Below are 109340 nucleotides of genomic sequence, written 5' to 3'. Positions count from 1 at the left end.
GTCAAAGAATCGAAAAATAAACCAGTTTCTAATTTTTACCAGTTTTTGCCGATTTTTCAAGTTTTTACCGGACTAGTTCTATGTTTGGTTCTCGATTCAACTGATTGAACCATTTGGTCTGGTCTGGTTTTTAAATTATTGTTAATATGTTATTTATATGCTAATCCATACATGCAAATGTTAATTGGCTAATCACTTAAACAAGTGGGTAGTAAATTATGTAATTAACATAAAATTGACATTAGCAGTAAAACTTGGGGTGTAAGTTGCAACTCTCGGGGTCAAGTCGATCCATTTGACTGATCACAGTGAAATCGGTGGAAAGTGCGGAGTATTTATACATTTGAGAAAGACATGTTAAGTTCTGTCATTTTTAATACTAGGTAACAAAGTTGTGGGTCATGTGACTATATAAATATAAATTGACAGAGAGGAAAACATTGGTGAGGCCCACAAAACTAATTCATTCAAAAAGGGATCTATTACATATATGATTGGCACTTATTATAGAAATGGCATCCTCTTTCTCACTCAAATAATTATTGAGGAACCATATGAGAAGCAAGCTTAATTAGCTAGATAGTCAGGGTACCAAGATCAAAGAAGTTACTTAAAAACCACATTTTGTGTCGAAATGGAGAGTGATCTCAGTCACCGGAGATCCTCATACTTCTCTGGGTGCATGAGCTCCCCTTCTTGCTTTCCAGTGCATGAAGAACTTGAATACTCTCGCATCCATTGCTGCAGCCATAACAAAAGGAGCCGGAGATGGAGAAATCTTCTTAGGAGGATTGTTAGAGAGAGTAAGAACTTTTATTGGTCAAAAGGCTCAAAGCCTTTGTCTTTCAATTATGATGCTGTCAGCTATTCACAGAATTTCGACGAGGGTTGTCACAATAATGAAGTACCTGCACGCCATTCTAAAGTGTTTCAAGATGTTAGATGGGAGTTCCATGAATCATGAAGCTGTGTTTAATTAGTGATTTTGTAAGTCTCTATATAATTGTCATTACTATTGAGATCTATTGCATTTCAGGGATTATATATGTGTTTTTTTGTCAAAAACTTCACAACTCTTTTTGCAAATTTACTTCCCCATGTGCGCCATTGATGTATGATTTGATAATACGATGGTGTTAGTGTTAAGCTGAGAATTATGGATCTACTTAGAATTGCTTTACATTAATCATTGGAACTGCACAAAGTGCCCATGCCATATTCTGGTGCATTTACAAATCTATAAGCTAAAGAAGACAAAGACCTTTAGCAGCAAAAAAAAGACCTTGGTCTTTAAATTAACTTTATCCTCTTGAATTTGATCCACTAAACTTATTTAAATTATCCCAAAGTGAATATTTGTGATCTAAAATGTTCTGGCTGTTCATCAATTTGCTGTGGATTATGTACTATATATGTATAAATATATGGATTGTGATCCACTCAACATAATCCCTGCAATTCATGCAATCATCTTTGATACAGGCTGCACCACCTATTAATTTAGGCAATATTTAGCCGATTTGGTGATAAATATATGAGTAGTTTAATTACTAGTGCTTAATTGTTTTTTTTTCTTTTCTTTCAAAAGTGAATGTTTATTGTTCAAGTCATTATACTTTATAGATATGAGATCGTCATAGGATTATGAATTATTGTATTACTTGAAAAGGCACGGCCGGTCATGTCTGTCAACTATGCCATGAGGACATTAACCTCTTTCTTTTCCCCTACCTTTTTCAATTAGAGTAACTAATCAAGAGGTCGGTTTTTTTTGTTTTTTGTTTTTTAAATTATTTAATAATGGGTCTTGTTTCATTCTCTTCCCTTCTAATTAAGTTCAACCATACTTAACATATTTGTTAATATGAAATTTAGCTGTAGAAATTTGCGGACAAGATCATTTTAACTAGAGAATGCACAATGTAGAACTGCATTTGGAATAAGAATATACAGCTAGGTTACAGACAATTTCTTTGGCTACTATTTAGGAATGCCTAAGCTACCTTATTAGAAATCGTCAAAATACCTTCAACCCATCTCATCCGCACAGGTTTTCTAGTCCTAAAGAGAAATGGGACAAAGACGGGACACCATATTCCAATTCGGTCCCGTTAGTATTGGCCTATTGGGTGGGGGAGAGCCTTACTAGGCGTCGCTGGATAGAGCCATATAAAAAGGTCACAGAACGACAGAAACAGTACAAGCGACAGTGTGGCAGCTTAATTTTTTTTATTTTTGTTTCTTTACGTTGAACTTGTTCTCCTTTTAGTTTTTAACGTACTCATATTCATTGCATCTTAAGAGTATCATGATAAGGTGGTCTCAAATTTGGAGGATTTCTTGTCCTGTAATCAGTGTAACGTAGTCCTACAAGAATACTTCACGGTTTTTGGATATTCAGAATTGTGTTTGGTAACTTCAATTTAGATTTTAAATTAATATGTTTAAAAATTAAAATGTATTGATTTCAAATTCATAAATTTAAGATATTATTTCGAATCTATGGATTTTTAAAGGTTTAAAACCCTCTTTAAAGTTTTTGTTGGATTTGGTTAAATTCCAATGCTTGACCTTTTATAACTACACTAATATGATATTTGAATTTTAATGGCTCAAATTTAAACTTACATGCCAAATCCTATTATCCAAGCGCACTATTATAATATGGGCGAAAATGGGCAAATGCCCATTTCGCACAAATAAAAAGGGCAAACGCCTTATTTTTCAAATTAATTAGGAAAATGTCTCTTTTTTGAAACTCGATTTTGAGAAAATCGAATTTCAAAAAAAAAAAAAAAATTTTCTGGAGCCCTATAGCGACGTTTTAAGGACCTATAGCGACGCTTTGTAACTTGACAAACGACGCTATAGGTCCTTAAAAAGTTACTATAGGCTCTTTAAAACGTCGCTATAGGGCTTAACTCGATTTTGAGAAAATCAAGTTTAAAAAAAGGAGCATTTCCTTAATTAGTTTGAAAAATGGGGCAACATGCTGATTTTTTTTTCACGAAAAGGGCAAAAGCCCATTTTGGCCTCATAATATGTAAAATATGTATTACAACACGAAAGTAAGCCATCTGATTACTTAAATCCCACATCCAATGAAAGAGAGACATACGATATAAATCCTTTGACACAAAGTCTTCTAGTTATGTTAATCTGTAGTTAGGTGATGATCTAGAAGACACTCATCACTCACATATGACAGCATTGTCATGGATTGAATAAGATGTTGGATGATACAAAGCCAAAGTTTTGCCATCACACTAAATAAATAATTTAACTGTAATATACAAAACCTCATGTGGTTTTTTCATAAAATACACGACCCTTCAGATTTAGGTGTAAAAGAAGAAGATGATGATGTTGGACAATACAAAGCCAAAGTTTTTCCGTCACACTAAATAAAATGATTTAAGTGTAATATACAAAACCTTACGTGGTTTTTTCGTAATATACAGAAACCCCTTAGGATTTAAGTGTAATACTTAAATTTCATATTTTATTGTTTTATGTATAATCCAAACACCTACAAACTTTAGGGAATAAATTCTAAATTTTGAAATTTCAGGGTGTAAAATTCAAACACTCTCAAACTTTAGGAGTGTAATTTTCAATTTACCCTTACAAATACAACAAAGTATTACATAAAAAAATTTTAAGGGTTGATTTTTGAGAGTTACACTGAAGACACCAATTTTACAATTTATGTTAATTTTAAGCTAATGGTTTGTTTGGATACTGCTTATTACTGAAAATTAAATACTAAAAACTGAAAACACTGTAACAAAATAATTTTTTAAATGTATGAATAGTGCTGTGAGACTCAATTTTAAAGTTATTTTTGTTGAAAAAAAGTATTTGTGGGTCTTGTGAACAGTGCACGAGACTCAAACAAAAACACAGACGCGCGTCTGCTTTCCTTTTCAGCCGAATCCAAATGTGCACTAACTATCAAATTACACCCAATTGTTAATGTCATTAGCCAAATAACATATGCATGGAAACATAAACAAAACAACAAATCCCAAACAATCAATCACACCCACAAGAACACCGGAAGTGTTCATGGAGATAAAAACCCAAAACAGGGGAAAACTCTTTGAAGCCTATAGCACCAAGCAATCTACTAAACAAGAATAGTTATAGTACAAATTACTTACAAAACCCTTCGAGCTAAGTCATGACTATGTAGTTGAATCTCTAGTTCTTGCTGGTAATTGATACTCCTAATATTTTCTTCTTATTAGTTTCTAGATTTGCGAATTACAAGACCAAGTCTCCTTGGCCACTTCATAGCCTCTTGGAATTTTCTGGATTGCTCTAATGATTCCCCAACACCAAACAACAACAAGAACTATGCGAGATTTCTTGTGTGTATTAGTTTTAATCTCCTCTCATAGAAATTGGCAATTGGTGACGGAGAAGGTAGAAAGAAGAAATGAGTTTTAACTCTAGGAATGTAGGACTCTCTCCAGCCTTCAATATTGGAATTGAGTGTAGAATATTATGGGTAATGAGGGCTATATGCAGAGGTATAAGGATAGGAATTAGGAACAACAAAGAATGGAATAACAAATTTGACTAGAAAAACTTTAACACCTTTGACACTTCACCTAACTCGTATAATTTCGCTCGACCAAGATTTTGAGGACTACGGCTCCAAATAGCAGCTCTTGACTTCTTCCCCATTACAAAGTAACCCACAATTGTACATGATACAATATAATTAAAAGCTTAAAAATTACATGCAAAATTGGCATGAAATTTGCCGACAAACTAAGATCCTAACAGTTCCATATGTTAAAAAAAAAAAAACCCATGCTGAATTTTGTGTAGTTTTATTTTTTTAGAATACTTCTAGAGACATCCAATTTCACACCAATTTTACAACTTAGATTCGTATGACTGTGACTAGGGGACATTTTTTGCCGGTATAGGGCCTATAGGCCCACCACTTTTGTCAACTATTTATGATTTGAACAATTAAGAAAGTTATGAATTTTTTTTTTTTTTTTGAGAATGAGTGTATTTATAGTCCTATATTTATAGTACACAATTTTATTTATTTATTTAAAAATGTACACAATTCAATATATTTAACATAAATCTTTTTGATGTGAACTTTTTCTTTACAAATTACTGAAACAGTAAGTAATGTCTGTACATTCAATATCCAAATATTTACAAAATGTATACAATTTTGTATATTCAATGTATATAATTTTATAAATTTAATTTATACAATTTTACAAAGAATGTACCAATTTTTATACATAATTTTGTATATTCAATATACATAATTTTTTAAAGAAAATTCACAAATCTATATATTTAATGTATACAATTTTTTTTTTAAAATATACATAATTTTTTATATTTAACATACTCAATTTTTTTTAAAAATTGTACACAATTGTACAAAAATGAAAAAAACGTCCTCAGCTCTCCGAATATCATTTATCTTCCTTGGATTAATGATCAATGTTTGTTTGTGTCATCCAACTCCTACAGTATATTTTCTCCCAAAAAAAAGAAAAAATTTATCCGACAAAAAAAAGTCTAATTAATATATAGCCTTAGTTCATACTACATTAATAATCTATTTTAAAAAACTTTTTATAAAAAATTGAAAAAAGTTATAAAAAGAAAAAGAAAAAAAAAATCCTACATTGAAATGAACGGTGATGATTGGCACCTACTATAAAACAAATTGACGCTATTGGATATTGGGCTTGGAAAATCAACGACTTTAGGTCGATCAATCGGTCCCGATTCGTCTTCTTCAGGTAATTGTCATTACGAATCTGCTCCGTTTTGAACACTTCCATATGCAAAAATTATTCCTTCTGTTTGGTTGCCGAGAAAATTGAGGGAAATATGAACGAACTACCAACCATTTGAATTATGCTATGCCAAGCTAAGTTGCGTAAAAGTTAATACTGAAGGAAAATTAGGGTTTGTGATCAATGGGTTTGCTATACATATGATATGATATGCTTAGTTATAATAATCTCAATTCACTGTGAACCTCTGGTAATTAAAATCTACAATGGTCATCGATTTTGCAGTCACTGTTGTGATTGGCTATGGCTGTCGACGAAGATGCGGAAGGGTTGAATTACATTGTGTGTGTTTAAAACCCCACATTTATTTTTTTTTTAAATTTTTTTTCAAACCTCACCTTTTTTTTGGCTTTTGTTAATGGGTTTGCGAATGCTCTAGTTAAAGAAGAATTAAGCAGGTGCCATTGCATTGTGAAGTAGCAAAAGCGAATAAACGCATACCCTTTTAACTAAATGTCTCGATTGCAATTAAAAACTCAATGTTAACGGGACTAGTTACAGCTTTTGCAAAGAGCCCATTCTCAAAAAGTTGAAAAAAAAAAGATGTGGGTGGGTTATCTTCTTCTTTTTCATGATGAGGCTCTTGGCAGATGTGGGATATCTTCTTATACCCTCTATGCTTGCCACATATCAAGATGATCAGAGAACAGTCATAAAATATTTACATTTTAAGTTTTTTAAACTTAAAAATTATACGCATAACATGAGTTGTGGATCAGATAGTTGATAAACTCCAATCAACATGAAATTTGGTGTCCATATTAAGAACTATGAAAATTTGTAGTCCAATGGTTGGATTTTCAAAATATTAATCCTAAACTATGGACTGGTGTAACATCGCAGGGAGTTAGACCAGGATTATAACCTTGTATGTATGTATGTATGTATGTATGTATGTAATGTGTGTGTGTGTGTTTCCTGATAAAGAATATTTTTGAAGGAAATGCTATTTCAAACTTGTTTGGTTTATTCTTTCATTTGTGATGAAAAGGAGAAAGAAAATTGTGCCTGGAAGTTTGATGAAAGCTTTGACATGGCCTGTTGGGGGTGATCCAAGGCCTTCAGATGCTGATCGGGTTACTCTTTCTATTTATTTATTTGTTTTTCTCTAGTCTTTCTTGATTGTACTCTTTTTAGTCTTAAATGTTTGTGAATGGTTTAACAGGCAGTACTAGATATGCTCAATTGGGCATCTTAGTGGCGGTAAATGTTTTAATTTATTAATTTACAACCTGATTAGTGGACATTCTTGCAAATGAAATGGTGTCTTATACTAAAGTGGCTGTATTGACATCAGGAACTTGGGCTATTGGTATATATAGTTGGGAAGTGAAGTAAGATATTTCCACTGAGTTTTTGTTTTGCAGGTCATTTATCATTGCACCATTCAAACGTTGGATGGAGTTGTTGAATCTACCAGATCAGAAAATGGAGGTCAGCGTGATTTTATGAGTCTAAGCACATTGTGGCTAAACTAGAAAAACAGTTCTATCTTTTTTCCTGGTTCTATGGTATATTTTAAAAATTTATTGCTATTCTATCCTACGCACCACTGGTGCCTACATGGTCGGGTAATTTTGTATCATCTGGCTTAGGCGCTCTTTACTCTTGTGATGAGTGTAGAAAAATCATTGTTAGTGCTGACTCTAACCCTTGCATTTGAGTTCTTTGCTCCATGTTTCAAGGTTTTTTTTGTTCAGATGCTTTTCAAAATTCCATTGGAAGCTTCAACATATTTCTAGTTAATTTTATGTAATTGTGTTTGTTATATCTCGTTTAGCCTGTAATGGATGTACCAAAGTTTTGTAAGAAAGTTGTCCCTTTGCCTCCAACACAATATTGAGGATTCTTTCTTTAATAATTAGGCCTCGACTAAATTGATTTCAATGTTAAAATGCCTTCTGCTACAGTTCTTGGCTTGAATAAATATTTACCATACATGACAGGCAGAGGTACCCCAATAAGACATGTTTTGGGCGAAAGTAAGATGATAGTGGGATTGCTAGAAGGAACCCTAACATCGTTGAAGGGTGAAGTAGCAATGGTAATGTTTTCCTAGTTTCTTAAACTCTGCATATCACAAAAGAGCAAAAAATATGGCAAAGAATGGAACAAATTAATCATTATGTTATGTATACAATGCATATTTGAAGAAAGGCGTGTGGCTTTTTATTTATTTTTTATTTTTTATCCTATTAGGTTTCATTTTTAGTTGGCATATCTGACAAATTTTTTTCTTTGTTTCCTGGAAAAAGAACCTTCTACAGCAAGACAAATTTAATTTGAAAAAGAAAACGGAAAAAAAAGTACAGATTTTATTTGGGAGTGAAAATTATGTTAGTTGATGTTTTGATCATGCTTGTATATTCTACTTTACCAAAAGCAAAAATTATGCTTGCATATTTAACTTACTATGAAGTTGTAATGTTTGTTGTTTCAGTTCTAGATGAAACCTCAATTTCACTATGGTGAGGATGATTGTCCAGTTTCTGTTGCCTATGACTTTCCGAATGATGATGAACTTCATTTTGGGATTGAGATGTTAGATTTCTTCAAAGCCAAGGCAAGAATGTCCGCTTTCAATTCTTTATCATGGGAATGATTCATGATATTCATCTTTAGAATCATGACATTTTGAACTTTACTACCAGCACACTGCACACATGGATTTCATCATGTCATGGAGTTATTACTAGCAATATCAATTCCATTCATTGGAATTTATTTAAGATCATAGACCTTCAATTGGTGGGCCTTCATATCTGAAATCCAATGTTGGTATCTCTTGACTAACATTACACCTAATTTTGACATTTTAGATCTAAGGAGTAGTTCTATAATTGCATCCAACTGTCATGAAGACTCCCTATGGTGATCCTAACAACAAACACACATTTACTAGCCTTTCCCCTCATCTCCATTTTCTACATATGAAGGAAAAAAAATAAAAAAAATTGCATCCACCTTCTTTTAGATCTAATCAAGATTTTCATTAATGTGTTGACTTTCAGGATGTAAGTGATGATTTGGGAGTTGTAAAAAAGGTATTGACAACTATATGAATTGTTGCATTTCAGTAATTTTGATAGGAACATCTTGTTATTATTTAAGGGGGCCATATTGTGATTCTGATATGCTTTCAAATGATGAAAGCAAGGAAAATTTCATTATGATTAATCTCCTTCACTATATTGTCTGCATAAGAAGGTTGTCTGTATTCTATTGGCTGCTTGCTGCAGCCTTTTAAATATGTGTGTTTTTAACTTCCTTTTTTAGTTCACTAATGGGAGTTTCTGTTCTGAATTGTTACATTGCCTCATTATTCTTATATTGAACTGAACGGATTATCCTGAGGACATTCTCATCTGGTATATCATTGGGTCAAGGATGATATTTTTTAATATTTTCATGTTAGATTGTAGAATTGAGGGAACAAACAAATTCAATACGGTTGACATTTTTTTTATTAGTTATTTTCATATATGCTTTGCACCAAAACAAAATATAAATACATGTGAGTGGATGTTCTGTATTTTGTAATATAAATGATTTTAATCTGCTGTCCAGAAAAAGAAATGTGATGGCAATATCACCTTTTCTTTCTTGGGTAAGTATGCAATAACTATAGTGTTAAGATACTCCTACATGAACAGGTAATAAATGAAGGTCTGGGTTGGGAATCACCGAGAGAACCTTATGAAGTAACAGCTTGGTAGGAACTTATTCTTGCCCATTTATATTCGCTTTCGTTTTATATGTGAAACTGCCAATTGGAATGCTTGGAGATTCTAGTGGAGTATGATTGTTTCCAGGATTTCTGCAGAGACTGGTGATGGCAAATTGATTCTGTCATATATGGAAGGAGAGCCGTATTTCTTTACTATTGGAAAATCAGAGGTTAGTAAGACATCTCTCATAAATTTACTTTCTTCAATTTGTTTGGTGTGCTTGTTTTCTTAGTGAAATAATGTGCATCATTAGAAGTTTCTGACGTGTTATATTTGCTGAGTTTGATATTTAGGCTCTCTTTTATAATTCAACATACTGTACTTATTTGTTAAGGTAACTCAGGAAACTATTGAACTTTGTTGCTAAATAGGAAAACTATTCGTCATTGGCATAGCTTTAGAGGAATCTACTATTTTCTGTCCCCTAGCTTATGCTCTTTTTCTATATGGGCATCATTGCTCATGTACAAAGTAGGTACTGAAAAGTCTTGAGATGGGGATTGGAACGATGGCATGTGCAGAGAAGGCAGTAGTATATGTCAACAGTCAGTACCTAACTCAATCTCCTTTGATCCCTGTGATAGAAGGTTTGGAAGAAGTTCACTTTGAGGTGCAACTTGTTCACTTCATTCAGGTCTGAAGTTCTTCCTCTTTGCAAATCATAGTGTTTCTTCATCCATCTGTATGTAAATCTTTGGTGTAACAAGATGAGTATTTGAACTTCTGAGTCTTTAATTTGTATCCACTTTATAGTGTGGTGGATTGGTGATGATGCCTTTTCTTACAAAGGTGAATTACGTGTTTTAAAAGGAACTGAGTTTTTCCCTTTTTCTTGAATCTAACGAAGTCATTCAGAATATTTAGTCTAGTGCTTCAAGATGAAATTAAATTATAAATATCCCCTTTTTATGTGAAATATTAGGCATTTGTGTGGTAACTGTTGTAAAAGCCGGTTTTCTGATGTTCATTGAGAACAAATTTCTGAAAATAAAATTGCAAAATCAGGGGAAAGCAGAGAACATCTTTTTGATGTTTCTGAAAAACTTGTTTTGGGAACAACTGAAAACACTGAGAAAAGGTACTGCTCACTTGAGTGCACAGTGCAATTTACCATGGGTCATATGAAAATGTTCACTTAAGTTAACAGTTTGCCAATTCCTTCAATCCTTTCTAAATTATAAATATCCCCTTTTTATGTGAAATATTAGGCATTTGTGTGGTAACTGTTGTAAAAGCCGGTTTTCTGATGTTCATTGAGAACAAATTTCAGAAAATAAAATTGCAAAATCAGGGGAATGCAGAGAACATCTTTTTGATGTTTTTAAAAAACTTGTTTTGGGAACAACTGAAAACACTGAGAAAAGGCACTGCTCACTTGAGTGCACAGTGCAATTTACCATGGGTCATATGAAAATGTTCCCTTAAGTTAACAGTTTGCCAATTCCTTCAATCCTTTCTAAATTATAAATATCCTTTTTTTTTATTTGAAATATTAGGCATTTGTGCGGTAACTGTTGTAAAAGCCGGTTTTCTGATGTTCGTTGAGAACAAATTTCAGAAAATAAAATTGCAAAATCAGGGGAAAGCAGAGAACATCTTTTTGATGTTTCTGAAAAACTTGTTTTGGGAACAACTGAAAACACTGAGAAAGGGCACTGCTCACTTGAGTGCACGGTGCAATTTACTATCGGTCATATGAAAATGTTCACTTGAGTGAACAGTTTGCCAATTCCTTCAGTCCTTTCTAATTCCATATTTTTATTAGTTCCCTTAATTCTTGAATCAGGTTGTTACCAGAAGATTGCTAATGACGCAAAGGTGTTGAAATGTGTTGAAACAGTTCATTTAGTAGGTTGGTTCACTAGTTTTAGTTTCATAATTCCCCCTTTCAATGAATCAGTTGTTATGTAATCCAGTGAATCCACCATTAATTAGGAGAATCAAACATAAAGATTACAAATTATTCCAAAAATGTTCTTTGTTTTTGGTTTTCTGAACACTTTTTTTCAAAATTTTCTATTCAAATGTATTTTGACTATGAAAATGCAATCCACCATTAGGAGAATCAAACACTTACATAATGATTCCAATTACTTTAAAATTGTTCTTTGTTTTAATTTCAAAAAACAGAGTTCTTCTTTTCTCTCTCTCTCTCTTTTGGTAGTAGAAACTTTGTTTGAAATGGTGTCATTGTTGCATATATTCCAAGATGGCTGTGGAAGTGCTATTGTTGACCATCAGACTAATTTTTGCTTATAGATGAGAACTCTCATTGTTGAGTGGTCATTTGGATATCCAAAACATGAATTTATCTAATTTTAAGTTTGCCTTTTTCATCATATATAGAAACTAATTCATGACAGGAAATTCCTATAAGATTTTGTCTTGAAATGTGCTTTTGGCTTTAAAATTCTTTGGAAGTAGGTGCATATTGAGTGTAAATTATCACTTTAAGTTTCTTCAAGAGAGGTGGATCTAGACCTAAATTATGGTAGGCTTTGAGTTTTGAGGATTCTTTTCTCGATTGAGCCATGCATACTTCGAGATCTTTCTCTGGTTTAATTGATGAATCATCTAATATTTATATTGCATAAATTTTATTGCACTATTTATGTGGTTTGAATCCACATTGCAGGATTGGGCTGGTTTGAACTTCAAAAGTATTATGGATGAAGCAGAGAAGATAAGACTAACAGTATGTTATTAATTTGTAATTTTGCTGCATCTGTACATCTCGCTGCTATTTGATGTTTTAACACAATATATCTGTTGCTTGAAGCACAAATAAATATTGATTTAATTTTTATTTATTAAAGTTTGGAAGTCAATTGTATCTTTATAAGTTGATTGGATTTTATTTTAGGTCTTAGTAGTTAATTATGTTATTAGCGTTTAATCTCCTTGAGTCATGGGTATTTTTGTAGTTCAATAATTGTACTCTTATGGAGACATTGCTCGACTTATGAATATTTCACTTGGAATTTTTTCAATGGTTTGGTGTTAACTCTAGCGAACACTAGGTGCTGGCTTCTAAGTAAACTATCCCACTTTGTGCTTACTCTAAGGAACCCTAGGTGTCAACTCCTAGGTGCTTTTTTATATTATATTTTTCATTGTTTATGTTTTTCAATTTTTGTATTGCATCAAGTTTTGGTTTTGTCTATCGTCGTTATCACATCAAACTTGCCTATGTTCAATGTTTGCACGTGTGCCAAGTTGTTTATCAATACAACTGCATGTTTTATCCTTGTTCTGTGGTGATCAGTCAAAAAAATATTATCCAGTCGGTTTATCTTAGGACCAAGGCAAGTTAGATCTTTGATGCTATTGTTCATTGTCAGGGGAACAGGCTATTCAAAGAAGGAAAAATTTGAACTTGCTAAAGCTAAGTATGAGAAGGTATTATTTTCTTCACCTTATATTGTGAGTACTTTTGTTTGGTTGACCATTCTGTTCCATGCTAAAGCAAAGGATTACCGGTTAGTTTGTTTCAGCGTTAAGATTTTTTGAAAAATAAATCATTTTCCAAAAATTATTTTCTAGAAAACTATCTGGTGCGGACACAAGGTATAAGCCTCCAATTATACGTGTGTATGAGGGGAAGAGAAAAAAGAAGACGGTCAAACTTGTGGCTTTATGGATGAAGCCTGTTAGCAATTGGGCTTGAGATTAAGCTAGCTTGAGCATTTAATAATTAGGGTTTTTTTTTTATGCATCTTATTGTTAGCTATTTAAACACTTTTTCTGATTATTATGAGACAGCTTTTGAGAATTATAAAAAAACGTGTTTCTTTTACACTGGTGCTGACTCCAGTTTTGCTTGGTGCTGACTCCAAGCAACCCTTAGGTGCTGACTCCTAGGGTTTATTCTTGATTCTATTGTTGTTCAATTGTTCCATTGATATAGTGTGGTTGTCCTATATCAGTTTTGGTATCAGGGTAGACTTCCGGTCCATACAACACAGTCATAGACGACCACTTTAAAGCAAAACCACCAAAGAGCAAGCCAATCAAATATGACATTACCTTTCAAGTTTTTACCCCATGAGATCTTGAACAAGCCCAAACCAGTCCTTGCAGTTCATATATGCCCCCTTTGGCCATATGAGTTTTTCATCCCCAAACCAACAGAGAAACTAGCGACCCCTCCCAAGCCCGTGACCATCATCTGTGCCCGCCTTTGATCACAAGACCCACAAACCCAAAAAAAAAGGTGACCCACGCAAGACCCATCAGCCATCAGCTGTTGAAACCCATTATCACCCTCGACTGCCGCCGTTGAGGCCGTCGAACCACTGCTGATGCCAAGACCCGAGACAAGCAGCCGCCACTCTTCCATGTTTCGTGCCACCGCTATCTTCCCCGTCTTCGCGCCTCCACCAGTCGTCGATCCCTAGCACTAGTCAAAGTCCATCACAGTGAGTTTTTTCAATTTTGAGATTCTGTTGTTTCTTTAAGCTTCTGTAGTTTCTTTTGAGTCTGTAGCTTCTTTTAAGTCCACCGCAGAGTAGTGTATTTTATTATTTTGCATATAAAAAAAAAATCTGACCAAACTGCGAAAGAGCCTAGACCCATGACAGACCAGCCCAGCCCAAGCCCAAGCCTAAGTGGGCTTCCATTACAATGATCAGGTTTTCTTTCTTTGTTTCATTGTTAGACTCAACTTGTCATTTTTAATACATCTCTAGTTTCTTAACATGCATACCCTACCATTAGCTTATTTAATTTACCTTAGTTGCCGTGTTGGCCATTTGTGTCTTTCAATACCCATCAAAAAAAGAAAAAAAAGGGCCTTTGAAATATTTGATTCTCTTTATTAATTGTTGAGCTTTTATTTTGTGGAAGTTTCAATTTTAGGTGGGCTATCTCTCAATATTGTGAACATTGTCACTACTTGACTGCAATTTATTCATTTGATTCATTGATCTAGTCTCTACATGCACTCTTGCCTGATCATGATTTTACATTGAGAATTGGTTACTTGAATTTTTGGGAATGTCAACTACATTCATAAATATAGTGGTGCATGCATCTACGTAGTGGTCGCATCTACGTAGTGGTCGCATCATGTCAAACCTTGAACATCAATCCACTTCTGAGCCCAAGTCCTCCTTAGAGCAAACCATGGAAGCCTAACAAAAACTGTCCATGCTTTACTGGAAAGGATAGAGCGAGTTGAAGCATCTCAAAAAGAGATTATTAACCATGAAGGAGATAACATGCTTAGGCAAAATCACCACAGTTACTTTAATAGGGTTCCAAACTTTGAACATGATCACTATAATCACAATGGCCCCAGGGATTATGATGATAGGATGTCCAAGGAAAGATAGAAGCACCCACCTTTGATGGTTGCCTAGACTCATGGGTTTTCACTGATTGGTTACGTCAGATAGAGGAATTCTTTGACTATTACCATTGGGCTGAGAATAAGAAAGTGAGGTATGCCAGGATGAAGTTAATTGGAAGAGCCGACCTTTTCTGGGAGGACCTTGAGGATACCCTTAGGCGACAATGTGAACTCCCCATTACTGATTGGCTTCAGATGAAGGATGCACTCTCGAGGAATTATCTTCCTCCAACTTATAGGAGCTCTCTCTTTGATGAGTGGGATCGCCTAAAGCAAGGCACTACTCCTGTGGCTGAATATATAGAGAAATTCAAGGAATTTAAGAGGCGAATTCGAATAGTCGAGGAGGAGGTTTTCACACTCAATAGGTTCAAGAAAGGTTTAAAGGCGAGATTATCACCCGATGAGCCATTACCTTAGACCAAGCATATGACCTTGTTAGGAATTGTGAATTAGCATCCAAATCTATCTTTTGGCAATGTTCTAAGCTCCGGAGTATCCCTACCAACTCTCAACCTTTTGGTAGCAAATCTAGACTTGCCTTAGCCCTTCCTAAGGTCAACCCTAATAGCACCCTAATAGAAAAAGAGGACAAGGGAAAATGTGTGGTCAATGAGCCTTCAAGATTAGGCTCTCGCCTCCAATGTTTCAAATGCAATGAGGTTGGACATATTGCAGCTAATGTCCCTCTAGAACCCTTGTCATTCAAGAGGATGATGAAAAAGTAGAAGATGTTGAGGAGCTTGTGTATGACCCAAATGTTGAAGAAATCCAAGATGTTGAAGCAAAATGGGAAGATGATCCTAGCTACCTCGCGTGCATTAGAGCCATTTCTCCCCAGCTTGATGATTTCAAGGACATCTTTGGTGTCCCTAGAGTAAATGTGGTAAGGTGTGGTAAGGTGTGCATTGGTGAAGGAGTGCTATCTTCCAAACTTACACCAAGTGCGGGGACAAAACTTGCATGATTGGTGAAGGTGTCCTCTAATGTTCTTCTTGCTCATTTGTGATTGAAGGTAAGAAAATTGTGCTCAATCCTTTGAAACCCAAGCCAATCGACAAGAGCAAGAAGAAAGAAGCACCAAAGGCAAAAGGTTTGAACATCATAAGCTCAAAGGCATTTGAAAGGGTATCTGTTCAAGAATTTGTTGTGTTTGCCTTGGTTGCCAGGGAACTTCATGGAGAGGCCCGTGAGGAGCAACCTGAAGAAGTGGAGTCAGTGCTCTAGGAATTTAAAGATGTTTCCCCTGAGGAACTCTCCGATCATTTACCACCCATGCGTGACATACAACACGCTATAGATTTTGTGCCTGTAGCGACCCTACCAAACTTGCCTCACTATAGGATGAACCCTACAAAGCATGCTGAGTTGCAAAGGCAAGTAGAAGAACTACTTAGAAAGGGTTTTGTTCGTGAAAGTATGAGTCCTTGTCCAGTCCTTGCACTCTTGACTCCAAAGAAAGATGGAACTTGGAGGATGTATGTTGATAGTCGTGCCATCAACGAGATCACTGTGAAATATCGTTTCCCTATCCCTCGGTTGGATGACATGTTGGATATGATAGCTGGAGCAACAATCTTCTCAAAGGTAGACTTGAAAAGTGGATATCATCAAATTAGAGTTCGTCCTGGTGATGAGTGGAAAACTGCCTTCAAAGCGAAAAATGGTTTATATGAGTGGATGGTCATGCCTTTTGGAGTGTCTAATGCTCCTAGTACCTTTATGAGAGTGATGACTCAAGTGCTCAAGCCTTTTATGGGAAAATTCTTGGTTGTGTACTTTGATGACATCCTCATCTATAGCAAATCTAAGGAGCAACACTTAGACCGCCTAACTCAAGTTTGTATTGCCCTTAGGAAGGAGAGTTTATATGGCAACCTCAAGAAGTGCTCTTTCTTTATTGATAAAGTCATTTTCCTAGGTTTCATAGTATTCTCAGAGAGAGTTTCTGCGACCCCCAAAAGGTTCAAGCAATTGTGGATTGGCCCAAGCCCAAAAATATCCATGAAATTCGAAACTTTCATGGGTTTGCTTCCTTTTATCGCCAATTCATCAAAGGATTTAGTACCATTATGTCCCCCATCACTTACTGCATGAAGCAAGGGGAGTTTAATTAGACAAAAAACTGCTGCTAAGGCACTAGTCATGCGTCTCCCTGATTTTACCAAGCCTTTTGAAGTAGAGTGTGATGCCTTAGGTCTTGGCATAGGGGGAGTACTTAGTCACGAGCGCCACCCAATTGCTTATTTTAGTGAGAAATTGAATGATGCTAAGTAAATGTACTCCACATATGACAAAGATTTTTATGCCATTATTCGAGCTCTTTGGCATTGGCACCATTACCTGTTGTCTCTAGAATTTGTTATCTACTCTGATCATGAAGCTTTGCGCTATCTCCATTCCCAAAAGAAGCTGAATTTTAGGCATGGTAGTTGGGTTGAATTTTTGCAACGCTACTCCTTTGTGGTGAAGCATAGGGTGGGAGTTGAGAATAAGGCTGCTGATGCGCTAAGTCGAAGGGTCTCTTTGATATCAGTCATGAGTGTTAAAGGCACTGGGTTTGAATGACTCAAAGATGACTATGATTGATGCCCAAATCTCGGAGAGCTCTACACTAGCCTAAGTAATGCCCCATGGCCAATCCTGGATCATTATACTCTTCAAGATGGTTACTTGTTCAAAGCCAACAAGTTATGTATTCCTTGGTCTTCAATGAGAGATTTCCTAGTTTGGGAGACACATGCAGGCTTGGGAGACACATACAGGAGGCCTGGTAGGTCATTTTGGCTTATACAAAACAATGGAAGAAGTAGAACGTCAATTCTATTGGCCTGGACTTAAGAGGGGAGTTGCCAAGATAGTTGGTTAGTGTTGTACATGTCAACTAGCCAAATATCACAAGCAAAACACTGGTCTATATACACCTCTACCTGTGCCAGATCGCCCGTGGCAGGATGTGAGTATGGACTTTGTATTAGGATTGCCCCGCACCTTTAGGAAGCATGATTCTATTCTAGTAGTTGTTGATCGCTTCTCTAAGATGGCTCACTTCCTATCATGTTCTAAGACCTTTGTTGCCTCTAAGACTGCAAAGCTCTATGTTGATTAGATTGTCAAACTCTATGGTCTTCCCAAAATTGTAGTGTCTAATAGGGATGTTCGCTTCATGAGTTATTTTTGGAAGACTTTGTGGCATTTAGTAGGCACCAAATTGAAAATTTCCATTGCGTTTCATCCATAAAGTGATGGTCAAACTAAGGTGGTTAACTGCAATCTAGGCAACCTCCTTCAGTTTTGCGTGAAGCCAATCGAAATTGAGATTCAATTCTTCCTATAGCTCAACTTGCATACAATAACTCTGTCAATAGGTTTATAGGCGCTAGTCCTTTTGAGGTTGTGCATGGGTATACACCTAGGAAGCCCTTAGATCTTTTGCCCATGTCCCCACATGTTAGAATTTCTGAATCTGCTGAGGTATTTGCACGACATATTCATGATTTGCATAATGGAATTCGCAAAATAATTCAGGTAAGTAATTCTCAATATAAAATTCATGCTGACACTCATCGACGTTATGCAGAGTTTCAGGTAGGAGATTATGTCATGATTCGGATTCGACTTGAACGGTTTCCCTCTGGGACTGTTAAGAATATGCAGGCTCGTTGTGCCGGACCATTCAAGGTATTGAAACGAATGGGCCCAAATGCATATGTCATTAACCTTCCTCATGATTATGGTATTAGTTCCTCATTTAATATAGATGATCTAGTTGCTTATAAAAGCCCCACAGTTATTCCTGATACCCCTTTTGATGAGCCTTTGCTTGATCCTATTGATGCCCCTATCCCTACCCCTTTACCCTTAAATCTGCGCTATGCACATAAAGAATCTATTGATGCTATTTTAGATGAACAGATTGTGTCTACCAGGGATGGAGGAGTTCACCATTTCCTAGTTCTACTCGAGATGAGCTACATTGACTGGATCTTGACTTGCTTGAGTACTATCAAAGCTCTTTAGATTTCCACTCGACAGGGTCGAGTTCTTCTCACCCGGGGGAGTTGGTGCGGATAGAAGGTACAAGCTTCTAATTATATGTGTGTATGGGAGGAAGAGCAAAAAGAAGACGGTCTAACTTGTGGCCTTATGGATGGAGCCTGTTAGTAATTGGGCTTGAGATTAAGGAAGCTTGAGCATTTAATAATTAAGGTTTTTTTATGCATCTTATTGTTAGCTATTTAAGAACTTTTTCTAATTACTGTAAGACAACTTTTGAGAATTATAAAAAAATGTGTTTCTTTTACATTGGTGCCGACTCCAGTTTTGCTTGGTGTTGACTCCAAGCAACCCTTAGGTGCTGACTCCTAGGGTTAATTCTTGATTCTATTGTTGTTCAATTGTTCTATTGAAATAGTGTGGTTGTCCTACATCACTATCTCATTTTCCTATATTTGATATTGACCTTAAAATGAGTTAGAAAACTTTCTCTTGACTTCCCTTATTTAGTTTTGTGTGAGATAGAGTTATTTTCATTATTTAATTTCGCGTGAGATAAAGTTGTTTTCCAGAAAATTTTAGTGGAAAACAACTCTATCTCTCATACAAAGCGAAATATAGGAAGTTAAGGGGTAGTATTTGCTGATAACTAGCAATCCTGTTGCCCAGTTTGGCTAGTGCTATACCACAATAGTATTTTTCAGGGGTTAGAGAAACTTCTATTTGAGAATGGTCTTTGTTCTTTTGTGAGAAGGTATTATTTTCTTCACCTTATATTGCAAGTACTTTTGTTTGGTTTGCCATTCTGTTCCATGCTAAGGCAAAGGATTACCGGTTAGTTTGTTTTGGCATTAAGATTTTCTGGAAAATGATTCAATTTGCAAAAAGTATTTTCTAGAAAACTATCTCATTTTCCTATATTTGATATTGACCTTAAAATGAGTTGGAAAACTTTCTCTTGACTTTCCTTATTTAGTTTTGTGTGAGATAAAGTTATTTTCATTATTTAGTTTCACATGAGATAAAAGTTGTTTTCCAGAAAATTTTAGTGGAAAACAACTCTATCTCATATCAAGCTAAATATATGAAGTTAAGGGATAGTAATTGCTAATAACTAGCAATCCTGTTGCCTAGTTTGGCTAGTGCTATACCACAATAGTATTTATTCAGTGGTTAGAGAAACTTCTATTTGATAATTTGGTTTGTGTGACCTAGAATATTCAAGGCTTTTAGGTGATCTATGTCCTGTCAATTAATGCCTTAGAAAGAGTTGATTTTGCATGTATTACCCACTAAGTTCTTAAATAATATTTCTTACAAACTTATGAAAATTGTAGATTCTAATAATATTAAAAATATTCTTCTAAATCAAAAACTAGAATTTCTGCTATAATATATTTAAAATGTATCCATTGCGCTTTCATTGTCATACAATGCTGTATCATGTTAATCCACAAGATGATGATGAAGGGATGGAGTTTATAAATGCACTAGTGAGTTTCTATTCATTCTTTCCATTCATGATGAAAAGGAGCTGCGATTGGTTGATTCTTGATTTACTCGTTTTCTATCACTTTAGCCTCTATATTCAAGTTGGATAACTGTGTATTTGAGAGTTTGTTTGTTATGTTTTGTTTTTTGTTTTTTTGCTTCACGTGTTCGAAGAATCTATTACACTTAGATGTGGCTGCATGCCAGCTGAAACTGGCAGAATGCAGAAATTCCATCGACACATGCAATAAGGTATGTTTTATGACTTCAAAATGTGAGTAGGCATGCTTGTTTCATCGGGAAAAAAAAAAAAAAGCAGTGAAATCAGTGCTTAGCACGTGTAATTGTAATCAAGGCGTCACTCCATTTTATTGAACAAATAAAGTATTGCAAATAAAATGGCCGCCTGGCTGGATGATGCCTGTACAGTTTGAGATTATTTTTGGTATTTAGGAATGCATTAGAAGCCCTAGACGCACTTAAATAGTTTTCTTCATGTATGTAACACTAGTAATGGCGGAATAGGGTGGTATCTATACCTTTGATTACTGTAGATTCTTTTGATAAGACATCATATAAAAAACTGGTGTTCAAATCTCTCGTTCCCCCTCCCATAGGATCATACTTACTTTCTAAGAACAAAAATGTTTGGGCAAACCATGCAAATCTGGTGTTCTTGTGTGCGCTTTGATCTTTTCTTTTGTTTTTATCTTTGTTGTTCGCATCTCATAGATATTGGGTTAGGTTTCTCGTTTCCTAACATACAGTAATATAGAAATTGTTATAATTAAGTGCTTGTGCTGCAAGAAACAAATACTTAGCTTGGCCTTATTACTCTCTAATGTCACAATTAATAATGAACCTTAGAAGATTTAATTGATTGGTGAATGAATGGGAACGGTATCTAAAGAGTTGTAATTAATCAGAAAATTCTCCTATCTGACTTTGAAAGAAACCTAGCATGCCAATAGGTGTTAAACCGTCCTTATGTTGTATGTATGTTCAACTGGTACTTGTAACTGCTCTCACAGACCAAGATTAATTAACTTGAGTTTTTCTGGTACATATTTTCCTGATGGAACTGCATTGGTTTTAGATGCAAACCCTGCGCATGTGAAGGCTCTTTACTGCCGTGGAATGGCCTACATGGCAGCTGGAGATTTTGAGGAAGCAAGGGTTGATTTCAAAATGGCAATGCTTATTACTCGGTTATCTTAGTAGTTGAGCATTAAATTCTTGACCCCATTTGAAATCTTGCTTCTGAAAGCTATTAGATGATGAAAATTGACAAGTCATCTGAAACTGATGCAACGGCTGCTCTTCTAAAACTGAAGCAGAAGTAGCAGGTGGGTTGAAACACTGTTGACTTTCCTATTTACAATCTGAAACGGAGTGTAAATGCTTTATGCCTTTCTAAATGTCAATCATTTGATATGCAGGAAATTGAGAGGAAGGATTGGAAACAATTTAAAGGATTATTTGACTAAAAACTAGGGGTAATCGCTGTTTCTGGAGCTGAAGATAGAGAAGATAATGATACGGGTGAAAGCCAGACAAATTTTGATGAGGAGGATTCGGATGCAAATAATTCAGAGGAATCCCCGTGAAGCTGGAGCTAATGCACGTAGAATGGGTTGGTTCTCCCTCTTCTGGCCTACTGGTGGAAGAGATGTTCCATATTATGATTTTTGTGTCAAACTGATCCTGGGGTTAGGGCAGCTTTACTTGTAATGCATTGGCTGCCGTGGTGCTTTAATTTGGTCGGCTGCTGGGAAAAGTACAAAAAAGAATCTAGAGTCTAGAGCACTAGCCATTTATATGCACCAAGAAATAGAAAGCAACAAATAAATGATCATCTTATCGGTCTTTGGTACCTTTTAGATTTCTTGAATTCTTCCTAATACCAGAAATCAGGAAGCCCACTATGTTAACATAATATTTTCTTTCTCCATTGAACTAGCAAAAGCCACGTCATTTATTGGATCGTTTCACTTGCCTATTGGATATTTCATCTCTTCTTTTTGACCTCTAGGCTACTACAATAACCATATAAAATAAAAAGCTGTAAGTTGTTTTTTGTTTTTTTTTTTTTGAGAGAGTTTCAACTTATGGCATCCGCTCCTGATAATTGCTCTTTATTATCAGATTAAGACACTAATCAGTTTTTGGTGTAGGCGGGGATTGAACCTTAGATATCTTATACAACCATCAGAGACTTTATTAGGCGTTTATCATAAAAAAAAATAAATACAGTAATATTTTCATTGTTAAAAATACTTTTACCAAAAAGAAAACAACAGTAGAAATACTATGACAACTACGCAATGTATAAGTAGAAAAAAGGTCTTCTACGACCGCCCAATTTGTCATAACTTGTTGAAGTCATTGACTGTGAGTGGTGAGCAGTCACTTTACATGGATTGATAACTTTTTCTCTACTATTAGTAGCACTTGACCGCATTAGAATTGTGGCAAAAATTGTGTTCCTAAATTTTTTCAATAGGAATTTTCACATTAAACATCAACATTTTTCATGGGGGTGGTATTGAACATATTACAATTTGGTTTTTACAGGGCTTCTCTAGTTAATGTTTGTCCAATTTTCGGCTGAATAGATATGTTTTATCACAAAGGTCTTCTTTTCATTCTTTCCAAAGTTCTCAGGAATTGCATTCTCGGGCTGGGTATTTGCCTAAAATATTTCTATTTGCTGTTTTATTTTTAGAATGAAAGCAAACGTTAGATTATTGCAGCACTTATTATCAGTTATTTAGTGATAGCTTACCTTGTTGAAAAGAAGGATAACTTTGTTAGATCATATGCAGAAGTTTTCTGCTCACGTGGTTCATGTTCACCATCGGTTTTGAAGGAGAAACCTTTTGTCTCTTGAGGTGTAATCATTGTTATATACCACATATAGGTGTATCCACATTAAATGTCTCAACCCTTGAGGTGCCTTCTTTATGAACAAAACTGAAACCGTGATACGATACTTGTAAACATGACTGGAGAGTAAATGACCGTAGAACAATCAAATATTGGAACAACACTCATGATTGCTGAATATCTGATGAGAAATGGGAGAATTAAGGTGCTGAAGGTTGCTGTCCTGCAAATATCTATTTTTTGAGTTTTTCTCAGGTACAATCATTATTGATTTATATTTTAAGATAATGGGGTCACTTAATGTACTTCTGATTTTGTCTTCCTATATGTTATCATTTTAACTTTCTTATTTCTGGTACAGGTTTTAGATCCAGTTTTGTTTGTAAGAACATTCGGGCTCAAGATGACATCTTGTATAGATCAATCTTAAAATTGTTGATTATTCTCTGATTTGGTTAATGTTAGGGACTTCAAAAAAAAAAAAAAAATTTTTTTTTTCCGGGTTCATTACCTTACTCAACTCCAAAGAATGGAATTCAGTTCTTGTGTGAATAATCTCAATAGTAGATCTTGGCTCAGGTCGTTAGCAGATGAGGTAGGGTTGGCTTGGTTGGGTCGTAGGTTTACATCTTACCAATAGAAAATATCAGTAATTATAATACCCACAACAATAAGAATAAAATTTTTATTGTTATATGTTTCCTTTTAGAGCCGAACAAGTATTATTATATGTTTCCTTTTATAATACCAAGTATGTTCCCGAAAAGTTCCGTTCAGATTTTTCCATATGAAATATACACAGATACACAAGATAGGTTTCATTCAGATTTTTTCTGTATGCAATTTATGTAGATACACTAAATATCTGCTTTCACCAATAAATTTAACTCTATTTGTCGTTAATTTCATAAGCAATGTCATACTGGTGACTGTGCTGATTGGATTTTATGTCGATCATCTGACACCAAGGAGCATGTTCCCCTGTGCTTGGTTATTTGTTTAAAGTGAGTTGAATAACATCTGTTCAAAGTCCTTGGTGCATTTCTTTGATGTAGTTGTACACTGCTGCAGTTTCATGAATTATATTTGGGAATTGGGATCAATACTGAAATAGTACAAAAATCAGTGTTTGATTACTTTTTTAGAGGGCGTGAAGAAATTTTTTACTTTTAGTCTGTTTCTCTTGCTGGTGTCTCATAAAGTTGTTGGTCTGGCTGGCTTAGCTGAAGATGGATAGGGGCATGCAAGTCCTCTCCGAAGTTAGTTCCAAATGGAATGAAGGGACTTATGCTTTCTGCATTCACATGCCTTGTGCTGCGAACCTGAGACGTGAGTCTGATTGTTATGCTCAAGAACTTTACTATTCTCACATCTCACAGTTCAAAAGATGTAATGATGGTTAATAACTTATTTAGTTATGTTTGGAGTTCTGGTGGTTATAAACCAGAATACCTTCTTGCATAATTCCAAGTTTTCTTCACTTATAATGTTTACCTTCTTGTACAGTTCTACATTCTCCTGATGGATAAGATTGCCCTGAAATTAAAAAAAAAAGAGTAACTTTTATAACTGAAATAGTGTTTAATAGAAAATTCTGACAAGGAACAACTAGTTATTTATTTTTTATTTCCTGGAAATACCCTTCGGCTTAGCTCTTGTATTTCATCAGTTAAGATTTGTTCCTGCAGAAGTTAAAGGAACATGTCAATTGTCATGCATGTGCTTAAGATTTAACCTCTATGGACTTCACACACACACACACACATTGCATGAATATTAGGCTTCTTACCTTCTTCATTCGAATGCCCTGCAGACTCATTTCTAGTCTGTTCTCCAGATATTGTAGGTCTTTGACACCCAGACCATAAAGCTGTTCTCCCATCATATACCTATCTTATCATGGCATTTTAAATTAGGTTAATCACTAGGGTTCAGATTTATGCTCTTTATGAGGTATCTATTAATAATATATTTGTTGTTATTGAATCATATTCATTATTTTTCTGGTATATGGAATATATAATATATTGTAAATTGCATGATGAACTGTGGTAGTGTTGGAATGAGATATGGTAGTGAGACTAGTTTTTGATTTGTTTTAGTGCACATTTATCTGATATTCTGGATTATGTCATTATTTAAACATCTAAAAAGTTGACTTTGAATATATATACGCACATATTCTTTTAACTACAGGTAGATCTATTTTTAGTTTGACTTACTGGGTATTTTATGAAAAAGCAAGGTATGGAATGTAATTCTGACAGCCCCCTCTTTTCTCCTGCCTTAACATATTTATTTTCCATTAGGGTTTATACATATATAGTTAATCGATTATTGAAGCCATCATGGATATCAATTTATTACAACTTCGTAATTTTGTCTATTCAAGATTTTATTTAATGGGGCCCATGTGTGAAGTCTAATTGAAGTAAAATTCTTGTGGTTTTAAAGGTAGGTGTGAGTCTTTAGTGTTTAAACAGTTTTTTAATTTGTTTTTTAATTTAATTTAATTTTATTAGTCATGGTCAATTTTTTTTCAAGGTTAAATCTCTAATTGTAATTCCTACAAATTAAGGGTATTTTGATTGTTTAATAGAGTCTATAATTTTCTAGGAGATCCTATGTATCTAAAGTTTTATTTTCTTGGGTTCAAACTAGTATTTTATCAAGTTTTTAGTTTATTATTCAAACTAGAAATCTTAATACTACTAGTACATAAAAGAGTCCTATATTTTTGTGATCAATATATTCAATCATAAAACATTGAGTGCTTTGAATCACGAGGCAAGTTGGTCTTTGTTTTTTTTTTTTTGTTTTTTGTTTTTTTTTTGCAGTTTTGTTCATGGTTACTGTTCACAATTTGAAATTATTATATATATATATTTTTTCTTTTCTCCTCTTTTCAACTGCAATTCAAATCTTTTCTCTCTTAAACCCAAATCATCCTTCTAAAAAAGGTTCTAACCCAAAAATCAACAAATTCTCTTAAACATTAACCCGTCACAGGAACTTATAGACAAATTCTTTAATTTTTCCTACGATTTTACTGAATGTTTTTAGTGTTATCAAATATTTTACTGTAAGATTTATCAAGTTTTTAGTTTACTAGTCAAACTAGCAATCCTAATACTAGTTCAAGAAAGAGTCCTATATAGTTGTGCTCAATGCTTCAATCATAAAAAAATTTAGTGTTTTGAGTCTTGAGGCACATTGACCTTAGTGTTTTTTGTTTCTTGATCCCTTTCTCTTTTCTTTTTTGTAGTTTTGTTCATGGTTACTGTTTACAAATTTGAAATCATTATATTTTTGTTTCTTTTCTGCTCTTTTCAACTGTAATTCAAATCTTTTCTCTCTTTGACCCTAATCCTTCCTCTAAAAAATGTTTTAACCCAAAAATCCAAAAATTCTCTTAAACATTAACCTGTCCCAAGCCCTTCTAGACAAGTTCTTTAATTTGTCCTACAATGTTACTGGATGTTTTTCAGTGTTAGCAAATATTTTACTGTACATAATACTTACTGTAATATTTATCTTAATTATATGTGTTGAACTCGAATAATTCCTATGCTATTAAGGTACAAACATTGTGTGTTGTATTTGTGAAATAGTCATCAACATATGCGGATTATAACTCCTGATGCTTCCAAGTTGATCATCTTTTTTTTAATAATCTTGTGAAAGTATGTAACCTAAGTGAAAGCTCGGATTTGTGTGAATACACAAGAGCTTGTTTAGACTCCCAAAAAAATTTACGGCGAGATTGCTTTTACTCTAACTTATCTAAGTGCAGAACATGAGTAAATGAGGCACCATAAATTGATAACTACTCTAGTGCATAAACATGAACAACAAACAATAAAAGTAAAGTATAAGAGCATAAGGATGTATGCATGTCCAACACATAAACATGATGCGATGAGAGCAACAAAGCATAGATGCTAAATGTAACTCAAAGCACCATAAAACAATGAGAAAACAAACATAAAGAAAAACAAAGCAAAACAAGGTTTTCTAAAAAAAAATGTCTTCTCCCCCTTAGTATATACATTTCCCCTATGGCTTTCTCCCTTTACGAATGTGCACGAGGTAGAATTTCTCCCCCTAAGAATGTGCACGAGTCATATAGAAATGATAATATACTCCGGTATACTCTCTAGCATACTCCCCCCCTTTTTCAAATAGACAAATGAGTCAAGAGGAAGGAGGGATAGAAAAGAAGATATGAGCAAGTGTATGATGCATGAGGGGTGCAAGATGAATGAGAAAATGAATCTCGAACAAAAGACAAAAATAAAGAATGTTACAAAGCATAAAGTAAACATGACATGCTAAGGATGAAGGAACAAGATATAGACCTAGATATGATATAGACACAAGAACATGTTATATGTACTAAAATGTCTAAAAAAACTTAACTAGCATGAGTGAATGCAAAATATGTCAAATGTTAGAGTGTGTGCATCAAGATGCATTTAGTGTTCATCTAGTATGCATGTGAGATGCATGACTAATGCATGAGTCAGCACTCACGGGGTAAAGTGTGTAAAACACACAACTAAAAATTAAAACATGATAAACATGAATAATTATGGTGATCTCCCAAAATTGGCACTCATCAGAGTCCAAAACAACGAAAAAATACCATTTGAGCATTTTATCAAACACTTAGAGTGCACACACTACACATGTATGTTAAACAATGCATGAATATATAGAAAACTTGCTTAAATACATGTTATTTTTGCCACAAGGGGCCAACATCCAAAACAAATCAACATTTAAAATAAAACCCAATAAAAAAGATGGACAAAAATTAAGTTTTTCAACCCCCATTAGAGAATCCCAACTATGAACATAAAACCCCTAAAAACATAATCTAAGGATCAAAATCAATGAACAGAGTTAAAGATTACCTTAGAGATGTTAATGGACTAAAAAACAATTGAATTTAGTTGGGTTTTAAAGTAAAAACATTAAACTAGGGGTTTGGAAGAAGATGAGAGAAATTTAAAACAAATGTCCCATGAAAATGCCCTTTAAAAAGCTGATCTGAAAATTTTCGCTGGTAACTTGTTGGTAAGCTTCTTGCGAAAATTTTGCTGGTAAGCCTTACTCGCGAAATAGTCGCATCGCGAAATAGTCGTGAAACAGTTGCGAAACTCTATGTCCAAAATTGAAAAACTTGAAAATTGAACCATTTAACTCGCGACTGAGCTTACACATGAAATAGGTCATGAAAATACCTAGAAAACATGTTTTTCACACAAAAACAACTTGAAATTTTTTGAAAAACCTATGATACAAATCACTTCAAAAAACAAACAAAAAAACAAAAGTCTTTTTGGTTTGATCCACATATGGTTGAGCACACACACATCACATTTGAACATGTACAAACACACAAATGAAATAGACATTCATGAACATTAAACTTGAGTGTTGTGTGTGTGAATCAAATGTTGAATAGTTTTTAGTCTAGAGTGATATTTCAATGATCAATATAATCAAGTCATACATAATTAGTACTAAGTCAAGTGGTCTATCTCAATTATAGAAATGAACATATATAGCTCCTCACCAAAGTGATTACATTTGATTAAAAGCTTTTCATTTGGCTTCCATTTTTCATACTTTTGATCAAATACAACTCAAAATTTTGAGAAGTGATGCCATAAAGTTTTTGATAGAAATTTGACAAATTAGCCTTTGGTTTTGACACCATACATTTTAGTACAAACTGCTTTCCTTTTTTCCTAGTCAAATACTAGTATGTGCGATGGATTTTTCAACTCAAAATTCTCTTTTCGAGATTGACATTTGTAGAGTTCTTAAAAAAACAAAATGTGAGAAGATATATAGACATAAGTCTATGCATGTACCAAGATCAAGCAAGTCTATTGACCAATCATTCATGACAAGTTTGAAGATCTATTTACAACAATAAAACGTAAATTTCTAGATGTCGTTTACACTTAGAAAATGTGCATACATAACAAGTTAAACTCATAAATGCACTACGCCATTAGTACGGAGGTACTAGGCCAAAATTACATGTAAAATATGCTCAAACATATACAATCAAACTTTTTGAAATTTTCACTTTTTATGTATTTTTGGATTTTTTACATACAAAAATAAAAGCATAAAAGTAAGATCAAATGCAGAAACAACATAAACAATGCATATAAAGAGATGCAAGATGCATAAATGCATGACAATGAAACATCTAATGTATAAAGAGTCCTATAAAGATCGAAAGAATTAGATTAAAGACCAAAATAGTAAAAGTTCAACCATAGGAACCCTTCCTCATCCAAACGAAACGATTGTTTGGAATGAGTGTCTCAGGAGAAGTGAGACGAGGGTTGGAAGAATAAGAACCGGAGATGCACATAAACAAGGAGGTAAGAACATCAAAAACTTTTTTCAACAGCTTACCATTTTCCCCCAAATCCGGTTTTGCTTTTATATCACAACTTTCAAAAAACTCAAGTTTCTTTTTTCTTTTGATTCTTTTAAGAGCTTGAAACTTAGAACAACGAGGTTTTAGATGACCAAAGACACCATAATGGTGACAAACAATGGGTTTAGGTCCACTATACTTTTTAGGGAATGATCTAGCAACATGGTTTTGTTCTTTCTTCAACATGGGGCATTGAGGTCTTATGTGATCGATCACGCTGCAATGGTGACAAGTAGGAATAAACTTAGATCTATTCAAATCCTTAGGATAAGACCTAAACAAAGGCTTAGGCTCAAGAGCCTTTCTCTTCACCTTTTGATTTCTTTTGTATGGAGGAATATACCGATTTGTCTTTAGAGGTAAACTCACACTAGGTACAAAATTGGGCACCACAACATGATTGCAACAAAGAGTTTCTTCATTTTTAGCACTAGGTTCAACAATCAAACACTTGGCATGCATCTTAAGAGATTCATTTTCACATTTAAGATCATCAACTAGTTTGTTAGACAAAACAAGTTTAGCATCCAAGTCCATATTCAAACATTCAAACATTCAAACTCTTTTAGTTTTTTAAGAGAATGTTCAACAAGTTTTTTATACTTTTCAACCAATTTGTTGGAATCACTGAGCTTAGTAATCAAATCACCATTTTCACAAATAAACTTGCTCAAATTCTCATGAAACTTCTTAACCTTTTTCTTCATGAGTTTGACATTTGGAATTTCAACAACACCCATAGATTCATGTAACATGTCATCACAAGTAAGAGGATTAACACTCATAGAGGCATTTTCACAAACACATGGCATGTTACAATCAACAACATCCATAGAAGAATACAAAACACTATCCATGGTAATGCACATAAGGGGGTCAAGGATCACACTTAGGTAATGAAACTAAAACAAGTGTACCCACTCTAATACCAATTGAAAGCTCGGATTTGTGTTAAACACACAAGAACTGTTCAGACCCCAAATTAAAAGATTACGGCTCGATTTATTTTACTCTAACTTAACTAAGCGCGGAAGAGAGTAAATACGAGCAAACAAACAATAAACTACTTTAAGCCATATTCATCATATATCAACATTAAAATGAAAGCTAAAAGAGTAGGGAAGAAAGATGCAAACACAAGATAATACCAAGATGTGTTATTGAAGAGGAAATCGAAGAACTCTTCGAAAAACCTCTCCGCTGCCCTTCAAGTGATAAATCGATCTTCTAGACAATAAGTTGGGATACACGAATAGCGAAAGACCCTCCAAGCCTAATCTACCTAATGCACCTAAGTCTTCTAAGCTCCTACTCCAACAAGGCTTCTCGGAACCGTGTTTTGTCTAACTTTCTAGATCTCGCAATACGCCCGATTGCATCCGTCAAACCTCACTTGCTTCTTTTGGCAAATCCCGAAAGCATCTCAAACTCCAAAACACTTTTTACACTTTGAAAATGTGTGGGTTGTGTTTGGGTACAAATCTCCTCTCAAGGTATGGCAATGAGAGAGGGAAGGAGAAGATGCTACAATGATTTCTCACTAAGGATGAGTAGCTCTCTCTCTAAAAGATGAGTGTGTGTGTTGTAGAAAACTTATTTAGGGTTTCTCTCTCTAAATGGTCTCCTATACATTTGTGGGTAATGATGGTATATATAGTATGAGTGAAGGGTAAGAAAGTCACACTTAAAATCCTCCGGGCAGAGAGTTTCACGGGTTTCTTACGGGAAGACCTTACCTACAAGACACTCTCGGACATGTGCTTCTCACGTGCCCTTTTCGCAGGATACTCTTCTCACAAGTTAGTCGCGAAATTGCACTGATTCTTCATTTCATGCTCGATTCTTCACCAACTTAATACTAAACCCAATATAATAAAACCCCACAAAATATAAGGAGCAAAATTAAAACAATTACAACACTTTTTGTCATGAAATAAAACCAACATAAAATATAGTTGTAAATTACAGCTTTACACTAAGCTTGTAAAATTATGTAATCTAAGCTGAAGGAGAGAATGTACCGGTGGTTTTCTCGCAAGTCCTCTAGTTGTTGCCTTAAGATTGCTGCCTCCCTCTGCCAAAACTAGCAAGTACAGCAAAAAAAATCAAGTGCATGAAAAATTTACAAAAATATTTTCTTCACCCGACTAAATGGAAACAAAGGTATTTAAAAAAGTATCCATAAATATTAACAACTAGAAACAAGATAAGCTTCCATTGATGTTCAAGAAATTTAACTAATGATCATATGCTGATTTGGAATTGCTTGAAGCCAAGCTACAGAAGCAATATTGGACTGTTTAAGAGTTGCGGCAACATTCGATCTATTCAGTATATGGTTCTCTTTGATATGTTTGAATATTATCCATGATAGCTTAACATTTTTGCTGATGCATTGACTATCAAGCATTAATTAAATATTAGCTTAAACTTTTGGTTGTTACATACATGTATGTAATCAATTAAGGTGCAAACATCATGCCTGATTCAGAGTTATGTTGATTTGTTCTCCACTTTTCTATACTCTCTTGGCTTGTGGTTATGTTAATGGTCTATCTGTCAACCATTAACTGAAGGCCTTATAAATAATAAGGCTTACCTAGTGTTTAGTGTTGATTAAAACAAGTTTTCAAGATACCTATTATTAAGTATGGGCATGTGATGAATATTAAAACCTCTTTTTCTTATGTATTTTGGCATTGATGTATATGGAAAAATCTTGTTAACTTAGGTTACAATGTATAAATTCTCTTTTTTGTCTGCGATCAGTTGGTTTTAATTTTAAAGTTGTGGAGTTATGTTGTGCATGTGAATTTTGACAGTTGCTATAACAGACTATCAACAATATGGGGTAAAAGGCATAAGTAGCCTCCTCTTTTTTTTGTTTCTTGGGTGAGTGGAAACAATGGGAGCCAAATACTGCAATTTTTGTCTCTACACTTCCTTAAATGCTAATATTTATGATGTCCATTATGTGGCACCCACATTCAAGTGTGGTCCAGATATGTATAATTAGAATAGTAAAACAAAATAATAAATTTTGTTTTTTCTAATACCATGATAAATTACCATTAATCTTAAAAGCTTATACAAATAGAAATGATGAATTTAATCATATAACTATTATTTTATTAGTAAAATCTGCTTTGTGACCATGGTCATATTCAATTATAATTCTAAATAGTTTTTTTCATAAGAATTTAATTAATCATGATATGATCATGGTTATGCTGTTTGTCATAGTCAAGGAAGTAAATGAGTGCTGCTATGTTTAACTTGCATGTTGAAGATCATGTTGTATATATGAGAAGTGAGGGCCAACAAAGAAAGTAAGTTTTCTTTGTGAGGAAATTGGTGAACTTGACCAGGAAGGGAAATAGTAGGATGTTCTTGCAAAAATATTGCCCTTTGATGCTCACATCTAGAGAACTTCTGTTCCCTGATTCTTTCTTTTCCATCTTTGCTACATTTTCTTGATAAGATAATTCCATTAAAGATAGTTCGTTTCGTGACTTGGCCTAGCAGGATTCTAGAATATTATGATATTGCGTTCTTTGTATTACTACAATTAGTATGTGACCACTAACTATGTGTTGGATATCTGTTTGTGAATGAGCTTTTTCTCAAATAATACTTCCTTCTAGAGATTGACCTAGGATTTCAAGTTAGGGGGCTCGAGATAAGCGAAAAGAAAAAAAAAAAAAAATTCAAATATACATCCAAATAGTATTAATAAACTTTCAACCAACACAAATACACAAAAATCATTGTTTCTTAATATATTAAGATGCAATCATCTACCAACAAAAACAAAAGACACAAAACACTATTATTTTTTAATACACAGAACACTACTGTTTACACTTTTTTTAAAGATTTACATGGGCTGGGTTGATGATTCATGACTTTGGAGGGGGCCTAAGTCTAAATTTTTTATTTTTTACTGAAAATTAAACTACTAATTTTTTTTTTTGGACTTAGGGGGGCCTGGTCCCCGCAGGCTCCCACCTGGGTCCGTCCCTGCTTCCTCCTATCACAAGAATGAATGAAGGGTGAAGTCGTGGGTTCAAAACTCATTAGATAAATATGTAACTCTTGCCAATAAAAAAAGAAAAAAGAAAAAAGAGTTGGATATCCTTTTGTTTTAGAGCCAACAATGTTTAGTAGGATAGGAGTAATGAATTTATTTGCCTAATACAAAGGGACAATATTGAGTCCTTTGCTGCTTGAAAAATTTACATTTATTTATTATTTCTAACTGCAAAACTTTAGTATATTAATTAAAATGTTGAAAACATGATAGTGAAATTTTGTATTTGGTGCCTAAATATTTAAGTCTTCTGCAAGAATACTGTCACTTATCTGTATGAAAATTTTATAATTAGATAGATGAAGATGGCACTTGAAAGCTTCCATGGCAAGGGAGTGTATAATTTATGTTTTTATCATCACCCTTTTTCATAAAAAAGAAATCCTCGCCATTTCTCTCTCTCTCTCCCTCTCTCTCTTTAATTTTTTTTTTCTTATTGGGGAAGGAACAACTTTCAAACTGAGTGTTTGGCAAGTTGAGGTTGCAAAAGGGTTCTGGAACACCACTTGATTACACCAACATCGTATAATATGGTGGGATGGTGGTTGGTTAAGATTACATGATTAAATAGAATAGGGAAAGAAGAAAAAGAAGTTAGATCTGACTTTGACATCCTCTCCTGCAATTATACATAGGAAAGCATTATACCTTGTATTTTGCCATAGTGTCTGTAAAGGATCTTCAACTTAATTCACATGCTTGAAATGTGAGAGGTGTGCGCACTCAAGGAACTATGCTTATGCATAAAAGGAAAAAAGAGAGGAGCTATGCCAGTGTCCAAATCGACGTAGATTTGGATTAGACATGCCTAGGTTGAAGAGCAAACAATATCTTTTGGAGATGATCGTGAGATATACATTGCAGGAGATGTGTCATTTCATTTAAACTTGAATTTCTTATTCAATGAATGTGTATATACTTATTGAAAAGTAAGACTTGAAAGTTTCGATTCAATCAGTGGCTGTCGTAGTTTTGCAAGTAAGTTTAAGTGACCAACACTGCAAATGTGTTAAATTTGGAAACTGTTGGGAAAGGAGCAAGAACGTGAAGGTTTCAGGCAACTATACAAACATACGTATTCCAGGAGATAGAATAATAGTATACTGTTTTGTTATTTTAGAATTTCCTGAGTTGGCATGTTCTATGTATGCTCACAAAAAATGGGATGAGAAAGTGAGAAAATCATTGGCAGTAATGCCTGGAGGCTGAATGCATGTGTATAGATGAATGTAGGCATATGATACAGTTTGAGTAGACTACTTGCACCATGCAGTTATAATAGTCTAGTTGCATTGTGTGCTAGTCCTGAGATGCTGTGAGATAACCAAGGTGTTGAGCATGACACAGTGACATCGCCTACATTTTATATGAATCATTGGATGTCTCTAATTGTAAATTAGGTAATCTTGTATGTTGCTTATGAATATATGAGTTTAAGATGTATATTATGTTAGATGTTTTGGTAGCATCTGAGAGAAAAAGAAAGTACTCTATTATAAAGCCTTAACACCTATTGGAGTGGATATTGTCCCATGAAAATGTATTTGGAAGCCTAAAGTTCTAATACGAGTTGTCTTTTTTTTTTTTTTTTGGCATCTTTGGGAAAAATCTTAACAATAGATAACCGGAGGAAGAGAAACATTAATTTAGTTACTTGGTTAGTTAGTGTTGTATGTGTAAACAAGTTTGGAGACAATTGATCATTTGCTGCTTCATTACACTCTTGGTGCCAATGAGTTGTAGGTGGCTTTGTTTGGGGTTCAACAGGTGATGCCTCAAGGGGTTAGAGATTTACTTGCTTGTTGTCAAGGTAGTTTTGGGAGACATCAGATAGTGAGATTTGGAAAGCTATCCCTCACTGCTTGATGTGATGTATTTGGCGGGAAAGAAATTCTAAAAATTTAAAAGGGTCTGAATGGACTATTTAAGACATAAAGTTTCAGCTCTTTAGAGCATTAGCATCTGGGAAGCTAAAAAAGTTATATTTTACACCCTAAAAACCTACTTTATTTATTTTGCTATCTCATTTTACAACTCTCTCTACATTCTAGTTTCTATTTTTACATTCATCATAATAAAATAATATAAATTTCCTAATAAAATAAATATAAAACTACCCCCTCCCTCTCCTCTTCCCTGCCTTTTTACTCTCTTTGTCTCTTTTCAACATTCACAAACTCAAACCTAGAACAGAACAACCCAGATCAAGGCAGCCACCAAAACTCAGCCACCACCACCACCAACAATCAAAACTGAAACCGCCACCAACAACCAAAACAACCACCACAATTACCCACACCACCAGCCACAAAATCACCACCAAAAACGAAAAAAAACCACCACAGACCCACTGGATTTGCCACCATAGCCAGCTCGATCTAACGCCATCACACCGTGACTTGCCACCATAGCCTGCTCGATCTAACACCACTACACCATGACCAACACCTCGACCATAATAGACCCACGACGAGCAAGCGAACAACCCACGGCGGCAAAGCTAGACCCGCGGTGAGTTGCACTGATTTTGTTCAACCAAACCCATGGCGAGCAAGCAAGCATACCCATGGTGGCGAACCCAGACCCACGGTGAGCACAACCCGATTTTGTTCAACCGCCCAAACACCACCCATTGGATATAAATCCAACCACCCAAAACACAACCCAAACTCCAACCCAATCTCCACCCAAAATCCGACCTAAATGCCGACCAAACAAAGAAAAAAAAAACAAAGAAAGAAGGATTCAGGGATGCAGAGAGTGAGAGAGGCTAAGGGAAAAGTTCGAAGGAAGAAGTGAGAAAGAGAACAAATAGTTTAGAGAAGAGAGAAAAAAAATTTAGAATAAAATATATTATTTTTTTATTACATCTGATGAATAGTGGGTTGAATATATACAACTCCACTGTTCACGGATGTTAAGAACTTTCCCATTCCCAAACCCGGTTGGAGCACGTTTTTACAGAGTTGGTGGCTAAAATAGCAACTAGGGGGTTTTTACACCCCCATTGCTAGTGCTCTTAGAACCTTGTATGATTGATGACAGCAACAAGAATATTTTCTTTCTCTAACTTATTAGAATATATAGATCATTGTAATGTTAGAGCTTAGTTGTGATATGCATCATCTAGTATACGTCCTGTGTACTTTTGTGCATTCCATTTTTTTTAATTAAACTTATTATTTAACCAAAAAGAGGAAAGTACTGAGTATTAATCCTAGAATTTTTTCATTAGGTTTTCATGATTGTAACTTTATAGCACACTTGCAAATAGTTTCAAACGAAGCTCCATTTATTGTGGAACATTTGCAGAGAATCAATGTTGAAGATAGCATAATGCATGGCGTATACCTTGACTTCTGATGCTGGATTTTGCAGTTGCTGATATTCCCCCTTTGATTTGTTATATCTCTCAAGTACCGCATTCATGCTGGTGAAAGTAATTAGAATGATCAGATTTTGCAGTAATTATCACTATTATATGCATCAATATGAAATAGAGCAGCCATAAGAGAGATGTGTAAGAAAGATAGATACATATTCCATTTGAAATTAAGCCATAAGAAAATATCATGCTCAGCATAAACATAAAGCTTTTCCGATATCATCAGAGAGCACACTTGAATTGTACATATTTGGTTAGGGTTTTATTTTCTCTCTCTCTCTCTCTCTCATCTTCTTTCCTTTCCCGGCCTCTTCCCTCAAACCAAACATAGTGTTACTGATTTAGGCATTTTATCATGGTGCGAGCTCAGAAAACTCAAATAACTGCAGCCAATAATTAATTCAAGATTTTTTTCTTTTAATGTTTTTTACTTATTTAATAACTTTCCTCCGGTCCACACTTTAAGTTTTACCAAGAACAACATATTTCACCAGTAGTTTATTTCCTTCCTGGCTCAACATTTTCTTTCCTCCTGGAATTGAGAGGAAAAAGGGAGAGAGAAGAGAGGGTCTGGAGGGTGGGACACACTAATAGACTATGTTTCTTTCACTTTCTCTCCTACAAATAAACACTTGAAAGGAAAGTTTCTTAAATTTCTCTTCCCTTCTTTCCCCTCTCCCCTCATCTCTTTCCTTTCTCTTACTCCCCTTTTGTTTTTGCCCAACATAGCGTAAGGAACTACAAAATTTTCTTTGGGGTCTATCCTCTAGTACCAAAATGCAATTTTATGAAATTCAAAGCACAATTGCACACACGCTTGCATGTAATTATATGTGCGTTTGCTATTTTGTTTGAAAAATTGACTAAAAATATTTTGTACTTTGGAAATGGCAAAAACTAATATCACAAGGAAATTCTTGATTTCACTTATAGATTTTTTTATATAAAATATTTTGATTAGATTCTACTTCTTATTATAAAGTGGATCAAGTTGTATATTATTGAGTAGTTGGAAAATTTATAAATTTTATGTAATAATCTGAATTTAAATTGAGCATTTATATAGTATATGTAACAAAGCACAAAAAGAAATTTTTAGGATACTATACACACATACACAAACATTTGTATATAATTATGTATGCGTTTTTTTTAAATTAATTTTTTTAAAAAAATTTTGCTTAACGTGAGTAAAAAATTTCATACTTTGTGAGGGATAACTAAACTAATATTATGGAGAAATTCTTAATTCGATCTAGTTTTTTTTTTATTTATTTATTTATACTTTTTTAACATCATAAATTTTGATAAGATACTATCTTCCATAGAAGATTGAATAAGCCATACTATTAAGTTACTTTAGAAATTATGTTTGAATTTAAGTTGAGCATTTATATGGTATTTGTAATATATTTTTAAATTTATTAACGTGTTATGAGACAATTTTTTGAACCTTTTAAATATTTAAATTGATACTCTGAAAAACTTCAATTTTTATTCACAATACTAACAAACTTGTGAAATACACTGGGTATCTATAACAATTATTCAACTCAAATAGCAAAATAATACACTAATCAAGAAACGTTTGATAAAATTATTATTCCAATCAATCTTTCAAAAAACTTGATTGTCTCCTTGAATATTGATTGACATCTCATGGGACTTTGTAATCGTTCTTGTCCCAATTAACAACAAAATACTAGAAAACAAGAAATACATAATAAATTGAAGAAAAAAAATATTTGAGTACTCAAGGTAGGTAGTTGATTCAAAAAGTACCGAACACATATAACAAAAGAACTCTTCTAATAAAATTTTTATTACTCATACAAAATAGTACTTTTATTTTGGATTTGAGAAAATGATTCTATTAATCACATTCCTTTAAATATAAGGGTATATGAACCACTAAAGAATTTCATGTAAATAATGAATTTGAGTGGATTTTGTTATATATAAAAATTGTATGATATATGTAATCTTATTATTTTTTATGTGATACTAGTATCTCTTTTAAATTGCTTTTCAGTTCCTCAAAAGTTAATGTACTTTTTGGGGCAAATTCATATCTTTTGAGGCAGCCAAAGCTGCCAAACTCTAACAAATTGCAATTTTGATAAACGGTGAAGTGCAAATTGTAAATTTACCCAATTACAATGTTACAGGTTTTTATAATTTGGGGTGCAAAATGTAAAAATCCCCATAACTAGGGTGGGTTTGTGTAATTAAACTTTCTGTACCCCTTGGTTTCATGTTAAGTGTATTGTGCAACTCACAAAGGCCACTACCGATACACATGTAAGAGTAATATTTCTTTCTCATTGTTTGATAGGAAACCGAATCTTAATTTGATTATTTATTTTCTTCCACTTTGTCACTTCACGTGGCTTCATTTTATTTTGGTATCCTTAACTCTCAACCGTGGACTCCATGCCAACCCAACATTATAATTTTATTTTATTTTATTTATAATTCTAATAATGAGGGAAACAATTCATTATCTAAATATGATTTAGACCAGGTTTTGGAATGTGACAATATAGCTTGTGCTCATGCAGTCGGAAGAAAATGAAGAAAAGAATGGTTCCTCTCCTATAATGAAAGATCTTCTTAATGAATTTTAAGGTGTCATTCCTAAAGATATTCCATTAGGTCTCCCTCTTATGAGAGATTCAACATCACATTGATTTTTTTTCTAATGCTGTTATCCCAACATGGTAACATATAGAATGAGTCCTAAGGAGCATGGAGAGCTACCATGGAAAGTCAAAGAGCTTTTGGCTAAAAGGCTTGGTGAAAGAAAGCATGAGTCCACGTATAATCCCAACCCTTGTACCAAACAAATACGGAACATGGTGAATGTGTTGATAGTGGAAGAGTGAACAAGATTAACATCAAGTACTGCTTTCCAATTCCTCATCTTCATAATATTCTTAATGAACTTCATAGAACCACTATCTTTTCTAACATAGATCTTTGTACGTACTGTCAATCAACAAATTCAAATGAGGTGGGGAGATGAATGGAAATCCACCTTTAAGACAAGGGACAAACCTTTATATATGGATGGTTATGGAAATTGATCTTTCTGATGTGCTTAACACTTTTATGTGAATTATGGTTTATACCTTTTATTGAAAATTTTGATGTTGTATACTTAGATGATATTTTGGTGGACAACAAGCCTAGGGTGCAACACTTAGAGCATCTTTGGCAAGTATTCAAAATAAGGAGCAAAAGGTTTTTGCCAACTTGAACAAGTGCCACATCTTAACCAATAGCCTAGTGTTATTCGGCTATGTTGTTTCTGGTAAAGGGATACAGATGGATCCAAGTAAGATTGAGGAATTCAAAAGTTGACCTATGCCAAAGCCTCTTCATGACATTCAAATTTTTCATAGTCTTGCTTCATTTTATCGGCAATTGATTAAAGAATTCATCACTATCATTGAACCTATCATTGAATGCCTTAAAAGAGGAACTTCCAAGTGGACGAATGAAGCAAAATAGTTTTGAACTCATCAAGAAAAGGGAAACAAAAACTACTATTATCTCATTTGTGAAGTTGTGATTTACAACTATGTTTTATGTTGGCTTTATTCCATAACAAAAAGTGTTGTATTTGCTTTATTTTGTGGGATTTTATTGTATTGAGTTTAGTATTAAGTTGGTGAAGAATTGAGCATAAAATGAAGAATCGAGCATAAAATGAAGAATCAGTGGATTTCGCGACTGTTTCGCTATTAGCTGATCTGTGAAAGAGCCATGTTAGAAGCACATGTAGGAAGTTGAAGAGTCGTTCCAGCTTGGAGGATTTCGCGAGTGTCTCCCGGGTAAGGCCTTCCCGCGAGATACCCGCGAAACTTCTACTTCGAGAATTTTTAAGTGTGACTTTTTTACCCTTTACCCATACTATATATACCCTCATTACCCACAAATGTGTAAGGAGGCCATTTAGATAGAAAAACCCTAGATAGGTTTTCAACAACACACACATCCATCTTTTAGAGAGAGAGCTACTAATCCTTAGTGAGAAATCATCCTAGCCTTTTCTCATTCCCTCTCCCATTGTCATACCTTGAGAGGAGATTTGTACTCAAACACAACCCATACCTTTTCAGAGTGTAGAGAGTGTTTTGGAGCTTGGAAAGCTTTGGGTATTTGCCAAAAGAAGGCGGTGAGGCTTGGCGGATGCAATCGGGCGTATTAAGAGATTTATAAAGTTAGAGAAGACATGACTCCTTGAAGTCCGTTGGTAGCAGGAGCTTGGAGGGCTCAAGTATATTGGGTAGACTAGGCTTTGAAGGTTTTTTCTTATTCGTGTACTCCAACTTTATTCTCTAGTGGATCGATTTACCGCTTGGAGGGCGGCGGAGAGGTTTTTAGCCGAGTTCTTCGGTTTCCTCTTCAATAACACATCGGCGTGTTATCTTGTGTTTGCATCTCTCTTCCCTTACTCTTGTACTTTACTTTTATTGTTTATTGTTCATGTTTATGCACTAGAATAATATCGGTTGATTGCGCTTCATTTACTCTTGTTTCTGCACATAGTTTAAGTTATAGTAAAATCAATCTAGCCTTAATCTTTTAATTGGGGGTCTAAACAGCTCTTGTGTTTTTAACACAAATCCGAGCTTTCAATTGGTATCAGAGCGGGTACACTTGCTTTGGTTTCATTACCTAAGTGTGATCCTTGACCCCTTTGTGTGTATTGCCATGGATAGTGCTTTGTATGCTTCTATGGATGTTGTTGATTGTAACATGCCATGTGTTTGTAAAAATGTCTCTATGAGTGTTAATCCTCAAAATTGTGATGACATGTTACATGAATCTATGGGTGTTGTTGTTGATATTCCAAAGGTCAAACTCTTGAAGAAAAAGTTTAAAAAGTTTCATGAGAATTTGAGCAAGTTCACTAGTGAAAAGGATGATTTGATTGCTAAGCTCAATGAATCCAATAAATTGGTTGAAAAGTATAAGAAGTTTGTTGAAAATTCTCTTCAAAAGCTGAAAGAGTTTGAATGTTTGAATATAGAATTGGATGCTAATCTTGTTTTATCTAACAAACTTGTTGATGAACTAAAATGTGAAAATGAATCTCTTAAGATGCATGCCAAGTGTTTGATTGTTGAACCGAGTGTTGAAAATGATGAAAACATTTGTTGCAATCATGTTGTGGTACCTGATTTTGTGCCTACTGTGTGTTCTACCTCAAAGGACAAATCTGTGTACATTCCTCCACACAAAAGAAATCAAAAGGTGGAGAGAAAGACTCTTAAGCCAAAGCCTCTGTTTAGGTCTCAATCTAAGGTTTTGGATGGATCTAAGTTTGCTTCAACTTGCCACAATTGCGGTGTGATCAGTCATATAAGACCTCAATATTCCAAGTTGAAGAAAGAACAAAACCATGTTGCTAGATCCCTCCCCAAAAAGCCTAGTGGACCTAAACTCATTGTTTGTCACAATTGTGGTGCTTTTGGTTATCTTAGACTTCTTTGCTCTAAGTGTCAAGCCTTTAAAAGAATCAAAAGAAAAGAGAAACTCGAGCTTCTTAGAAGTTGCGCTTTGCAAGCTAAACCGGATTTGGGGGAAAATGGTAAGTTGTTAAAGAAAGTTTTTGATGTTCTTACCTCCTTGTCTATGTGCATCTCCGGTTCTCATTCTTTCAACCCTCGTCTCACTTCTCATGAGACACTCATTCCAAACAATTGTTCCATTTGGATGAGGAAGGGTTCCTTGATCTAATTCTTTCGATCTTTGTAGGACCTTTCATACATTAGATACTTCATTGTCATGCATTAGATACTTCATTATCATGCATTTGTGCATCATGCATCTTTTTATATGCATTGTTTTTGTATTTGATCTTACTTTTATGCTTTTGTTTTTGTGTGTGTAAAAATCCTAAAACATATAAAAAGTGAAAAATTCAAAAAGTTTGATCGTATATGTTTGAGCACATATCATATGTGAGTTTGGCCTAGTACTTTCGTACTAATAGCGTAGTGCATTTACGAGCTTAGCTTGTTTTGTATGCACATCTATCTTTGTGAGACAAATCTTGAAATCTATGTGTGATTGTTGTAAATCGATCTTTAAGCTTGTCATGAATGATTAGTCAATAGTCTTGTTGGTCTTGATACATGCATAAACTTGTGCCTATATCTTTTCCCACGTTTTTTTATTTTTGCTTAAAAAGCTCATCAAATGTCAAATCTCGAAAAGAGATATTGAGCTGCAAAATTCGTTGCACATACTAGTATTTGACTAGGAAAAAGGGAAAGTGACTTGTATTGAAATGTATGGTGCCTTAAAAAGCCAAAGACTTATTCTTACAAAGTCAATATATCAAAAGTTCAGGTATCGATCTCAAAATGAGATGTACTTTGTTAAAAAATGATCACATGCTATGTTTTGTAAAGAAGCCAAATGAAAAGCTTTAAAGTTATGTAATCATTCTTGTGGGAGATCATATATGTTCATTTCTCTAATTGAGATAGTCCACTCGACTTAGTACTAGTTGTGTATGACTTGATTGAATTGATCATTGAAACTTTACTCTAGACTAAGGATTATTCCACACTTGATCCCCACACACAACACACAAGTTTAATGTTCAATGAATGCCTATTTCATTTGTGTGTTTATACATGTTCAAATGTGATGTGTGTGTGCTCAACCATATGTGGATCAAATCAAAAAGATTTTCTGTTCTTTTTGTTTGCTTTTGGAAGTGATTTGTATCACTCATGTTTTTCAAAGTTTTTCAAGTTGTTTTTGTGTGAAAAACATGTTTTCTGGGTGTTTTCGTGATGTACGCTCAGTCACGAGTTAAAGGGTCCAATTTTCCAATTTTTCAGCTTTGGATAGAGAGTTTCGCGAGTAAAGCTTACCAGTGAGACACCAGTGAAATTTCGCGGGTATCTTGCTAGTATGTAACTAGCGAAAATTCCTAGATCAGCTTTTTAAAGGGCATTTCGTGGGTCATTTTTTTTTAAACGTATCCCATCCTCTCCCAAACCCCTGTTTTAATGTTTCTACATCAAAACCTAACTAATTTCAAGTTTTTTTCATTCCATTAACATCTCTAAGGTAATCTTTAACTCTTTTCATTGATTTTGATCTTTAGATTATGTTTTTGGGAGTTTTTATGTACTAGTTGTGATTTTTCTCAAATGGGAGTTGGAAAATTTAATTTTTGTCAATATTTTTTATTGGGCTTTTTTTAAAATGATGTTTTGCTTTGGATGTTGGCCCCTTGTGGAAAAAATAACATGTATTTAGGCAAGATTTTCATATGTTCTTGCATTGTTTAACATACATGTATAGTGTATGCACTCTAAGTGTTTGATAAAATGCCCAAATGACATTTTGTTGTTGTTTTGGACTCTGATGAGTACCAAATTTTGGAGATCACCATAATTATTCATGTTAATCATGTTTTGATAATTGGTGGTGTGTTTTATACACTTTACCCCATGAGTGTTTTTTCATGCATTGATCATGCATCTCACATGCACACTAGATGCACATTAGATGCATCTTTGCTACACACACTTTAACACTTGACATGTTTTGCATTTACTCATGCTAGTTAAGTCTTTTTAGACCTTTTAGCACACATAACATGTTCTTGTGCCTATCTCATACTAGGTCTATATCACGTTCCATCATCCTTAGCATGTCATGTTTACTTTATGCTTTGTAGCATTGTGTCTTTAAGATGTTTTATATTTTGTTTGAGCTTCATTTTCTCTTACATCTTGCACCCCTCATGCATCATACCCTTGTTCATATCTTCTTTTCTTTCCCTCCTTCCTCTTGCTTCATTTGTTTATTTGTGACAAAAAGGGAGAGTGCATACCGAAGAGTATACCGGTGTGTTTCGTTATTTCTATATGACTTATGTTCACATTCTTAGGGGGAGAAATTCTACCTTGTGCACATTAGTAGGAGGAGAAAGCCATAGGGGAGATGCATATACCAAGGGGGAGAAGACATCTTTTATGAGAAAACCTTGTTTTGTTTTGCTTTATTTTATATTATGCTTATTTTCTCGTTGTTTTATGGTACTTTGAGTTACTTTTAGTATCTATGCTTTGTTACTCTCTTTGCATCGTGTTTATGTCTTGGAACACACTTGTGCCCTTGTTGGATCTTGTATCCTTAATGCAAATACTTTAGTATTTTGCGTTGGTTATGTGTTGGACATGCATACATCCTTATGTTATTGTGCTTTATTGGTTGCATGTTCGGATGATCATTTACTTTGCTATATGATCATTGTAGTCATTTCCATATGACTGTTCTTGTATGATCTAGTTGCTCATATGTTTCATATCTTGTTTACTTGATCACATTTTATTTGTTACATTATACTTGTCCTTTTATCACTTGATTTACCTTGAGGGTCTAATGCGTTTTGTGCAAGTGTTTCAGGTTATAGGTATATATGTTCCAAGTGCTTCACAGCTTCTAGATTTAGGTGTGAGAGAGTTTTGCCATTATTTCCAAACTCACGTTTAAGTCTAGAGTCTGTTATAAGGTATTTTGTCACGGAATAGACAAAGGGAGAGATTGTGAAGTTGTGATTTACAACTATGTTTTATGTTGGCTTTATTCCATGACAAAAAGTGATGTATTTGCTTTATTTTGTTCCTTGTATTTTGTGGGATTTTATTGTATTGGGTTTAGTATTATGTTGGTGAAGAATCGAGCATAAAATGAAGAATCAGTGGATTTCGTGACTGTTTCGCTAGTAGCTAACCCGCGAAAGAGCCACGTGAGAAGCACATGTAGGAAGCTGAAGATTTGTTCCAGCCTGGACGATTTCGCGAGTGTCTCGCGGGTAAGGCCTTCTCGCGAGATACTCGCAGGTAAGGCCTTCTCACGAGATACCCGCGAAACTCTCTGCTTGGAGGATTTTTAAGTGTAACTTTCTTACCCTTCACCCATATTATATATACCCTCATTACCCACAAATGTGTAAGGAGATCATTTAGAGAGAAAAACCCTAGATAGGTTTTTAACAACACACACACCTATCTTTTAGAGAGAGAGCTACTAATCTTTAGTGAGAAATCATCCCAGGCTCTTTTCCTTCTCTCTCCCATTGTCATACCTTGAGAGGAAATTTGTACCCAAACACAATCCACACCTTTTTAGAGTGTAGAGAGTGTTTTGGAACTTGGGAACCTTTGGGGACTTGCCAAAAGAAGCTGGTGAGGCTTGGCGGATGCAATCGGGCGTATTGCGGGATCCGAAAAGTTAGAGAAGACATGACTTCGTGAAGTCCGTTGGTAGCAGGAGTTTGGAGGGCTCAAGTACATTGGGTAGACTAGGCTTGGAAGGTCTTTTGTTATTTGTATACTTTAACTTTATTCTCTAGTGGATCGATTTGCCGCTTGGAGGGCGGCGAAAAGGTTTTTCGTTGAGTTCTTCGGTTTTCTCTTCGATAACACATTTGCGTATTATCTTGTGTTTGCATTTCTCTTCCCTTACTCTTGTGCTTTACTTTTATTGTTTGTTGTTCATGTTTATGCACTAGAATAATATCGGTTGATTGCGCTTCATTTACTCTTGTTTCCGTACTTAGTTTAAGTTAGAGTAAAATCAATCTAGCCGTAATATTTTAATTGGGGGGTCTAAATAGCTCTTGTGTTTTTAACACAAATCCGAGCTTTCATCATTACCAACTTTCAAAAAGGTCGTATTCGGGGTTGATTGTGATTCTTCTAATGCGGGCATCGGTGCCGTACTCAGCCAAGAAAGAAATCCTATCACCTTCTTTTATGCAACATTAAGTGAATCCTACAAGTAGTATTTAACCTATGACAAAGAGTTCTATGCCATTGTTTTTTTTTCTTGATCTATATATTGGAGTCACAACCTCCTTCATAAGGAATTCATTCTCTTCTTGGATCATGGTTGACATGTCAAATGGAGTGAGTTTTTGCAATATTTTTCTTTTATTCTCAAGTATGAGGCTGGTGCTCCAAATTAGTGGTTGGTGCTTTAAGTCGATGACATTCCTTAATTGCTTTCTACATTAATGCAAGTGAAAGTCTTAGGCTTAAACTTTTGAAGGAGCTGTACCAAGAGGATCCTACTTTTCAAGGTGTGGGAAGAGTGTTCAAAGGGTCCTTATCATTGTTTCTTATTGCAAGGTGGCTATTTATTCAAAGGTAACCGATTATATTTTCCATAATGATCTTTAAGGAACACCATTATCATTGAAACTCATGGTTGTGGACTTGTTGTACACTTTGGAAGAGATAAGACTCTTGCTCTTGCCAAAGGAAATTCCTATTGGAAAAAATAGAGTGTGATGTTATGTAACAATAAAAGCATAGTAGGACTTGTCAGTTGTCACAATGCCTTGAGTCATGGCCAAAACACTGGTTTATGCATGCCACTACTCATCCCAAAGATACCTTAGGAAGATGTTAGTATGAATTTTGTTTTGGAAATTATATAAGAGATGCAAAGGAACAAAAGTTCTCGTATGGTGGTTGTTGATTGATACTATAAGATGCCACTTTTTTTTTTCCTTGTTGCAACTCTCAATCCTTGGAACTAATATTCAATTTATCTCAACTTGTCATCCTCAAAGAGATGGGCAGATAGAAGCTGTTAATTAAAGTTTGGGAAATTTTTGAAGAAATTTTGCAGGCAAAAACTTACAACAATGGGATCTAGCTCAAGTTGAAATTTCTTACAATTGGTCTATTGGCCAAAATTGGTTGTAGTACATTTGTAGTTGTTTATGGTCAAAATGTCATTAGTCCCTTCTACTCATCGACTTAATGCAGTTACTGAGGAAAGCGTGAAGTCTATTAAGAATTTAAAATAGTATCTTCAACTCACATTTTTAATTGTTTGCACACGTCTGTCTCCATACATAGTACTAATGTGCAACAATCACTACTCATTTTGATAGGTGACAAGTTTCTTTCTCTGACTCTAAAATGAATGCTCTAGAGTGATGAATGTTCTTATCCTATGCTTTGTATATCTTGGGTGGATTCTTTTGAATGGTGAACTTATTTATCCTGAGTATACTTGTGTTTCCCCCTTAGTCTCCAAAAAATCTTGTAGTAGATAATCAAGTCACATTATCTATTTGATCATGCTCCATCGTTTCTTAGTTTCTTACCACATATATAGATTTAAATAAAGCATCCCTATTATCTTCCTCAAATCTTCAACTTGAGGAAAGTACTTTATTTTTTTTTTTTTGTCTTTTTCTTGTTCAAACTTTTAAAGAAGGATATTGACATACGGAGATAATTTTCTGACTAGGTGAAGACACATGTGGTTAAAAATATTTGTAAAATGACCTTTGGTTAATATATTAATGAAATGAGCTTAGATTAATCTGTGTTGTACTTGTCTTTGAAATAGTCTGGCTCTTTTTTGGTTCCAGGTGTTACGCCTAAGAAACCTATGTATCTCGTATTTAAATTTCTCATATTGTCATTCTCTCATCTCATAATCATTTTTCTGTATTTGTATATACTCTTTATTCAAATATATTAATTTTAAACGCTTAGATTATGTTAACAAGGCATGCTTCATCATAAGAAATCCTAATCCAGTTTGATTTGATAGATTTTCAGTCACATAATGATTCATAATGCACTTATTTGCTATAGTCATGTTACTCCTCTTATTTGGGTAACTTTCTTTTCCTTTCTTTTATTCTCTATACCTTTTGATTTAGTTTATTATGTTGACAAGGCATGTTTGATCGTAATATATCCTAATCCAATTTGATTTGATAGATATTTTAGTCACATAACGATTCATAATGTACTTATTTGTTATATTCAAGTTACTCCTCTTATTTGGGCAACTTTCCTTTCCATTTTTTTATTCTCTGTATCTTTTGATTTAGTTTATTATGATATTTGGGGTCTTGCTCTGGTCCCTATCAGAGGGGGATCTTGCTATATTGTTAATTGTTGATTATTTCTCTATCTTTCACTCTTGTTCATGCTCCTAATTATATGAAGCTTACATTTGATTGATCTTGTCTTAGTGATGCTTAACCTATCTCTAGAATCTTGAGTACAAAATCTAAGTTGTGCTAATTGATTGTATATTTTGCCATGTGTTTGATTTTGTCCATTTTAAACTTTGGCTATATTATAAAGTGAAACATAAAATATGGGAGAGATGATTAATTAGTATTTTCAGAGAAATATATTTAGGAAGTAAGAGAGCTAAAGAAGTGGAAAGTGGAACATAGAATATGGGACAGAGGATTAATCTGTATTGTTAGATAAACACATTTAGGAAGTAAGAGGGCTAAAGAAGTGCAAATTAAGGATGGTAACTGATGCACTCTACGAAGGGATTACGAAAGGCATGCATTCCAGCAGTCCCTTTCTATTTACCTGATGACTTCCGCATTTTTATTCCCTATTCCCCATTCTTTATCTTTAGGTATTTTCTGCCATGTTTGATTGAGTAAACTATATATTTAGTACCCAAAAGGCAATCATCAGTCCCACTATAGCAGGTTTATGCTCAAACCTCAACTAGATGTTCTTGGAATGGAGACTAGGGTATAGTTACTGTCAAAGCAATAGTCCCTTTATTATGTTCCCTATTTGATTCTCCCATTCCCAAAGTAGATATCTTCAGGTTTACCTATGCTTAAATAAATAGATTAATAATGATGGAAGTACGTGATTTTTCTTCTGATATTTTTCTTCTGATCTAGACATATGTAGATTCAAGAATCCGCACACCTAGCCAAAAATTCCTAGTCTCTCTCAACTTAATGCCATGCAAACAAATTTTATAAATTGGATAACATAGATTAACATATGTATGCGCGTGTGATTATTTATATATAGAAGATAAAGACGTGAAAAATTTTAGAAAGATATCTTAAAACGTATAATTACATTATCTGCAACATATAATAGAAAACTCAGGTGGAAAAAAATTGCTATGTTCAACAAAGCATTTTCTTAAAATCATACCACTGAAACAAGAACAAATCAAGGAAAAAGAATACGAGGGCCATACTTGGTGCTTGCAAATTCATATAGCTTTGCAGTGCTGGAGAAAATTACAAGTCCAACTTCAGCATCACACAGAATTGCTAGCTCCTTTGCCTTTTTGATTAATCCCTTTCTCCTCTTCGAGAAAGTCACTTGCCTGCTCGATGAATTATCGATCCTTTGAATTGCAATCTTCCCTCTCCCCATCACTTCTGCTTTCTATTTTCTATACTCTTAGTCTTAGGGTTCCTGCAGTAAAAAAAAAAAAAAAAAAAATTAAGGAATAAAGATTTTAAAATTACTCATCATAAAGGAAAAAAAAAGATTATAAAGATTAATAGCATAAAACTAAAAAGGATCTGATGAAAAGCTTACTTTGTTGAGCCAAAGCAACACCTCTTTTTTTAGTATTAATCAGATAGTGGTGTAGATGGTGTTTAAGTTTTGTGCTGCATCTCTTCTTTTCCCATCAAGAGCTTTATATAATAAAAAGTAGTTTAGGGATGAAGATAAAATAGCATAGAATGTGGAGATTAATTTGAGAAATTAAACAATAATGAATGACTTGTACAGTTGTACTGTCTACAGTGCACAACTCTTGAAATGGATACATAAACACTGTATATTCGTACTTTATTCGAGTATTTTGATGGCGCCGTCTGTGGTATTAGTTAGTGACACGTGGGTATATAAGTACATTAGAGTAACTGAGCCAGAAAATTTTCTTGGCTAGTGTAATGTATAATTTATAACCCAGGTTGAGTAATGTAATATATAAATTTTCTTGGCTTTCTTATCCACATTTAGCATAGAGGCAATAAAGAGAGCACATCAATATCCCTGACCTCTGAAGTTATTTTAATTGAATATATGTATATTATCTCTTTCATTTGTTTCTCCCTAATTCTTATGTGATTACCTAAATTCACTTTCATTTGTTTTGTTTTTTAATCTTTCTTTTCGGTTGCTTGTTGATGTTGTTGTTGTCTCTCTCTCTCTCTCTCTCTCTCTAGTGACCCAGCTAGATGTAACTGTGACACTAATGCAAACTAGTTTATGCTGGAACCTGCTTATGCCCAGATAAATGTTTATGAGGTATGGTTACTGATTTTAAAGAGCCATTAAATAGAACTTACTGAAACAGAAGCTCTTTAATAAACAAAGAAATGTGAGTCTCTTGATGGAAATGATTGAAAGAATGTTTAATGTATACATCTATAATGTGTCACCGTGTCATTAGGAGAATTTTGCATTCTACAATATATTGTTTAATATATGTTTGATAGTCTTCAACAGCACCAATCTCCCTTCTTCATTTTAAACATCAATCAACATAAGCATGTACTTGAAGATTTAAATTAGTCAAATTTATTTGTAAGAAACTTATGTTGCAGTAATATTGTCCGGTCTTCCTAACAAGAATTTGAATTCCTCCAATTTGTGAAAAAAATTCAAATTTAATTGGATCATATGAATTAACCATTAGTTTAATTACTCATGTTACTAATAACTTCTAGACAACATTTAAGAATTTACCGATTCAAGAAATTTCAATATACTTTGGGTTTGTGTACTTAGAAATCTCCTCAAACTTTAGAGGTGTAATATGTGAAGAAATAGCATGTGTCGTGTAGGGATCTCGTATAAGTATCGTATGTGATGCAATACTCGATGGATGGCTGAGATGAAAAGTTAAAAACTCCAGCTTTTATCGCAGTCGCATGATCAAGAAAGATAAAAATTAGAAAAAAAGAAGAAGTAAGAACTTAAAAAGTTACTTTTTTCCCCCTCTAATCGGACGGTTGGGATGAAAAGTCATGTCCATGAGTATTGTACTATATTTGGATCAGAATGTGTCACCGGATGATTGATTGACGCACATGTGAAGAGGCAGAGTCACCATATCCGCCAATCGAGGGGGGTCTTCGCACGCTTTATCGAGCTTAGCCCATTGGCAAACAAACCGTACCAACAAGCCAATGGTGTGCGAGGTTTTGTCTGGCCAAAAATAGAGAAGCTTATTATTTTTGCTGAATAAGCTCAATATAGTATAAAGTAACTTATTAGTTAAGTATATAAATGCTTGTCGAAAAAAAAAAAGTTATGTATATAAATATTATCATATATATGGGCATATAGGTTTTGGTTTTCATTATATGCACTAATATAGTGGTTAGGCTGTTGCTAACGCACCAATAATCAAGAAGTTCTGGTGATTGTCTGTAAACACAATTTCCTATTGGGCGAGCCCACGTGAATGTGAATTTGTTAAACCAATAAGATTCGATCTTACTAGAAATTCAAATGGGTCCCTTGAATTAAGGAGTCACTGATCGACCGAGTACTTCTAGATTAGACTAGATTAAATAGTACTATTTAATGTGATCTAGGCCAGGTGTCAATCATCAGAAAATCATATATGGACATAGACCAAGAAAAAGGTTATTCGGCTAACATTTCCACTTAGTTGATCATCCCAACAATGGATTTTTGTGTAGCTTCACTCAGTCATCACAGTCTTGATCGAAAATGACTACTTTTTAGTTTGTGATGTAAAATGGTAATCATAAATTAATAAGAGAGCACATGAGCTTCATCATGAGTTTCAATTTCCACCACCCAAGTAAAGTAGATATGGCCTTTTGTTTTTCTAGGTATGCCTATTTGGTGCCCTAACATCACATGCTCATGGAAGGGACAGAGTTGCAGAACTTCACGTAATATTACTGGACACAGTACTTGTGCATGGAGGACTTTAATGGGTCAGTCTAGAAAGATGAATAAATTCCTATATTGTTGTCAATTTACACTTTAACCTATCTCCTTGTAATTAGGGTTTGTCTGTCCCTTTTCTCTTCACTCCAAATGCCATATAATTGTGCCATCCCACGTTCAAAATGCTCTTCATCAGAAACACTGGCGTTCTATATCTTCAAAACACAAATCATTTTAATTTAAAAAAAAAATTAGAATTTAATCTAATTTTTTTTCTTAAACTGGATAGTCTGTGGTTGTGCTTATGTTAGAGATTTTGTATATGGTGTTATTTCTCCTGCTCAATTCTTCTCTAGCTCAAGTAGTAAATATAGTTGTCTCAAAGATGTAACAAAATTGATCAATATCATTACTCCTCAGTTCTTCTCCACCTCAGGTAGTAACTATAGATGTCTCAAAGATGTAACTGGAGACCGAATCAGGATTCATACCCGAGGGGGGCCAAAGCTTAAAACCAAAAAAAAAAATTATGAAAATAAAAACTAACATTTATTTCATATTCAACAAAATATTACATACAAAATAAGTATTTCTTAAACATTTTATATTATAAAACATATCAACAAAGTATAACATACAAAATAAGTGTTTCTTATTTTGTGCATGATTTTTGTTTAGTTTATATTTATTTATTATTTATTTTGTTTTTGTAGTTAAAGGGGCATGAATTTTGTTTATTTATTTCTTTTCTTGTAGGTCAATATTTAAATATTTTAGAGGAGGAGAGCCAAATATATATATATATATATATATATATATAAATATTTAAGGGCAAACTTTAATTTTTTATATACCAATTTTTTTTAATGGGGGTGGGGGGAATGGCCCCCCTCTGCCCTTATGTAGGTCCGCCCCTGGATGTAACAAAATTGATCAATATCATTACTCCTCCTCAGTTCTTCTCCACCTCAGGTAGTAACTACAGTTGTCTCAAAGATGTAACAAAATTGATCATAACCATTAGTCATTGTTATTCGTGACACAACGTGAAAGCGTACGTAAGAAGAATTAATGCCTTACTAAACCCCAAGCAATCATACTTTAAATCTATAAGATAGACATCTAGAATCCACGGGAAATTTAAAAAAAAAAAAAAAAAAAAGAATCCACGGGAAAGACTCATTTAAAAAGAAAAGAAAAGAAAAAAAACAGGAAAGAAAAGAAAATAAATACCAAATTAAACTTTTAAGTTTTAATGATAAAAGACCCATGATTTTTTTATGTCATTTCATTTTTAATTATTTAATTTTTTTATGTTACAACTCTAATGTGACATCATTTTAATGGACAAATTAAACATGTGTAGCAAACTTTTTTTTTTTTTTTTGAGAGAGATATGTGTAGCAAACTTATATGATACTTAACGAAAAATACAGATAGAAGGGTTGCTAATGTAAACAGAATAGAATTTTATGGGATAAAATTCAAATTTTAAAATTTCAAGGTGTAAAATCCAAATACTCCCAAAATTTTAAGGTATAATTTGCAATTTAACATTTAAAATTTTTTTTTATAACTCGATATTTATAATGAGAGATTTCAATCTTGTACGTCTCAATTGAAAACATTAGGTAGTGCCAATCATTTGAGCTACAAGACTCTTAAAATGTAATAAAATGTTGTCTTGTAAATATTATCATTTTTTTTTAATTGAAGCGGTTATCATTCATAATGAATTTACTTGTAAAATATTTTATTAATTAATGAATCACATGACAAAAGTTCATTATATGATGTGTAACACATATATTGAGCCTCTTGGTGCAACCATGGCTTCTTGGACTCAATTTCAAATTAATTGCTAGTATTATGCCCATGTGATGCACGACTTAATAGAAAATAGTTTTATATAACCAATTACCTTAAAAATAGTTTTATATTCTTTTCATATATCTGATCAACTTTTTTTGTTTTTGTTTTTTGTTGTTGATAGAAATAGTTACGAACCTTGAAGCATCTATAGATACTACTTGTTTCTAGGAAAACTGCAATACTACAATATGTGATAATTTAGCAAGAATTTAATATCAAATTATGTATTTTTACCAGCCACATTAAATAGAATAGGCATGAATAACAATCATTCATACAATAATTTGTATGTTAGGAACCCACAGTTGGTACAAAATGCATTTAGTTATTTAGTTACAATTTCAAGTATATGTTAACCATATTTAACACATGTTGGACCACCTCGATGCTATCCCTTTCTCTTTTTGGTGGCTCTACTCATCTATAAATTATATATTTTAATCTAGCATCTAGGTCACCTCCTTCGAGATTTGACCACAAATCTGCAACTCATTTGATAAAATACTCAATAAGCTACCCTTGATTAATTGGGGTGGTGGTTGGTTCTGATACCAAATGTTACAAATATATGGGAAGAACTTACTATTGAAAACTGACTTGCAAGGAAAGGGTGCCTAAGAGCTTATAAACACATGATTAAGTTTATACTTAATCCATGTGGGGCATTAGGATCATAACATTGTATGGGTAAAGATCAATAATCTTATAGAGCCAGAAAGTGCTATTTAAAAAAGATTGCTTAACAAATTCAATTGTGTTTAAACAAAATTTTCAAATGAACTCTGATAGGACATACAATGAGACGTGTCTGTGTTAACTTCTTGAACGAAAGCCCGTGCGTATTGCTAAAATTTTAAGGTGGCAGTAGTAAGCTCTATTGAATGTTGTGATCTAGGGGTTTGGAGGTCCTAGCTTTTAAGTGTGCTAGACCCAGATTTAATCAAGTACTACCTTAATTTTTGCCATCTAAAATAACCAACAAAATAATTTGTGTGACAACAACATACATAATATTTAGAAAAAGAAAAGGAAACTAAGCATGATTAAAACTAACTTGGTAATCATGCTGAAAATCAAGAAATGCTTTGGCCTGAGAATTATCATGTTAAACAAAATAACATCATAAACACAGAAACACTTGTTGCATGATTACATCTTGTGAAGTTGCTTATCAAAGATGGGCTAAGCTTCTAGGAGTTCGTGCTCTTCTTTATCCTACAGTGATTGCATGAGCTTATTTTGTTCATCCATTTTTTTTATTTGCTTATATATAGTAGATAAATATAAATGATAGAATACCATACTAATTAGGAATTGCTATTATACTATAACTCATTTACACTCAAGATTGATTTTATCTCAATTCAAATAGAATTTGGAACACACACACACACATATATATATATAACTCTCAAAATTCCTTGCAAGAACACAGCTAACTCTCATTAATAATAATAAAAAAGTGATAGAAAGCAATAGTTGATAAGAATAAATAAGTTGTTTTATCTAAAAATTTTCTACAATTTAATGCAGCCACTTGACATAATCACTGTTTCTAAAGATTTGCTATAATATAGTGTAGCCATTTGACGCAACTCCGACTTTTAAAATCAACTTTTATTATATAGTAAAGTAATGGGTTGTGCTTACCTTGTAATTTATTATTAGTGTATATTATATAATAGTAAAGATATTAATCTTTGGAAGTGGTATCTCATATGGATTAATATTTTAATTGTGGGTTTTGGTAGTTAGAAGTTAGCACATAGTAGTTTGACTAGTTTCTCAAAAAAAAAAAAAAAGTTAGCGCATAGTAGTTAATAATTAGCAAATTACTGATTTTTTTTTAAACCAATCCCTTAAAAAAATTTAGTAGAGTTTAAATCACGTAAATAAATTAACTCACTATTCATTTTTTTAAAATCATGTTAATAAAAAGTTATTTATAAAACTATTATTAGTAAAAGTTTATTAGGCTTATCTATTTAGCTTTGTTTCCAAATTGATATCAACTCTTTTATTTTATTTCTTTTTTTTAATAAATTAACTCTCTATTCAATTTTTTTAAATCACGTAAAATAAAAAGTTACTGATAAAACTATTATTAGTAAACTAGGCTCATCACACGCGTTTTGCGCATATAATAATGTTTTTATTTTTTTTTGGTTTAGTGTTATAATGTTTAAAAGAAAGGTAAGGTAACATAGAATAATGTTTAAAAATGAGATTGAGATAGAGATAGTGTCCTAAGTTTTAGGCACAATGAAGAAGATAAAGAAAAAAAAGGCTAAAACATAATTGAAGTATTTGAATTCAAATAGATAAAAAATACAAATAGGAATCAGACATTTGAATATAGGATAAGAATGAGTGGTTTTTACGTGAGGTAGTGAGTTTGTTTTAGAAGAAGTAATTTTGTATTTTTTTTTTATAAACGTATTTGAATTCAAATAGATAAAAAATATAGATAGGTATCAAACATTTGAATGCAAACAAGAATAGCAATTTTTCCCCTTTTGTACATGAGATAGTATTACTCTTTTAATCTTTTTTGTGTTTTTAGGAAAAAATTGAATTAATGGGTATGTTATTTTAGAATTTGTATGAAGATATTTTGGTATGTCAAAAATTAAAGATGAAACAGGGAAATCCTCTCATTAGTAGTATAGAAACAATTAAAAGCCTATAAAAAATAATTTACATTTAATATTAAGTATATAATCAATCTTATTCACAATTTAAAATTAAGAAATTAACACAAATCATAAATTAAGATATAAATGTAGAAAGAGAACAAAGAATATACTTGTTATTTTCTTCTATCACTTGGAGAGATGAACGTATGAGTATGTAACAAAAGCCTGAACCAATTATTGTAGAATAGAACAAATTAGTACAAAAGTTTAATATTATGAATTGGGTTAATCCGTTTGTCAATTTCTAATGTAGAATTCATGAATTTAAGTATGTATGTGAGAAGCTTTTATTAATTTTTTTGAAGTTAAAGAAAAATAGCTTAAATAAAATGAAAAGGTAATAATGAAAGAAAGAATGCATACCTACATTGTCATAGGATTTAAACATTCACATATTGGAGTAAACTAATATATATATATATATATATATATATATATATATATTAATACATAGGTAGTGTTTCATTTGATATAAAATTTAAATCCTATTGGATTAAATTTATATAATGTGTTTATTGCAATCTCATAAATCCCATAAAAAGTGGAATAGAAAAAAGGTCATATGAATAGAAAGAACAAAGAAAAAGTTTCTTCTCAAAAAAGGAAAAAAAAAAAACATTTTTACGGAAAAAAGGAAATGTTGATATACGTAAATGTATACTTCATCATTATATATAGAAGTTGATTTTTTTTTTTTTGAGAAGAAAGGGTGTTTACTTTAAACTCAAATGCTTATAACATTATTTGCAATTTTGTTTTACTATATATTAATATATTGGCAGAGTTACATTTGATATAGAATTTAAATCCTACTGGAATTAATATTTTTAATTAATGTGTTTGTTGCTATCTCATAAATCCCATAAAAAGTGGAATTAAAAAAGGTCATATGAATAGAAAGAAAAAAGAAATCAATTCTTCTAAAAAAAAGATAAAAGATAATGTTTTTTATGGAAAAAAAGAGGATATGTTGATATATGTATATGTATATTCCATCATTACATATAGAAGTTGATTTTTTTTAGAAGAAAGAAAATGTGTTTACTTTAAACTCAAATGCTTATTACATTATTTACAAATTTTTTAACTTGATCCAAATACATTTTTAATAAATAGGTATGATCAAATGACTTGCTATCTTTTGTTTTTTATGGAATATAAACCAATAACGTTGCTTTTTATTTTTATTTTAAATTAAAACTAAATTAATAATAAAAAGATTAGATGAAGAATTTGGAGTATAGTCAAATCAAGATTTTTATCAATTTAAAAATTATAGGAAAATAGGATAACAACAACTAATGATATCTATTTAAAAAAATTAAAAAATTTCTGCAATTTTGTGCAACCACTTGGAGCAATCATGACTTTTAAACTCAACTTTTATTTATAGTATATGGTATGATATAGAACTTATAAATGCAAAAAAAAAAAAAAAAACTAATTATATGAAATAAAAGAAAATATTTACTAATAGCATCGAAACCCTATTAATAATTAGTAATCTACTTGAAATTTTTAATAGAGCTTCACCTAAAGTAAATTAACTATTTTAATAGTTAATAAATCATATGTTAGAAAAACATAATTTTTATGATGTTTAATACATACATACATACATATATACATATATATATATATATATATATATTTTTTTTTTTTTTTGAGCCACTTAGTGCAAGTATCATGTATAGTGTATAAGTTTTACCATATTAAAACACAAATTATGATATATACTCAAAATAATTAAATAAATATTAAATTTTATTTTAAATTACACAAAACTTTTGGTAATACAATTTTGTTGAAATGAAATTTTAAATATTTATTTTCTTAAATTAGGACACAAATTTTATTATTCTAATATATATATATATATATATATAATATAATATAATATAAGATAGTTTTGATAATAAAAAGAAACTCTCATTCCTTCACGTTACTTGAGAGAGAGAGAGAGAGAGAGAGAGAGAGATATGAATTCATAGGATATGCCTACAAAGATCAAACAATAGAGTAAATTTGATTTGAGTACTTACAAAAAACAATAGATATTACAACTTAAAAAAATAGATAAATACTTTATCTTAGTCAAAAGGATGAGAATGGTACAACCGTGTAAGGAAATAAGGATTTTCTCAAAAAAGAAAAGAAATAAGAAATAAGGAGTGGATAAAATGGTTGAGCCATCTATGCTAAGAGGGTGCCTCCATCTATGGGACCCTCATACAAGAAAATCCATTGACTTTAATACGCATTTCTCGTTCATTATATTTATGGACACCCAAGGCATCTCCACTACGGTCATGGTTGAGATACTATTTGTCTTCTCTATTTGATTTGAAATTCCACCAACTTTCAGCTGGTGCATTTCTATATAGCTATTCTACACCACAACCAGCGAATCACCTCCGAACCAAATTGTTCTAGTGGTATTGGAGGACATGTTAGAGATGGCAGTGTGAGACGTTGAAGCCGAAGACTGCAAGGCAGTTCTTAATGGAGCAACACTACTTGTAAGTCTCAACTCTCAAACGAAAAAATAAATCTCAAACTTGGAATCTACCTGAAAAATGGAGCGAGAAAGATCCCTGGTGACAGAAAAAACTGATGAGTTCAAAAAACTATCAATAGTGGCAGTCCACCGTCAATAAATGTTGACGTGCCAACAATGTTGCTTCATCACATGACAAAGATGATGTGGCATGGGTACTAATTATGTATGGTTTCGTGTGTGCGATTTGGATATTGACTTACTATTCAGCTTATTTTTGCTACTATTATATTTTTTGGTCCTATTACATTTTTTAGTATTATTTATGAGTCCTATTGCACTATTTCAACTATTTTTAATTTTATCTACAGTACTTTCATCAAAAAGTTTTTAGTTTTAGCTAAATAAGCTATTTCCAAATGAACACTTTGTTGCATTGGTTGCATGTCATGATGTTGGTGTGGCAAGATGGCATGACACAAATGTTGCATGAGACTCACGTGTCGATGTGACATGATTACTGTTGTGGTAGTTGGTAGTAAGTTGTAGTTATTTTAGGATCATAAGTTCACAATTAGTTCTACACATATTTTTTCACAATTATTCTAGGTAGTAGATTTTAATTGGTTGCTTGCTACTTTTATATGAACTAACCATCTTCTTTTTTCTACTACCTATACAATTAGCATCATCAGTTTGTAATGAAAATAGATGTGGAATTGATTATGATGACCCTAGAATTGATATGTCTACAATTGATGTGGGTAAATATTATAGACATAGCATTTCTAAAAAAATGACACTTATGTAAACGTATGGAAAAAAGTAAAACATTGCTTTTTATTTATTTTTTTTAGAGTTGGATGCCCATGTCTACACATGTGGTCTGATTCCAACAGGGCAAAACTCGGGTCAATGTTTTTTAATCATCAAATATCCCCGCCAAAACTCGGGTCAATGGTATCAGAGCTATTACCCTGACCTTTTCTTAGTAGTCTTGTCTCTATTGGTGTTATTTCATTCTCAACATCGCTTCCTCTGTCACAACAGCCATCGTAACCACTCGTTGTTGAACCTCCGACGTCTCTCAACCGTCGTCTTTGGGTTTCAGACTTGCAGCCGCTGCCGTTAAGGAGTCCCACACCACAAAGACCATGCTCCCTTCATCACCGCCGTGAATTTGGCTCCAATTAATATTTTGCAGGTATTACTGTGATCATTGTGCGTTGATCTTCTCATTCCTGGAAGTCCCGTAGCCAAAGGAGTCCTCATGTGCCTCCACGCGCTGCCAAAGAAATTTGCGTCGAAGGTCACACGCCTCACACACCTCCACGTGCCACTACACATCTCGGTTGTACCTCCACGCGCTTCCATGCGTTGCCTCTATAATTCACACCCCCTCATGTGCTTTCACACGCTTGAACTTGCCTGTTGACGTCATTGCTGACATCATTTTACCACGTCAGCCCTAATTATGTCATCCGCTAACATCATTTTGCCACGTCACTTGTTGGCGTCATTCGCTTACATCCTCTGTTGACGTCATCTCTAGTTGACTTTGACTTTCTGTAGTTGACTCTTCTTAGTGTTGAGCGTTGACTTTTCAGCAAGGGTCACCGTTGACTTTTGAGGCAGGTTTGATTGTTGACTTTTTCCCGAGTTGACTTTTTGCAGTCCAAGTGCTCCTTACCCAATTTTTCGCATAGATTTCATTTTTGTAGTCTATTTTTTCATATTTTATTTTCTTTTACATGAAGAATAAGGATAGGTCTTCCCTTTATTGTAACAATCATCGCTGACAATCTAACAAACGTTTTTGCAATTTTTACAAATGTCTTGGCCATAATATTGAGACTTATTATCAACGCAACAAATCAGTTATTTCCATTTCTACTGCTACTGTTGCTAACACTGAGAATATCCAACTAATGGCTCTTGTCTCTGCAAAGTCTAAGTCTTCTGGATCCATTATCACAATTTCTACAGTTGACCTTCAAAAAATTATCGCTAATACCATTTGTATGGTTGGTATTACATCTTATTCCTCTTCTCTCTTAATTTCATTTGGTATTTCTCATTCCTCTTGGCTTATGGATTCTGCTTGTTGCAACCATATGACATCTCACTCATCTTTATTTTCTCAACTTGAACCTGCATCACATTCTCTTAATATTCGCATAGCTAATGGTTCCACAATGTTTGGTCATAATATAGGTTCTATCTCGACCTCCAACCTCTCGGTCCCTAGGGTCTTTAATGTTCCTTACCTTTCTTATAATTGATTTTCTGTGGGACAATTAGCTGAGTTGGGTTATCGCATTACCTTTGATTATTCTGAGTGTATTGTGCAGGATCCGAGGATGGGACAGGAGCTTGGGACCGGTCCCAGAGTTGGGCGTGTTTCCCGTGGACAACCTTCGTCTTCCACATGTTGCTCCTATTTTTGTTGCTGTTGCAGTTCTTTCTATTCCTTCCTTTGCACTTTGGCATGCCCAACTTGGTCACGCATCTTCCTCTCATGTACAACATTTGGCTTCTAGAGGTTTGTTAGGTTTGGTGTCCATTAAAATTTTTGATTGTGTTTCATGTCAGTTAGGAAAACAACTAGCTTAACCTTTCAATATTAGTGAATCAATGTCCACTGATATCTTTGACCTAATTCATTCTGATGTCTAAGGGCTTTCCTCTGTCTCTAGTATTGGTGAATCTCGATATTTTGTTATCTTTTTTTAAGATTATTTTTGCTATAGCTGGATTTTTCATATGAAACATTGTTCTGAATTATTGCAAGTATATTCTAATTTTGAAAAAATGGTTGAAACTCAAATTTCCAAACGAATCAAAATTTTTTGATTTGGACAATGCTCTTGAATACATTCAATATGCTTTCCAAGCTATTTTGCATTTCTATGACACTATTTATCAACTAACTTGTCCAAGTACTTCTCAGCAAAATTGTAGAACTGAACGAAAATTTTGTCATATTCTTGACACTGTTTGTGCTCTCCTTTTCTTTACCAAAGTTCCCGCTCATTTTTGGGGTGAAACTGCTCTTCATGTTGTTCATACTATTAATTGCATTCCTAGTCCTATCATACAAAATCAAATTCCATTTGAGCGCCTTTTTGGGTCACCTCTAGACTATCACCACCTTCGTTCCTTTGGTTCTGTCTGTTTCGTTCTTCTTTAACCGCATGAGCATAACAATTTTTAGCCTTAGTCTAGACTTTGTTGTTTTCTTGGCTATGACGAAACTCAAAAGGGTTATTGGTGTTATGATCCTATCTCTCAACGTCTTCGTATCTCCCAAAATTTTGTCTTTTGGGAACATCGCTCCTTTATTGAGCTCTCTCACTTCCGTGCCTCTCTATCTACCTCCTCTATCTTAAATCTTTTTCTAGATGAGCCACATATTCCTTCTATACTTGCTCCTAATCCTCCTATAGACTTCTCTGTCTAACCACTAGATATTTTTGATGCCTCTCCTCGATCAACCTCTAATGAACAGGTGGAAGATGAATAGGTCGAAGATGAGCCATTTACTTCACTATCATTGTTACACTGCCCTTGCTACATTACACGAGCCTCACACCTATCGCGAGGCCTCCATTGACCCTTTATGGCAAATTGTAATGAAATAGGAACTTGATGCATTATATAAAAACCATACTTGGGATTTGGTGACTCACCCCCCTAAGAAATTTGTGGTTGGTTGTAAGTGGATCTACAAGATCAAGACTCGCTCTGATGGGTCCATTGAGCGATATAAAGCTCGTTTTGTTGCAAAAGGTTTTACACAGGAGTATGAGATTGATTATGAAGAGACTTTTGCTCCGGTTGCTTGAATCTCATTTGTTCGTGCCCTCTTAGCTGTTGCCACTACTAGTAAATGAGACATTTTTCAGATGGATGTCAAAAATGCCTTCCTTAATGAGAATTTAAGTGAAGAAGTTTATATGCAACCTCCTCTTGGTCTCTCTATTGAACCAAACAAGGTCTGTCACCTTCGATGTGCACTTTATGGCCTTAAACAAGCTCCACGATTGGTTTGCCAAGTTCAGCTCTACCATCTCTTGCTTGGGTTACATTACCAGTCATTATGATTTTGTCTTCTTTCTTCGTCGCATTAACAAATGAACTATTTTGCTTCTCCTATATGTAGATGATATGATCATAACTGGTGATAACTTCAATGTCATTCAAGAACTCAAGGATTCTCTCAGTCAGTTGTTTGAGATGAAAGATCTTGGACGTCTCAGCTACTTCTTAGGTCTTGAAATCACTCTCAATCTCTTCTAATTATCAACTTGCAGATATCTTCACCAAGTCACATCCTAAGGGATGCCTTTGTGCTTTGGTTGACAACTTTAAGTTGGTCTCATACCCACCTTGAGTTTGAGGAAGGGCTGTTAATGTGTAATAAGTTGTGGGCTTTAGGCCCACCTTGATTACTCGTATAACATACATACTTATACTATACACTCTACCTCCTATATAAAGACACTCATGTATATTTTATTATTTGTAAAATACAATATTATTCATTCAGTATTTCTAAGATCTACAATGCTAGCACTAACAATTTGAGCGTCTCTTAGACCTACCAAAGGACCTCTAACACAAAGGAGGATACTAGTCTTTCTTACCAAATTGATTTGACTAAGGTTCTGCCTGAGTGAGTCATAATTGGTTTTTTAGCTACTACTGGTCAATATATTAAGCAACATACGCTTTTGTCATGGGAATTCAATTCAAGCTTGGATATACATGGTGGAATGGAAGCGAAATATCACACACAAATAGTGGGCCTAATTGTTTCCAGAGGTGCTTTGATAGCTGGGATGGTTATTGCATTTGCAATATTGTGGATATGGAAGGGAAAGAGAAAGGAGAGAGCTGCAACAAAAAACTTAACATCAATTAATGAGGATTTTGAGAAAGGAGCAGGACCAAGAAGGTTCTCTTATAGTGATATTGTTTCAGCCTCAGACAAGAGGAAGTTGGATCAAGGAGGTTTTGGTGTTTTTTACAAGGGGTACTTAGTTGATTTAGATATGCTAGTTGCTGTGAAGAAAATTTCAAGAGGGTCTAAACAGGGGAAGAAAGAATACATAACTGAGGTGAAGATCTTTAACCAGCTTAGACACTGAAATTTGGTACAACTCATAGGATGGTGTCATGAAAAAGGTGAATTCTTACTTATCTACAAGTTTATGCCAAATGGTAGCCTTGATACTCACCTCTTTGGGAAGAGGACTCCTCTCACTTGGGAATTGAGATACAAGATATTTTTTGGATTGGCCTTTGCATTGCTTTATCTTCATGAAGAGTGGGAACAATGTGTGGTGCACCAAGATATCAAAGCAAGCAATGTCATGCTAGACTCTAGTTTCAATGTCAAGCTAGGTGACTTTGGGTTAGCTCGACTTATGGATCATGAGTTAGGTCCCCAAACAACTGGAGTGGCTGGAACTTTAGTATACATGGCTCTAGAATATTTAAGAATGGGTAGGGCTAGTAAAGAGTCAGATGTGTATAGCTTTGGAGTAGTTTTCTTAGAAATTGTTACTGGAAGAAGGTCAATTAATCCAATGGGAAAGGCATCTGAAATGGGGTTAGTAGAGTGGATTTGGAATCCTCATGGAAAGGGGGACCTTCTTTTGGCTTTGGATGAGAAGTTACAAACAGATTTTGATGAAAAACAAGTAGAGTGTTTAATGATCATTGGACTTTGGTGTTCTCACCCTAATCAAAATCTAAGGCCGTCCATAAGGCAAGCAATTCAAGCTCTTAAGTTTGAGGCAACAATGCCAAATCTTCCAACAAACATGCCTGTACCTACACTACCAAGAATCAACTTTAGTGAAGCTTCCCTAAGTACTACAAGTCTTCAACAAGGTCGTTACATATATTCACCATCTTTGCTTCTAAGCATTGGTATAGTATTAGTTTTTGTCTGTATGGAATCTATGAGGGTTTAAACTAGTTGTTGAATTACAAGTGAATTAGCCATATGGTTAAATTTATCCAATTATGCAAATTTTGAATTCACATGAAACAATTTAAGATTGTGATGACAAATTAAATAATGTGTGACTAATTGCACAAAATCAAACACAATGGAACAACGATCTTGGAAAACTAATGGAAGGACTGTTCCAAAGGAGAAACCATTCAAAGGAAACCTTCTATTAGCATTTTAGTGTGTTGGCATATTTTCTGTCAACTTTTCATGTAATTGTCGAGTACTTAATTTCATTTTAGCATTTACATTTGTGGGTTTATTTGTCAAGGGTTGAAGAGGTTAAGAGCTACAATCTATTGAATCTAGGTAGGGCTAAAACTGTAAGGGTTAGATAAAGTGTCAGATGAGCTAAGCATTTTGATAGTCTATTGCACAACAATCTTGCCTTTCTCTTTGCCTTTCACCTCGGTTGAGTGAGATTGCTAGAACTTGAGACAAGTATGTTATTGGGCTAATTACAACTTACGTACTTGTGGTTTGGCTGAAATTTAAGTTGCCTACTCGTGGTTTGAAATTTGGCACTTTACCCACTTGAGGTTAGCTTAATTAGGGTTTTGTAACCCACTTTTGTTAAAAATAGGGCTAAATATGTAATTTTGCTCCCATTTTATGTCTCTCTCCTCTCAAAACATCAAAACCATAAATGAACAAGGGAAAATCAGATAAAAAAATGAGGGTTTTGTAAACATTATGAACAAACATTAGTCCCATTTTTCATTACAACCTCAACTAGGAGGATTTCTTGATCAATCCCTCTCCTTGTGTTGTGTTATACTTGCTATAAATTTGAAAAATTCATTAATAAGATACAGGACCTAAACCAGAGAGTTCTAGATAGTATTTGTACCCATAAACATGTAATAGTTTGTCCATCTTAAACACCAACTTACCAATTATAACAAGGCTACCTTTCCTTGCACTATCACTGTCCAACCTGGCTTAGTTCAAGGATTGCTCCCTAAAGAAATAAACCTTTAAACTCCCCATTTGCTAGTTGGCAGACCTGATTGTATGAGTGCGTATCTACAAAAAAAGAAAAAAAAAAGAGGTTCCAGAAAGGCAGCAGAAGTTAGAAATGTAGCACCATGTTCAAGTCTATAGCAAGTACAACACAATACAAGGAGAGGGATTGATCAAGAAATCCTCATGGTTAAGGTTGTAATGATTAATCATGTCATTCTTGTCCGTTTTTACAAATAGGCAATCAAAGAAAGAAAGGGGCTAATGTTTGTTCTTAATTTTTACAAAACCTTCACCTTTTGATCTAGTTTTCCTTTGTTCTTTTATGTTTTTTTATGTTTTTGGAGGAAAGAGACATAAAATGGGAGCAAAATTACATATTTAGCCTCATTTTTAACAAAAGTGAGTTATAGAACCCTAACTAAGCTAACCTCAGGTGTGTAAAGTGCCAAATTTAAAACCACGGGTAGGCAACTTAAATTTCGGCCAAACCAAAGGTGGGTAAATTGTAATTAGTCATTTGTTATTTTTTTCTCTTATGTACCTACCCTTATACCTTTCTATATATCAAATTTTATGAGAGAAGAATAAAACTAGTAGACACAAACAATTCTTTGAATTTCTTGTTGCTATTTGGTGTTTGGGAATCATTGGAGTAGTCACAAAATCTTTAAGAAGCCTCTTATAATATCCATTTTTTATCCCAACAAGTAGGACTCAAATTGGGCTTGAAACAGACAGATTATTGGGCCTTTTACATTGCTGATTTACACAATTTCAACTTGCTGAGATGGAGTAGAGGTAGCTTAACCGATCAAGAAAAATTGAGTTGCAATCAAGCTTGTTATTGAAGAGGCAAAAACTTCTCTTTTTTCGAGTAGTTCTTGAAAGTTTTTTGTGTTTTCAACTTGATCTTAAATTACTACTCTAAGACACAATAAAACTCTCAATTAAACACACAATTTGACATGGTTTGCCAATATTAATACAAAATCATCAAGTTTAATGCACGTGTCAAAATGTTGAAATATGATTGTAAAACTTTTCATTTCTTATACTCCTACTCACTAGCGTGATTATATAATCACGATAGGTAATTACAATAAATAGAAATACTGAATGAGATGATTATACAGGGGAACATGACATTTGCAATTTCGCACTGAAGTTAGAAGAATGAAAATCAATGAATGCCAGCATAGTCTGATGTTCTAACTTCTAACACCTTTCTGAGCTGCACGAGACAGTCACAGCTATAAACAAAATTTTGCTAATACATGTTTTAGTTCTTAATTCGATTTAATGCAACCTACCTCATCTGCCAACAACAGATGTTTGAGCCACCAATATCTGGGTTGGAAAGAAGTGCTGCAATTGACAGCTACAAATATTCACTGTTAGGACATATGTGTTTCACTTGTTTAGAACATATGTCATTCATTATTTATGTAATTGGCTAATCCTTTGTCAAAACGCACTTTACTTGTATTTGGATTGATATAGGATGTGTTTAATACTTCAAAGAACATGTTGTTCAAGTCTAGTATTAAAGCCATGAAGATTGAACCAAGAAACAAGTGAAGAAAATGTGTTTACTAAAGCTGGACACCTGCTCGACAGATAGCTATCTATCGAGGTTTAATAAGGCTCGATAGATGCTATCTATCAAGGCTATCTATTGAGGTTACGGAAATCAAAATTTTTAGATCTAATTTTTGGGCCAGGCTTTTGTATTTGTGTAGGGTTTCTTTTCTCACAACCCTAAACATATATAAGGCATATTTTAGAGGCCGTCACACAAGAGAATACAAGGAGAACATATGCAAAAGGTGACCGAAACCTTATTCTCTAAAAAAGAAGCTACTGCGTCTTTGCGCCTTAGGGTTTTGTAACCAAGTGCTTCTTGATCTTCATTGTTGATGAAGTGAAGAACTTTGCAACCAACATATTCTTCTCTAGTTGGTGATTGAAGTCGCGTACTAGGATCCGCGTAATTGGTTAGTCACGTATTGGAATTCGTGCATTAAAGGGTGGCGTTCATATATTGAAAAATTCAGAGGTTCTGAAGCGGTAGAAGGTTTCTACTGTGAGTTCATCTACAGGGATTGTAGAGTCTAGGGACAAAGATTTTGTACTAGATCTGAAACTTCTCTTTACTATAGTGGATTGCTTTTCAGGAAGGTTTCCCCCTAGGTTTTTTACTGTGAAATTGGTTGGTTTCATTGGTTTTCTTGGGTCATCATATCTTGTCTTATTTATTTTTTTGCTGCACTTAGTTTTGACATGATATTGATGTTTGTTTGTTTTAACAAGTTTTATGCATAATAAATCTAATTATCAACCGGGGTCTAAATTTCCTAACAAGTGGTATCAGAGCGGGTACACTTTGATTGGATTAATTTTCTGAGTATGATCCTTGACCCCCGTTGTCATAGATCATGGACAATCTCTTTTAATTCCTTCTTTATTTGATGGCACTAATTATGCGTACTGGAAAGTTTGTATGAAAGTGTTTTTGCAAGCTTTAGGTGAACAGGTATGGCAAGCTGTTGAAGTTGGCTGGATTAAGCCAAAGAAAACGCCAGTGGATTGGGATGATGGAACAATAACAGCGGCAAATTTCAACAGTAGGGCCTTGAATGCTTTGTTTTGTGGGGTGACCAATGAGGAATTCAAGAAAATATTATCCACGGAAGTTGCCAAGGAAGCATGGACCATTCTTGAGACCACCTATGAAGGTACCATGGCAGTAAAGACTGTGAAGTTTCAAAGACTCACTAGTAGTTTTGAAGAAATAAGGATGGAGGAGGATGAGACCTTTGATGAGTTCTATGCTAAATTCATGGATATTGTGAATTCTGCCTTTAATCTTGGAGAATCTATTATGGAATCTAAAATTGTTATGAAAATCCTTAGGTCCTTACCCGAAAGATTCCATGCCAAGATCACTGCCATTGAAGAAGCAAATGACATTGATCAAATTTCTTTGATTGAGCTTGTAGGGAACCTCCAAACCTATAAGATGGGATTAGGCTCAATGGGAAAAAGTGGAAAGAGTAAAAACTTGGCTCTTACGGGTATAGAGGAAGAGATTGAGGACTCTGAAGATAAAGATGAAAGTGAAGATGAAGATGATGAAGATCTAACCTTCATAACTGATGAGATTATCAAGCTTCTTCTGTTTAGGAAAAAGGATAAGGGCAAACCTCCTAGGAAATCTAAATCCTCTAGGATGGGTAAGAATGAGAAGCCCCTCATCGAATGCCATGAGTGCAAGGGTTTTGGTCATATGAGGATAGAGTGCCCAAACTACCTTATGAGGGAAAATGCTAAGAAGTTAGAAGATAAAGGGTTGGTTGTTACTTGGAGTGACACTGAGAATGACTCTTCTGATGAGTATGTGGATGAATGCAGTTACGTTATGGCCTTTGTTGCCTCAACCGATAAGGTGATTGTGGAGAGTGCTAGTGACAGTGATGATTCTTCTGATGATGAAGTATCCAAAAAGTTGACCCTTCAGGATGCCTATGATAAGCTATGCACTAAATTCATAAAATCTGAAAAGACTTCTCATCTTTGTAGAAAAGAGCTTAATGAGGTAAAAACTGAAAAGACTGATCTGTTAGTCAAACTGGATGAGACTACAAGCTTAGTTGAGACTCTCATTGTGGAGAACACCTCATTAGAAGAGAAGGTCAAGAATCTTGAGGTTGAGCTTAGTTAAGCTAGAACTCAAATAGAGAGGATGTCTAGTGCAAAGCTTGAAGAGGTCTTGAGTGCTTAAAAGCCTAGTTCTGATAAGACTGGCTTAGGATATGCTGTCTCCTCTGGCCCCTCCTCTTCCACGGCTTTTGGATCAAGGACTGTCATTGTGCCTCAATCCGAGAAAGGTAATAAAGGTATGAAATCCAAATCTGTTTTGGCTAATTCTAATCCTTTGTTAGACCTCATGTTTGTCACCATTGTAGTGTTTCTGGACACATTTGTCCTAATTGCTTTAAGTTGTATCCTCATAAGTAAGTGTCCAAACGGTCACAGGTTTCCTCTCAAGAACCTACACCTTTGTTTGGAGAGTTATTAAAAGTTTTGAGCTTTTTAACTCAATTTCAGGAGAATTTTAATTCTTCTTTATCCTTTAGTAGACATACTAGGACACGTGCCTTTTCATCTTCACGGCCAAAGATTCGTGCTGTGTGAGTGAGAAAGGAGCCTAAGACTTAATTGTCTTTTCTGTTTTTCCTTTACTTTAATTCTTTCTATCTAAGTAGGACTTTCTTTGCTTGATTTCTTTTTTGCTTTTGGAACCATGCTTTCATGCATCTGCATCTTTCTATCATGCCTTCATGCATTTGCATCTTTCTTTCATGCTTTCATGATTGTTTGTCTGTTTTTGTTTGATTGTTTAGTTTTTATTTTGTTTTGTTTTCAAAATAAAAAATTGAGAAAAATTAAAAAATACAAAAACAGTGTGTGTTTGTGTACATCGGTTCTTATGAACCTTAAAATGGCATTTGAAACAGAGTTTTCTATACTTTGTATCTCTTGTAGCTTAGATGAGTATCTCTATGCACAACTAAGCAAGTAAGCTTTGTGGCTCTTTGTTTGTGATGAGTAAGGTTAAGTGATCTCTTGTACTTAACACTCGTATCACTCTTTTTGACGGGTAGGACTAGAAAATCCTAAGGGAAAGGCATAAATAACCATCTCACCACTGTTACCCGCTAATCATGATATGACATTTGTATGCTTCGGCATAGCAAAAGTGCAATGTCAATGACATCTGTATGCTTAGGCATAGCAAAAGTGCAATGTCAAAAAGCTTAACATAATTGAGTATTTCTTTTCTTTCTCTTGTATGCCCATGCATGGTTTGCTTAATAAAAAGAAAATATACAAAGAAAATAAAAAGGAAAAAGAACAAAATACTTTACATATGATTGCAAGCGTATTTTTTAGGAGATGTGAGAGTTATAGGATGTACCTCGAAGGTGATAGTCCCCATCAAACAGTTATGATTGTGTGTGAGTTAAAGTGATTTTCTCATATCTCAAATCATCATAACTTTGAGACACTTATGCATTCTTGCGATGTTTTCACACACAACACGCAATATTCTTTGTTACTTTTAATACATGTGCAGGTACAATGTGATTTGGCCATCACAAGGTTTTCATGCGTTGATGTATGCTCACTAAACTGTCTTAACTTGTTTTTGACATATAAAATTGGTTAGACTTGTTTAGTGTGTGTGTGTGTGTTTTTGGGAGCTAAATGCTTTAACTCTTTATTGGTTGAGAGATGTTTTGAGAGGTTAAAATGTTGGTTGGATCATTGGCTGAGTTGCATGTTTGATTTCATTCATATCTGTGTTTTTCTCCTCTTTGAAAAACTATTTTTAAGCCATCTCGACACCTTCTCGATACCTCTCGATACCTGGCTTATCTGTCGAGATCTTCGGTTGATTTTTTATCGCAATCTTGACACCTCTCGATAGCTAGGTGGATCGATCGAGAAACTTTCTGTCCCCTCGATAGCTTCTCGATAGCTGTTCGATCCATCGAGCTATGCTCGATAGCTTCTCGATACCTCTCGATCCATCGAGATTCTCTGCATGCATTTTTTTTTCACATGTTTTGCATGTTTCTTTTATCTTGTCATCCATAACATCGTGTTTCATTACATTCATGCATTTTTTATGGATTCTTTGTGCCTCCTTGATCATCCTTGATCATCTTTATGTTTCTCAGGTGAAGCTTTCTAGCTTCTTGTACCATTTGTCAATCATGGCAAAAAGGGGGAGAAATTGGAGAACTTGGGTTTCTTTTTAAGATTTTACAAGTTAGGGGTAGAAATACATGACCTTGTAAGGGGGAGATGTGTATCATCTTATTAGGGGGAGTGTTTACCTCCTTGTTGTTGTAGGAGCTACTTTTAGCTTCTTGTTCTTGTACCTTAGGTCTTGTGATCATGTTTATATACATTGTGCTTATCTTTGATATATATGTAATGATGTATGTTTTCTTCACCTACCTTAACATGTGTTGTTTCTTTTCACTCTTTATACACATGTTTCTTTATTTGTATGCAATCTATTATTTCTGTTTCACACTAAGATGCCTTGATGAGTTTTGTTTAAAGTGTTTCAGAAATACAGGTTGTCAAAGTTTTCCATGCCATGAACTCTCTTCTTGCAAAGTTTTTCAAGAGTTTGTGTTAGGATAGATTTTATTGTATTCAACAAGTGTATATGAGTTGAGTGATTTATGACTTCTCTCATATGTTCATTTATTGGTTGTGGTTTTGTCACGGATTGCCAAAGGAGGAGATTGTTAGGACATACGTGTTTCACTTGTTTAGAACATATGTCATTCATTATTTATGTAATTGGCTAATCCTTTGTCAAAACGCACTTTACTTGTATTTGGATTGATATAGGATGTGTTTAATACTTCAAAGAACATGTTGTTCAAGTCTAGTATTAAAGCCATGAAGATTGGACCAAGAAACAAGTGAAGAAAAGGTGTTTACTAAAGCTGAACACCTGCGGATAGCTGTTGGACACCTGGTGGACAGCTGCTCAACAGATAGCTATCTATCGAGGTATAATAAGGCTCGACAGATGCTATCTATCGAGGTTACGGAAATCAGAATTTTCAGATCTGATTTTTGGGCCAGACTTTTGTATTTGTGTAGGGTTTCTTTTCTCAGAAAGAAGCTACTGCGTCTTTGCGCCTTAAGGTTTTATAACCAAGTGCTTCTTGATCTTCATTGTTGATGATATGAAGAACTTTGCAACCAACATATTCTTCTCTAGTTGATGATTGAAATCGCGTACTAGGATCCGCGCAATTGGTTAGTCATGTATTGGGATTCGTGTATTAAAGGGTGGTGTTCATATATTGAAGAGTTCAGAGGTTCTGAAGTGGTAGAAAATTTCTACTGTGAGTTCATCTACAGGGATTGTAGAGTCTAGGGACAAAAGTTTTGTACTAGATCTGAAACTTCTCTTTACTATAATGGATTGCTTTTCGGGAAGGTTTCCTCCCAGATTTTTTACTGTGAAACTGGTTGATTTCATTGATATTCTTGAGTCATCATATCTTGTCTTATTTATTTTTCCGCTGCATTTAGTTTTGATATGATATTAATATTTGTTTGTTTTAACAAGTTTTATGTATAATAAATCTAATTAACAATTCTATAATCGGGGTCTAAATTTCCTATCATTCACGAAAGCTAATATTGTTCTTAGCTCTATGTAACATATCTCTCATTCTCTCCCTCAAAAGTCGGTACTGTGAGCTAGGTTCAACGCATCAGAATAATGATTAGAATTTCTGAATCCAGGCAATTTTTTTTTACAATCATGAAGTGTACATCAAAAGGTGAGAAAAGTAAGAGTAGGAATACTAAAAACCATTAGCTCTAAATTAGCGACGAAAATTAAGATTGTATTGAAAATTAAGCTTGTATTGAATTTTGGGTCATGCTAACGAATATCCTTAGGGCATTGGTTAACAATCCATTTTAAGAAAGTTTTAATACCACTTTTATGGCAAATGAAAAAAACTGTCAAAATATTAATTGCTTTATTTCATTTTCTCATAAAAACTTTCTTTAAATGGATTATTAACCAATGCCCTTAGGGCATTCGTTAGCATTTCCCATCTTTTAAATATTATCTTGTCTAACCGGCCAGGCTTTGGTAGTTACGCTCTTGGAATTTTGTAATATTACGTGTTTGTTGAATTCGTATTAGCTTAACAATAACAGGTCATTTTAATTATTTTTTCCTTTTTGTTCTATTATATAATCAAATGCATGTTTTCAAGAGAAGTGCTACGTTTATTTACAATATTTTCATAAAAAATTTTAAGTAGTAAGTTGTTATTGATTTTAATTTTAACTTATTATATATTAAAATTACCTTTTTACTTTGAACTTGTTATTAAAATTACTTTTTTACCTACTTGTATCAGTCAATAATAATTTGTCATCTACAAATATTTTTTTGGAGTAAATTGTCATCTATAATTTGTTTTGAAAGTGTTGTGGATATAATATTTTTTTGTTTTTAAAGATGACATTTCTGCTCTTTTGTTTTAATATTTACTTCTTGTATTTGTCATTAAGCATTAATAAACTTCAAATTAACATCAGATGGAGCGGGAACGGTTGATGGACTTCGTTTTCCTGCAAGTATTCATCATTGAACAAATGAATGGTGCAAGACGGGAAAGTCTTGAAGCATGAGTTACTTAACAACAGTGGGACTCTCATTTCCTCACGCATAATACATTGGACCATCGACAACATAGGGCCAGGTTGTGCTTAATATTTGGGCCAGTCTAGCTTTTACCCAATGTATGAAGAGCCTATCCATTCTACCTAACCCAATAATGTTTTTTTTTTTTCCCTTTCTTCTTATTCTTTGGTGAATAGTTTCAAAAGTTTCAAACTAGAATTTAAAATTTAAGACTATTACAAATAAAAAATTATAATTTTTGCTAGTTTTAAATTGGATTGACTTTTAAAATCATATAAATTTAAACCTACACGTTGTTTGAAGTATGATTTGGTGGTTTGGTTTTGCATTTGATTGTGGGTTTAAATTAATAGCCTATTATTTTAGAAGTTTTGGTTTGGTTCAGAACTATACATTACTATATAGTGTTTTATTGGATTAATAATTTGAGAAAATTCTACCATTAAATTACATGTTCTCTTTATTTTTAACACTTATGTTAAATTTCATGTTAATAAAATGTTATTTACAATTCATTTCTTTAACTCATATTGATGATGCCAAAATCGTCAGTAGTTGAGATCGTCCAGATGGCTCCGATATTACTTGCAAGATAGTAAGGGGATGTGACAAATAGGTCACTGGTGTGGTCTCGGCCGATGAACCTCCAATGACAAAGTTAGAATAAGAGAGAGATATAATTGGAAAATTCTAGTTGTTGGGTATATAATTCTGATCTTAATCCTTTACCTTCAGTGGAATGTGCCTTAGATAGGCCTTTACTCTCCTAGCTGTTGACCATTAATGGTGGTTTAATTTCCTGTTTGGGTAACGCCCTTGGCACTTAATGTAGGGATATGAAACCTTTTAATACTTAATGCCTAGACATGGAGACCTCTAAGCTGTCTCTCTCTATACTTCATCCAATCGTAACGGCTTAGTTAGTAATGGCTGCATTTATGGCTTGTTCTTCGTCTACAGTTGCGTCTGGACGAAAGATGCCTTCTGACTCATCACATATTTTGTGTGATTTTAAAATACAAAAACTTAATATTTAAACATTTAATGATGGAATAGTTATTGTTCCATGATCTTCTCAATTAGGGGAAATTATTTATTGCAACGGGTGAACCACATTGGCAATGTTTAATCGAGATTAGTAAAAAGCTGATTCCAAATTTGTTTTTATCAATGGTCATGAAGTAAGGGTTTCGTGGTTTTCAAGCAAAGGTATAAAAGCAATCTTAATGCACATTTTCCAAGACTTTTTAGTCTTTTGGGGTACGCATGTAATAGGAGATTTCCAAGCGCTCTCAAAGCGTTAACTGGAGATCAAAGTTTATGTTCTCGAAGATCTGGTTATGAAGGTGAAGTTACTTCATCCGATTAACAAAGAGTTGCTGGAGTGAACTTTTTAGTGTATACTTCAAGTTGTGAGCAAATGTTCAATAGAGTTTGCTTGTAGAAGAGTTTGTAGATGACTTCCTACGTCAATTTTGCATTTGGTGACATTTGATGCCAGTTTGACAAGCAAACAAGGACATGGATATCTGGCAAGGAGCTCTCTTGCTTGTTCAATTTCCATCTATTAGCCAGATGCAAGGTGCTCTCTTGTGTTGGTATAAAAATGGGTTGCGTTGAACAAGAAATATTGAAATTTAATCCACTCCACCTACATTAACATCAAGGTATGTAAAATTTAAAGAAATTTTAAAAAATTAACTACGTCCTGTTATATAATAATACACAGGCCGTTCTCAAAAAAAAAAAAAAAAAAAAAAAAAAAAATATATATATATATATATATATATATATATATATATATATATATATATATATATATATATATATATATAACACACAGGCCCAATGGCCTTTTTAGACCAAAACATTCCTAATTATTGTATGCTACGATATTTCGAGACAATTAAAATCATCCTTTTGGTTGTAGAGAAAAATATAATTGTAAACTTTCAAGCATTGATACCGAATATACTTCTAGATCAAATCTTCCAATTCTGTGAATAAAACATAAAAAAAAGTTACCGTAATATATAAAAATTAAAAATATTTGATTTATGATATAGGGTTTAGTTCCCATCGGCAATTGGAAATATTATCTTTTTTAGAATATTTTTATGCAAGCCTGCCTAGTTTAGGGGTCTAACTGTCTAAGTGCTTTGGATTATATGTATAATAGTAATGCTAGTATCACACATTTTTTCACACATATTTTGTCATAACTATCCTATACTGTAGACTGTAAGTAATAGAAAAAAAAAAGGGTAATTAACCATTTTAGAAAATTTTAATACCACTTTAATAAGAAGGATTTTACTAACGTGTGTCCTAAGGGCACATAATAGTATACCATTTTTGGAAAAATTTTTATCGGGAATTGAAAAAGTTTAACAACTTTTTTCAATTTCTCATAAATTTTTTCCAAAAATGGATGGCTTAATGTGTGCCCTAAGGTACACATTAACGGGACCCTAATAAGAAATATAAAAAGAAACTGAAAAAATTAATTATTTTTTTCTTTTTCCACAAAAAAAAAAAAAGAATTTTTTTAAACCAATACTAGCTTAGGAGTTAGGACATTCGTTAACTTTCATTTTCATATTTTAATGGAGCAATTCTGTGTGAGGCCATTTGTAAGTCTTCAACGATAAAATGAACCTCTTTGGAATCCACTTGAAAAAATGGAGTGAGAGAGATCCGTGGTGGAAGAAAAAGGGAGGTAAAAGCAATTATAGCAGTCAACAACCAACATTTTTTTTAGGGTAAATTACAACTTACCTACATGTGGTTTGACCAAAATTTAAGTTTCCTATCTGTAGTTTGAAATTTGACACTTTACCTATCTGAGGTTAATTCGGTTGGATTTCCTTAACTCACATTTGTTAAAAACATGGCTAAATATGTGATTTTGCTTCACTTTTATATTTCCTTCCTCTAAAAATATATACAAAAAACATAAAAGTACAAGATCAAATAAGATTAAAAAGAATCCAGTAGAATACTTACATTATGAAATTTCAAACCACAAGTATGTAACTTAAATTTTGGTTAAACTTCAAGTGGGTAAAGTGTTAAGTTTTAAATCATAGGTAAGTAATTTAAATTTCAGTAAATCATATATGGATAAGTTATAATTTGCCATTTTTTTTTTATTAAGTATAGTTTGTATTTTTAATAGATGCACCCTTGTATTCCAAATTCTAAGCCCCATTACCAGCCTTGCCCAAATAGCCTAGAGCCCAGCCCAACTAAAAGAAAATTAAAAACCCATTAACCCTTTTAAGTTTTAACCCACGGTACATACAAACCAAATCCAGAAAAAAAAAAGAAAAAGAAAAAAGAAAAAAGAAAGAGTCGAGAGAGAGACAGAGAGGCGTTTGGATTCAGATTATAAGTTCCACGTTTTGCTTTTTGCGTTTTTCCGCAGTATTATTCACACATTTTAAAATTATTTTGTTACAGTGTTTTCAATTTTCAATTTTCAGCAATAAGTTCTATCCAAATGGACCCAGAGAGAGATGAGTCCAATTCCAACGGGGCTAGACCCAGGTCAATTTTTTAAATCATCAAATATCCCCACTTATAAGTATATATAAAATACACTTTATTTCGTTAAAAAAAAAAAAACACTTTATTTCAAATGCTTGATGTACTTGATTAAAACAATCAGGAACTATTAGACGATGTGCTGATTCGTTTTACCTAATTGTTATATGGGTCATTCTACTATACCCTCTTTTTTTTTGGGGGTACGGTACCCACTACAATCTTAACCTTTCATATTACTTCCCTTTAATCCTGGTCATTAATTAATTTTAGTGTGAATACAAGTTACCGGCTAATCTGGTTAGCGTATAAAAAAAAAAAAAAAAAAAAAAACAAAAAAATCGAAGAGGTCTCAAGTTCTGTTGAAAGAGAACCTTGAGAGTCGATGTGCCACAGCTGATGCCTATCTCTGCTACACAGCAGCCGCCACCGCAAACCTTCCGCCATTACTATCAGTAAGAATTTTTATGGGCAATTGAGAAACTGTGTTTCTTTTTATTTGATTTGGGTTTTACTTTTGGTTAGATTTGATTCGGTATTTCATATTCTAGGTTTTGTGTAAGATTTGTGCGTTTATTTTTAATTTTTGGGTTAATTTGTTTTGGGTATTTCGCCTTTCAATTTCCTCGTATGCCCTCACTACCTATTCCTTCATCGAGCTTGCTGAAAATTTTGTTCCCAGAAACCATGTCTCAAGGAGAGAGACTTGAAAGGCGACTGTTTTGACAAATTAGTTTTATTCCTCTTGTACTGGTTTCGTATTTCGGTGCCAAATATGTAAGTATCATTAACTTAAAGCATTGTAGTTTCAAATTTCTAATTTTGGATTTGATTTTATTTTTTAAGGCATGCTTGGTGAGAAATTCGTCCTGAAGGTATGTTTCACCATTGCTAGTTATCTTGTCTATCCATCCTATCTTTTGTTTTCCTCTCATATATGTGGTTTCAACATCTTGTACTGTAATCTATATAATATTAAATCTTCAAGCTATAAATTACATACAATGATGAGTCTTTATAATAACTTGGGGCTCTATTCAATAGATTAAGAGCTTCTAATATGAGAGATAAACAAATCTAAAATATAATTCAAGTTCTTCTTTCTACCTATCAAAAATTAAATGCTTCTTTCTATGACAATGTGGCAACTATGTTTTAGCTTGGACATGCCATACACAATTACAAATTAAGCATACAGTTCAACTTGCTCTTAAGCAAATTTGAAAGATGCCCACCTTTATAGTTTGTACATTTATCCCTGCACGCACAAATGTAATAGCCCGCAAATCAAATACTTTGGAAGTCCAGGAGAGTCAAACTTAAGTTTTGGTTTTTAAGCAAAGTCACCCAACAGTTCTACCTTTGTGGGCTTTTAAAAGGAGCATAATCATGATCTTGTACCTCATGAACAAGCTCACATGTTGCCCTCACAAAGAAAAGTAACTGCTACCCAAGCCATTGAAGTGGATATGGCCTGTAAGTATGGGATTCAACAGAAACTTTATGAGTAGTCAGTAGAGGTTCAAGAAAATTTGGGTTATCTTTTATTAGATTATAACAACTATTTGTGTTCAAGGAGGAAAAATGCTATGACAGAGGAAAATGCAGGAGGCTTGCTGATTTATTTTCAGAAGCAACAAGCTAAGAACCCTTCATTCCTTTATTCGATGCAAAGGATATTGAAGATGCAAATGTACTTAAAGATAAAGATGGCAATAATGAATTAATTATTGTAGATAATTTGAACAACCTAATTTAAATGGGCTGAAGAAAAGGATTATGCTCCTGGTGGTAAACATCAGATCAAGAGTTGTCATGAGAAAAGTTCAAAGAAAGAAAAAGGTGGAAGTAACCAGTTGTCTACCCCAAATACTGTTCCTGGCAGCTAGGTTTTGCTTTAGCCATCCCTAAATACCTTTCCTCTTGCCTATATAGTTAGTTGTTCATATAGTGGCTGCATTAATTTTTTTTTTTTACTTTAATGTGCAGAGTTCAAGTTCCCAGCCATCAAATTTGGTTCATTCCTTGTCATATCAGCATCCGCTATATATGACCATTGGCAAGCACCCTTCCTTAATCCACAAATGGAAGTATGGTAGAAAGGATTTAGTCCCATTATGGTTATTTTAAATTATATCCTAAAGTCACTTGCTTTGTTTCTCTTTTGACATAATGTTTACAAGTTCTCGAGAGAGTACTAACTTACTAATGCTAGTTATTCATTAGCACCTAGCCTAATTATAGGTCCAAAAACAATTGTCCATGCCAAAACAATCATCAAGCTTTTGTATGAGCAACAGATCCAACCAATTTTTTTCCTTTTAGGTTTGCATTATTAGTTTACTCTGTTCGTATATATTATTTATTTTTATTTATTTCCTCTCAATGTTATAATTTATAATTTCTTGTGATTTCTACATTCTTGTCGTAGTTCTGTGTATATATATGGTTAAATTAGAGGAAATTAGTTAAGTTTGTTCCCATGGAATGCAAATAGAGGAATAAAATGTCTTGGTGCTTGATTTTGATGCACAGGGTTATGTGTCATTGGCGGTTGTAAGATGAGACATTGTAGGCTATTTTATTTTTTATTGTAGAAATTGTGTAATGTGGGAAGTAGATTAGGTATATTCTGCGAATTTCAAAGAATCATCCCAAAGGAGTAGGAACTCACTTTCCATCTTGTAGGAATGCATATTTTTGGCAAAGAATGTATGCCCTTGTGGTGACATATATAATTGAAGTCATCAAATTCCATTTCATTGAATTTAATTTCCAAAAACCAAACCATTCTTGGACCTAAAAATTTGAACAATCTTCATTTCGTCACATTATTGCTGTTATTTTTTAATAAATTTCCTTCCTAGACTTCCAGGTTGGCTTCTCAAAAAAAAGAAGTTTGCAACGTTATAGTTCTGTCAACTTTAGGATCCCAATTATGATCTGTCTTCCCATAGATATGTGTGTGTGTGTGTGTGTGTGTATATATATATATATTCTCAAGCTTTGTGTCTAAGTTTCCCCAACTTGGCAGGTAGTTTGACAGTAAATTGTGCGACAGTCGTTGAAGTTTTGATTTAAAGTTTAATAACTTGGGTTTTGCTTTGTGAAGGATCTTCTTTGTCATCATATTCCTGGTGATAACCAATTGATTTTCTTAATGTGAAAATTGATTTGTTAATATGTTCCTTGGTTTAAACTTGGAGCATGTATAATCTTAACATTGATCTCTACATATTAGATTTTTAAATATATTTTATTTTATTTTTAATTTTGGAAATGCATAGGAGATATTTGTAAATTATCTGTTAGAAACTTTAAAGTGATGTTAAGCTATTTTATATGCATGTTATGCAGTCTTGAAGGTGATTCGTCAGATTGAGAAATGCACCCGGGACAAGGAGCTCTCAAAAGTTTACTATGCTCCTATTAGACCCTTGGAATGGTAAGTCAGGGAAATCTTGGATTGCCCTGCCAAAACCTCCTACACCATGTCTAATTAATAACTCTTTTTTTTATTCCAACTGGTCAATTGCAGTTTTGGCCTTATGGAATGCAAGAATCAGGTTTGGCCGCCTTAGGGAATGCAAGAATTAGGTTTGGCCCTAGGAAAAAAAATGTTGAAGTATGGACTATGGAATAGACTTGTCATGAGTCATGACTATGACATTATTTTTGCCTTATATTGTTGCTATTGTATAATCAAATCACAGAGCAAGTTGTTGCATCTTTATGTCGGAGTTAATCTTGTCTTGATGAATATATAAAATGTATTTTTTTTTTTTTTTTTTTGTGCAGATAACATATTGTGAATGAGTTCTATATATGAATCACTAGAACTCGATCCTGTACTCAGTCTTAAAGGCTTGCTTAAAGGCTCGAGTTTCTTAAGCAATCTCGAGTCTTTAAGACTTAGACTCGATACATGAATATATGGGAAACGAAAAGTCTCCCCCAAGAAGATGCATTCTATAGCCTTAATTTTCCTATACAATATTTTCCTTTTACTTGAAAAAATCATAAAGAATGATGTATTCATGTGACCAAATCCAATCTGGTCATAGAAATATAATTACAAAGTTAAAAAAATGATAATGATATATGTGGATTTCAATTTTTCTATTCCAAATAGTAAGTAAAATTTATAATATACAAATGAGTCAACTCGTGTTAGGGATATTTGTTCCTTAATATTTTTTTGTATGTGAAGCTGTTTCTCTGCTGTGGTTTTGTGTTTTTAATTGTGTTCTTTTGATAAATAATATTACTTATTAATTGTTTTTAAAAAAAGAATAAATCTTCATTCATTGGAATAATATCGCTTTCACATAGACACTCATCATTGACACAATTTTTATCATACCGCAATGAAAACTTGTTTCCATAAGTAGTTGTGAGATTTTTTATTTTTATTTTTTTTATGGACCTTTATTATATCTGTACATATCTATTCTATTTACTTTGGTTAAGTTTACTACTTATAAACATTTAGTGTCAATCAACTATTTGCATTTAAAGTTGATAGCAGATTATTATCTCATCCCTAATTTTACAACAACAACAAAAAACCCTTGATCCCATGAATCAATGGTTGGATTCCTCATCTCTTACTAAGGAGGAAATTTAATGATCACTAATTAAGTTACGTGATCATTAATAATCATAGAGAAACTTGGATCCCAATTAGAAATTAGAATTTGGAATATACTAATATACCTTTCTAGCTAGCTCTTCGAAAGGGTGATAGACTTTGTTTCTTGTTGAAACAACATGTTACTAGATATTTTTAAATTAAAATAGTTTTATATCTTGACTCTCAGCTTTGCCCGAATTTAATCCAACTTGTATACTTAAAAAAAAAAAAAAATTATGAAGATGCAAAATTAAGCACAAAAAGAGTCAAGAGAAGGGTACAATCTAAAATAAATTTAGTTATAATCTTGAATAAATTAGTTATGTCAGCAAGACAGATGTGATATGACAAAGCCTACTTCTTAATCATTATAATATGTTGTCTGATTAGATAGAAGCATCTTGGTGAATATGGCACTTTAGTGAAGGATATGACCATCCACAAATAACAAATATTATTTCCATTTTATAGTAGTGACATTTTATAGTAGTGACACAGGTTATTGTATAAAAATAAAATAAAATAAAAATAAATAAAAACGTTGATCATCTATGTTGTCTAGGACAAAGTTTGCAAGGAAAAAGTTTGCAATTCCCACAACTTTCAATTGTGATTTTTTTTTTTCAAATGTATGTTATTGCTTACCTTGTTTTTATTTCATGTTATATTGAGATAGGAGTATGGGGAGAGTGGAAAATATTGAAGAGTAGGGTGTTGTCCAAGTTCCCCCCCCCCCCCCCCCGGAAAAGACCTGTTGGACCATTTTTAATTTATTAGTAAGATTCATTTTCATTATATATTTCCTATTGTTATATTTAAAATAATATGTTTCATTAAATTTGGATTTTAAGTAAAAAGCAATTGGAATTGATGAAATCTAAGGGCATTGTCGATAAGATAAGCACAACTGTAAGTGAATAATATTTATAGTTTTTAGATTATTGTTATTGTTTAGTTGACATGACATATTCATGGAGATCTTAATTGAGTTTGAATATCTATTACAGGTTAAGAAGGAGATTAGAGAAAAGTGGATGAATCTTGATGAAGACTCTAAATTAGAGTACAAGAAAGAAGCGCGTGAGAATTCTAAAAAGTATGCTAATTTGTCACATAATATTCCTCACAAAGCACGTAAAGTAAGTATTTACCTATGAAACTTTTAGCATTCAGGATTATGTATTAAATTTCATAATGAAACCCTTTTTATTCATTATATAATGCAGGTTTCATTATATACTCGGTGTGCCCCTAATTGTGTTCATTTGATGGTTTCAAACTTAAATGAAAGACAAAGATTTGTTATTCGAGAAATGGGATTTGGTAGTATGTTGGATTTAAGGTCTATACAGTTGAATAGAGATTTTTGCAAATGGTTAGTTGATCATATTGACCACAATTCTTGTGCATTGGATATTTGTGGAAGGAGGTTACCAATATCCACTAAAGATGTAGAATTTATTCTAGGAGTAAAATCAAGTGGAGTAGATGTGTCTATTGTTGCAAGCGCTGAAGAGATAAATCATATATGCCAACAACATGGATTAAATGTGGTAGGGGATATACCAATTAACCTCTTAGAGGGTAAGTTGAAGGAGATGAAAACATCAGGAAAAGAATTTGTTGGTTGTTTTGTGCTGTTTGTATTGGGTACTTTATTATGTCCCACTCCTAAACCTTCTATCAAACGGTCCTTTATCTCAATTCTCCTTAATATTGACGAGTTCAAAAGCTTGAATTGGGCGAAGTTGGTGTTGGATTTTCTTATTCGAGGTGTGCGCAAATATAAAGAAAAGAATCGTGTTAGTGTTAGTGGTTGCTTGCTATTTTTAATGGTAATTTGTAGAAAATAATTACTTTCAAGAATATGATTTTCTTTTTTATCAAATTTGTATGACTCTTTTGACTAAATTTCTATGACATACATATTGCAGTTGTTTTATTTTGAACATGTCAATGTTGAAACAAATATTGAACATGTGTCCAAACAACCTCAACCACGTATCTGTTATTGGGGGAAAACAGAAGTTAACCAAAGGATGCTTAAATTACATTCAATTGGAAGTTTTGACAGTCCTAAGGTAATAATTGACTTTTGTTAATGTTTGACTATTTATTGCTAATTCCATAAATCCAAACAAGAAAACCCATTCATCAAGCTAATCAAAACTGAAACAAAATGTTATTCATCAAACAAAATCTCATCCCTCTCACCCCAAAATCAGTGAGCAAACAAGAGGAAAAAAAAAACCCCACATAGAAAAGAAAATAAATTAAGGAGAAAGAAAGGGTACCCGATGGCCACCAGCGTTGGTGATGTCGTTGAGAAGCACCGCCAGAGATGGTGGTGTTGGGGCAGGTAAAAGCTTGGCCACGGCTGGACTTGAGAGAACGAGAAAAGAGAGGGACCTTAAGAGTGGAGAAGGTTAGACCGGCAAGCACCGCCGGTGGTGGTCGGTGGGCCTTGGAGGCTTCCAGTTGTAGTCATGGTTATGAAGATTAAACTTGTTGGAAGAGAGAAAAGTTTTGAAAATTGGATTTGGTGAATCTGAAGACAATAGAAAGGGGAGAGGTGAAGAAAGGTAGCCCAACACTAGGTGAGACACGGATCGATGACGTGGTAGCTAGTTACAACTGTTGGATTAAATCAAAGGCTGAGATTATGAATCCCATTTTTCTTATACGAAAGTGCAAAACGGTGGTACTACTCAATAGGGAATTCCGTAAAAGTGCACTGACATGTGATATTAGTGTTGTATAATGTGAGGATAGTACCATCAAATGTGAGGAAAAAAAAAAAAGAATTATGAATGTGATAAAAGTACAGTCACATGTGATGTTGGTATTATGCAATGTGAGGCTGGTACCATAAAATGTAAGAAAAAAAACAAGGGAACCACCGAACGTGATAAAAGTACAATCACATGTGATGTTAGTACAGTCAAATGTGATGTTAGTATAGTCACATGTGATGTTGGTATTACGAAATGTGAGGCTGGTACTATAAAATGTGATAAAAAAAAAAAGGAACCATCAAATATAACAAAAAAAATAGTCACAGGTAATGTTGGTACTGCGCAATGTGACGATGGTACCATAAAATGTGAGAAAAAAAAGGGAACTACCGAATGTGACAAAAGTGCAGTCACGTGTGATGTTGGTACTGCACAATATGAGGATGATACCATAAAATGTGAGAAAAAAATAACGGAACCATCGAATGTGACAAAAGTACAGTCAAATATGATATTGGTACTGCACAATGTGAGGATGGTACCATAAAATGTGAGAAAAAAATAAGGGAACCACCGAATGTAACAAAAGTACAATCACATGTAATGTTGGTACTGCGCAATGTGAGGATGGTACTATAAAATGTGAGAAAAAAAAAAGGGAACCATCAAATGTGACAAAAGTACAGTCACATGTGATGTTGGTACTGCGCAATGTGAAGATAGTATCATCAAATGTGAGAAAAAAATAAAGGAACCATCGAATGTGACAAAAGTACAGTTACATGTGATGTTGGTACTGCACAATGTGAGGACGGTACTATCAAATGTGAGAAAAAAATAAGGGAACTACTGAATGTGACAAAAGTACAGTTACATGTGACATTAGTACTACACAATATGAGGATGGTACCATCAAATGTAATATTTTGGTAACCTGATATAGCAGGTTGACTACTAGTAGGTTGACTACTAGTAGGTACCATACCCCAAAAAAAAAAAAAGGAGGTACGCTAGAATTACCCTTGTTATATATATATTTAAAGAATTGTTTTATATTTCATTCCTTTACGTTGTTGACCCTATTTTGTAGGCGACGAATTTGCATCATCTCTATATTTTATGATATCATTTTCATTCATTCACACTTGAGCATCATCAGGTCCATTTATTTATTTTATAGATAATTATAATATTCTGTTAATTTAGCATAATCTTTTCTACCTAGGTCTTAAGTATTTTACGTGTGAAAGAAGTCAATATTTGAGGTAAAGGCTCTTAGCAGACATAAGTAAATTGTTTTCAAATTTATTCGTATAACCTTGACATAAAAGCTCAGATCAAATAGCTAGCTTTGTTCTCCCACAAAATTCTCTTTTCCAAGCCATGGCTACCACTTTCTACAACTTATTCACGCTACCACTATTCTTCTTCCTTTTTCTTCTTCCCTCTGCTCATTCGTCAGTTTCATTCAAAATAACTCGCTTTGATCCTAATGCGTTAAACGTAATATATCGTGGAGATGCTGTACCTTCAGTTGGAGCCATAGAGATGAACAAAGTCAATTATGTGTGCCGTGTTGGTTGGGCCACCTATGCGGAGAAGGTGCCACTCTGGGACTCCAATACAGGAAACCTCGCCAACTTCACAACTCATTTCTCCTTCATTATTGATACACAAGGCAGTGCTAATTATGGTCATGGGATGGCATTCTTCTTGGCACCTGTTGGGTTTGAGATCCCTCCAAATTCAGTTGGTGGCTTCCTGGGCCTATACAACACCACAAACAGTGATTCATCAAAGAACCAACTAGTTCACGTTGAGTTCGACTCTTTCGTGAATCCAGAATGGGATCCTGCATTTACGCATGTGGGAATTAACAACAACTCAATTTCTTCTGCTGTTGATACCACTTGGAATGCTAGTTTCCACAGTGGAGATACTGCAGATGTGTGGATTACATACAACGCTAGTACCAGGAATTTGAGCGTTTCTTGGACTTACCAAAGGACCCCAAATACTCAGGAGAATACTAGTCTTTCTTACCAAATTGATTTGAGAAAGGTTCTGCCTGAGTGGGTCACAGTTGGATTTTCAGCTGCTACTGGTTATTATGGAGAGCGACATACGCTTTTGTCATGGGAATTCAGTTCAAGCTTGGATATAAATGTAGCAGGTGGAAAAGAAGCGAAAGGTCGTGGACTAATAGTGGTTCTGACAGTGACCGGTGGTGTTCTGATAGCTGGTGTGATTATAGCATTTTCAATATTGTATATATGGAAGGGAAAGAAAAAGGAGACAGAAGAAACAACAAATTTAACTTCAATTAATGATGATCTAGAGAAAGGAGCAGGGCCAAGAAGGTTTTCTTATAGTGATCTTGTTTCAGCTACCAATAACTTCCCAAATGAGAGGAAGTTGGGTCAAGAAGGATTTGGTGCTGTTTACAAGGGGGATTTAGCTGATTTAGATATGTTAATTGCTGTGAAGAAAATCTCGAGAGGGTCTAAACAGGGAAAGAAAGAATACATAACTGAGGTGAAGATCTTTAACCAATTGAGGCACCGAAATTTGGTGCAACTCATAGGATGGTGTCATGACAAAGGTGAGTTTCTACTTGTGTATGAGTTTATGCCAAATGGTAGCCTTGATACTCATCTCTTTGGCAAGAGAAATCCTCTCACTTGGGAAGTAAGATATAAAATATCTCTTGGATTGGCCTCCGCATTGCTTTATCTTCATGAAGAGTGGGAGCAATGTGTGGTGCACCGAGATATCAAAGCAAGCAATGTCATGCTAGATTCTAGTTTCAATGTTAAGCTTGGTGACTTTGGGTTAGCTCGGCTTATGGATCATGAGCTAGGTCCCCAGACAACTGGAGTGGCTGGAACTTTAGGATACATGGCTCCAGAATATTTAAGAACAGCTAGGGCTAGTAAAGAAACTGATGTCTATAGTTTTGGAGTAGTTGCATTAGAAATTGTTACTGGAAGGAGGTCAATTGATCCAATGGGAACAGATTTTGAAATGGGGTTGGTGGAGTGGATTTGGAATCTTCATGGAAAGGGGGACTGTAGACAACTAAATTCTTAGTTTGAAATAAATCAAACAAGTAAAATAGTTTCACAAATGCGAATTTATATTGATGAATATGTGGTACAATTCTCTGTAATTACAAAAGAGTGATCCTCTGATTCGATCTCCTTGAAAGATTTTTTGATTGGAATTATGGTAATGTGATTTTGATTTGAACACAAGATATCCTTCAATTTGGCTAAGGAATGGATCGAAGATCTTTGAAACGGAATTACAACGAATCTCTGGCTATGAGCTTGTTAGAAATTTTTTGTTCTTCGTGTTCTTCGTGTGTTCTTCGTGTTTGAAGGTTTGTGGTGGAAGTTCTTCGATGCTTTAGAGGCTTGATTCCGTAGAGCTTCATTGATTTATGTTGTGTTGAGGTTCTTAGAGGGTTTTGATCTTGATTCTAGTGAACTTTGAGATTTAGGAAAATGATTTGGATGATTTCTCTTCGATTGTTCTTCGTATTTGAAGGTTTATGGTGAAAGTTCTTCGAGGCTTTGGAGGCTTGAATTTGTAGAGCTTGACCAATTTGTGGTTTGTTGAGGTTTCTGGAGGCTTTTAAGCTTGATTCCAGTGACCTTTGAGATCTAGACAAGTTGTTTGGTTGACTTTGCTTTGAATGTTGTCTGTATTCGAGGTTGAAGTTCTTGAAATTCCTGGAGGCTTCGGGGTTTGATTCCGGTAGAGCTTCTGGATTTCTGAACTCAAGATATCTTCTTCCTTCTGTCCTCCGTCTGTCTCTTGTCTGTCTTCCTCTCTTCTGTCCTTCGTTCGGTGTCCTCCTAAATGTCTTAGTAAGGCTTCTATTTATAGGAGTTTAGGGGTGGGTGAGCGACACGTGGCAGAGTTTGATTGGTGACACATGTCATAGCCTGATTGGTCCGCTTATGTCATCGTTTACACGTGCTGGATTACTTGTGTCATCGCTTACACGTGCTGGATTACTTGTGTCATCGCTTACACGTGCAGGGCTGTTTGTGTCATTGCTTACACGTGCTGATGCAGTTTCATGCCTTTATTTCAATGACACTTGGCAAATTTTTATTGGTTTCTGAATAGTGATGGCAAAACCTAGCAGCAGTACGTGGCGCTTTGTAATTGGTTGTATTTTGTGGGCTTGGTAGTATGATGTGTCAACTTGTGATAGGTTAGGAATTTTCCCTCTCTACAGGGACCTTCTTTTGGCTTTGGATGAGAAGTTACAAACAAATTTTGATGAAAAACAAGTAAAATGTTTGATGATCATTGGACTTTGGTGTTCTCACCCTGATCCAAATCTGAGGCCCTCCATAAGGCAAGCAATTCAAGTTCTTAAGTTTGAGGTTACAATGCCAAATCTTCCAACAGAGGTGCATGTTCCTTTGTATCGTGTACCTACACCAGCAACAATTAGCTCCAATGAAGCTTCTATAAGTACTACAAGCCTTCAACATGGTCGTTAAACATATTTATCATCTTTGGTTGTAAGCATTGTTTTAGTATTAGCTGTTGTTTGTATGGAGTTTGTTAGGGTTTAGACCCCCGTTGTTGAATCACAAGGGAATTAGTCGTGTGGTTAGTTTATCCAATTATGTGAATTTCCAATTCATGGGTAAACAATTTAAGCATGTGATGATAAATTATATAGTATTTCACTAATCACACGAAATCAAATATAATGGAGATAGTGATGTGGTGAGGTAGGGAAAATCAATGGAGAAACTATTCCAAAGGAAAAATCACTATTGAAAATAATTCTATTAAGATCTTACTGTGTACTTAATTTGTTTGTATCATGTACATTTAAGGGTTAATTTGTATTGGGTTGAAGGAATCAAGAGCTAAAGAGTAGAGCTGCAAGTTGTTGAATCTTGGTTGAGTGAAATTGTAAGGGTCAGACAAAGTCTCAAGCAAGTTAAGCATTTTGAAAATTAGTTGCACGACAATCTCACGTCTCACCTTTGTCGAGTGTGATTGCTGGAACTTTAGACAAATTAGTTATTTACTTCTGTATTGTACGTACCTATTCTTATACTTTGTATATGTTAAATTACCGATTGTCCCAAAAATTTAAGCTTTTTGGACAATCGGTAATTTAAAATGGTATCAGAGCAAGAGATCCTGAGTTTGATCATTGGTTTTACTCTAACCCCCATTTAAAATGTTAAATTACTACTTGTTGGGCCCCCACTTATAAAGGGAAAGTTTAGGCCCACAAGTGAGGGAGAGTGTTAGACTTATAGTTAAGTAATTAAATTCACCATTTTCTAATAACTTAAGCTTTTGGGATAATCGGTAATTTAACAGTATATAACCCTTATTTCCCATGAAATTCCGTACCCAATTTCCCATTTTGAAGATCTAGAGAGTAACCTAAAACCCTAGTGAAACAAAATCATTTGTTCTCTACCTTCATTCTCTTCAATTTATCAATTTCTAGGCCAATTCAGTGTCTATCAAATTCTATTGGAGATTAAAACCAATACACACAAAGAATCTTTCAGAGTTTTTGTTATTGTTTGGTGTTTGGGAATCATTGGGGTAGTCCCAAAATATCCAAGGAGCCTTGGAGTGGCCAAGGACACTTGGTCTTGCAATTGATAACTCAATTTGCAGATCCAATGAATAAAAGAAAAAAAAAAATTCAAGGAATCAGGTACTAGTAGGAGTTAGAAGCTCAAGTACATAGTCATTACTTAGCTTGGAGGTTTTTTTTTTTTTTTTTAAACAAGATAGAATTCTACTCTAGCCTAATCTAAGTGTAAATGTGTATGAAACTCTCTCCTGGAGTTTTGAACTCGGGCCCTTGCCCCCCACATCCCACAAGTTTTTATACTTGTGGAGTGACCATCGTACCAAGGGTGCGCAGTAGTGTTGCGTCTATTCTTATTTAGTAGATCATTTGGTGCTTTAGGTCCCGGAGAGATTTTTGCTCAGTTTCAAGTTTTTCTCTTAGTAAACACTTGGTATGTTTGGGGTGCTAGTACTGTGATTGGGATTTGTAATTTGTTAAAATTGACATAAGCTGATAGGCCACAAAATCGGGGTCTAAATTGGTAATTCACACTTTCTCCAATAAAGCAAATCCACTACAATAAGAGAAGTTTCAATCTTAAAAAAAAAAAAAAAAAAAGTCCTAGACTCTTCATCTCGTAGAAAACTTACATCTCGTAAAAGTTCTCACTCCTTTTTGAGTTGCACGAAACAACAACAGCTATAAACAAAATTTTGCTAATCAAGTTTTAGTTCAATGCAGCCAACCTCATCTGCCAACAAATGATGTCCGAGCCACCAATATCTGGGTTAGAAAAGTAGTACTAGTAATTGACAGCCAAAAGTATTCACGTTTATATATGCTTATATTGTTCCTAGCTATATGATGTAACACACCTCTCATTCTATGCCGTAAGCTAAGTTCAACGCATCAGCGTAATGATTACAATAAAATCTGAATCCAAGGAATTTTTACAATAATGAAGTGTATATCAAAAGGTAAGAAAAGTAAGAGAAGGAGTATTAAAAACTATAAGCTCTAAATTAGCGCAGGAAATTATGATTGTATTAAAGTCTTTTAAACATTATCTTGTCTAATCGCTCTGGTTGTTATCTCTTCTTGGAATTTTGTAATATTATGCTTTTAATGAATTCGGAATTGCTGAACAAGTCTTTGTTTTTTTAAGAAGAATCTGAACAAGAAGTCATTATATAATCTAATGCGTGTCTTCAAAGGTAGCATTTCTTCTATTTGTTTTATTTATTACTTTAACTTACCATTAAAGATTAATAAACTAGAAATTAACATCAGATGGTGCGGGAAACGAAGATCGATGGATGCAACCTTTTGACTTTGCAGGTGTTGGAACTTCATTTTCATGCAAGTATTCATCTAACCCAGTAATGTTTAAGAACATATAATCATTCCACCTAACCCAGTTATGTTTTTTTTTTTTTTGTGACTTTCTTCTTATTCCTTGGTAAATAATTTCAAAAGTTTCAAACTAAAAATTAAAATTTAAGACTATTACAAATTTAAGTTTACAATTGGATTGACTTTTAAAAATCATATAAGTTTAAGCCTACATTTCTCTAGTTTGATTTGGGGGTTTGGTTTGGATTTGATTGAGATTTTAAATTGATACTATTTTAGAAGTCTAGGTTCGATTTCAAACTATATATACATCAGTTTTTAGTTTTTTTTTATTTATTTAGATGAATATTTTGAAAATTCTACTAATGAATTACACTCTCTCTTTGTTTTAATAACATTTGTCAAATTTCATTTTAATAAGATGTTATTTACTATTTAATTCATAAAGTCATATTTTGTGTATGATTTCAAGATGTAAAAAAATAAATTAAAATAATAAGTATTAAACATTTAATAATGAAATTATTATTGAGAAATGATCATCTTGATTAGGAAAAATTATTTAGTGCACTTGGTGGACCACATTAGAAATGTCTATTGGAGCAATTATTTGATACTCTGGGAATAGTAATCTCTTGTTTCATATAATAATTGATCTCACTAGAGAAGTTCTTAAATAGTTTTAGTTTTAGTTTTAGCTTTAGTTTTTTTTTTTTTTAGGGATATGCCCGAGATATAGAAATATACAATTTAAATTTAATTAGTTCCATAGAAAAGCATTTTCAAGACACTTGTCAAATTGTGGTTTGGGTTGATTCATTATTTTGAAAGTCGCTATATCAAACCAATCATTCTGTTGGGTTACACGTGTGCTTGAAGCCTCACATTGAATAATAACGAGAGTTAACATAACATAATTGAGCACATACCCATTGAGTTTAGGATTTTTGGGTTAAAGTGTGTTTCTATATATTATATTAATTATTCAAAGAAACTTTCTAAAGTGTTTATCTTCCTAACAAGTGGTATTAGAGCCCATAGTAGTGTGGAGCAAAGGCGGCAAAGTAATTGAGGTTCCTTTTGTAGTTGGAGTGGTAACGAGAGATGTGTGCTTGAAGCCCTTTCGTAAATGGAACAGAGCGGGTTCCTTTCGCAGTTGGAGCGAGGATGGTATATTGCATCAAGCAAGGTCATGAAAGCCCACACAAACGATTTTGGAAAAGGCCTAACAAAGGAGTGATATTTGCCAATGGTGCTAGGCAACAATGAAGTGCGAGGTTTCCATGGAGATAAAAAATGTGTAGGGTTGACACGTGGAGGCCCATGGATGATGCATTAGTGAAAGGAAAGTCCCATTAGGTAAGAGGGAGCAAGTAGGACTTGTTTATAACCCACGAAGAGATCTTGAAAGCCCTATAGAGAAGTAGAGACTATAACATAATTGAGCACATATCCATTGGGCTATATGTGTGAGTGAAGTCCCACAGTGAATTATAATAAGAAGAATGCGTAGTTACTATAACATAAACATAATTGAGTAGATACCCATTAGGCCTAGGTCTTTTGGGTTAAAGTGTGTCTCTATATGTTATATTAGTTATTTAAAGAAACTTTCCAAGGTGTTTATCTCCCCCAATAGATTCTATTAAATTTGTTAGGAAAATGGAATGATTAGAATGTCGGCTTTGAGGCTTGGTGAATCGTTTCCTTAAAGAAGATATGTACCTGCACTCTAAAAGGGTTTGCTAACATGTTATTGGCAAATTGTCTTTAGGATACCACAGAGCCTATGAGTTTTGCAAAAGGTAATTCGGAAGAGTTCTCATGATTTTTTTTCCAATTAAATATGAAAAAAATATTTATAAAAAATGAAGAAACAATTAAAAAATAATGACTTTCAAAACACAGTAAATAACTATTACTAATTTTTAATGACTATTAACTTCAAGTGAATTACACTTGACTACATAATTCTACAAAAGCTCAAAATTTCAATCTATCTAACTCGACACTTCGATTAGTTAATCATCTTGTTAGGTTCATATTTTTATGTGAAAACTCGGATTTGTGTTAAAAAAAAAACACAAGAGTTGTTTAGACCCAAAATTAAAAGATTACGGCTCGGTTGATTTTACTCTAATTAACTTAAACTAAGTGCGGAATAGAGTAAATACGAGTGAACAAACAAAAAAACTTCTCAAAGCCATATTCAACAAATCACATCAGTAAAATGAAAACTAAAAGAGTAGGGAAGAGAGATGGAAACACAAGATAACACTCTGATGTGCTATCGAAGAGGAAACCGAAGAACTCAGCAAAAAACCTCTCCGCCGCTCTCAAAGTGGTAAATCGATCCACTAGACAATAAGTTGGAATACACGAATAGCAAAAGACCCTCTAAGCTTAGTCTACCCAGTGCACCTAAGCCCTCTAAGCTCCTACTCCAACAAGGCTTCTCGGAACAGTGTCTTGTCTAGCTTTTCGAATCTCGCAATGCTTCCAATTGCATCCGCCAAAGCTTGGCTTCTTCCAATGCTTCCCAGCAACACTAGAAACTCATTGGACACTTAGTATGGGTGTGATAAGGTTTTGGGCTATCAACCTCTCAAAGATTTGGAAATAGAGAGGTAGGAGTAGAGGAAAACCGCAATGGATGGTGTGTAGAATTGTGGGTATGACAATCTTACATTCTCAAGGGTTTGAGGCTAGGGTTTTCTCTTCTAAAAAGCTCTCTACTCAATATGTGGGTAATGATGGTATATATAGTGTATATGAAGATGTAGTGGAGCAGATAGGATAAAATAGCAGAACAGACTGTTTCGCGGGTATCTCACGGGAAGGCCTTACCCGTAAGACACTTACGAAAATCAGCTGTCACCATCTGTCATGACTCTTTGCATTCCAGTCATGTACAAGGCACATGCATCACTTCGCGGGATGCTTAGTCACGAGCTACCCGTGAAAATTCTTCTGTCTTCAAATGCTTGAGTCTTCACACACACTCTCTCTCTATCACACAACCCTTACAATTAAATCCCACAATAAATATAGGGTATAAAAGATTGAATAAAATTACAATCAAATTTGGCACGGAATTAAAGCCAACACAAAATAGCTGTAAATTACAATTTTACATTATGTAATTAGCATATCCTATGACAAAACGCAATTTACTTGTTCATTTTCTGTCATTGTTTTCCATAAGGTGTGCATAACATGTTTGTTAAGTGCTTTTAGAAAAGACAAGTATGAAGCCAATTAAAATAGTCAATCCTAGTTCGTACTATGGTTTCTCAGGACTGGTTGTTTTTAGATAGGCTAGTGTATTTGAATATGGGTTCATTCGTTGTATTCAGGTTATTATTGTATTGGACTTACTTTTGTACTTGAGGTTTTGTCATGAATTGACAAAGGGGGAGATTGTTAGGTTCATGTGTTTTGGTATTATCAATCATGCCAAATTATGTGTCTTTTTTTGAGTTTTGATGTGTCTTAGAGTTGTAATTGAAAACCAAACTGAAGACACAAAGTTTTCTTAAGAAAAGTTCAAGAAAAACACATTTCAGCATGTACCACGATAGAAGTCTCGATACCTCTCAATAGAAGCTAAAACTTATTGTCTCCTTGATAGCATCATAATAGATCAAGATTTTGTTCTCGATAGAAGTCTCGATAGCATCTTGATAGATAGAGTTTCGCGAATTAGCAAAGATCAGCAACGCGAAAAAGCCATAACTTATTCGTTTGAAGCCCGAATTGAGATATGTTTGAACTAGTATTTAAAGGATATCATAAGCCATCTATTAGAAGTTTTTTCAGAGAGAGAAACACTCCATTTATGCGGCTAGGGTTTTGTAACCAAGTTTTCTCTATTTCACCAAACCAAAGAGTTTTTATTGCGTTTCATGTACGCCTTTAGGTTCTATAACTAAGCATTCTAACACCAACATTGAAGATCTCATTGGTGTTTCTATGTGAAGCTATTGCAAATCAATTATAATAACCAAAGGATTGATGTAGAGTTAGTCACGTACAGGGATCCGTGCAAAGGGTTAGTCACAAATTGGAGGTTTGTGCACCAAAGAGAAAGAAGGCTATTACAAGCTCGAGTCCAATTAGGTATTGGAGCGAAGGTTCAACTGTAGGTTGGCATTTTGGGATAGGCTAGGGTAGTTGGTAAGATTCCTTATACTTGTAACCGCTTGATTATTGATTAGTGGATTCTTGGGAGTGGTGACTTTAAAATCAACCGGTGGGGTTTTTGCCTTACAAGATTTTCCTCATTTGTCAACAAATCACCATGTTAATTTATTTTCCATTGCATTTAGTATTTTTGGTGATTTGTTGGTGCCTTCACAATTTACATGAAATTGAATTTAATTAATCAACTTGGGTAATTGAATAATTAACCAGGGTCAAGCTATCTTAACCCAACACATCTCACTCAACACTTTGCTAGATCAAACCTTTAAACAGGCTTAAATCAAAACTTAGATCAATCTTTGCATGACATTGGGTCACGGAGTCCCTAAATTAGAACTTCATTTTATCTTGTGTTAGGACATATGTGGAACTTGTAAGAACATATGTTATGTAAGATTGACTAATCCTTTAACAAAATGCACTTTACTTGTAATTGGGTAGATCTAGAATGAGTTTAGTACTTCAAGGAACAAGAGTTCAAGTTTAGTATTGAAGCTATGCAAATCTTTTCAAGAAAAGAAGTGCTCCTCATTAAAGCTCGACAGATGTCTTGACAGATAGATATCTATCGAGGTTTAAAGTGTATGCTCGACAGAAACAATATCTATTGAGAATTACGAAAGTCAGATTTCTAGATCTATTTTCACGCATATCCAAGTGTATTTGTGTAGGGTTTCTTTTCTCACAACCCTAGACATATATAAAGATTATTTTAAAGGTTGTCACACAAGGAATCAGTGCATCCTTTCATGCATTATGTGACCGGAGACAAAAGTTGACCTAGTTCATCATATTCTTTGGAGAAGCTACTGCATTCTTGTGCCAACGATTTTGTAACCAAGGAGCTTCTTGATCTTCATCGTTTGGATGAACTAAAGAACTTTGCAGCCAACATCTTCCTCAAGTTGGTGTGTTAGTCACGTACTAGGATCCGTGTATCGATTGGTTAGTCACGTACTTGGAGCCGTGCATTGAAAGGAGAGATTGTCACTACATTACAAGTCCAATTATGTATTAGGGTAAGGATTCAACTGTAGGTTGGTATAAGGTACTAAGATTCCTTTACTTGTAATCGTTTGTTTTGATAATAGTGGATCTTCGGGAGTGGTGACCTTAAATTCATCTGGTTAAATTCACCCGTTAACAAATCACTTGTGTCAAAGTTATTTTCTACTTTAGTTGGTGATTTGTTTGTGCTACCACGCTTATTGCATGCAATTGAATCTAATTAATTAACTTGGCTAATTAATTGATTAATTTACCAAAGGGGTCAATACATTCCTGGCCTATCAAGTGGTATCAGAGCGGGTACATTCTGATTAGGGTTAATCTTTGATGTCTGACCCATTGATCCTTTTTGTCATGGTTGCAAACGGCATGAAAATATCTTTTGTTTCGAATACATCTTGCTTTTCTAATCTCTATTTGATTAAGTGTTTCAAAAATTGCAAGTCTAAAAGTTATTTGAAAGCTATCTTGAGGACTATTGAAAAAGGTCTTGGTATAACAAAAAAGAATCTAGACTGTCTCAAAATGATAATGTGCAGAGGAGTTCGTTTGAGAAAGGTGAAAGTTAAAGGCTTTGTTCATAAATGGAAAATGAGAGAAAACACCATTTCTAATGATTTTTCCCGTAAGCATGAAGTGTGCTTTATGATGAAGTCTGCATTCAAGGTAATGGACATATGTTTGTGGTACCTTGACAGTGGATGCTCACGACACATGATTGGAGACTGCTCTCTGTTTAAGGTAATTGAGTCCAAGAAAGGTGAAAATGTCACCTTTGGTGATGGGAGTAAATCACAGATAAAGGGAAATGAATCATCTCTCTACCTGGACTACCAGACATCTCAAATGTGCTATATGTAGAAGGTTTGAGGGTGAATTTGTTGAGTATAAGTCAGATATGTGATCAAGACTTTATGGTGCTGTTCTCAAAAGGGAAGAAACTCATAAGTAGTGTTCGCACTACTGATAACTGCTATGAATTGGTACCTAATGCTGATATTGTGTGCAATAGTATTTGTTTGCCAAATGAAGACCTATGACACCAAAGAATGGGACATGCTAGCTACAAACATTTGTCCATTGTATCTAAGCATGAATTAGTTTTGGGATACCAAACTTAGCCTAGTGAAAAATGTTGTGTGTGGACCGTGTCAGCTTGAGAAACAGATAAAAGCAAAACATCCAAGCACTACATCTGGATCTCATGGGTCCAACTAGAACTGAGTCTCCTGGAGGAAAGAGATATATCATGGTTGTTATAGATGATTTCACCAGGTATACTTGGGTCATTCTTCTAAGATCCAAGTTAGGTGCTCTTGAGCACATTGAAGCCTTGTGTACAAGATTGCAAAATGAGAAGAACTTGAAGATTGATTGAATTCGAAGTGATCATGGTAAAGAATTCGAGAACTCACACATGAAATCCTTTTGCACGAGATCAGGTATATCTCAAGAATTCTTTGCTCTTATTACTCCTCAGCAAAATGGTGTAGTAGAAAGAAAGAACAAAGTCATTCAGGAGATGGCTAGAGCCCTGTTGCACAACAAGGATGTGGATAAAAATTTATGGGGAAAAACCGTCAATACTGCATGTCATACGGTTAATAAGGTGTATTTCAAACCCGGTACCAAGAAGACTCCCTATGAGTTGTGGAAGGGAAGAAAACCAAATGTGAAGTGTTTTAGAATCTTTGGAAGTACTTGCTTCATCCTTAAGGATAGAGAGAAGAGGGAAAATTTGTCTCTCGAAGCAATGAAGTAATATTTTTGGGATACTCCTTCACTAGCAAAGCTTATCGAGTGTACAACAAAAGAACCAAGAAGGTGATGGAAACAGTCAATGTTGTTATTGATGAAGTTTCAGATTCTGGTTCTGAGAAAATTAGTGAGGAGATACCTAAGGAAATTCTTCCTCCTGAGCCTAAGGTTGTTCAAGAAATAGTTGATCAAGAGCCCGTATCTACAAGCACTCCAAGTGTTGTAGAAGTTTCAGCAGACATTCCTACCTCACCTGATTCTGAATCTAATAAAGAGAAAGGACCTTCCTCAAGGATTAAGTTGAATCACCCTCTTGAAGTTATTGTGGGAAATATGAATGAACTTAAACTAAGAAAGCGTACAATTAATAAATGTGTTGCTAACTTTGTGTCTTATTCTTACTATTTGTTGCAGGTTGAATCCACTAAGGTTGAGGAAGCTCTCCAGGATGAAAGCTGGGTTGAGGCTATGCATGATGAACTGATTTAGTTTCAAAGGAATAATGTCTGGACCCTAGTACTTAGACTGGAAGGAGAGCACATCATTGGCACAAAGTGAATATTTCGCAATAAAACTGATGAGGAGGGAAATGTGATGCAACAAGGCTCGTCTTGTGGCTCTAAGATACTCCCAAATGGAAGGAGTAGATTATGATGAGACATTTGCTCCTGTAGCTCGTATGGAATCCATTAGGGTTCTTCTAGCCCTAGCATGTCACTTGAAGTTCAAGCTTTACCAAATGGATGTAAAGACTGATGTTTATGTGGCTCAGCCTAAAGGATTCATTGATCCACACTTTCCGATTAAAGCAAGCACCCAGAGCTTGGTATGACTGGCTTACACAATATTTTCTCTCATATGGTTTCACAAGAGGATAAGCTGTTCAAACACTCTTTATCAAAAGGGAAGATGAAGAGTTGATAGTTGCTCAAATCTATGTTGATGATATCATCTTTGGGTCAACAAAGGATGAACATGCTCATAATTTCTCCAAACTCATGCAAGCCGAGTTCGAGATGAGCATGATTAGAGAGTTGAATCACTTCCTTGAATTACAGATCTGTTAGGAAGAATCATGTATATTCATATATCAATCTAAATATGTTAAAAATCTTGTGAAAAAGTTTGGTTTGAAATCTGCTAGTTCTGTTAAAACCTCTATGAGCCCAAATGTTAAACTCATTGTTGATTTGTTAGGAAAAAGTTTTGATTATTCTCTATATAGAAGCATAATAAGTAGTTTTCTTTACCTTACTACTAGTGGATCTGACATTAGTTACAGTGTAGGAGTGTGTGCTAGATATCAGGCTAATTCCAAAGAGTCTCATATGATTGCTTTGAAATGAATCATAAAGTATGTAAAATCCATAGCTGATTTTGATGTGTGGTATAGCAAGGACACCAATGATGTCTTAGCTGGGAATGCTAATAATAGAAAAAGTACTTCAGGGGGTTGTTTTTATGCGGGTAATAATCTTGTCTCTTGGATGAGCAAAAAGCAGAATTCCATCTCTTTGTCCACCGCTGAGGCTAATTATATCGTTGCCGGTAGTTGCTGCACCCAACTTCTGTGGATGCAAAAACTCCTTCTTGATTATGGTATTCGTCAAGAACATCTTACCATCTATTGTGACAATACCGGTGCCATTAATATCTCTAAGAATCCTGTTCAACATTCTCGAACAAAACATATAGAGATTTAACACCACTTCATTCGGGAGCTAGTTAAAGATGGTACTCTTACTCTTAAGTTCATTCACACTGATGATCAAAAGATTGATTTGTTCACTAAACCTCTTGATAGCAGACGGTTTGAATTCCTATGCCAAAAAATTGGTGTGATCTCCATAGAGTGATCTTTTCTCCTTCTCCTCATTCCTCATGCATTGCATTCTAGTTTTACGATATGTTTTGTTTAACATGTTTTTGTTTGTTTGTTTTTAGTTTTGCTTTGTTTTGTTTTTCATTAAAAAAATTAAAAAAATTGAAAATTCAGAAAAATATAAAAACAATGTGTGTTTTGTGTACATTGGCACTTCTGTACTTTGGATGGCTATGGAAACAAAGTTTTCTAAACTTTGTATCATTTGTAGCTTAGATGAGCATTTTAATGCACAACTAAGCAAGTGAGCTTTGTGACTCGTGTTTGTGATGAGTATGATTTGTTAGGATATATGTGTTTCACTTGTTTAGAACATATGTAATTCATTATTTATGTAATTGGTTAATCCTTTGTCAAAACGCACTTTACTTGTAATTAGGTAGATTTAGGATGAGGTTAATGCTTCAAGAAACAAGGTTTCAAGATCAAGTGTTAAAGCCATGCAAGTCTGTCCAAGAAACAAGTTGAGAAGTGCTCTTCATTAAAGCTCGACAGCTGCATCTATCGAGCTTTAAGAAGCTTTTCTAGCCCCGAGACTCGACAGCTGCTCGACAGCACCTCGACAGCTACTCGACAGCACCTCGACACTTGTAGCTGTCGAGATTTAAGAAAAACAGATTCCTAGTTCTGTTTTACCTCTAATCTGTGGATGTGTCTTTGGGCCTTCTTTTCTCCTAACCCTAGACATATAAAAGGATTATTTTAAGGGCCGTCAAAGTGTGGCAAGTTGCACAAGCATTGAGAATTCCTTCTTCATGCAAATTGTAACTTGAAACAAAGTTCTTGCCCCAGTTCATCTCTCTTGTGAAGAAGTTGCTGTGTCTTTGCACCGTAGGGTTTTGTAACCAAGCATCTTCTTGATCTTCATCGTGTGGATGAATTGAAGAACTTTGTAGCCAATAAATCTTCTCTAGTTGGTGATTGAAGTTGCGTACTGGGATCCGCGCAATTGGTTAGTCACGTACTTGGGAGCCGTGCATTGAAAGGAGAAACTGTCACTACAGAACAAGTCCAATTGGGTATTGAGGTAAGAGTTCAACTGTAGGTTGGTAAGGTACTTGAGAAAATGTACAAGCTTTCTGAGAAGCATGAGAAACTCTATAGGCTAGCCACCAAGAAGCTTAGTAATGTGGAACTTAACCATGAGGAACTTTCCACAAAGGTTGATGAAGCTAATCAAACTATTGGAGCACTGAGATTTGAGAACAACTTCTTGGTTGAGAAGATCAAGAAGCTTGAAGTGGAGTTGTTTCAAGTTAGAGCTCAATTAGAGAGGGCATCAAGTGCGAAGATGGATGAGATGCTCAGCATTCAGAAATCTGCTTCTAATCGAATAGGATTGGGGTATGAATTCTCTTCTTCTAATAATGCTTCTGCTAGTGCTACTATTTTTGTTCCTCGTGCTAATAATATTAAAATTGAGAACAATGATGTTAAAACTGAATTAGCTAGTGAATACTTAGACAAGGGTAAATCTATCTTAGGAGCACCCTCTAAGCTTGAGAAGAAGGACACTAAAAACCCTAGGACTAAGAAGGCTAACTCTCAAAAGCCTAAACAGAAGAAGCAGCATCTTTGTCATCATTGTGGTGTTGCCGGTCATACTCAACCAAATTGCTATAAGTGGTTAGCCACTCAACAGAGCAATAGCATGATAGCATCTGGGAACCAGAATCAGCTTCAAACCTCTCTTTCTCCTCTTGGAGATCTTCTCAAAGCCCTTATGTTCCTTTCGAACTTGAATGGTTTCAATCCTTCTCCCTCATCATCGGTTCAAGGTTTTGCTAATAGGAAAGGTTCTTCCAAGGTGTGGAAGGAAAAGGGTTCCAAGTGACTTATTCACTTTTTCTCTCTCTCCCCTTCTTGTTTTTGTTTTGCATTACTTGTGTGTTTTGCTTTCTGTTTTTGAGCCAGTCTAGTTTTATGCATTGTTTTATCTTGTTTAACATGTTTTTGTTTGTGTGTTTTCAGTTTTGTTTTATTTTATTTTAAAAAAAAAAAAATTGAAAAATCAGAAAAGACAAAAAACAGTGTGTGTTTTGTGTACATCGGTTCTTGTGAACCTTAAAATGGCCATTGAAACAGAGTTTTCTAACCTTTGTATCTCTTGTAGCTTAGATGAGCATCTCTATACACAACTAAGCAAGTGAGCTTTGTAGCTCTTTGTTTGTGATGAGTAAGGTTAAGTGATCTCTTGAACTTAACACTCGTATCACTCTTTTTGATGGGTTGAACTAGAAAATCCTAAGAGAAAGGCATAAATAACCATCTCACCACTGTTACTCGCCAATCATGATATGACATCTGTATGCTTCGGCATAGCAAAAGTGCAATGTCAATGACATCTGTATGCTTCCGCATAGCAAAAGTGCAATGTCAAAAGCTTAACATAACTGGGTATCTCTTTTCTCTCTTTCATATACCCATGCATGATATTCTTAATAAAAAGAAAATATGCAAAGAAAATAAAAGCAAAAAGATCAAAAATGCTTTAAATATGATTGCAAGCATGTTTTCTAGGAGATGTGGGAGTTATAGAATGTACCTCAAAGGTGATAGTCCCCATCAAACAGTTATGATTGTGTGTGAGTTAGAGTGATTTTCTCATATTTCAAATCGTCATAACATAGAGACACTTGTGCAATCTTGCGATGTTTTTACACACAACAAACAATATTCTTTGCTACTTTTCATACATATGCAGGTATAATGTGATTTGGCCATCACAAGATTTACATGCGTTGATGTATACTCACTAAACTTTCTTAACTTGTTTTTGAAATATAAAATTGGTTAGACGTGTTTTGTGTGTGAGTGCATGTTTTGAGATCCATGTGCTTAAGATTGTTGTTGAAAGATGTTTTTAAGAGTTTATTGTGTTGATTGGATCATTGGTTGAGTTGCATGATTGATTGCATTCATGTTTGTGTTTTTCCCTTCTCGAAAAACTGTTTTAGAAAGTTGGCTCGACACCTCCTCGATACCTGGCTGTCTGTCGAGCTTCTCAGCTTTTTCTTATCGCAATCTCGATAGCTTCTCGACACCTTCTGGATCAATCGAGAAACTTTCTGTCCTCTCGATAGCTTTTCGACACCTTCTGGATCGATCAAGAAACTTTCTATCCTCTCGATAGCTTCTCGACACCTGGTGGATCGATCGAGCTTCAGCTTTCTTGTTTGTGTTTGGTTCTCGACACCTTCTCGATAGCTGGATCTGTCGATGTGTATTCCTTGACACCTATCTCAACAGATGTCTCGACACCTCTCGATACCTGCATCTGTCGAGATTTACTGAAGTTCTATATAAAGGTTCTGTGTGATCCGATTCTCATTTCTCTCGATCTCTCTCTCAAAACTTTTCTTTTCAACTTCGCAAACTCTCTCTCTCACTCCAAATCTTTTTCTCAAGGTTTCTCAAAGCTTCTTCAAGTTTTTCTTCACTTGGTAAGCTTCTTTTTCATCATTCTACATGCATTTCATCTTTTTGAAACCTAGATTTTGGGGTTTTTGAAAATTTTGGGGTTTTTCAAATTTGATGAGTTTGTGTTGAAATTTTTGGGATGGGTTTTGTAGTTTTGATCTTAAAAACTCCATACATTGCATCACATTAACATTCAAACAGTATTCTCATGCAGTTAGATGTGTGAAATATGTTTGTGTGCTGGTAGGATTGGATTGGGTTGAGCCCATGATGTTTTTCATAGTGCATGTCACATGTTCATGCATTCCCCATGCATACATCCTTTCTTTTCAATATACTTGTTATAGTTGAACTATTTTGGGACTTTTTTGATTGTTTCTGTCTCCCCCCTTCTATCTTTGTTTGCGTTAGTAGTGTCTATGGCACCTAAACGTAAGTCTATTCCGACCCAGAACCTTCTTTGTTCTAGGGCCTCTTCATCTTCTAATTCCACTCCTATCTCTGTTCGGTTTCGTGATGAGAAAGCCCATTAGGACTTCTTGGAGAACTTCTCTAAACGAGGTGTTCATTCGGAACACCACGTTGTTCTGGTAGACTTTGCCGACACTGACCTTCCAGATGTCTTTCACAAACGGGAATGGGAGTCACTGTGTGACGTCTCGGTCACTTGTCCTTCCGTGTTGATTGAGGATTTTTACTCCAACATGCATGGATTTGATTATTTAGTACCTCTCTTTCTCACTCGCATTCAAGGTACGCGCATAGTTTGTCACACCGAAGTTGGTTTCCGATGTGCTCCATGTTCCGAAGGTTGCGCATCCTGACTACCCTAGTTGTGAGCGTCTACGGACTATGTCCAAAGACTAGATGATTTCTGCTTTTTGTGAGCACCCTTCTGATTGGGGTGAGCGCCAGTTTATGTTATGTTGACCTTTTGCTAAAGGTCCTCGTTTCTTAAACATGGTAATGACTTTTGTTGTACATCTTCTCTCTCATTACAACTCTATCACAGAGCCTCGTGCTCGTTTTCTGTTGTCTCTTATTGAGGATCTTACCATTAACTTTCCTTCGCATTTTATCTTTTCCATCTTAGATGTGTATAAGGTTATGGCTACCCGTGATAAGCTGATCTTTCCTTCCGCTATCATGAGGATTTTACGCCATTTTTCTATCCCTTTTTCTGTCTTTGACCCTTTTTCTGTTATGGTTGCCATAGATGCCGCTACCGTAAAATGTAGTGAGGCACAATTTTGGTCGCATCAGACAGGTTCAGCTGCTCTCTCCCCTCGTTCCGTTCCATCCAGAGCTGCTCATGCTTCATCCGCTCCCTTCTCTTCTTCGAGCGATGTGTCACTAGGAGATATCATGGCGTAGCTTCAGCGCATGGATGCTCACCTCGATGCACTCTCTACAGAGTTGTATCAGGTGAATATTCGTGTTGGTAGCATTGCTAGGCGACAGGCGACCATGGGTGGTTTTGCTCCTGAGGCTTCTCCTCCACCATCTCCTATGGCTTCCACGTCTGGGGATGATGATGGTGATGACGATGATGCTTCGGATGATGATGATGATGGAGATGCTAGCTCTACCGATGAGATGTTTACTTGACACTCTACCCTTTGTCACTTTTGACAAAAATGGGGAGTAGTCTTGGGTTATGAGAGTAGTCATGCTTAGGGAGAGTTTGTATAGGGACTTTTTGATAGGGGGAGTGTTGAGTGCTGAGAGATGTAGTGAAGATTACTTGTATTTTTTTCTTTTCTCTACTTTATATACATAATCTTCTTGTACCTAGGTCTTGTGACCATTATTACATACATTGTGCTCATTTTGTTATATATATATATATATATATATGATGTTGTATGTTTCTTTCACCTATCTCTACATGTGTTGTTTCTTTTTTTTCTTTATACACATGTTTCTTTATTTTTATGCAATCTATTAATTCTGTTTCACACTAAGATGCCTTGATGAGTTTTGTTTAAAGTGTTTTAGAGATACAGGTTGTCAAAGTCTACTTGTCATAAACTCTCTTCTTGCAAAGTTTTTCAAGAGTTTGTGATAGGATAGATTTTATTGTATTCAACAAGTGTATATGAGTTGAGTGATTTATATGACTTCTCTCATATGTTCATTTGTTGGTTGTGGTTTTGTCACGGATTGCCAAATGGGGAGATTGTTAGGACATATGTGTTTCACTTGTTTAGAACATATGTCATTCATTATTTATGTAATTGGCTAATCCTTTGTCAAAACGCACTTTACTTGTAATTGGGTACATTTAGGATGAAGTTAATGCTTCAAGAAACAAGGTTTCAAGATCAAGTGTTAAAGCTATGCAAGTCTGTCCAAGAAACAAGTTCAGAAGTGCTCTTCATCAAAGCTCGACAGCTGCATCTATCGAGCTTTAAGAAGTTGTTCTAGCCCTGAGGCTCAACAGCTGCTTGACAGCACCTCGACACTTGTAGCTGTCGAGATTTAAGAAAAATAGATTCCTAGTTCTGTTTTAACTCTAATCCGTGGATGTGTCTTTGGGCCTTCTTTTCTCCTAACCCTAGACATATAAAAGGGTTATTTTAAGGGCCGTCAAAGTGTGGCAAGTTGCACAAGCATTGAGAATTCCTTGTTCATGCAAATTGTAACTTGAAACGAAGTTCTTGCCGCAGTTCATCTCTCTTGTGAAGAAGTTGCTGTGTCTTTGCACCGTAGGGTTTTGTAACCAAGCATATTCTTGATCTTCATTGTGTGAATGAATTGAAGAACTTTGCAGCCAATAAATCTTCTCTAGTTGGTGATTGAAGTCGCGTACTGGGATCCGCGCAACTGGTTAGTCACGTACTTGGGAGCCGTGCATTGAAAGGAGAAATTGTCACTACAGAACAAGTTCAATTGAGTATTGGGGTAAGGGTTCAACTATAGATTGGTAAGGTACTTGAGATTCCTTTACTTGTAACCGCTTGTTGTGATAATAGTGGAGTTTCGAGAGTGGTGACCTTAAAATCACCCCGTGTGGTTTTTGCCGTGTAGGTTTTCCCCATTCATAAACAAATCACCGTGTCATTTACTTTCTGCTGCATACTTTAGTTTATTGGTGGTTTGTTTGTGCTACCATGAGTTTGCATGTTAATTTGATTAATTAATAAACTTGGATAATTAATTAATTAATCTATCACAAGGGGTCAATACGTTTTTGGCCTATCATGATTAAGTAATCTCTTATACTTAACACTCATATTACTCTTTTTTGATGGGAAGGACTAGAAAATCCTAAGAGAAAGGCATAAATAACTATCTCACCACTAAAGCCCGCCAATCATGTAATAACATCTGTGTGCTTCGGTATAGCAAAATTGTGATATTTTTGGCTTACGTAATTGGGTAATTCTTTTCTCTCTATATATACCCATGCATGATATGCTCAAAAGAAAAAAAAAATATGCAAAGAAAAAAAAATGCAAAGAAAAATCAAAAGCAAAAAGGATCAAAATGCTTTTAAATATGGTTGCAAGCGTGTTTCTAGGAGATGTGGGAGTTATAGGATGTATCTCAAATGTGATAGTTCCCATCAAGCAATTATGATTGTGTGTGAGTTAAATTAATTTTCTCATATCTCAAATTGTCATAACATGAGAAACTTGTGCAATCTTGCGATGTTTTCACACACAACACGCAAATTCTTTGCTACTTTTGATACATGTGCAAGTACAATGTGATTTGGCCATCACAAGGGATACATGTGTTAATGTATGCTCACTAAACTGTCTTGACTTGTTTTTGAAATATAAAATCAGTTAGACCTATTTAGTGTATGTATGTGTTTTGGATCTATGAATGCTTTGCATTTTTCTTGTTGAGAGATGTTTTTGAAAGCTTAACATGTTGATTGAATCTATGGTTGAGTAGCTTGCTTGTTTACATTCATCTCTATGTGTTTTTCCTCTC

General features: G+C 34.3%; 1 protein-coding gene, 1 long non-coding RNA gene and 3 pseudogenes across 6 annotated transcripts; 4 read left to right on the top strand and 1 right to left on the bottom strand.

Annotated features, from left to right (window-relative positions):
* Positions 1 to 5737: 5737 nt before the first annotated feature.
* Positions 5738 to 13491, top strand: LOC142625579 (peptidyl-prolyl cis-trans isomerase PASTICCINO1-like; annotated as a pseudogene).
* A 10504-nt stretch (positions 13492 to 23995) lies between these two features.
* On the bottom strand, positions 23996 to 50825 carry LOC142623832 (MADS-box transcription factor 23-like). Of its 5 annotated transcripts, none has more exons than XM_075797301.1 (9): positions 50630 to 50825; positions 50280 to 50503; positions 37205 to 37283; positions 31785 to 31846; positions 25087 to 25186; positions 24938 to 24979; positions 24750 to 24833; positions 24435 to 24619; positions 23996 to 24359 (listed from the first exon to the last, which is right to left on the bottom strand). In XM_075797301.1, exons 2-8 carry the CDS (start codon positions 50459 to 50461, stop codon positions 24467 to 24469), a joined length of 702 nt encoding a protein of 233 aa, XP_075653416.1. In that variant the 5' UTR covers positions 50462 to 50503; positions 50630 to 50825; the 3' UTR covers positions 23996 to 24359; positions 24435 to 24466. The 5 variants fall into 5 exon arrangements, with proteins under 5 accessions (XP_075653416.1, XP_075653415.1, XP_075653412.1 ...); XM_075797300.1 differs by having other exon boundaries at positions 23997 to 24359; positions 24465 to 24619; positions 50630 to 50824; XM_075797297.1 differs by having other exon boundaries at positions 24000 to 24362; positions 24465 to 24619; positions 50630 to 50821.
* An 8814-nt stretch (positions 50826 to 59639) lies between these two features.
* LOC142625304 (L-type lectin-domain containing receptor kinase IX.1-like) lies at positions 59640 to 82412 on the top strand (annotated as a pseudogene).
* A 1779-nt stretch (positions 82413 to 84191) lies between these two features.
* LOC142624403 (uncharacterized) lies at positions 84192 to 84527 on the top strand. The gene is made up of 3 exons (XR_012842326.1): positions 84192 to 84240; positions 84316 to 84373; positions 84472 to 84527. It is a non-coding gene; the product is annotated as an uncharacterized LOC142624403 (long non-coding RNA).
* A 3055-nt stretch (positions 84528 to 87582) lies between these two features.
* On the top strand, positions 87583 to 90719 carry LOC142623194 (L-type lectin-domain containing receptor kinase IX.1-like; annotated as a pseudogene).
* Positions 90720 to 109340: the final 18621 nt, after the last annotated feature.

The sequence above is a fragment of the Castanea sativa genome, chromosome 2 (genome assembly GCF_040712315.1).
Source record: "Castanea sativa cultivar Marrone di Chiusa Pesio chromosome 2, ASM4071231v1".
NCBI classification, from domain to species: domain Eukaryota; kingdom Viridiplantae; phylum Streptophyta; class Magnoliopsida; order Fagales; family Fagaceae; genus Castanea; species Castanea sativa.
The sequence above is the reverse complement of the archived record's forward strand: the minus strand, read 5'-3'. Positions and strand labels throughout refer to the sequence as shown.

What these genes read in the sequence shown, in the direction of transcription:
- LOC142623832 (XM_075797301.1), bottom strand. Translation starts at nt 50,461, where the DNA reads ATGGGGAGAGGGAAGATTGCAATTCAAAGGATCGATAATTCATCGAGC. An exon ending in TACAAGAGCTAAGCCGAAGG is followed by an intron (nt 24,834 to 24,937) that starts GTATTTCCAGGA and finishes TTTTAATTTCAG; the next exon opens with GGCAATCTTATCCATCAGGA. An exon ending in ACTTGGAATTATGCAAGAAG is followed by an intron (nt 24,620 to 24,749) that starts GTATTCTGGTTT and finishes CTCACGTCTCAG; the next exon opens with GTTCGCAGCACAAGGCATGT.